Genomic DNA, 144,179 nt, shown 5'->3' on the forward strand with positions numbered 1-144,179 from the left:
GGGTATTCCGTCACAAAATTATGCTTCTAGAAGAATGCTGAGGTTTCTCTTCTCTCATTTGAGGAATAATAAGACTATATTTTAAAGGACATCTTAACCTTTCTTCCATAAGCATTCAAAAGAAGTGGAATATTACATAAATGATTTCATGTAGAAAGATAATAAGAACAGTAGAACAGTAAAGTCTTATATATTAAGACTACTGCACTTCAGAATTTGTAATAATTTCAACAGAACTAAGTTAAAATTTACCTTGCCTGAGCCTATGCGTAGGTTTTCCCACATATGTTATTCTAAAGTTTTAAAGTTGATTTCACATTTTCAAATGAGTCCACTTCATAATTAATAAGTCAAATAGTTACAGAACATTTACAGTATTTAAAGAAATACAAACTTTCAAGCACCTCCTGTATTTTAAAAAGTATTGTTATAAATTCAAAACCTGTAGCGTCTTTGCAAATCACCTTTATTTACAAATGAGAGTATCTGTAAGACTTAGTTTAAGATTTTAATGACAATTTTAATGAACTTGTAAGTTTGAGAAAAGACAAGCAAAGCCTTACAAAATAAGACCACACTTTAGAATTGTGAATAAATAGAAATGAATGGAATGCATCTAGTATTAGTATATATTTAGTGTCAATATCTGCACCTACTTCAACATCTAATGTGGAATGCTAACTGAAAATGGATTAATGCATTTTACTTTTAGTGAGAGTAGAAACAAGAAAGACTTGGACACTAGACGTCAGTTAAATAGAAAAATATAAGTAATTAGAATGCTTCAGTTACCAGTCTTTTGATGGCTTAATTTGTCTAATGTTATATGATTGCCATAGAAATCAATAGAATTCCTTTTTTCATCTATTTTTCCCTGTTGATTTGGAAGTATATGAGAATATTTAAGCCATTTACAGAAATGTGAGCTTCTCATAGTTGATGAATACTGAAATGCTGTTTTCAGTGAAATAACATCCAAAACCTTTGAGGGTTTACTAGCTAACAAAACCTAAAACAATATCACAGAAACAAATAATTACCTATGGAACTAGAGTGTCATTTATTGCTTTTCTTCCAAAGTAACAATTCAAAACCGGAAAAGCAGTGAAAGAAAGGGCTAGTGAATAAAAACAATAAGAAGAGTGAGTTTAGTGACTTGTCTTCTGTTTTTGAAAGTCATCCATTTGATTTTTCAGGTTCAGTATACACCAAAGTGTTATTATTCCATTCACTGTAGTTATTGGTCAAGGTGCAAGTTTTACCAAACAATCCCTGAATGTGCATTTACAATGCAAGTTTTTTTCTCCTGCTTTCACCAATAGAAACATGATTTCAAACACATCTTTCTTTCCTTGCATTTCTTAAAGTGCTGGCCCCTCTTCTGTTCATCAAAACTTTTTGACAAATATGCTGTCTTTGTCACACATTCTAATTTAGTCCTTGTCCCTAAAAAATTAGATTAATAAACAACTTCATCTCACAAAACAGAGACTCACTATAAAAGTTTCCCCTAGATATTAATAAGGTCACTCTTCTAAACAAATTATTTCATTTCCTACATCATGATGTACACATGTAGACATGTCTTTGATTTCAATGTTACCTTTGCATTTGAAAACTGAATATTTCAAGAAAATGTGCTAAGAAAAAAAGCTATTCTCCACTCAGAACTCTAAAATAGACTTGGTGGAATTCATCATTAAAATGGAACTTTAATTTATTATTTAAACATTAAAATGATTTGCTACTCGCTGTTAAAAATGTTTTTTTCCACAGAAATTGTAGAAATTATTAAAAATAGACTAAAAGCATAGCTATTATAGGTCCAGAATATAAATTGGTAAAGGGAGAATGGTGTCTGCCTGAATGGTTTGTAGCCCAACTAAATAAATGCTAGCTGTGGCTTAGATTATAATGTTTTGTATCTTTGCGGATTAATTAAAATTAATACTACTTGCTTAAATAAAAAGGAGGGATGAATTATCATAAAATGAAATAGTTGTGGGTGCATTTCACCTTAAATATCTATAGATGGTGCCAATATAACATTTAAAATTCCCTAGAAGTTACCTAAAAGTTGAACGAACATACTTAAATTTCTTTATCTTCCCTGGTCTAAAAAAGTCAGGCTACAATCAACTAAATATGATTTTAGTTCTTCATCACTGAGTCATGCTCAATTATTCTATTAGATTTCATGAGCTTCAGTCACCTTCTGTATTAAGGACTCAGAAATGGATTCTTGCACGTTTGGCAAGAGAATTCCAAAAACTAGCAAACCCCTCCAAAATTAATTAATCTCATCTTTAATAATTTATTATGTCTTTCCCCACACAGAGACCAAAGCAAAAAAAGTCTTACATTCTATTTATGCACAACCCAGTAAGAACAGATTCTAAATGCTGAGAAAACATTGAAAATTCCCTATCTTTTTTTTTTCTTTCTTCATAAGGACACTGTTCCCACAGTGGTTATCACGTTCCCATCATCTCTCAGCTGGTATACAGGGGAAACAAAATTGGAATTCAAATTCCTTAGTCGCAACACGCTGTCTATGCAGCATCATAAGTAGTCTCGCTCTCTCTTATAAAGCTTCTTTAATTCTTCCTTCTTTAAAATCATCATTGTTGAAACTTCCTAATATGGACAATTCTAGCCAATATCTGAAGTGTTCCTCAAGCTGGTTTATTAAAAAGTACAAAGCTCATCTGTTTCCAAATGGCTTATTTAATGATTTTATTAAAAGAAGAAATATTTCTTAATCCTGTGGTAGTAGTGTAGAGGATCTTATTCTGTGTTTTGTTAACCTAAGTAAAGCTAATATAATGAGGGAAAGAAAGTGACCACAAAGCAACAAAATGTATACTATTAGAACCTTGCTTCAAATGTGTTAATGTTTCCAACAAGGATACAGAATAGCTCAAATGTTACTAAATTGTCTATAGTAAACAATCTGTCAGATGACACCTTGATCTCCATAATTAAAGCACATGGCAAAAAAAAAGAGAGAGAGAGAGAGAGAATCATGCATGTTAGGTCACAACCTCCTTGGGAGGTTTCCAGGTATAATCTGAAACCAGCCCTACACGTGGAGGGCTTGAGGAGATTGAGGAAAGAGACACACCACTCCAGATTGGTGGGAGGTTTAATGAACAAGGGAACTTACTTGTCTGAGGCTTGTCTTGGGCAGTCACAATATGAGTAGTTTTCTGCACCCACCCACCAAATCTTAAAAGTATTTATAGAAGCCTTAACAGAGTCAGACATGTACCCAGTCCAGAGGGTCTCTGAAGGCTGTATCCTTGGGCAGCTTCTAGCACAGGGAAGGTTAGCAGAGAGTGTGCCAAGCACCGGGAGGGAGTGGGGAGCCTGAGACCAGCTTGTAGGTCAAACCAGGGTGTCTGTCTTCTTATGACCTCCCTCAACAATGTATTCTGCACAGAGATTTCTAATCTTTCATCTGCTGTGACAGTCTCACCAAGGGAAAAGACCCAAATATTGATTCTTGTAGCAATATAACTTCATGCTCTTATTTCTCAGTCTATGCTAAATGTAGCTTAGAATTAATTTCCCCTCTCCTAAATTTAATTATTTTTAGTTATGGCCTGCATCTTTGAGGACTTCATGCTACATTATTTTATTCATAAAATTTATCTTCCACCTTTCCCCCAAAACCATATAAAGAGTTCCTTCACATGGAGAGAGAGAGAGAGAGAGAGAGAGAGAGAGAGAGAGAGAGAGAGAGAGAGATGAAGAAAGAGAGAGAAACCCCTTCCATTACAGGAATGAAATAAAATATAATGTCATCAATTAGTAATACTATATTAAAGGAAGATGGTGTTTGTGGTTTGCAAAATATCCTCTAAAAGATATTTTAGAGGATCTGTCAGAAATTAATCAATCTGACTGATTCTTAGATATTTTCGGAGATATATACTTATGATTAAAGCACCCTTTATGCAGCCCTTGCTTGTATTGTTATTTATAAGTAAACATTAATGATACATTGAAATCCAGTTATCTTTGGGCAGTGTACCTTATATCTTGCCCCCCAAAAAGGAATCTTTATAAGCTTGAAACTTGAATTGCTTTAAAGGTGATTTGTTTTACGGATTTAATAACAGGGGTTAGATCAAAGTCATGAAGACAATTTTCAGCATAAAGAGTTCTCATCCAGGAAACTAGACAGTTTCACTTGAAAAAAATGATTTGTCCACTTAACTAGTAGTTTTCATTTTACACTCATCTTCTCATTAGAGATGGTTGTAGCAGTTTTCAGTTTAAGACTCTATGAGGTTTCTTTTTACTGTATAAGCAAAGAGGAAGAAAAAAGAAAACTTCAGTAGTAAAGATAATGGCTTCCCATAAACCCTAGAAATCAGGAAATAGAGCAAAGCTTGTCATCTGTGTTGTAATGCCCCCTTGATGTACTATAGCCCCTTATTAGCTGTAATGTTTGGGTCTAAAAGAATAAGACTGAAATCCGACCCTGCTTCTTTAGAAGTGATTACTGGACATTTTGTTAATGAATGCTGTATGTAGGCCATTTGGAAACATTTAGTATATACTAAAAAGAGTCCTTAAATAAAATATAGATTATTTATATGGAAGTTAAATTGTGTTGTTCTACATTGACTATGAATAACAAGCAAGTAACTTTAATGAAAATATAATTGATATGAGGGCAAGGGAAAAGCATTCTTCTTTAGCTTCTGTCATCTATTATGAATTGTTGGTCCACAAAATAGTTTAGGAAAGTGAATTTCCATTCAGACAGCAATACAGAGAGAGTAATCTGTCCTTACTGTGTATAGAACAGCAGTGGGCATGTGCTACAGCCACCTTCTATCTCTGTTTTAAAACCTTGTTACATTTTCTGGTAAGAGATACAAATACTTCCCCCTCCCCCCTCCGCTCCTGCCAAAAAAAAACAAAAAACTGCTGAACAAAATTAAATTGGTGTGAATTGACAGCTGCTAAGGGACTACTAAGTAACTATTTTATTTAAATCTCCAATAGTCTTAGTTTTACACTTGCTAAATTTTAGCAACTGATACATAGCTTAGAAAAATGAGATACTAGAAAGCTAGAAGAAAGTATTTTTAAACAGTAACATGGCACTACTATGTGCTATAATAATTTATTTTTCCCCTGTAGAAAATAATAAATGTACAAAAATAAGAACAATGTTTCTCAAATTTTAAGGAACATAAGAATCATCTGGAATGTTAGTTTTTTTAAAAAAATTTAAATTCCTGACCACCCCACATACCCTCAGATGCAATGGGTCCGAGTCTTGGCGCCAGGAAGTAATTTTGGTACAGATGGCCCAATATGACTTTAAATTCTAATCTCTAAACTTTCTGCTGTGAAGACAGCTATAGAGATGCTAATGCTCTTTAGCAGCCTGGTCCAGTGGTTCTGGGATCTTGGACCCCATCCGACGAACCAAAGACAGTTGGAGGCTGCAATCCAGACAAACTGAATCAAACTGTCCAGGGATAAATCTGATGCACATACAGGCCTATGTATCCCTGGGTTAGAACAGACTGCTGAGGATTGTGGAGAATAACAAAGATTTTGATGCCATGTTCTCCAGAAATACTGCGTGTGAATTTCCAGTAACATATGGGTAAGAAATGTTCTACTGTATGGCGATAAGACTAAAGGTAGACAAAAGAGATCTTATATCACCTAAAAAGTTAAAGTAGTACTGAAATATACCTTGTTGTTGTTTTTTTCTTCATAAAATGAAAGGTATCATTTCTTATTTGTGTTGACATAAACACATAAAGTTGAGTGGACTTATGCTTGTTGCACAGTGATTGGCATAAAGTGTGCTAAACTGTATAACCAGCTCCCAGACAAAAAAAAAAAAAAAGAAAAGAAAAAAAAGAGACAATCACTAGGGGCCCTCATCATTCTCCAGTCCAGTCACTATACCATCAAGGGAACCACTTTCCTGACTTTTAAAACAATAAATTTTTCTGTTTTTCATACTTCATGTAAATGAACCATACAATACGAAGTCTTGTGTAAGCTTCTTTCCCCTAGCATTATGTTTGTGAAGTTCATCTATATTGTTACTAAAGGTATAGGTAACTCATTCATGTCTTTATTTAGTTATCACTCTCTGTAAATAGACAACAGTATCTATTTACCTGTTCTATTATTAACTAACATTTTGGTAATATACAGTTTTTTTATTATTATGAATGGTGTGCTATGAGCATTCTAGTATACGCATTTTGTAAAATACGTTTATAATTTTTATTAAATAAACCCAGGAGTTGAGTTACTTGTTGCTAGAGCATTCTTATGTTCTAAAGTTGTCCCAATGCACAGTTCTACCAGCAGTGTATGAGAGTTCCAGTTTCTCCATGTCTTCACCAACATTTCTTTTTTAATCTTAGTCATGCTGATTGGTAACTGTGAAGTTTTATCATATATCTTGGATTAATTTAATTTACTTTTATTACTAGTGAATTTAAGCATTTATTTATAAGTTTACTGGCCATTGAGATATCCATATCCATGACTTCTCTTCAGACGTCCCCTATTTTTTATTGGGTCATCTGTCTTTTCCTTATTGATTTATAGGGACTCTTTATGTAATCGTGACAGAAGGCTTTAACATATATATGGATTGTGAATATTTTCTCCCAATCCATAGCTTGCCTCTTCATTCATGGTATCTTTTGATGAACAGAAATTCTTATATGTAATATAATAGTTTTTCAATTCTTTTCTTTCATGCTTAATACTTTTCATGTCCTATTTAAAATTTGTCACCTACTCCAAGGTCATAAGAATGTTTTGCTCTAAAATTTTTCTTGTTCTATTTTGCATATTTATTTCAACAATCCACCTAGAATTGACTTTTGTACATAGGGTGAGGTAGAAGCCAAGGTACTTTTTCCTTTGAATAGCTATCTATTAAATGCAGCACCACTTATTTTTAAAATAAAGCATTCTTTCCCATACCTACAGTGTTTTTCATCAGCCAGGTAAGCATACATATAATGGTTTGTTTCTGAACTCTTTATTCTGTTGTATTTGTAGTTTATCCCTGAATACACACACACACACACACACACACACACACACACACACAATCCCACTAACTTATGTATTATAAGTCTATAATAAGTATTTTTCATGGTTATGATATTAGTGTGTTAAAATAAGGAATTTTATAGTGAATGTGAGCATGTGGATATGTGTATTTGTGTGTATATGTGAGCATATACTTGTTTCACAGAGATACATGGACTCTATTATTTTAATTATGGGCTACTAATGCAATTATGTAACAATCAAGGTACAAGGTCATAGTTTTAAATTTTTTTAAGTGTATTTAAGAAGGACAAAGTAACTTTTGAGTGCTGGTTTTCCACTTGCAAACATATGATATTAAAAAACATGTGATTAATAATTATAAGGTTAGCTATGGTAACTGTTTCCCAACACAATACTAATATTCCTTGTGAGGCAGACTTATCCAGTTCATTGACGAAGGATCAGTGATTTGTCCCTTGCAATAAACCTAGCTATAACTCTACCAAATAAAAACAAGTGGCCCCATAATTGATTATACAGCTAACCTTGATGGAAAAGATTTTAACTTGCAACAATACATAAAATATTCCAGTCTATTAATGAATCCATATTTTACCAAGTGGTCTGTCAATTCTCATAATAAAATAATATAAAATTCATGAGATTAGTAGATAAAAAGACATCCAGTCTGAACAAGCACTCTTTTGTAGGTTAGGATTTAAAAAATTGAAGTGACTTTTTTTTAATAAATCAAGAAAGGGATCTTGCATAGACAAAAAAAGGGGAGAGGGTACTGAATTAACTCTTGACTGCTTACTATAATTACATTTACTAAGGAAATTATCAACTGCTCGCTGTATTTTTGGGGGGTAGACCCAGTTATAACATACCTGGGCATTAAAATAGTCAAATGTTTGACATGGTCAGGTTCTGTAGAAAACAGACTGTGAATCAGAGAACTGAGTGCCTTGTGGGGAGTACCTTGGGAGCAACACCTCCAATGCAGTGAGAGACGCAAAGGGAGCGCTTATCCTGTGATTCGAGGGCTCAGTTACTCCTACAGGGAGCGCTGAAGCTGAGATGGCACTTTCTGAAATGTCCTCAATTTCTAGAAGGGCTTGGACCTTGTATCTATATATAGACCAGTGATTTGATGTGAAATGCACATCAGAGGATATAACCACAGCCAAGACAGTTCCTTTGGTGTCGGCAGTTTAAGTGGAGGGATTCAACTCAGCCGTGAGCAGGCAACACTCCCAGCAGGTAGGAAGATGAATGCCTAATCCCGGGTGGACTCTGGGTGGTGAACTATAGCACGCAGTACAGTTCATCATTGTACCTTTTGTATCCATTTGTTTTTTCATAAATTTACTCCAGATACAGCTCCTCCAGGATTCGGATTGGTCTCTTTTTCCAGGAAAACTTACAAGAAAAAGGATAGTGGGACAAACTACAGTCCCCATGGCTGCAGCTAATTTCATGGCTGACCAATAATCATCATTTCCTTCCTATACTGTCAATTCCAGGTTAATCACAACTTCAGCAAATACCTCTGCTGGTCTAGGTGGCTTACCTAAATTGGTTGATTGAGACTTTCAGCCCTGATGTGTCTGAATTCCTAGGAACCATGCCCTTCTCAGGTCATGACTGTTGAATATGTCTACTTACTGGCAAAATTTGTCAGGGGACTACCAGTAGGCATCCCCAATGGATCACCTGGGTCCAAATTATATTCTTCCCTGACTCCACTGTCTAATGACAGCCATACCTCCTTGTAATTTTCAAGTCATTTCCTCTACCAATCTAGTGAAAAAAGACACCTAAAGTGACTGGGTGACATCCATAGCTAAAAGTTTAATGAGACTATGGCTGTGATCCTTGGTGAAAGCATTCCCTTTCTGGGAACCAAAATCTCTAGGACCACGTAATCTAGAATTATAGTGACAGGGCAAATTTCCTCAAGTGGATCATGAGATGATGGTGAGAAGGTCCAATCCTACTCCCACCAACTGGCTCCAGGATCTATGTATCCTACCCATTGGGAGCATGTGTTTAAGGTGCACCCTGTATCTAGGAGGATGGTAACTTATCTTTGTAAGGTATCATCTCTAACGTGATGTAGCAACTGTGTCTTCAAAAGGCAATTCTCGGGGTGAAAATGTCCAGTGACTGTAAGTGGGCATGAGGTTTCTTTTTAGGGTGATTAAAATGTTCTAAATTAGACTGTGGTCATGGTTGTACAATCTCTAAATATGCTAAAACTAATTGAATTATACACTTAATGAGGGAATTTAATGATATGTAAATTACATCTCAATACAACTTTTTAAAAGGCAGTTCTTTTGTTCTATCAGGCCATCAGCTGCTCTATGGCACGGTATGTGGTAGAGCCAATGAATTCCATGTTTATATGCCTACTACCACACTTCCATGGCCGTAAAGTGCACCCCTTGGATATTATGTTAGATCCTGTATTTTGGATCAAGCACTCTGTCTACTCTCAGGTAGTGATCCTAGCTAAAGCCCTGCATGCAGGGAAGACAAACCAGAATATGTGTCTCTTTCTGTCAAGATAATTCTCTCCCCTTCCAGGATAGAAGAGTTTCGACATATTAAGTTGCCACCAAGTGGCTAGTGGGTCTCCTGGAAAGCTGGTGCCATATCAGGGACACACCATTGGTCTCTGTTGCTAGCAGGTTGAACATTCAACAATGGTAGGAGCTAGATCAGTATTGGTAAGTGGGAGGCCATGCTGTTGTGCCCATGCAGCCTCCATCCCTGTTGTCATGGTTATGTTATTACTGCATTACATTGTGCTACTCTGTTTCCCCAAAAATAAGACCTAGCCGGACAATCAGCTCTAATGCGCCTTTTGGAGCAAAAATTAACATAAGACCCAGTATTATATTATATTATATTATATTATATTATATTATATTATACCGGGTCTTATATTATAGTAAAATAAGACCAGGTCTTATATTAATTTTTTCTCCAAAAGATGCATTACAGCTGATAGTCCAGCTAGATCTTATTTTCAGGGAAACATGGCAGCACTTGATTGGTTGATGACAGAAACTGGCAGATTCATCTACTTGATTGTTTAGTACTTCTTCCATGGTGAGCAATAGGTGCCAACATTTGATACAAAAATTTTCACAATTTATGCTCATAGGTGTTTTAGGTTCTTCCGCATGCTTCCAGTTCAAACCTCATCCAGTTTTTCTTCTTCCATGTCCCTGACCAACCAGCTAAGCCATTCCATTGTCCATGAGTCCATTATATATACGCATATATATATATATACACACACACATATATATGTGTGTGTGTATATATATACATATATGTGTGTGTGTATATATATATATATATACTATATATATATACACGTATGTATATTTATCAGGCCAGCAGCTTTGTCTATTGGATTTCCCACTCCTCCACTTTTTTCAGGGTCAAGCCAAGTGGGTTCGTGGCACAATAGTAATACATTATTGGCTTGCACAACACAGCAAGTCAACCCACCCATGAACCAAGTTTCATCTTTTTCCTCCTCTGTCAGCAGTTATAAATAAACCCTTTACCCTCCACAGCAAGTATAGTACAAATTGAGGGAGAGGCAGTCATGGAACAGCAGTGGATTTCATGGAAGGTTGGACCATCTGTTTCTGTAGCTTACTTGTGTTTTTTGCCCTGCTCATGACTGATGCCAAATGTACTATTTTCATCTTATGATGAACTAATCTGATATGTCAAGTCTGACAGAATTCAGCTCATGATGAGAAGTTTTGGCCAGAAGGCCACTTGGTCTCCCATTGTCAGGAGCTCTGTGTCTACTATGGTCCAGTACCACAGCAGAAACTTTTTCTAGAATGCTCAGGTAGCATGGGTTTGCTCCAGCAACTCTGGGGTTCTGTATTGTAATTAATCTACTGGAGCTAGTCATCAACCTCACAGTTTTACACAGCATCTTTCCCTACCACACATGTTTCTGATTCCCCAGGGTCTAGCAGGTCATTTGGCCCAAGTGTCAAAGCTTCTTGCACCTCTGCCTAGACCTGCTACCGAGTCCTCTGTACTCCAGGCCCCACTCAGATCTGGCAGTGTTTATGTCACTCAGTGAAGCCGTCAGAACAGGTTTCTCTAGTGTGAACTAGGCTGCCTACAGATAAACGCATAACCTATTTAGAGTTCCATTGTTGTATAGTTATATGTACCTGGAATGTGTTGAGCCAGAAGGGTATCTCCAAATTCTAAACCTATAACAGGGAGGCTGAGTAGCAGAGGCAAGAGAGAGATGTATGCGTACATCTAAGTATGTGTGTGTCGGAGTGTATGACCTATCGAGAATTGTCACTGAATTTAGCCGGGATCTTAAAGGCTAACCTGGTCAAACAGCTCATTTTGAAGATGATGAATCAAATCCAAAAAAACTTCAACTATCTATTCCCATGTCACCTAAATAGCTATGGCTGAACTGAAGTAAAATTTAGGTTCTTAGATGCCAGACAACTATCAGAGCTTCTATAGATTTCATCCCACTCAGTAATGTTGTTCCTCAAGTAATATGGTGAAAAAAGTTTTTCCTGCTTTTCTTGAGTTAATGTTCAGCTTTAGGATTATACTCATATATTTCCTTGTGCCTTGCAAAAACATACATACCTCCTCCCCCAGAGAGTCCCAGCTTATTTTGTTAAACTTATATTAGTGACCCGATTTATCCCTTTCTTATGTGAGCTCTGTTCAACAACTACCTGCTGAGCCGCCTCCACCAGGTCTCTAGTCCCCACCAGTATCTGCCAGCTCTCCCCTTCCTGTCCCCCCAGCTCTTTCCTGGCTTCTGGTGCAGGCACTTTGCATTCACAATGTGCTATCCTGCCAGCCCAGTAAGGTATATGAAGTGTTCATTGCTGTGCTCTGTTTTCTACCATCTGTTTCTGGTGTCCCTCCACCAATTTGGGCAGCTAGACAAGAGGGTTTCCATCGTTTAAAAATTGTCAATGAGCAAACTACAAAACAAAATATTCAATTATTGGCTTTTAAAAGCAAAATTGGAGTTCTCAAGGAGATTCTGTAAGGGCGATAGTGTGACAAGGCTCTTTTGTTTCTGCCGCCAGCTCCAAATTATCTGCCTCTTCCCACTGATAGAAACTGCCTGAATTCTTTAGAATCAGGTAGGAATGAAGCTGTAGGCTCTGAGGAATTCCCTAAGGAAAGAAATTGAAGTCGTGTTCCCCACTGTCCCCATCTCCTGATGACTCAGTAAAGACTGAAAAAAGATTTTTGAAACCTCAGGGTGAGGATCACAAAGAAACAGACACTTGAAATAGGTAACCTCACAGATATCGATGGGTGAGTTCATTCAGCAATGGGTGGGCTGAGTCTTTGCTTCTCCTAAGACTAAGAGGATATGAGGAGATCAGGGAACAGAGGAGGTTCCTCAGTAGACCCCATGCCACTGGCTCATGGCAGAAGGGCACTTCACCTCTCACCACCAATAGGACCCCCAGCACTTATAGGCTGACAACCAAAGAGCCAACCAATTAAAAATAACAATCTAACAAATGAACTAGAAGCCAGAGAGTACTAGAGAGTCAGAATAAACAGAACACAAGGCCAGCCCATATTACTGCCAAAGGAGATAGGTGGCAACTGTTAACAGAAAAATTATAAGAGTACTTAAGGAGTTCAAGTACAGCATCCCTAGAGAAGCTGTCAAGTACAAGTTAAGCCTGCTAGAACATGGCCCATGATTTCACTGAAAGAGCAGGGCAGTCAGCAATCTCTTTGCCACATTTTCAAGTCTTGGACAATTTTTCCTAAAGACAGAAAAAAGAAGTCTGAATTAGGATATATCTGTCATTACACTAAATATTAATAGATCAAATTGGTCATTAAAATCAGACTATCAGAGATATCAAAAACTTAAGGCCAGTTATATATTGTATACCCCAAAAAGGCACTTAATAGGAAGTTCTTTTAAAAACGGTTGAAACAAAAAAAAACACAGGCAAATAATTACCAGGTGAATGAAAAGAAAAAGAAAGAAGGCATGGTTATATAAATATCAGATATTGTATCATTCAAACTGTTAAAAATCTTTTCAGAAAATTTAGATATGAGAGCATGTCAAAGTTCTATTTCAAGCCTACTGCCAGGAAGGAGACCTAAAACAAGCCAATTAAAACATTTCTTACTTGCTTCAGACATTTACTCTAAAAGGGTGTGGAGGGTGGACAGTTAATTAGATAAAGTAAAAAAGAAACAAGATGAAAAGAAAAGAATATCTTCTTGAGGATCATTAGACTCCTGATGGATGGTGAGCTGTGTGGATGAGTAATTAATTTTCAAGAAGAGCTCTTAATCCCATTAAAATACATTAGAATATTGCGTAAGCAATTTGTCAGGAATGCGAATTCCTTTCCAGAAAGAAATTACAGAAAGGAATTGTCTTACATGGACTGCATTTGGTACAAATTTCCTTTTACAAAGATTACAAGCAGTAATCAGGAAAAAGAAAAACATGAGGTAATCATAACAAATACAATTTGTCTTAAATTTTTACGGACCATAAAACAGAATCTAAATATATTGTTTTAAGTAAGAAAATAAATGTGTAGTGATCAACTTCAATATACTCTTTTCAGAACTGAACAAATCTAGTAGAAAATAAAAACAAGTAGTGTCATGAGAAATGTAACAATTCAACCAATATGCTTAATTTAATATAGAGAATTTTTCATTCTTTGAACAGAGAATATACACTTTTCATCTATCCATGAAACATGTATAAAGCAATCGTGTACATCCATAAAGATGAAAGGCTTTAATCAGAATGTAATACAGAAAGATTGGAAAGGGTATTTATCAGACAGAACTGTTTTATTCTGCCTTCCACAACAATCCTCACTCTAACAGAGTAAGTAAGATCCCAAGAGCTAGAGAGAAGGAAGAACCTTAGAGAAGAAACAGAGACTTAAGCATTGCATTTGTTTCGGTACTCTGCAAACTGCCATCAGCTAATCTGGAGGTGAGACCAGACAGGGGTGCTAATCATTAATGGCTGTAAGCTCTTCTGCGCCTCACAGTTTCGTCTGGACATTTGGGATTGACAGCCTGACCAGTGTCATTAGTTCCGTGTGTTATGAGAGTCAGACTCTGGGTGGTGAACACATAAGGTGATATATAGATGATGTATGACAGAATTGTATACTCGAAACCTATGAAATTTTACTAACCATTGTCATCCTAATAAATTTTAATAAAAAGAAAGTCAGACTACTGAGACCGGTGCAAAGGGGGTCAGTAACAGAATGAATGCCCCTGGACAGCTTGAACCACCCTGTAATCCCACATACTTGCAGGACAGAGCCCTGTAACTATGGGAAAGAATTTGAAAACTGGCTGAGAAAGAAAATAATATTAGGCATTCTGCAGGGATCTTTCTGATGGGAGAAAAAGATTTGCATCTTCTGAAGCAAAGGATGAGGAGTGGACCACCTAGATAGGAATTAGTTGATTTCATGGTATGGGGGAAGAGCACGACTGAGGAACAATGAAATGAGTTGCTTCTCAAAGGATGCCAGCATAGAACCAAGACACATAGTTGCTGAGAAATGGGTATCCCCTCTTAGCTGATGCCTTACTAAGCTTTGTGTAAGACTGCCTTCCAGCACAAACCCTACCAACAGAGGTAATGGAAATCCTAGGGAGGAGGGAATGGATAAAGGAGAAACAGCCCTAAGTTTCACTTTTTCAACATGACGCAATGGAGAAATCAACTGAATTTCAATTAATTTACAAATGTGTATCTAGATTAATTTTTCCACGTCAGGCAGAATTGTTACTGGTAAAAAAGGGTTCTTGGTAAATGTCATAGGAAGGAACTCAAGGATATACGGAATGAGTCACATGAACAAAGCTAAGCAAGCGGTGGAGTTGTTAAAAAAAAGAAATAGGACAGTACACTCTCAAGATGGCCTGAGAGTGGGCAGGCCCAGAAGAAGAGCAACTGCACCGAAGAACAAAGAAGTTTAGGATTTTATTCAAATGAGAGCACAAAATATTCAAGATTTAGGGGTGGCATTGCAAGTGTTCCCAGAATGGGTCCCCGCTGTGCTTGCTGACCACTCCTTCCTGTAGGGTGGTGGGATTCCACTGTAGGAACTAGTATAGTGACACGGGGTAGAGATTGTCCCCTGCCTGTTATGACAATAGTATTATAATCTTACAATTAGCTTAGCTGTACCTTTTCTTAAGAATGATCTCATCTCCTCCTTCCTTTGTTTCTCTACTTCCTCCTTCCTTTCCTCCCCACTTCTCTCCCTGCAGCCCTGTCCTTTCTGCCTACGGTAACAGAATAGGGTCTCAGGACCAGAAATAAAATAGAAAAAAAAAATTATAAATTAAGTTCCATTTTACATACCTTCACTTACAACTTGTGAAGTTCTACCATATTTTTAAAAGATTTCCACCCATTACCCAGATGTTCCTGGGCCTCATTATATCCTATAATTTTTACTGTATCTTAAAGAGAGATATATTTAAATCCAATTATATGCAGATCAGAAGTTTCAAGAAGGAAGAGATGTTCTTTAGTGTGAAAATATGTCAAATATCAAATAAGTACTGAAAAAAATACACCAGATTTAGAAATTAGGAAGTCATTTGTGGCCTTGTTAAAAATAGCATTTATTGAGCACTTACTATGGATAAGTAAGTGTTAAGCCATTTACATAGATCATCTCATTTGCTTCACCTAACAATTCTATGAGAATGATTATTATTAATTCCATTTTGCAGTTGAAGAAACTGAAGTACAGAGACTTCAGTAAGCCCTCTGGATCACACAGAGAATGACTGAGCCGTATATCCAGCCCAGGGTTTAACCGAAGAACCCACAAACTTCCTCAGCACATCAACTGCAAGAGTCAACCATCAGGTAGGAATCATCTTATGCTACTAAAAACAGAAACAGAAAGCAAAAAGCTTAAACTAGGAGTTTGGGGGTTGTTTCTTTGCTTCTGTCAAATGTACAGGAAGTCTGGAGCCATACAAGCTAAGGATGTATGGTAACCTCACTTGTCATCAATGACTGTGCTCCTTTTAACTTTCTGCTCCAGCATTTGTAAGGAATGACTCTCATCTTCATGCTCTCGTGCATGTTGCCAGAGTTCCAAGCATCAACCTGGCATTTCAGGCAGGTCAGAACAAAGGGTGAAAAGAGCCATGGGTCATAGGAATCAGACTCTTTTAATCACCTCAGTTGCTTCCTCTTACATCTCATTGGCCAAAACTGTTTCACATGACCACCTCTAATTGCAAGAGACACTGAGAATTGTAGTAGGGTACATTGCTACCACAGAAAAAGTTAAGATTCTGTTAGTAAGAACAGAAACAATGCATACTAGATGAGCATGCATTGTCGCTGCTATACGTGGCTTAGTGGAAGAGAACTTACAGTGCAGTGAACTAAGAAGTGATTTTAAAAAAAATAAATGATATATTTAGATTTTCTTTTACTTTTACTCAATAGCTGCTAAAATTTTAACTTTAACTAGAACATGTAAATGTACATTCCTTTGCCAATCTTTTGCTCTAGGGCTGCACTTTTCCTTAGATATGTGCTGGTTTTGATTCTACAACATTTTTCTTTCACACCCAAAACACAGCATCTCTCTTTTCCGATTTCTAAAAAAAAAAAAAATGTAATGGAAGTGCTAAATTCTAGACTTTTAGGCTTTTCCTGTCTTTTACAGTTTTCTTTCCCATATTTAAATCAATAGCAATTTTTAGCCACTTTTTATTGCTTGTTTTTCAAAGTGTTCAAATTTACATAGAAACAATAGCTTTCTGTGTGAGTATGAATTTTCTTATTGATAAATTATTTAACCAAATTACATAATTATAAGCAAAAGCAAGTAGCATATGATTGGGCAAACAACTCAACTGAGGCTAGCAGAAAATATGAACAAAGGAGCAGTCTGCTACCTACTCTCATTTTATTTGCCCTGAATGTTAGTTGTTTTATAGGGGAGATAGTGTTAGTTAATCCATAGAGTCTATTTGTTGGCAATTGGAAAAGAGAATTTCTATGTTGTTGCTTTGTTTACTTCCGTGCTAGTTTTAAGTCTGTGGTTTTAAGTTTTTTTAAATTGACATGTGGTTGAGATACAAAAAATTGTACACATTTAATGTGTACATCACATCTTGATAAATTTAAAGATAAGTATATACTGTCACCATAAACAATGCCATAAACTTAACCATCACTTCTAAAAGTTTCCTCCCTCCCTCTTTTTTTCTTTTTGTGCTAAGACATGTAAGGTAAGAGCTACCCTCCCAACAGTTTTGTAAGTATACACTGTGGTATTAACCGGATGCACTGTGCTGTATAGTACATCTCTAGAACTTATTCATCGTGCATAAGTGAAACTTTATCCTTTGACCAATAGCTCCCTGATTCTCCTCCTCCTCCCATTCCTTGGTAACCACCATTCTGCACTCTGCTTCTATAAAACGGACTATTTTAGATGCTTGATACAAGTGGGATCATGTAGTATTTATTCTTCTGTGTCTCGCTTATTTCACTTAGCGTAATGTCCTCCAATAACAGGATTCATTTTCATCCATGAATGTTCTTCCACGTTTTCCCAAATGACAAGATTTCTTTCTTTTTTAAGGCTGAATAATAAATAGTTCATTGTATATTTCACATTTTCTTTATTCATTCATCTCTTTATGGATATTTAGGTTGTTTCTATGTCTTGGCTATTGTAAATAATTCTGTAGTGAACATGGGAGTGCAGATATTTCTTTTGAGATCTTGATTTCAAATTTTTGGGGTATATACCCAGAAGTGAGATTTCTGGATCATAATTATGGTGGTTCTATTTTTAATTTTTTGAGGAGCATCCATACTGTTTTCCATAGTGGCTGCATCAATTTCCATTCCCACCAACAGTGTACAAGAGTTCCCTTTTCTCCTTACCAACACTTATCTTTTTTTTTCTTTTATAATAGCCATCCTACCAGGTGTGAAGTATCTGATTGTGGTTTTGATTTGCACTTCCCTGATGATTTGTGATGTTAAGCACCTTTTCATGTACCAGTTGGCCAATTGTATGTCTGGTGAAAAATGATAAATATCTAGGGATAGATGCTAGACTCAAAGATTTTACTAATATTCAAATGCTTGTTTTTCATATTTCATGTTTATTTTTAGAAATTCGCTATATTATGATCAGTTAAGAAAATGATGTGAACAGTGAATGATGTGTTCTGATTAGGGTCACAGAAACCTTCTTTCTACCCGTCTGAGCTCCTTAATGGCTGGACTTCTTAGTGACTTTGTCAGTTAATGATACCATGTTTCCCCGAAAATAAGACCTAGATGGACAATCAGCTCTAATGCATCTTTTGGAGCAAAAATTAATATAAGACCCGGACTTACAGTAAAATAAGACCGGGTCTTTATAATATAATATAATATAATACAATACAATATAATACAGGGTCTTATATTAATTTTTGCTCCAAAAGGCACATTAGAGCTGATTTTCCGGCTAGGTCTTATTTTCGGGGAAACATGGTAAGAATAGTAACTCAATTATATTTCAACCCCTATAATGGGTATAGTAAAAATTCATAGGAAGAATTATTGAATTTAGAATTTCAAGGATTTAAAGCAGAAAAGGGGACATCTGTGTAGGCGTGGGACTATACAGCAGGAAGAGGAATGGTTTGATGATTAACTCTTAAAATGTGAACCCAATCATCAGAAATGCCCATGTCTCATATAAGAATCATCAAATATTTATTGTGGTCTCTATGATCTAGATACACTGTAGTATTACTTTCAGATTTCAACTCCGTGGTTTCTTTTCTTACTTTAAACTAAACATTAACCAGTTTTTCAAAGTAGTATTTATTATAAACTGTTTGCTATATATTAGCCTAATAACTAAACTATCACTTTAATTTGTGTTATATACTTGTATACCTCATTTCCCTGCTCCTATCTATTAATTAAATCCCAAATACACTTTACATGTGGTCGCAATTAAAATTTCTGATTTTAATTTTCCAATTTCTAATGATGACACAGATGTTAATGAATAATTTAATGAAAAGAACCTATTGTGTAGGTCACTAGTTATAAAGTTTCTGTAGGTTCTGCATTAGCTCATAAAGCAAAATTATTCTAATCCATTCATAATAGAGAAAGCAGATTTGGATAAACTTATATACATTTATTATTTATTTCATAATCATTCTCTAAACTGATTGAAAAGAAAGAACGTTCAGCTTTCTAGTGATTTGTGTTTACTGAACTCTAATTTTCCAACTATAATATTATCCCATTCTGATTTGATTTATTGACTCCCCTCAACTAAGTGTTATACTAGCTGTCTGGATGCTTTAATGAACATCCATAGGAGCCCACCTGGAAATAACTTGAGGATTGGCACAGAACAAACCTATCCAATGTATCCAAAACATGTGCTATCTAACTAGGATGTCTAACCTCTGTCTGAGATCATTATTTATAAGCCAGAGCTATAATTTGTGGATTTAAATTCACAACCTCCAATTCATAGAGGGCTTACTATTAAGTAGCAAGTATAACTATTACGCAAGACAAAAAAAGACTTTATCTTCCCACTTTGCACTTGAAATTACCTGAGCAAAATACGAAAAAAAAAAATAGTAATGAGAAGAAATAGAACAAAAGCTTTCATTTATGCCAATAGTTCTGAAAATAAAACACTATATTGCTGTATTTAATATATTTTAGTCCCCACAATATTTATCCAGCATTCATGAAATGATTCCAAAGTTCATGAGTCAATATGTTGCTACATGAAAAGGGGACAATCTGGTGAGAAAAACTGAGTATAGCATACTCTCTGTTTGACAGAGAAGGAAGACAGTGTGCTTGCCATGGAGGGAAGAAGTGGTACTGAGAGAAATAGTCTGCATTACCGAAGTTTCATATGTGCTTCTCTACGTGTGGCTAACAGCCTGGTCTGTGACATAGAGAACACAGACCACACTGGTATGAATTGTCCAAGGTGTTACCAATCAAAAAAGGCCACTTTGGTGATCTAGAATATTCACCATAGTGCTTATGTTTTGCATGAAAGAATATGTAGTGTACAAGATTTTAGTGATCAAGAGAGATAAGTGATTTTAATTAAGAAAATAATAAACTCCCGGTTTTCCAAAGTTCTTTTGAATGGTAGACACTTAATATTTGGGGATGCTGTCATACTCAGTGAAAATATAAATAAGTCCTATTCATTTGATATTAAGAACATTGTTTAAAACTGCAAATGAAGCAATCATAGAATAGGTTCTCAGTATCTACCAAGAACTTGGCAATTAGCCATCATATAATAAATATTCATTTCAAAAAAATTCCCATTTATTTTGAAGATTATTTTTTCTCCTTTGAAAGGAGCAGACAAGGAAGAGCAATTCAAATCCTGCCATATTCCCTGGGCACAATACAACAAGGACCAGCTTCATGGATGTTGAACTTATGCTTGGCTTCATGGCCTAATGTTGCCATCTTGAAATGCTTATTTTTTTTAACAAGAAGCCCCACATTTTTATTATGTACTGAGCATCACAAATTTTGTAACTGGTCTTGACGAGGAGATTGGTTATACATTAGGGCACTGGCTCTGTGCTATAATTTAGTTCACCACCAGGATATAGATGAGCATAAGCTGTTTTTCTTCATTGTTCTATTATTTCACATTCTCCATTAATGTTCTTACTCTAATTTCACCCACATCCTGTTTCCTAGTCCTTTTACTATTGAAAAGGCATCAAATAGTCACAGATTTAGCAACTCTAAATGATAAACAAGTTCACATAAAATTGCCTTAGTAGTTATAATTAATATTAATATCCATGTAAATTGCCTTAATAATACATTTTGTAGGAAGTCCAAGTTAACGTCAAATGAGAAATTTCATTTTCTAAAACTTAGAAAAGATGCAAATAAGGATAATATGATAAAACATCAATTTTTCCCATAAAGGAAAAAATTCATGTTTTATCATCAATATTGATACTAGAGGAGTTGTAGCATTATGCATAAATATCAGAAACACAGATGTATATACATTTATCTGTAGCAAACTTTGTGACCACTTATTAAAAAAACAAAACTTTTGAGGAGTAATATATGATCACTTTCTTCATATTGGCAAATGCTTCAGTGTAGTAAACCTTCATATGCTTTTAGAGCTTTTAGAGCATATTTGTTTGTTTTAAGGGAAGTTTTTTGCTCAAAATGTTTTGCCTTTAAAGTCCTTCAAATCCAGAAAGAGCAGATGAAATTTAACCTAATGCAGGTCACAGTCACAAGAGGCTTTATGCTCAGATCAAGGAGGTAACTTAATAGTAGTTTAATGTCATAAATGCTAGGACCCCACAAAGCCCCACAACACCTTCCTCTCCTACACACTGATGCCTAAAATCCTGCCCCTATACAACTAGTAGTCAAATAGCACTTGCCTTGTGCCAGGCACTCTGCTAAAAGCTTTACCCATACAATTCACTCAATCCTTGTATCAGGGAGATACTGTTTTACACATAAGGAACTGAGGCACAAACAGGTAACTAATATGCCTACAATCACACAGCTAGCAGGGACAGAATTAGATTTTCAGTCCCGAAAGTCTGCCCTGGCGTCTGCGCTCTTCAGCAGTAAGTCTCACTGCCTCACTTGAGAATTTGATTCCTTTTGTTTTGGGAACTCCATATAAATACTTTTGAATGAAGCTGCCCTGGAGGCAGTCGTTTATAACTAAGAAGGGAGAAGAATGTGAGAAGAGAGCAGGAGGTCAACAGAGACTAAAGTGAGGAGGAAAGAAACACGGACATGAAAGGAAAACAGGATGAAGTGTGTGCCTTCTTGCCTACCACTATCAGGCCAGCGACTGCAGAACAGTCATCTCCAGTCGCTTGCAAAGAGCTTCCATATGTCCAACCCGAAGAGATGGGATTCATTATTGACAGAATTTTTATCATCTGTCAAAGGAAAAAAAAATAGTAAAAGCAAACAGGAAGCTGCCAAAATAGCAACCGAAACAGAATAGATGATAGAAGGCAAATGATCAAAGTTAATTAAATCAAAACATTTCCATTGGTTAACCCCCACGTATTATCCCAGCATTTATCACTGGCATCATTGCAATGATACCCAAGTCTTGACAAAAGAACATCCAGCTTACAGAAAAGTCTTACAACAGTTTACTTGAGACAAAATTTTGAGGACATGCCCAGAAGCAAAATCTCAACAGATTGAGAAATTGCTCCTTCAGAGAATGGCAGGTTTTCAATTTATTTCATACATTAGAATCAAAGGAGAAGATGTAAGGATGGTTACATGAAATCCGTTGGTGGTAGATTAAAGGGGCAAGAGAAAGCAAAGTAGGAAAATCTCTAGGATTGAGGAAAAAAAGCACAATGGAGAAACGCATACATTCTTTTACATTTGTAGGTACAGGATAGTTAATATTTAACACTTACAGTACACAGAGATGGTATGCGGGCAACAAGATAACAGTGAGGGGTCTTATGGTGTCCTACTCCGTCTCATGCCGGTGGCTGTTACCTTCAAGCAGTCTGGAAAAGAAAATTACTCTGAGATTTCAAAGGTATGTTATCCTTGATGCACAAAGATTAATCTTTGTCAAGGAAGCTACAGGCCTCGGACATGGCTACCCACCATGACCCACTCAGTTAAGAATTTTTATGTTCAGATCATCCTGTGTGGTTATTTTCGGTCAACAAGTTTGAGAGGACTGCCATGCAGGCCCCCCACTGAGCTTGTCAGGTTTATTATGTGGCCCTGTTTTGTTCACACAGGTCAGGGCCAAAATCCTCAAGCTCCAGCCAGGGGGCACAATTCAGGTCATATTAATATTAATGTTCAAAACTCACTGACTCTTCCTGCCTACCCATGACCTTGTATTGTCCTTCATTTCTTTGTGGAGAAAAATACTTTCCAAATAATTTTATTCTCCTTGAAAAATGCCTTCATAAAGGATGTGGTCAGTCTCTTTCTACTTTATAGCAATGAACATTAAATTACAATTCCAGCTAACTTCTACTCTATATGATTTTAAAATTTTATAATAAACTTTAATTTTCTGTTTGTTGAAGACCCAGAAATTGGAATAATAACTTTTGAAATGAATTATTTATTCATTCTTCTGTAACAGGAAAAAAGGGTCCTTGACTTCACATAGGAAAGAATTCAAATGCGAATTTAAAGTAAAAGTAAGTTTATTTAGCAGAGAGTAAGGAAGGAAAGGAGGGCCATCACAGACAGAATGGTGGTCTCTAATCGCTGGTGGAAGAGAGACCCCTTCCATCCCCCAGGCTAGGGTTTATACGTGTTTTCTGCTTCCATAAAAAATTCATTGATATGGGGGAGAAGGAGGATAGAAGAACAATGGTAAGTTAATCTTTAACTTCAGTAAGATGCAAGAAGAATAGGGGCAGGTTGGTTTTTAACGCTTGGAAAGCACAACATGTGTTTAATATGCCATGAACTTAGCTACCAGGATGGTCCTAGTGGCATCCCTAGTCTTCTGGAAAGATTGCTCTGTATCCCTAATTAATGTCTGCCCGAGTTCTGTGTCTTGGAACGCATAGGCAGCAGGCTTGGAATCCAACCTCTTAGCTCTTTTTTCTGTAAAACTAGTCCTCATGCCCCTTCTCTGTATTATTTCTAGATCTTCTTTCAATGTCATGCCATTTTTCACTATTTTTCTTAACAAAAAAACTTTTTGATTTGCTTACTTATACTAGAAGTTCAAAGATTTATTCGCTCAATTCATTCAAAATATTTACAGAGCACCTACTTCATATCAGATACCCAGTAGGTGTTTGAGTACATCCATGAATCCAGCATTTGAACATCCTGACCTGGGTAGGTTTGTATACTAGCTACCAGGAAATTGGGCTTTAATTCTTTGACACAGGAATCATTTCATATTATTTGCAGAAATTCCCTTTCTATAGAGTTAATGTGTTCCTAGCTCCCTATAACTGGTTTTATGGATTAATTAAATGCATAAATGATATAAATGTAGAAGAGGACTATTTTAATAGTTACCTTATGGAACACAAGATCATAACATCCAGTAGCAACTTTGTGACAGTTTTGTGTCATATAGATGAATAGGCTATCCTACACAAAGCAAAGTGAAAAAAAATGAAGCAAATTTCTCCAAATATGTGTACATTTTGAGGTCTGGATAATTGAAATCATTATTTAAACAGGATAGAAATATTTAATGATAGACTTTGGCAAGGTAAAGAGATGTGACAATAAAGAAAATAGGAGGAAGGTTCTAGTACCTGGGGCTATAAATCACTGTATTCATGCTTAAATGCTTTAGCTTCTCATTTTAAAATGCCCCACCATTATTCAACTAATCACTGTTATATATTGAAAATACACATTGGTGAAAACCTACAGGTAATATTTATTATTTACTTTCTTCTGGTGCTTTTCATCTGTAACCAAATACACAAAATATAAATCAACAAAACAAATTAAACAATGTTTCGTAAGTTTTTCAATATTTACGAAAGGCACTATAAGAGGCTCTGTATACATAAAACAATTCATAGAATAAAAAGCATTTACCTCCACCTTTAGTCATCCAGTATTCATTTTCAGCAGTTGCAGTAGATGACCAATTTGGCAGACACAAAAAAATACAGCAGTTTGTAAGACACTAATGAGGATACCATACTTTAACAATTTCTTAGTAAACAGTGCCACCGTGTGGTGTTTCATTCTAAAATGACTTTCAGGATTCATTATACAATTAAACGTATTTAATAATACAGAATAACAAAAGTATTTTTCTTACAACATAACATTACAAAAAACTTCATGGAAATATGTATTAAAATTCACAAATATTCACCAAATGTGTTTTATATAAATAAATATATTTTTGTTCACTATTTTTATGTGTATTAATATTTTACAATAGTTTTACTTATCTTCATGTAAAAGCATCCCCCTTTAAACCCAAACATATGCCACTGAAAAACAAAACTAGAAAACCTGCAAACTTAATGCATAAGCTAGTTTTTTTAAAGTATTAGTTTCAATTTGATTTATAAAGACTACAAGATACTATTAAATGTGCTTTAAAATGTAATTACATTTTTCTCAACTATTGTATTCTACTTTAGAAAAAATATGTTTAATGTTAGATTTGTTTTTTTCCTTTATATTGTCAGATTCACTAAGGATTTTAAACTATAGTAGGCAAACTAGAAGGAAGTCTACAAGGGTATTTAATGTTTGTTCTCATTTTCAGAAGAGATGGCAAATAATTTTAAATAACTCCAGCACAGATAAACCACAATTTATCATTTTTATTTTGAAAATCCTTATTGGTAGACATTCTTACACCCTACTCAGCTCTGTCGTTTGACCATTTAAAGAGGTTTTCTCTGAAACTGTTCTCAGTTGGAAATTGAAAAGGGATTCCCTAACTTTTATGAGTTCCTCCTCACCTGTTTAAAGATCACCTACATACATAGGAACAAACAATAACTGTTCATAGCCATAATAAAACTTTCTAATGAATGTGAAAAAAATAGGGCAAGAAGTTTAAATAACAAAATGATCATTTTATTTTAATTTAAATAAATACGTTTATTTTACATATTATGTAAAAATATAAAATAAATAATTTTATTTTAATTTAAAATAATTTTATCTTGTTAAAATGTGATGATTAAACTGCTTAACTCTTCAAAGAAAAGTTTCTTGGACGGCAAAATACTTAATTAAATACATAGTCTTTTAGCTAGGCCCCATCTGGTACATGGGAGAAAAAAAGGTACAGAAAGCTTAAACTAATAAAAGAAGGCTTTTTCCCAAAAAGGAAAATCAGTCTCATCAAAAATAAACTAAAACTGATTTAAAATATTTTTTTAACCTAAAGAGAATTTTTCCTCCAGAATAATTATCCAAAGAAAGTGAATAAACATATTGAAATCCTATTAATTATTGTATAGTATTTTTTCTTTGCAAGTTTTGTTATTAATGTTACCTTCAGACATCACATGTAATATCAGCCAATTCTGTTGTTACTGGAATCCTCTAGTGAAAGGAAAAGCCGTCTTAATGGCTGCTGTTAAGTCTCAAGCGTTAGCAATGGAATTGTGACTAAACAGCATGATTTTCTCCTGCCTAATCAACAATCTTTAATGTCCAGTCTGATCCCCTGGCTAATTATAAGTGCAATATTACACATAACAACATATCAGTAACTGTTCTAAACTGAGTGTGGGGACCAAAAAAATAATTTTTCTCCTACCTTTCTAAATTCTTCTAGCTGGACTAGTAATCCAATTAATATGGCAGAGGTTAACAAGAGAAAACAACCAAATTTAATATGTATGTACATATGGGGGTTCCATAAGAATATGAGTCCGAGAATACATTGGGCAATTGCGGCTTATATGCCATACTGAGCTAAGGACAAAGATACGTGGTTGGAAATTTCAAAGGGCAGGATGGCAATTCACGTGCAGATAGAAAAGCAAATGTTTGGTAAACAGATGTTTGCTGGGCCATCTTTAACAATGGGATACAGAGAGGACTTTGATCAAAGAGGCAGGGCTGGGTTCCTTCCTCTTTATCACACCTAGTTCATTTTAAGTTTTAGTTATCTGTGATGCTATCTCCCTTCCTGGGGCAGATCCTCTATATAAATTGCTTTCAGGCAGTTATAAATCTGGAAACAAATGGAAAACTATCTTTTAAATAAAACTGATTTTCCTAATACTTTTTATCAATTTTTGAAACAAAAGAAATCTCACTGTTTTAGCCAAAGATATTTATTAGTCATCATTAAATATCTGGTAGTAGACTGGGTTTTAAAGTCTAATTTCTAAAAAAAAAAAAAAAAAAGGTGAAATAAATATCACAATTATAATGAGCTTCTATTATATTAAAAATTAAGTCATTTAAAAAGTAATGTATTCTCAATAGATAGCAAAATTTTAGTAACTTGTGGCTTTTTAACATTATTTATTAACTCTATTTGTTCCATTCAATTCTTTTTCTTACTCTTTGGATAACTTTACTATAAAACCCTGAATTTTAGGACATTAAAACCTACTGATGTCATAATCCTCTAAGGAAGAAGCCTGACCTTTTCCTACTATTTCAAAAGAGGGCAACTTCCTAAATTCAAGTATCAGCAATGAGTCAGAAGACACAAATCAGTATAGTCAGTATTTTTAAAGCAGAAGCTGGAAAAGTTTTTGATTTATTGAAGGATTGTCTGTTAAATGTGAGCGAGTATATTCCATTTTATTTCATTTTCATAATAATAGTGTCAAAATCTTGGAGAATGATAAAGTTGTAGATTTTAAATCTTACAAATAGTGTGTATCATTTATAAAAAGTTACTGAAGCAGGATTTTTGGTTTTGGTTTTGTTATTCTTACATAATTCTGCTTTGGTTTGTGTCCTCATAGATTTTCAGAATAATATAAAGGAAAAGGAAGTAAAAAATAATAGACGTTTTACACATGAGATACAAATTCAGTGGTTGGTCACAATTAAAAGGTAACTATAAAGAGGGTAAAAGACAAACTATATAATCTTTTACAGTTTCTTTGCTAGATGCTCTTTCCTGCCTAAGGCACCGATCCTGACTCTGCCTCCTCATTATAAAGAGAGAGAGAAAGGGCTGTTAGTAAATATTAGGGAGGAATTAAAGATGTGATAGCACCAAATTTAGACTTTCTCCTGGCATCATACTGAGAGGGATAGAAGAGAATTGCACAAAGGAATGATTTCCTTGATTTGAATGAAACTCATTTGTGTAACAACTGCAGTCACCAGTGAACAACCAGGAAACATGGCCCACACCCTGGGAAATGGTGACCTGGTGATCTTCCTTTTTCTGAATTTCTACAACTCTGTTGTCACATGTATATTCCATATATTCAGCATGCAAAATACATCTTTGGTGTTATTCATTTTCAGTCTGGTCTTTTTAACTAAGCTTGAAGACTGCTTGAGAACAAATACCATATAATTTTTTTTAGAACTCCAAACTACTGATCAGAGCATTTTACACCCAAACTATTCCTCATTAGTATTTGCTCATTAAGTTGTTGTACACCTGCCTTGCCAGCATGCACAGATGGCATCTAAACATATTGTTCGTTATGCTTCAAGCAGCCCCATAGTATAGTCTATATCATAAGCACATTTTTTTTCAAGTGACTCATTTTCAGAAGACCCTAACATACACATATTTGCTCAAATAAAGCTGACAAAAGACTTGGTAAATTTCAGACATGACTACATATATATAAATAATATATTATATATAATATCACATTAGTATTACATAAATCTAGTCCAAGTCCTAAGTTTTATTTGGGGTTGGATGTGATTTATCCTATATCCTGGAGCTATTGACTATCTCTCATGGCAGTTGACTTCTTTGTGTTCTTTGAAAATTTTTTTCTGTGAGCATATCTTCTGTGGTAATTGTTTTTTAAAGATTTTAATAATCAGCACTATTGAGATATAATTTACATACAGCCACACATTTAATATGTAGAATATTCTCAAGTACTCAGAAAAGTTCCCTCGTGACCCCTTGCAGTCTTTTATCCCACCCCCAACCCTATGAAGCTACTGATATGCTTTATGTAATTATAAACTAGTTATGTCTTTTTTCTAAAATTTCAGATAAATAGAACCAGATAGTATGCACTTTTTGATTCTGGCTTCTTTTATATAGCATAATGCTTTTGAGATTTATTCATGTTTTAATGTGTATCAATAGTTCATTCCTCCCATTACTGAGTAATATTCCATTGTATGGAGGCAGCACATTTTGTTTGTCCATTCATCAGTTGATAGATATTAGGTTTGCTGTCATTGTTTTACTGTTTATCTTCTATGAACATCTGTTTGTCTATATATATATCCATGGATATACATTTTTATTTCTCTTGAATAAATGCCTAGGAGTGAAATTGGTGGGTAACAAACGTCTGTTTAACTTTGTTAAGACATTACCAAACTGTCTTCCTTAGTGGTTGTGTCATTTCACATTCCCATGAGCAATATATGCAGGTTTCAGTTGTGCCACTCCATCACTACGCAGTCCTAACTTGATATTGTCCGTCTTTTTAATTTCAGCTTTCTGATGGGTGTGTGGTAGTATCTCACTGTGGTTTTAATCTGATGACCAATAATATGGAGCTATTTATGTGCTTATTAGTCATTTCCATATCATCTTTTGGGAAATCTCCTCAAAACTTTTGCCCATATTTTAGTTGAATTGTTTCTCTTCTTACTGTTGAGTTGTAAGCTTTGTATATGTCTGGACACAAGTTTTTTGGCAGGTACATGTTTTATAAATATTTTCTCCCATATTCTTAAAGGTGTCTTTGAAAGAGCAAAAGTTTTTAATTTTGATAGAGTCTGATTTATTGATTCTATTGTCTTGTAGGTCATGCTTTTTGTGTCCTTTCTCAGACTCTTTGTCTAACACAAGGTCACAATGATTTTCTCCTGTGTTTCCTTCTAAAAGATTTATAGCTTTAGCTTTCACATTTAGGTCTATATTCCATTTTGACTTAACTTTTATGTGTGGTATGAGATAAGGGTAAGGGTGTTTCTGTCAAGAGGGCAAGTCCCACAGTAGTTTCCCATTTACAAGTGGAAGAGCCAGTCTCCGTGGTAATCCTACTGTCTTTTGTAGGGATACTGCACGTGTCCTTTATTAAAGAGACATTTTCTTTGGGACAATCTTGTTATTTGCTTTGTTGAGGCATACAGTATTCACTGGTTTCAGAGTACATTTCACATTAGTCTCTTGACGCAGAGTTTCCACCGGATCATAAAAATTCAAGGCTTTTTGACAATATTTCCATACACAGTGCGGGATGAGTGACGATAATCTACACCCTTTCCTGGAATAAGAAGGAAGCTTGTTACCAGTGAGGCTACATATTTGCAGTTCCTAGTTTTATGCAAAAAGCTAAGGACTAGCCTCTCCTGTACAGGGTCTGCAACCTTGAATACTGCTGTTGTGTTGCCATTAAAACCCCAGCCTCGAAAGATTTCCCCTTGTGGGCCATACCACTTCCAACTCCCACCTACCATTCTTGTTCCTGCTTCGTTTCCAGCAACTGGAGATTTAGCTTTCCTCTTCTGAAACTAAGCTATGTAATTTTACATAGCTATAAAATTTGAATAGTTTTCTGTAATCCTATGTAATAATGCTTGTAATGAAGGAGTGTGTTTTACAACATCAGCTCAGCCTGCCATTTACAGCATAAGTGTTCCAAAATTTTTACATTATGAAACTGCAGGTCAGATAGAATATATGATTTAAACAGGATAGAAAGTGATTACTGGGAGAGTAAAGAAGTGCTACTTTGTAAATGAAGAAATCGAAAATATTTTGCTAAGCTTTGATTAATCTTGAACTGAAATTTTTCATTCACCGCCTCCCAGCAAAATATAAATCTAGCATGAGTACTACAAGCATAGGGCATTTAGCACGTAATAAATGTTCACAAATGTTTTTTGGATGATTATAACCAGCAGAAGTACATTGAAAGACAATCTTTTTAAAATAAATGTTGAAAGCAAATAGGAGAAGTTTAAGTATAGTCAAGAAATTCAATACTATTGCTTTCAAGTGTGTAGAGAATTAAGTTTAAGACTTGTAGAAACCCATCTATGGTCATTTAATGACTAGATTTTTAAAAATTTATAAATGTGTATTGAACATTTTTTATATTGAAAGTGATTTGCTAATGTGTTTGCTCTGTAAGGCTATAAAACTTCGCCCCCCCTCCCCCATCTAGTTTAAGAGAGATCATTTTGTTCAAAAAAATTTGTGAATAAAACTTTAGTCCATATCCAAATTATGTTTGCTATAGTTTTAACCACTTGTGAAATTGCCACATTTTATAATGTTTGTTTCTTCATTTTTCAAGAGTACATTTATTTCTAGGGATATTTACAGTAACAAAATTGAATGTCCTTGACAAAAATATTGATTTTGGTTAAACTGGTTTGTTATTTTCAAAGTGGAGATGTCAATCAACATCAACTGCATTTTCTCCTTCAAGTTAGCCAGACACTGCTCCAATGTAATCCAACTTTTATTTTTAAAAAATTTGGGATCATTACTGCTACATCTGTTTTCATATTCTAGGCTAAATACAAAAATAAATGAATGTTAGAAGTATAGTTAGCCAATTTGCACATATAAATGTCTCGTTCATTTATGTCAGTCTAAATGTCTCCCTTAATTTAATTTAAGCCTAAGTGCTTTGACTTGATCTAGTTAGAAAAAGGGAAAGATAAAACAACATTATTTACCGGCACAGAAGCTATCCATGAAAGATCAGGAACAACATCTTACATTTTGATTAAATTACCAAATTACCAATTAAAAACAAAGGGTAGCCATATGCTAAGCTACAGTCATAGAGAAGCTATAAGATTTCGGAAGAGAAGCGTAAGCTAATTCATATAAATAATACAAAGTTACTAATACTTTAGTTTCCCCTTATCCATGGGGGATACCCCTGTGGATGTGTGAAACTGCCGATGGTCCTGAAACTTATATATACTATGTTTTTCCCTTTACATGTGTAGCTATGATAAAGTTTAATATAAATTAGGCACAGTAAAAGAGTAACAACAACTAGTAGTAAAATAGAACAATTATAACAATATACTATAATAAAAGTTATGTGAATGCAGTAGCTCTCTCTCAAAATATTTTATTGTGTATTCACCCTTCTTCTACTTGTGATAATGTGAAGTGATAAAATGCCTAGTAAGTGAAGAATTTTCACCTTTCACATAAAGGAAGCACTTGATGGCTTCTCTAAGCATAGCTGAATTGCCAATATCACCACTCTTGCATTTTATTATTATTAAGTAAAATAGGGTTACTTGAACACAAGCACCATAATACCGCAATAGCTGATGGGATAACTGAGACAGCTACCAACTAAGCGGCACATAGTATATACTTGTATAGCATGGCTGGGAAAGGGATGATTCACATCAAGCAGATGGCACAAGACTTTATCAGGCTACTCAGAATGGCATGCAGTTTAAAACTTATTGTTTGTTTATGGAATTTTTCATTTAATATTTTTGGACTGTAGTTGACCACAGGTAACGGAAACCATGGAAAGCAAAACCATGGATAAGGGGGGGAAGACTATATAATGAAGTCTCCTGAATTATAAATTGCTATGGGGGTAATTTTGCAGTAAATGTAAGTGCAACATCTCTCACATTCATCCAACTTGAATACTTGTCATATGGTGAAATAAAATATGAAGACCCACTTAAAATTTGAAAATTGTAAGTTAATGGCTACTGAACTACTGAGTGTTCTACATTTTTATTCCTAAAATCCAATTTCTCTTCAGGTTTTTTCTTTCTCCTCTACTAGCAACATTAATGGAACTTCCACATCTAAAAAAAATTACTGAAATAAATCATTAAAATTTAAAAGTTAATTTAAAATAGATTTAGTCACAAAACTTTAAATCCTTCTCAATATGACTCTTTCAGGAACCAAATTCTAAAAATGTTTTCTAACATTATTCTTTCATAAATAATGGTTGATAAGGAATAAATATTTTGAGTTTATGATTTCAGAAGGAATTTTAATAAAATTTAAACAAACATGGTCATCAACAAAGTGAAATAGAAATAAATGTCAGAAGAGCAATCTTGCAGAAAATAATCATCTTTTAGAAAGCGCTTTGTGGTAAAATTTTACTGGGACAGGATCTTATCCTTTTATGACTCTCAAGATAGTTATATACATTATTTAACATATATATGTATGTATATATTAAAAAACACATTTTTTAATAAGTTTTATTGATTGATTGATTGACTGATTATTTATTTATTTATTAAGGAGGGCGCAGCTCCCAGTGGCCCATGCGGGGATTGAACTGGCAACCTTGGGGTTATCAGCACCACGCTCTAACCAACTGAGCTAACTGGTCACCCCTACAGATTTTAAGAAAGGAAAAATCTACATTAAAATTACGCTGATGGTAACCACTTTGAGCACCTGTGTGTGTGTGTGTGTGTGTACCCTGTTTCCCCGAAAATAAGACCTCGCCGGACAATCAGCTCAATGTGTCTTTTGGAGCAAAAATTAATATAAGACCCGGTCTTATATTACATTATATTATATTATATAAGATTATATTAAATAAGACCGGGTCTTACGTTAATTTTTGCTCCAAAAGACGCATTAGAGCTGATTGCCCGGCTAGGTCTTATTTTTGGGGAAACATATATATATAACTTTTAAAGCATTAGCCTTAAAATACTCTACTATGCATTTGTTGTAGTAACAATAATTTAGAGATAGCCTGATTATCATCAGAAGGAAGCTGGTGTATCCACAATTTAAAAAATAAGTTACTTGTCTATGACACCCATTTTTTTAAAAAAGCAAAAAAAGAAAATAAATGATGTGTATTACACACACACACACACACACACACACAGACACACACAAACTGATTATATAAAATAATAAATACGTGTCTTTCAGATCACAGAAAAATATTTGGCATGATACACATCAAACTGATAAGATTGTGTATCTCAAGAAGGGCGGAGAATTACTACTTTTTTCTTTATTCACTTTATTTCTTTATTTTTTGACCCGTATTAACAACATATATTATGTATAATTTATAAAAACTAATAAATCAAACCATATCAGAGGAGGGAGTACCTAAAAATAACTACTATTGATATGAATAACTACATGATAGTATGTTTGGAGATTCAGCTAGTTTTCTAGCCAGAAAAATGTATTTTAAATATAAGATATCATCGATGTATGATATATCAAAATGAGTTCCACTTGCCTTTTACCAGTTCTTTATGTGATAATTAGGGCTGAATGGAATCTGTTATTAAATTGATATCATGTCAGTTCTGTTTCTGAGAAGTAAGTTTAAGCATATTGCCCTTTAGACATACTAGTATCCTGATTGACATATGGTTGATTTCTCTCTCTCTTTCTCTTTCCTCTCTCCTTCTTTCTTTTTAGTTAAACTGTAGTTGATATACAATATATTAGTTTCAGGTGTATAACACAATGTCCAACTTTTATATAACTTGCAATGTGATCACCACAATAAGTCTAGTAACCATCTTTCACCATACAAAGTATTTATGATATTTTTAACTGTTTTCCCTACACTATACATTTCATCCCTGTGACCTATTCATTTTACATCTGGAAGTTTGTACTTCTTATTTCCCTTAAACTTTTTTATGCATCCCCCAACCTCCCTCCCCTCAGGCAACCATCACTTTGTTCTTTGTAGGTATGAGTCCATTTCTGTTTTGTTTTGTTTGTTCATTTGTTCTGTTTTATAGATTCCACATATAAATGAAACCGTATGGTATTTGTCTTTCTCTGATTTATTTCACTTAGCATAACACCGTCTAGGTCCATCCATGTTGTCACAAATGGCAAAATGTCATTCTTTTTTATGGCTGAGTAAAATTCCATTGTATATACATACCACATCTTCTTTACTATTCACATCTGTATTTGGACAACTGGGTTGCTTCCATATCTTGGCTATTATAAATAATATTGCATTGAACATAGGAATGCATACTATCTTTTCAAATTAGTGTTTTCATTTTCTTCAGGAAAGTGGAATTGTTAGGTTATATAGTAGTTCTATTTTTAATTTCTTGAGGAAACTCCATACTGTTTTCCATAGTGGCTGCACCAATTTACAACCTCACCAAGAGTGCACAAGGGTCCTCTTTCCTCCATATCCTCACCAACACTTGTTATTTGTTGACTTTTTGATAATAGCCATTTTGACAGGTGTGAGGTGATATCACATTGTGGTTTTGATTTGCATTTCCCTGATGACTGTGATATTGAGCATCTTTTCTTACATCTATTGGCCACCTATTTGTCTTCTTTGGAGAAATGTCTATTCAGGTCCTCTGCCCATTTTTTAATGGGTTGTGTGCTTTTTTGATGTTGAATTATATGAATTCTTTATATGTTTTAGATATTAACCCCTTATCACATGTATCATTTGCAAATATCTTCTCCCATTCAGTAAACTGTCATTTTATTTTGTTGATGGTTTCCTTCACTGTGTAAAATCTTTTCAGCTTGATGATTTCTTTCTAAGGAACATTCATGCAAATGTGATAAAAAATATTCAGATCCTGAAACTTTTCAAATTTGGAATGGCAATTTAATGGCTAATCTTCCTTTAAAATGGCTGATACAGATTGTAAGGAAACCGTTATGACCAGTGATGGTGAACCATTAGACTATTTGAAGAAACAGTGAATATCCTAAAGTTGGAGAATTATGGAAATTCATTCAGAACAGTGGTTAGCAACCTAGGCGGCAAATATGGGAGGATCAGCTCGAACTTTTAGGAGGTTTCAATGTTTCAACTGTAAATAAATTGAATGGACCACAAAACTGACAACAAAGCATATAGGTTGTCATCGTCAGCTTACGTAACATAGATCATAATTTTAAAAATTGGTAGGCAAAGATCTAGCATCTGTATATAAGTAATAGACTAGTACGTTCTTTTTCTCACTTCATCACAACCTCCAATCTCTACCTCATACTGAACTTTGCTGACTACAATTTCTAAAAGAGTACAGATTTTATGCATATTTATTTTTTTATTTGGTGGAATCATTTCCTATTCTGACAATTCAAGGAGTAAATGATAATGTAGCCCATTTCCCTAAAATCAAGGCCTCTCTTTTGCATAACACAATGAAGTTGTTAAACAGGAAAAGGAAAAGGAAGAATTTAATTAGTGGGGAAGTTTGAAAATATACTTTAAAGAATATCCAGGAAAGGAATAAGGGCATTTGACATCCTCTAGAGATCTTTTCTATATTACTAAAGCATATGAGAAAAGCAGATGTTCCCAATGGAAAGCTGAAATGTCCTATAACTACCCAACAAAACCACCCAGAATGGTTCACAGATGCCAGGATATTCCTTTGTCAGGAAAGGTCTCTGGAAATCCAAATAAATGTAGATAATCCTTCAATACAAAGATTATGATATGAGGTCTAGCAATACACATTTAGGGAATTGGTTTCTCTGGAGAAGAGGCCAAGGATATATTAGGACCCAAGAGTAAACCCAAGTCAATATTAGAGTAAAACCAGATTTATTTTCTATAATTGAATCTTTCCTTTTTTTTTTAATTTTATTTTTTAAATTTATTGGGGTGACAATTGTTAGTAAAATTACATAGATTTCAGGTGTGCAATTCTGTATCACATCATCCATAAGTCACACTGTGTGTTCACCACCCAGAGTCAGCTCCCCTTCCATCACCATACATTTGATCCCCCTCACCCTCATCCCCCACCCCCAACCCCCTTACCCTCTGGTAACCACCAAGAATCTTTCCATTTTACATGAGATTCTCTAGTCCTGAAATGACCGGGAACCTGGTGATCCAAGATTTTTTTCAGACCACTTTAAACCCTAGTTGGATTATGTATTAGCCTCTTGTCAGACAAAAGAATATTGGTCTAATAATTATTTCTTTGTCCTAGCTCGATTATCAAAATAGAGAGAAAAAAGTCTTATATGACTACAACACAATAATACTTTATAGATATTATTTCCATACAAATGTTTCCAAAGGCAAAAGGTGAAGGGCAGAAAATAAGGCCCAAATATCTGAAATGGCATATCTGAGAAGTATGGAGAAGTGAACTCTTAGCACATAGGAAAAAGAATTGTCATCAAGTTAATGAGGTGTTATACGTTATGGAGATCACTAAAAAAAGTAAAGAATCTATTAAATTTACTTGTATTTCTTTTTCTTACCTATATAAGTGGAAAATAAAGAATTATTCGAACCATTTTTTACGTAAAAATTTTAAAATGTACAAGTTTAAGCTAATGTTTTAAATCAGTCATGCCTGTTTGCATGGCTATAATGGCGGCTGTTGATTGGTTATTCATACCAGACATTGTTATAGGTAGTTATAGGTTTTATCTTGTTTGATATTCAAAACAAGGGCATTGAATAACTTGTCAATTCACAAAAATTACACAGCTAGTATGCAGCCGAACCCAGATTCCAAGCCAAATCAGTCTGACTCTAACGCTGTACCCTTTCTCCTAAATTACACTGTTTTCTGAGGTGTGACTTGTTTCACAAATACTGAATGAACTAGCTCCTCTTTTGTATATATGTTTATAACATCTTATAAATAATGAGAACCTCCAGTGTTTTGTAAATATAGTCACTCAAAATATGCTTCCTGGATGAATGAATGAATGCATTGTTAACTAACTCATCTCTAGAATCAGGCCGACCATCTCTCAACTTGCGCAAACAGATACTGTATTTTTAAACATCCTCAGAGAAGCAAAATCCACAATGTCACTTAGTAATCAATTTCTGGTCATTTTTAACAATTATGTTCAGTATCTTAAAAAAAAAAAATGAATAGCTATGTACTTAACACAGTAAAATTACAAAACAAGTGGAGCCTGTCAGTTTGGGATGGAAGACAAGAGAGAATTCTTTGGAGATCTTTTCTGGGAATCTTAAAAATAAAATAAAACAAAAAAATTGTATAGGTGAAAATGTTGTTTAGAAATATGAACTTTAACATTTAACTCTTTTTCTAATAAAAATCTGATAAGAATCTCAAAAATTTCTAATAAACATGCAAATGTTTTAACTAAAATTATTTTTATTTTGATTAAATGCAATTATCTCTATCCACAAGATTGTGAAACAAACTATTTTCTGAATATGTTCAGACCTTCTGATGATATAAAACTCTGGTAATCTGCAATGAATAGAAAGAGAAATTTTGAATTCACTTATCTCACAGAATGATCCCCTAATAAAATCAAGATGTTGCAGTGCAAACTACAAGTGTTTCATTGCTACACCGAGCTATCTAATATCAACACCTTTTGGAATCCCGCACAATTTCTCTCCTTCTTTAAAAAAATTCATCCCTAAGAATAATCACAAATAGAATCAGTTGAATTATTGCCTAACCTCAAAAAGAAAAATGTTGTCCAATGATTCACTTTTAAGTCAGCAATTCAATAAACACTTCATATATTTCAGCTATTGCATGCTACATTATGCCACAACTCAGAAGTGGTCAATATATATCAAGTGACAAAAACAACTCTCTCGTCCAAACATAACAGTTTACCATCAACGAGAAATACTCTTGATTTTCACCCACCCAGGGCTTTCTTCATAGGTGGGCTGTATCGTGATATGAAGCAATCTGCACCACATGCTCACCATTGAAAGTACACCCAAATGTAGCCTCCTTGGGGAATCTCCCCGACTATCCCTCATCCCCCCCCCCCAAGCAGAGCAGCACTAACCTTTTCTCTAACCCAGAGGACTCCACCAGGGCTTATTTCATTATGTTGTAACAAGTATGTGTTTCCTCCGCTCTACTGTAGAACTTTGGGCTGGAGAAAGTCTATCTAGTCATTGTTCAAATATTTGAAGACAGAATATTCTTCTTACCATTCTCTTCTCCACACTAAACATATATAAAATATGTCTGCCTTCCCCATAAAAGTTTTCCAAGACCCTTAAACAACCTGTTTATCCTCCTCTGGATGCTTCTTGCTTGGCAAATACACCCATGCCTCAAAAACAGCATCAAATATTGGAGTCAAATCCATTTATTTGAGACTGGCCAGAGTTCTCCAGAGTTTATGCCATTATGAGTCCTTGAATGTAAAACCAGCTTGTATAATGTTTTTCTAAACAACTAAGCATCTTGGATAGTATATAAGATAAAATAAATTAACAGGCATATATTATAGCTCTTACGTTCCAGGCACTGTGCTAGTATAAAAGGCAAGATTTGCAGATTGTACATATTTATGTGTTTTTTCTTAATTAAAAAAAAAATTAAAAATTTTGAAAAATAATTTTATTACCTATTCAATTAATTACATTTTTAAAATAATTTATTTTGAAATAACTAAAATTAATAATTTTAATTTAAAAAATAGAAGCCAACCTTTGTCAACCTTTCTACCTGTGTCAGAGTTTGAAAAGTCACACTGTGGGCTGGCATGGTGGCTCAGGTGGTTGGAGCTCCATACTCCTAACTACAAAGGCTGCCGGTTCGATTCCCACATGGGCCAGTGGGCTCTCAACCACAAGGTTGCCAGTTTGATTAAAAACAAAAACAAAAAAACAGTTATGTCTAGTGAAAAGTCACACTGTTAGAGATGTGTCAAAATGAATAAAGTTTTCTGAGATATTTCAGGACAATAATTATAAATTTAAAAATGTTGTTGTTGGTTTTTGTTTTTTTTTTTTTGTAAAGGAGAGTATGAAGGGAAAAAAACAATTTATGGTAAGCTGAAACAGTGAAAATCTTCCATGAGGTGCAAAAATGTTAGCTTCAAAATTAATCTGAATATCATGTATAAAGAAAAAAACAAATTTACCATTAAATGATCAAATGACAAATTGTAGCAGAAGATACTGAAATGCATAACATTTTATTATCATATCTATTTCTTGCAATTCAGAGAAACCATAAAGAATATCATCTAAATCTGTAATTTAATGCATAACACTGTAACACATTTCTTAAGTAAGTTTTAAAATGAGTCAGCCTCTGAGTCTGAGTGACATTTTGTCACTGACTTAAAGGAAAATGCTGTCTCTGTTAAGATCTTATAATACATATAATAAAAACACAGTATAAGTTTAGACAAATTGGAGAATTTTATCACCTTAACATCAGGGTGTTAATGCATATGTAGCCACAAATATTTGAACTATTCCTTTCAGATGACTAGAAAGGTGCCTGAAAATTGTCTTATTTGTTCAGGTAAATTACATAACATCAGATCTACGAGTGATGTGCTTATCGTTATAGGATTTAGATTTTCAAAGTATCATCATGGACCAAAACAACTTTTGTAATGATGTGAAAATGAAATATGTCAATATTGATGGTTTTCCAGAAAGGATTTTTTTTCATGGTTGCTCTTTTTCTGTTAGACTCGATGGCTAATAGGTCTTATGTACTGAAACAAATAAAGAAAACACGAAAAAGAAGTGTCACTTTAATTAAGCACAGCAAAGGTAAAGAAACAAAGGGAGCATTAAAAGTGGACAGCTGGGTAAAGATAGATGTTACTTGGGGACTATCTTGTGGTGGTTAATTCACTTACATTTTTAAGGGTAAATCTTGATTGTTCTCACAGAAAAGCATAGACAGTGCACACGAATGAATGGCCACAGGATGGGGCCAGCAACGAAGACAGTTGAAACTCAATAAGCTGCAAGGGCATAAAATATAAAAAAAATAAAAATAAAAAAAGAAAGAAAAGGACATTCTCAAGACATTTCATTACAGATCTTATGGAAATAATTTGATATAGTCTTCATTGACTTTTCTTTAAACTTTGGCATTTTTACATACATTTTTTTAAGTGCTTAATTTCAAAAAGTCAGGGGAGAGTAGGAATGCCCAAACCCAGGTGTTCCCACCAGCACCAGTCCTGCTCCATAAAGATTCTTGGCCTTGAAGGCACTATGGCTCCACCCAGGATTGCAAGGATGGATGTGAACTTGAACAGAAGGAGAGAAGCAGGCCCAGGAGTGAGAAGGGTGATAGCCACTAACACTGCTACCCTTTAGCCAGATTTCTTTCATTTGCCAAGAGAAGCTAAAAATCTGTATCATTCTTCTGATACTTAAATGTTGAAAAAAGGTTGTAAACAACCTGCAGGAAACTAGTTTGCAAACTCTGTGCTTTTATAATAATGACAGCTAACCCTTACATAAAACTCCCTATGTGCCAGGGATATGTTCTCAGTACTTTATATAACCTCATTTCATCCTCCTAACAACCACTTGAAATAAGTCCTATTTTATCCCCTCTTTTAAGATGAGTACACCAAAGCATAGAAATGTCTGTAACTGGCCCAGGGTGACACAGCTGATAAATAGCTGACAGGATTTGAACCTAGGAAGTTTGTTCCAGAGATCACACCTTCAAACTTGAAAGTATCCCCATAAGATTTCCTCCTCAAAGTGCTGGTTATAAATATTTCATTAATTGTAGAACTGAATTAACTACTCTCAGCCCTATACTGATATATTTCCATGTAATCATTTTTCTAAAGTCATTTTTTTGTTTTTTAATTTGGAGAATTTATGAGCCATTTGTAAAGGGCACAATTTGGAAGAGGGGATATTTTGGAAAACTTCAGGTTATTACTTACTGAATATTTTCTAAGGGTAAAATATTTTAGAAAAAAATTATGTTTTTACTACCACTTCTCATTTTGCTTTTCATTAACTTTTTCATTGTGAAATACTGAACTGAAACTAGAAGCCAACCTATATAATGACTTCCAAGTTTTATTAGAAGATTAGATTCATACTCTTTAAAAAGCACATTTTTCAAAAAATTAATAGCTCTCCTTCTATTATGCTTAAACTTTTTGATTTGTATAATTTATTATCTTATATATTCATATCAGGATTTATAACTATACATTAATTAAAATATGAAAAAGCAAAGGGATTAGAGAATGTGTAGAAAATGTAGAAATTTTTGGTATGCACCATGCATACCAAATGTATGGAAATATATTTATTTAAAATGTATGGAAGAACTTTCAGTTTATTTTAGTTTCACCTACTACTTTGAGAAATGGAATTTCCAGATCATTCTTTAATAAGGGTTTAATGTCAATTGGTCTTAAAATCTACATTCAATTTAGCACCCCAAACCATTAAGTCAATCTTCTAAAATTCTAAGAATATGTATTAGCATCTCCATTTCTGGACATTTTCCTCTCCTTCCCAGTTTGTTAAAACACAAAGTATCATCTCAGAAGTGTTTATTGTGGATTTTTGATAATGTATTAAAATACTACATAATAATTATATATTATATACTATTTATATATAATATATATAATATTATACTACCTAATAGTGTTGTGGAGGGGGGGGTCTGTGTGTAGTGACAAAGAAAAAATAATCAAGCAGCACTTTTTCATAGTGACCTCAATCAAGTCACCTAGACTGACTTCAACTTTCTTTTCCCAGCTTTATTGAGATGTAATTGACATTACACATTGTGTAAGTTTATGGTGTACGATGCGATGATTTGATACACATATGTATTATGAAAAGTTTACCACAATAAGGTTCGCTAATATATCTTTTACCTCACATAATCACCATTTTGTTGTTGTTGCTATGATGAGATCATTAAAGCTCTACTCGCATAGTAACTTTCAAGTATACAGTATGGTGTTGTTAACTGTAGTCACCATGCTGTACATTAGATCCCTGGAACTTACTCATCTTACAACTGAAGGTTTGTACCCTTTGACCAACATCTCACCATTTCCCCACTCCTCCGCCACTAGCAACCACCATTCTATTCTGTTTCTGTGAGTTCAGTTTTTTTCAGATCCCTCATATAAGTGAAAGCATGCAGTATTTGTCTGTCTGACTCTGTCTGACTTATTTCACTTAGCAAATGCCCTCAAGGTCCATCCATGTTGTCACAAATGATAGGATTTCCTTCTTTTTTATGGCTGAATAATATATCATTGTGTGTATGTCGGTGTGTCTGTGTGTGTGTGTGTGTATACATATATATATATGTACTTACATATATATATATATATATAGGTGTATATATCACATTTTCTCTTATCCATTCATCTGTCAATGGACACTTAAGTAGTTTCCATGTCTGGGCTATTGTGAATAATGCTGCAATTCACATAGGCATGCAGATACCTCTTCGCGATAGTGATTTCATTTCCTTGAGTTACATACCCAGAAGGTGGATCACTGCATGTTGTGGTAGTTCTATTTTTAATTTTTTGAGTGACCTTCATACTGCCTTCCATAGTGGCTGTAAATGTAAATTGAAACAGATGCTCAGACTCTCTTAAGCTTCCATTCCAAGGTCTATGGTAAACCTCAGAGATTTCACAGCCATGGGTTACTCACAAGTGGTTTTCGCCAGCCCCTGGGTAGTGTGCACTGTTTTCAGAGGGTTGACTACTCACCCTCTAAAGGTATAAGCCTGCCCCACCATATCTACAGGCCTCACCCGTGTCTCTTGAATTTGCACCCACACCTTTCAGAGATATAATTGTAAGGAAAACACCTGAGAATTCCCTCCTGATAGAATGATCCTCTACCAGGTCCAACTTTTTCTAAAGAAAGCTCTCTTGCAGAGTCCATGTGTGGGGACAGAGCCCCAAAAAGCAGTTTCCAGGCTCTCGGCCTCACATAGAAAGGTGCTGGCTCAGGTAGTAAATGGCCATCGACTGTGATCAAATGGCCAGCAGCTGTGGCTAGTTGGCCATCAGCTGTAACCGGTGAGCCATTGGCCATGAATATAACTGCCGTGGCTAGGCTAGCAGAAAAGGGGGGCTAGCAAGCGGATGGTGGCTGAGTCTGCAAGCGGCACAGTGAGGGTTGAGAATTGTGTTGCTCCTGGTTCCTGTGTCTCCAACCCAGCCGCCAATGAAAGTATAGTGGTATGACTCCCCTACCTATGGCTCCGTGGGTGTTCCTTTTTGGCTTCACCATGTCCTGCGTTCTTATGTGGGGAGTGGGACCAGAGACCCCGCCGCCGGACGCCCTGCACGACACCATGCTTGGTTGGGAAAGAAGCATCTGCATTCAGTGTACATAGGAAGTAGGTCTTCCATTCTCCTCTAAAAAGACTATTCTTTTTTCACTATTAAATCTCCATTTGTTCCTAGTATTGACTATGGGCTCACCACTGTCCTTTCCAAATCCAAATGTCTGGCTCACTACAGATCCCAAATTCTCCTACTTCTCCTTAGAATAAGTGGGAGTGATTCCCTAAAAAAATCCACCATGAAGAGATGTCAACCTCTGAGTGTCCTTTGCTAACATGAAGCAGTGAGAAGTATAGTAAACCCAAACATATACACACAATAGAAAATAGTGCTCTGCCCTGGAATTCCCAATCCCTCCTCTCCCCCATGCAGTTTCACCCAGCAGAAAGCTAGGCAGCTTTTGTTATCCGAAAATCTAAATATTTGAGTTACTCCTGCTACCTTATGCTCTGACCTGGCTGTTGTCAGCACTGAAGTTACGATAAGTGAGAAGTTTGCGGAAGTTATTAAAAACTCAGTAGACTTTCAGACCCTTGGTTGATTTTCTTCCAACGGAGCCGGGACCATGGAGACACAGTGAACAGCACAGGAAGCCGGGCTTAGTTAGGTAGCACAGAGGTCTTAGAGAAACCAAACAAACCAGGGCTTTGTGAGGTGACAAAAAGGAAATGAGCAAAGTCACACCCTTACCCCATCAAGCAGCCCGGTCTAGTGAGCAGGAAACAAAGCCATGAGACCAGTAGCCCTCAATGGTGACAATATACTGCAACGATGATCAGGACGGGGCTAAAGTTAGCTTCTGTCCTTGTAGCCACTTTGCTAGACTTCAATTGTCTAGAGCTATGCTCTCAGAAAATAAGGGAAGGGCCTTCTCACTTTTGAACTTATAACGTATAACTTGCTGAAGCTCTTTTTAAAAATAACATGAATCTGGTCTTACAAAATATTTTCTGATATGAACAGAGAAATTTATAAGTCGCTGCTAACAGCACTATTTATTTTAGAAGCAGAAAAAATGAAAGACAACTCAAAGATTTAGCAGTCTTCTCAGAATCTTTCTGTCTCCCAGCGAGGATCAACCCAGGCTTTTGAAATTGACCACTTTTTTCCTGTTCTCAAAATATAGAAGGTCTTTCTTGATAATGAGGACTATGATGGAATTTGAACTAGAATGCTTCTTGAATACTTAATATCTAAACATAAGGAAATAACCTCTAATCTAAAAATTAAGGACATTGCAATATAAATATTGCAAGCAAAGAAACTAACTTACAAGCAATTGAAAGTTAAAGTACAGAATAAAATGCTTTTGCCATGGGCATGCGGGAAAGATAGTTGTTTGTTTTTTCTGATAGGATTAAATGTTGGCACTGTTTTGCCAAGGACCTGGGAGATCTAATTGGAGTGTAAGCACAGCATACTACTTGGGCTATCTTCAATCCCTAGAAACAGCTTAAAGCAGACAGATAGGAATGAGTGTGATTTGTGTGTATGGAGGGATAATGAATGAAATCAGCGTGGGCAAAGTAGACTGCACATATTAGGACGCGATGAAAATACATCTATATAGTTCAGTTAGTCCCAGGCTTATGTATGTGGCTGAACAACTTGAAATTGATAGGCCAAGATGATATTATAGTTTCTATAATTGGGGGTGACACGATGGAAGGGATGTTTTAGGAAGCTATGCAGTTTGGGTTTGGAGAAAGATGAGTGAATTTATGTATATTCACCATAAGGCTGAATCCATAATTCATGTATGTTGTCATAAGGATCTGATCAACAGTGGGACATTTGAAAAGAAAAAGAAAGGGGGAATTTAGGAAATGATGAAAAAGGAGATGACAGACTAGATGTAGAAAAATAAGACAAACATATCAAATATAACTCCAACAATCCTTTATAAATAGAAAGAGGTGTATAAATAACTACTAGAAAACTATTGAGAGATACAGAGTGGTTGAGAAGTGGGGACTGAGGGGAGGGGGTGTCCTCTGATTTATTTTTCATATTATAATTCAAAACAGTAACTATTGGCACTCAAAACTGTCCTTGGTTGTCATTAAAGAAAGAAACATTCTAGTTCAGAGAAGCTTTTCATGTAATTGGGCAAAAACGCAACAGAGACCTTATATGAAAAAACACACAAAAAAACTCAATGTAAAAATTGTGATAATGAATAAATGATATTTTTATCACTGATAGAATTGAAAATAATGGACTAACACAGGAAGTGGGGGCAGTGGATTAAAATGTCACAACTGGCAGGATGCTGAATCTTGAGTTATGCATTGAGAGGTTAGAGATAGAGAAGGAGGAATTGAGGTGGAGCCAGCCGTAGTGAGAATATGCTGAGCTGTTGGAATGTAGCCTGTGGCTGGGGAGTCAACAGAAGTAAAAGCAGATACTAAGTGACAGAAACAGCAGTTGGAAAAAGCCTGCCTTAAAGAGAGGTTTGCCACACACAAGTCTACCATTACTAACTAGTGAGTAAAATAGAGGCAACCTGACAGTACTGTTTCTCCTGCTTTCTAATGTAAACATTATCATGTGCTTGTAAGGTATTTGCTCTCATCCTATTCTCTGCAGAGATGGAGACCTTGTTGGCACTCTCTATTCTTAAAAAAAAAAAAAAAAAAAAAAAGCTTGTAATGAACACTTGAAAAATGCCACTTGTTTGAGTTGCTATAGAAAGTTTTACACTCAGTGAAAAAATTAATTAACTATAAGTATGTAAAATTTTGCTTTTTAATGTATATAGTTCAGGGCGCAGAGGAGGAGAGTAAGAAGGTGGCAGAGAACAAAGTAATAAAAACGAAAGTTAAGTTTACTGTACAAACCAGCACAGAAATGGGATTCAGCTACAAAGAAAAGGGAATGAGCACATGCTTATTCAGTGACAATCGTGAGCTCTGCAGAGCATGGAATGGAGCTTCAGTACCAGGATCTCCAGGTTGATGACAGCCGCTAACCCATGTACTCTCTACCAGAACTTATAAACTTCTAAGTTTTGAAGTATGGTAGTATGTATCACCACATTCAAATCCTGGCTTTTCCACTTATTACTTCAAAACAAGAAAGTTACTTAATTGCCCTATGTTCTAATCGCCTCGTCTGTGCAATGGAGATAATATTATTATCTACCTCCTATCCTTGTTGTTAGGATTAAGTTACTGGCTGTAAGTCACTTAGCACACTGGCCCATAGCAAGAGCTTATTAAGTGTAATACAAATGCTACTAAGAGAATTTCTTTCTAGCTGATTAAAAAGGACTATCAGCAAATACCCTTCTTCCCCACTAATAATATTTCTGAAATGGAGATGGTGTGTGTGACAATGAGCCCTTTGGTTCTCTTCAGATAACCTTTGAGAAAGATTATCAGTCACTGACATTTTTAGGTTCTTTTCAATTTCTTCTTTTATTCTCGTGGAAAGACATTTTTAGGGCTAATAGATATTTAATATTTCCTTACAGAAAAATTAACATTTCCTTCACACTATGAGTTGCCCGGTATAATATGTTCCACAACATTAACTGAGCACCTGCCATTTTCCAGGGACCGAAGCAATGATATGGTTTCACATAAGATTTCTCTACATGGTATCAAAACAACTGCTCCCTTGGTAAGAAACAAAAGTCCATGTACAACTCAAAGTAATGATTTTAAGGACACAACTTAAAACTATGAAACTAACTTTGTATTAGACTAGTATCTTGTTCTTGTCAAAACACCAATTTACGTATCCAGATTATTTTTACAACTTGTATGAGATTTCATGTTATTACATCATAATACCAACAGATAGATTATTCCAATCATGTGTCCTAAACAAGCAGTATCATTGTGTTGTGTCAAGGGATTTTGCATATGTGGAATTACAAGCCACACAGATCCATAATTTAAGAAAGATCAAGACATTTATCAGTGTCCTCTTTCACCATGGTAACACTGGGCTGTTGTTTGTATGTAAAATTGCCACCCACTAGCACTGGGGAAAGCCCTTTGAGATGTTTCCAACAAAGTATTCAGTTGAAGAAGAAATGAAATGCAAAGAATTTTCAGCGTATGTTAAGTTGCATGAACAAGAAAGTGTGAAAATGCATGCACTGTGGTACATTTCCTTATTAATTCCTGTCATTCACATTACCCAAGAATTCTCTCAAACTTAATCACAAAACATATCCTGACCTTTAACAACTAGCAGGGCTGAAATGTTAACCTTCAACATTTTGCAAAATTCTTCTTTAAACACTTCCTCTGGAAAACACACAGCTCAAAGTGCTAAAATTGTCTCCTATAATAACCGCAGCAGGATCGTAACAAACCCGCTTTTAAAAACCAAATAAAGCCTTCCGTGGGGGCAGTTCACCACTTCCCCTTTTTTAACATGCAGGAACTAATTTAGCTGAGAAGATAAAAGCATGAGCTGCCTACAGATGCACAAGGAAACTAGATCCTAGAACATAAAATGCCTCCGTGGCAGGGTGGTCTGGACATTTTCTGTAAAAAGAGCCTTCTCTGACTTAGAATACCCACAAATGGAAAGCAAGAAATCTGAGATTTGTATGTTTTTGTATTGAAGTAGACAGAAGGAAGAAAAGGTACACCAAATTAGTTTCAATTATAACTGTTTATGTATCTTCCAATTAAGAAATAATATACCCATTTTCACTCTCAAGCCAATATAAAGATATCAGGAATTCAAAACTAAGATGAAAGGCTTAAACTTATTGCAATCATTTCATAATATATACATGTATCAAATCACTATGTTGTACACCTTAAACTTATATATAATTATATGTCAATTGTATCTGAATAAAACTAGGAAAATTTTTTATGCTGAAAAAAATAAGATAAAAGGTTACTTTCAAGCTACGAATAATACCAGAAGTATAAAGCGTCTAGAGTGTTCTGTCAAATGACCAAACTCTCTCCTTCCTTTCATAGAAAAGAACTCATGAAACTCCATCTCTTCTATAAACCGTTCTCTTTGTCTCTTTCAGAAAGATGGTCATTTGATCCCATCCCGGGTGGTCTAAACATGCACATAGGATGTGACTTTCTCACAGAAAACCCCATAAAATTCATTTAAAACTTCCCAATTTCATTTGTTCAGTTTTTTGGTTATCTACTGAATTATATGTCCTTGGGATATATTGTGTAGACTCTGGTAGATTTATAAACTGCAAGAATATTGTCCATAAACCTCATTAGCTCAACATATAAGTTTTCCAATAGTGTCATCATATAATAAATGCTCTATAGTTTTTAATATAATGACAAGAATGGAGGGAAATGTAAATACCTCAAGTGCAGATTCTGGCCATCCTACCCTGGCTCTGACTGAGAAGATTTATTGGACAATTTATCTGTAAGAGAATGTCACATCAATTTTTCTCCAGACTTTTCCTTTAAAAAATAGTACGTAGGAGAGACAAATGCAGTTAACCTTCTTCTTTAAATAAAAGAAAAAAAATGCGATTTTGTTAATGAAGCTTGCATATTTGGATGCAATTTGGCAATATTTTTTTACTCTATGATTGTCAGAAATTATTTTTGAAAGGTGAAACTTAAATACCAAATTAGGAGAAAATGTGCATGCACGATTGGATCACAGGTATTACCTGGGAGCGCCCAGGTATTAGGCAGAATATAAAGTAAACGATGTACATTTCAGCATCTTCCCCTTGCTGATATATCCAGCACCTGCATGCCATTTCCTGACACCACAATTGATGTAATATACCTTCTACCTCCTTCATAAAATTTCTATACTGGATTCCATTGCATCAAAGGTTTGTTTCTATGTATTTCATTTCTCCAGTCCTTACTTTCTAGAAATACATTTAACCGGTATTTTAGGAGACAATGTCTTAACCCAAGGAGTTTTGAAATCTTTCAAATTGTGTCAACTTTCTATATTACTGATGTATCTATTTGACTTAAGATCTATGCCTTATCTAGATATTTTTAAACAAATTAAAAATTGTAAATACAGCAAAAACAATAATCAAGTGGTTGTTTTACGTAGCTAAATAGTAACTTCAACTCTCCTGTACACTAAGCCCATAGTTTAAAGCATGACCAAATCAGGCTCTTTTATTTGGTCCTAACATTTTTACTGTCTCTAGAATTGGCTCTATCAATACCAATGCGTCTGGGAAAAATTCATGCCTAAGGGATGATGTTAGAGGGTGACTTGTGGGGAAATAAAGAACTGTCAACTCGTACTCCTTCTTAGGTTAGAGAAGGGGCCAGCCATTATAGCATAATGTAGTCCCTTCTTATTCTGGTAAGCTCTACGCAGGAAAAAAAAAAGAAAAAAATTTCTACTCTGCACAAAAGTAGAAATTGTGGATCTTTTAAATGACCACAAATGTTTTCCTTCCCATAACTATAGCTTTGCCACATAACTTTATGGATCCTTTCATCAATAGGACTTCACCCTAAATCTGGATTGGTAATGTGATTTGCATTGCTCAATGGTACTTTAGCAAATATGATATAAGCAGAGGGTTGACAATGTTTTACACTTCAGTCTTGCCTTCTTGTTTCTCTGGGAAACTTTCAGCTGCCACATGAATAAGCCCCACTAAATAAGTCTGTTGGATGACGTGAGCAGGTATGTGGATGATGTGAGCACATGTGTAAATGATGTGAACAGATGTGCTGAATGATATGAGCAGATAAGTGGATGATGGGAGCGGATGTGTTGATGATGTGACCAAGTGTGTGGATGATGTGAGCAAGTGTGCTGGATGATGTGAGCAGATGTCCTAGGTGATGAGAGACACCTAGCCCAGACAATCCTGTCACCCCAGTTAACAATAAGCCAAACACCTGACATATGAATGAAGCCATCATGAACTATGCCCCAGTTGAGTTACCAGCTAACAACTGACACAGAGTGAGATTCAGTCAGTTACAATCAGAAGCCAAATGATAATATAATTCCAGCCAAATCACCAAAGCATAGAATCATAAGCTAAATAGATAGTTGCTGTTATAGGTCATTACGTTTTGGTGCAATTCATAGCTCAATAAAAGCTTACTGACTATGCAAAGGGATATAGGACTTGTTTATTAAGGAAACATTTCATTTCTCAGTATGGGTTTGGGGTTTGCTGTTCCTGAAAATTAATATTTGTCTTTGGAAGAAATGAATATGTCGACCTTTGCATATTATAGTTTAATAATAAATGTGTTTGCAGTTTACATTAGTTCAGTTGTCCAAACAGTAAAAAAAAAAAAACAGAAACAACAATAAGGGCTTAGGTTTCAATGGTGTCTCTGATCATCCTAAGGACCCTAGAAGCCCTTCTCCAGATGAAGGGTTCAGAACTGGACAAATGTAGGGAGAAGTAGTTGGACATAGAGAGTGAGAGCATTCCTGCAAAGGGGATGGCAATTAATGAGAGAGGTGGTTGGAGATTATCATCACAGAGAACTGAAGAAGAGAGGGCAAGAATCTCAGAGAAGTAGCATCAACTAGGACTTGAGAAATTCTCATGGGACCCTCATGGGAAGTTACTTAGGTACCTTCTTTCTGGTACTCTGGAAAAATCCTATTTATCCAGTTTTTAAATATTTCCTATCCTACTTTATGATCCCCTTTTGAAATGATTCCATACATTTAATAAAACAAATTTTGTAGATTTTCCTAGCCTGGTGTGGTAACCTTGAGAAGACTGCTAGGAACAGCTGGGGAAAAAATGTGTGACCCCAAAGGGGACTGAAGAGAGACAGCTAGAGTGAAGTGTTTTCTCCACCCCTCCTCCACCACACATTAGAGGAAGCTGACTTCTGAGAGAAGGCAGGAGGATATCTGGGTTTCAATACCTAGAAACAGATAAAGGTGCTTGAGGTCCAGAGTTATTCAGAAGATGCTAGATAAACAAAATTTCTTTTAAGCAAGTTCCAATTGTACATCTTTTTCCCCTAAAATAATCTATTTGAAATGATTCCTGATTGCAAGATGGAGAGGTTCATGGGAATAAAATACTAAACCGGTATGTAACCAATTTCATCTTCTTTTGAACTACACATTAAGTAATGGTCCCCTCTTCTCCTGAAGCACTGTTTTCTTCCTTATATTATAGTTATTTCTGAACACATATTATACCTTCTGGTACATTGCAAGCTGTTCAAAAGAAAGAGTCATGTGCTGGTCATTAATGAATATCCCAAGCACCCAGAATGACACATCATTTTGAGTAATATTCTTTTGATTTATTTTAATGAGTAGATGAGTGAATAAACTCCTGAATATTTACATAATCAACAAATACCTAAATAAATGAGTTAAATTAATGAGAAAATGATTTTTCTTCTCCTGAGGGGTTCTGAATACAGTGAGGAAAACCTAGAAAAAATGAGGGAAGAGGTGGCTTATTAAACCAGGCTCAAGCAATACGCTTAGTCAGGTGTCTTTAGTTCACAAGAGAATCACACAGACATCTAGCTTAACAGCTTTACTCACATTAGTAAGGAAAAAATCCACCTTTAAAAAATTTTTTAAATATCTCTCTACTGTTAATTTAAAGGCAATCATGTATATTTAATTTTCTACACTAAATATAATATTCCAAGACAAAGTAGAACTAGGAGGCACTATATTATAAAACTGAGACAGTTCTAGGCTATTTTAAAAAGATAAAATAAGGAATAGTTTCCACATATGTGTCAGTATAATTTACTTGATAGGAAATGTACTACTTTAATTCTCACCTTTCCTCCTCCTTGGACATTCTTGCTCCATCCTTCATGCTTTGGGAAAATTCCAAGTATATCACAAGATTAGTAGGAAGGGTTCTGAAAATTCACACCTCTGAATGAAACTGGCAGAGAATCTTTCATAGTCTCCATATATAAGAATATGAATTAAGTCATTAAAAAAAAACATACACAGCAGTCGTTTCAAGTTTTCTAGAATAGTAACACAGGCTAAATTATCTTTTCCAAACAATCCATAAGTGAGATACGGTAATTGATTGTTGCTTATGCATTTCCCTATCTCTAAAATTATAACCTCCAAACCTTCTGATTTTGTCCCAGTAAGATCAATTTAAAGACCCTGTCTCTTTCCTTTGGCATTAATTTGAGAAATGACTCAGACACCTTCTCAAATGAATAGATCTTTCCGAAACGGCACAAAACAGATTTAAATGGGTACAATTTCAAAGCTGAGCAAAAATAGATTAAATGTTCATACTACAGATTGAACATCTAAAGAGATTTTAGAGTAAATTCCCTTTGAAAATTCTGCCCTTGAGAGATTGTTCACTTTTCATCCCACATTTAGATTTTCATTTTCATTTTTGCAACTTTCACAGGGCATTCTGAAACTATTTCTCCTCTTGCGGTTGCATGTTAACACTTGATATAATAGCAGAAACCACTTTTCCCCCCTTATCTTAAACATAAGCACAATCTGAATAAGTTAATTTTATTTCCCTCCTGTTGTGGAAGTTCAGTCCAAATGTCTATAAACAAATTGCCAAGTTATCTCTCTCATATTTAGATTTGAACAATTCATCCTTCACAAATACAGATTTGAAAATTATCCCCACAAATCCGTTAAAGAAACCTATTACATTTCATTCTGAATGACTGCAATTTGTTGGAGCAGCAAGCAATAAAACCACATATTTGCATATACACTGAAAAATTATATAATTCTATTTTCCTAGCAATTTAGTAACACATTATACCCCATTGCTCCTGCTGGAACTACAAAATGGAGCCTTTCATAAAATGCTGAATTTTTCTGCAATGTTTTCAGGCAATAGCTTTTAAATTTTGAATAACACTAGCTATAGTCTAGTACATAGCCCTTTGCTATCTAAGTAAAGACCATAATCTCTCCTAAAGAGTCTTTAATGAAATTACCTAAAGTTGCAGTAAAAGAGAGAAAAGGAAAGAAAAAAAGAGGAAAGTAAGGAAAGAAAATAACACTAAAAGAGAGAAATAAAGAATTCTCTCCTGCTTAATGGTGTGAGAACAGCATTGAATTTCCAACCGTGGCCTCCCTGGAAGTTAACATAAAACAAAGAAATAAAAATCATTTGTATACAAACATCTCTTAAATTTATGTCTCTCAAGTGAAAAGTAGAGGCCACTTGAATAGAAACTATAACTATGACCAACCACAGAAACACAGACTGCCTCACCTATATTAAAAGCATTTATTGAGCACATTATAGACTTGGAATTGTCTTGTGAGATATCTATGAAAGACAGTATTATTTCAGGGTGGTTTAAGATGAACAAACTCTAATTAACTGATGTGAATTATTTCGCACCGGAAACTCATAAAGAAAAGTTGTAGACATTAAACATCAAAAGTATCATCTACAACAAAAATGCTCTGAAAGACAGATCTTAAAATAAGATTTATTCCCATTGTGGTTTATGAAGTGGGGGAAAACAAGGATTTAAATTTAAAAAAACTTTTTGGATAACAAAATTTAAAACAGCTTAAATCTCAAGAAAAAAACTAGAATTTATGTAGCGGTACATGAAGGGCATTTAGTCGATCTATTGCTTTGACACATGACCTTCAAACTTGTTTTTAGCCCTGGAACCACGTGTTCAAATGAAAATAAAAAAAGACTAGCTCTGATTCCTAGAGCCGTCCTACTATCTGATAATCTTCCAGTTTCCATCCACGTGTATCCTTAAAATAAAATCTCTAATTAAAGTCTCACCAGAACAGAGAGATAGAAGGAGAAGGGCTTGGGGAAAAAGAAAGAGGTGCTGGATATCTTGACTGTCATTATCCCCAGGGATTTTAAATGTCTCTGGGGAAAATCTAACCCAAATCCCTCACTCCTCCACTCCAATCCAGCTAATCACACTTAAGCAGGTACACCCATATCTTTGAAATCTTTATTTCACTTCTCTCTGGCCACAGAACCCTTTCTTGGCGGCTCTGTCATTCCCCTTACTCTTATGTTTCCATCTTATGGAAACAACTATTTCCTCTAAGTCAAAGCTCCCTGGAGGTTTCCCTGCCACCCCTAACCTGCATCAATCTCATAAATTGCCTAGTCCAGTGCTTCACAACAATTTGCATTACATAATAGAAAAATATAACATTTTTATTTTATATATTTTAATTAAATTTAGCCTTGTATTTTAATATTTTAAATGTTCAAGGCTACTTATGCCACTGGTGATAAGAAACTTGAGAACCCTGCCTAGCGCAGCCATACTCAGTCCTTGGAGGACTAAATGCTCTATTTCAGTACATCAGTGTGTGGTAGCTATAGAAGACAGTTTGAGGTTTTGTGGAGGAAAAAATCTAGGAGTCTCTGACTTAAACCATTTTTTGTTAATACCCTCAAATCCCTTACCCCTTTATCCTCCCAACCAACCTGCCCTTACCCCTAAAAATATATTTAACCTGTGGCCTTCCTCAGCTCCTGAACCTAAATTATTAGATATTCTGGAGAAAAATTACAGTAATGAGAACTGGTACCAAGAAAAATATCATAGTCTCTTAATTTCAGATAGCATCTCAAGACCATCTGGCAATCCTTTGATGGCCTTTTAACCAACTCTCCAACTCCCCATGTCAGCATCTTAAACCTTCACTATTCCCTTGAAGATCTTGATCCTTAGTCCTCAAAGACTCTCAGACCCCTTCACAGAGAAATATAGGCCATCAGGTAGGTACTCTCTCAACTCCCCTAGACATACTTGTACCCAAATCCTGGAACTCCGTGTTCTCTCCGATTTCAGTGGAAGAGATGCCTGACTGCCAGCTCTCTCTCTAGATTCCTGCCACCCTCTCTCTAGATCCTACTTTTTCTGAATTCCTCAAGGAGTATTGACTCATAAATTTTCTACATTTAGACACATCCTGTCTATTGGCTCTTTCTTAATTTAATGTTTATTAAAAGGACTTTATTAAGTTTACATCCCCTATTTCTCTCCTTCCTACTATAGCCAAGCTTCATAAAAGGAGTAGGCGATATTTATTATCGCTTCTTCACCTCCCATTTATTCCTCAAACTGAAATGTTTCTGCCTCCTTTCAATTCACTGCATTTGCTCCTAACAAGCCCTCTAGTAACCTCGTAATTCCTCAGTCCATTAGACCCCTTCAATTCTGAGCTTCCTGGCTCTCACTTTAGCCTTCGAGACCCTTTATCAAATTCTCACCTCTCTCGATATCTGTGATACCGCTCTTCTCTGATTGTTTTTACCTCTCCAGATGCCCTTTTCTATTTCTGTTTTGAGTCCCTCTTTTTCTGTCACCATTCTTCTTTAAAAGTTGGTATGCTTCAGATTTCAGAATGAGTCATCTCTTCTCACTTGACATACTTTCTCTGCAGTTTGGAAGTAGGCTCACTTCCTCGTTTTAAATATCACCTGTAGGCACTTTAAAACATTATCTCATCTGTCTCCATGATTATAATGCGACAAGCTGAGGATAGGGAATTTTTTCTTATTCATCATTGTATTTCCAATATCTATCCTTATGTAATCAATAAATATTTGTGGAATGAAGGAATTCACCTCTATATTTTTATCCCAGACCTTATTTTTAAGATCCAAGGTTATCACACTGTGATACACACTATGTATCACCCTTTCTATTCAGATTTTCTCCAGATGTCACAGCACATATTTCACCCTGAGCTCATCACATTTCTACATGGTCCTTATGATGTTCAGACAACAACCACACAGCTGGTGAGTGAGTCAAAATGATCACCAGCATCTATGTCTTGGTATAGTTTTGTGGTTCTTTGCCTAGGAGTTAACAGTTTTAAAAAGGAAATTATATAGCAAGAATAATATTTCAGAATTCAGTGATTCATATAAGTGTACGAATGTAACCCTTAAAAATACATCCAGGGCTTACTGATCGTGTAGTATACTATAAACACGCACCTCTCTATATTTGAACATCTGCTTTTTAATCTGTTTGGAACCACTGTCGTGCTCCCTCAATTCCTTTTTAAAAAGAAAAAAAAAATAAGTGAGCTGTCAGTTCATTCATAGAAGTCTTCTTGGTTTTTGTCCTCCCCGGCCCAGACAGGAGTGGGTCCAGATGTTACCTGTCCAAAACTCGGAAGCCTTGCCTTGCTCATAGAATTTATCACCTACTATAAGAATTACCTATTGATTTCTTTGTTTCCTCCACTAAGTAATGAGCTTCTGGAAGGCAAGAAGTTTGTTCTGTTCTCTTATATTCTCTTATATTCGATATCTCCAAAGATAAGCACAGTATCTGGCACAGAGCCAGTACTTAATCAATAAATCTGGGTAAATAATACTGGCAAGTTAAGGATTTTGTTGATGGGATTGAGTAGAAAGAATAAAATTAGGCACAATAAAATAGATCAATATACTAATCATAGGTTTTTGTCTGGAACACAATGTATATGCTTATATTTACTGATCTTTCAAAAGGACCAATAAGTTCATCATCCTTAAACTTAATAAGGAGAATAATAATATTTAATCAAGTGTCATAGTCAGTAAGATTTAACAGTGGTTCCACACAATTCCCCATGGTGACATGATAAGTTATCATCTACATTTTCCCTTGGCACTCTCCTTTCTGCCATCCCACATTTTCTCCTGCTTTCCACCTGGAATGTGATCCTGGTGACTAATGTTCTGGCAGCCATGTTGAAGCCTTAAGAAAAAGACTAAAAGATTCACAGAGACCTCTGTCCTGGTATATCTGAGCCACTGAACCAACAATTACCTATCTCCAGACTTCCGATTATAAGATAAAAAGAAGCCTTAATATATTTAAGTCACTAAGACTAATAGTCATATTAGTTATATTAGTGATATTTCTCACTGATAGAATAGCCAACTACCTGATATCATCCAAAACATTCTGAAACATTTCTGTTGTTTACATCCTGCCTCCCCACACTGCTACTGCAGCCCTTTGCACACACGCCAACACAGCACACATACACATACACTTATGCATACCTCACTCATCAGTTGGCCTAAGCCTGAAATTCCACAATTTGAAACCAGTTTCCTTAATGTAAGTCTTTGATCTCTTTTAAAATACAAATACGCCTAGAATTAGTAACACATAAACCTGAGACATTCATCCTTTCAACAAACTGTTATAGCTTGTTTATTACATGTATGTTGCATGGCACTTTGCTAGGGATCTAAAAGTAAATAAGTCACAATCCAATTATAAAGCCATTTCTGGAAAACTTACATTAAAAATAAAAAACTTAACATTAAAAATAGAGTCTAGATTCTCAGAAGGAGGTGTGGGCTTGTGTTACTGAGACATAAGGAAGGTAAACCAAATTCATTATGGTGAGTAAGGGAAGATTTCCCAGAGGAACTTCCATTTCAGTTGCATAATCAGAACCAGTTAGAATGCTGGGGGTTGGGGGTAGGGGCCAGGATAAGAAGGAAGAGGTCAGCAGGGGAAAAAGTTCTAGGCCTCCAAGTGGGGAAAATAATGCAGATTTCAGCCTGAATAACCCCTAGCGTACCCATAGGGTGTTATAGGAAAGGAAAAGAAAGGAGAGAGGAGAGGAGAGGAGAGGAGCGGGGAGGGGAAGGGAGGGGAGGGGATGAGAGGAGAGGGGAGGTCTAGTCTTGTATAGAATCTTATGAGTTTAAACTTTATACTGGAAGTTAAAGAAAGCCAGAAAGCCATGTTACGACATGATTAGATTTCCCTTTTTCCAGATTATATTTTTCAGTCATGTATAGAAAGAATTACAAGGGAGTAAGACAGTAGATGAGAAGCCCAAAGAAGAAGTTATCTCAGAAACCCAAGTAAACAATGATAAAGGCCTACGGCAACAGTGGAGTCTGTGACAATATGGTTGGTACAGAGGTGACTATTGGGCAATACTTACGCAGTCAGATGGGTTGGGTAACCAACAGGATTTAAAAAGCGTATGAGTGCAAGAAGGGAGTTGAGAATGCTTCCTATGTTCCTCACTGGAGCAATAATAATAGCTATAGCTATCCATACTAAACTTAACAGATTCCAAACACGTGGGAAAGGTGAGCTTTAAACACAAGCCACTATGACTCCAAAGTGTTCAGATAGACCAACACTGCCTCCCGCCACCAAGCCTCCGCCATTTACATGTACCAATATGAGGAAAAAGTGTTTTAGTGGAGAAGGACAAAAAGAATAGATTCACCTCATTATTTTTTCATTTTTGCATATTCTATAAGAAGACAGAGGTTTACCATAAAATGTCACAAGGTATTGCCAAAATCCTCAATTCACTACGAGGGAAAACACGTTCTAATGGCGGTATTAGAGGTTGAGAAGTGGAATATGGCCAGGTGGATGGCATGAAATCCCATAGCAGGGACTTAGATGAGGGGTTAAATCTAAGTCATCCGTTTCAAAAGTTTCTTCAGAAAACTAACAAGTATTCTGGTGCCAACACCATTTCATTGTGCTCTCACTTCTCTCCCTTCCCTCATCAAGTCTGAACTGCCAGTCATTAGTCACTGTGAAATGTGGGATTCTCTCAACGGAGGTTTCAGCCTGACACCATCACAATTTTACCTTTTCAAAACTGAAATTATGTGAGGCATCCATACAATCACTGATACTAGAGATGTGTAAATAATCTGCCATGGGCTGTCGGTCATTAGGATTGTTTATCTAATTACGTCCTTAGGTCAGCCAGCAGGATGCTGTTCTTCCAACCTCATCCCATTCTGGTTTTCTTTTGTTTTATTTTTTCCATTTGCTGACTTCTCACAGGATATGAATTTGACTGCAATGTCGTCGGACCACGAAGAACTTTTTAGAATTAATCAAGATCATACAGCATCGCCTGTATTCCATAGTCCAAATTTCATACAGCATAGTCCACCCTTAATTCTCAAATGAAATCTGTCGATGATGTTTATAAAAGATGTTTGCATAGCTGCTAATAATGATCCCTTGTTTCTCAAAAGATGATTTCTCAGTCATAGAAACATATCTTAATTTTTTCTTAATCTTTTTTCAAAGTAGCACTACTCATAAGAAAAGAACAGCTGGTTTAATCCCAAGAAGAATGAAAGGAATCCTTGACTATCTAAATTTGCTAATCTCCTGAACTATCAGATATTTGAAACTGCTTCAGCTGATCCCCAATCCATCATACCCCTGCAGACATAAATCACTGAAAATTCAAATTCTGTACTATTTTAGAATGCACATTTCGTTCACTGGATTGATAATGAGTTCTTTTTAAAGGTATCACTGATTCAGCCACAAGACACTGGCTGTCAAGAAATGGCAGATAGCTCTTCTGATAAAATGACTTTGCATGAAATACATCTTTGAACATAGGTTGCCTTTTTAAATTGTTCATACGTAACAGAGCAATAACATTCGTTGGAAAATGTCTTAAGAGAGATCACAATGTGTTGCAACAATAGAGTATCCATTTATGTTTTTACGACAAGGAGAATAAAGTAAACTAATGCTAATGTTCTATTCAGTCCATACATACGATTAAGTACATTTTAATGAGGGGGAAATATTTTTTCTGATCTAGCTGTAGCAGGAATTCTACCATTCTGAAAACTGCTCCATTTTTGTGAGATTCTTCTCTACAAAATTCAATAACTTCAGTTCTAACAATATCATATTCTTATGTTGAATTATTTAAAGATAATAATTACCACTCTTCCAAAAATGCCTTGAGGCCTGCACTGCTCTGAAGGGGAATGAGGGTTTCATGTCCTTTGGTCAGGGGAGGGCTACTCTTCTTCCCAGTTGGACTTACTAACGTGCATGTCCTATATGACCAACCGCCTCTACTGTAAAAGTCTAGATTCAGACTCTTTCCCCAGATTACTTGTTAGGGTGTTTCATCAGTCTTAGAAAAGGAGCACTTGATATTTTATCCTGAAAGTCAAATTGCACTTAAAGCAAAGACAAATAAGGAAGATGGGAACCCCTACTTCCCCAGCCACACCAGTTGAATCCACCCTGTAAAGCAATGAAAAGTTAGTGTTGAAGTCAAACCACTTCTTATCTCCCTGTTCAATCATCTCCAAATGCAATGTGTTAGGACTTATTTACTCAAAGTTGAAATCCACCGTATTCTCTTGCTAAAGAAAGCTGAACATTTAGAGGTATCTAACTGGAAAATCAATTTTGGTGAGGATGGCTAAATAACAGAGTTTATATATTGATCACAGTGGCAGTACAACTAAAAACCCACATAGATAAATTGAAATAAAGACATTCCCACAAAAAGAAAAAAATATATAGGTATCAAATGTGTTCTTGTTACAATGGTCTCCATGTTTTGACATTTTTAACTGATATTTCCTAATTGGATGATAGAATCCCCTTGTCCTTTATGAAAAATAAAGGTAACCCATGGAATGCCCTGCCAATGGTTTCTTAAGGGATCAAAACTAATATGAGCCAAAATGGAGTTCATGTCTCCTAAGCTTCATTTTGTGGTGAAGACTGGGGCAGCAGCAAACATTCCTTCCCACCTCACCCGCATCCAGTACCTCCTGATCCATCAAAGACTCAGTCCAAAATTCTAGTTCAAAACAAAAGAAAACTTAACACATTTATTCAGAACCAAGATGAATTTATACCAAGTTAAGTTTTTGCTAAGTGGGCAGATCCCTTTCAATGCACCGAACATTTATTGAACCTGCCAATAAGCAAAGTTTTGTGTCAGATCCTGTAGAGGAGATAAAAATGAATATGCATATAGGAACTTAGATCCAGCAGGGGAATACCCAAGTATGCAAATAACTGCAGTAAAAAGACACTCAACCCTCAGCTCTGAGTTTAAATGTTACTTCAAAAAGTCTCTCCCACCCCTCTCTCCCTAAATCTAAATAGACCTCCCCTGTTAGCCTTACTCCTAGTAAGCTTTTGCTTTCCTTCATAACCCTTGCCATAACATGCAATCATTTATTTACCGTATATTAATTTGTTTCATATTTCTATTTGTCTCCTCTACTTAATTGTAAGTTAGAAGAAGACAGGAATGGAATGGCATTTTTGCTGGGTATTTTTTTCCCCTTTTCTCAGTTACTCAGAACTTAGCACTGGGGTGGCGGGTGGGGGGAATGGACGCATGCAAAAGCTTGACTCAGTAACCAAAAGTGAAGTATAAGTAAAGTGCAATTAATTGATCTGGGAAACTTGGGAAGATTCCATAGAGTTAGGGAAATTTAAATAACTAGGATTTCAATATACAAAAGGGGAGGGAAAGAATGCATCCTCACTGGCTGAGGGGATAATGAGAAAACAGAGAACAGCAGGACTTTGCGAGGCATATTTCTGAAGCTGTGGGTTAGATTAGAATATATCATTTATGAAGAGGGAGGTAAAAAATAAATCTGAAGGGAAATGAGGGACTATTTGCAGAGGTACTGTATGACATACCAAGAATTTTGGCACTTGATTTCATAATACTTAGTCATAAAGTTATTTTTAATCCTTTATGTAGCTCTGTTTCCTTATTCAAAAATAGAAATAGCAATGCTAAATCAACTTTAACAAATTAATTTGGGGAATTATATATATATATATATATGTATATATATATGTATATATGTATATGTATATACATAAAGTTTTTAAAAATTTAGAATGCAATCAAAATTCTTAAAATTGTTCGTGTTGACTACAAAATCAATCTAATATTTAAATTTAAAATGATGAGTGATAGAATGCAGTGTTAGATATGTGCTGTTTCATATTGATCATTGTTTTCTTCCTCTGACATTTTATGAATAGTTGGACTTTAATATAGTATATAGTACACCAAACTTTGAACAGTGACCACCAACTTCCATGGTTGAGTTCAGATGTGTGTATACACAAATTAGCATTTAGAAAACACCGAGTGTGTTTTCTTTGATAAGATTTGCAGTGGCATTCTTTGTCTCATTAGGTCAGGATCTGCTCTCATTTTCACTTTAATGGGAGTCACGCCCCCGAGTATTTGGTCAAGTGCTGGGACAGGCTACTATGCCAGGCGGAAGCAAATAAAAAAATCCCTGAATTAAACATAATAGTGCATCAGATCAAGTCTTTCCCATTTGGGGAAATTGCAATGTGTCATCCTGTCTGCCTGGCTCTCCTGCCTTCTGTACCCATGACTTCTTGATCTTAAGTTTAGATTTGTCCTTTTAATTTGTGACTTTTTGTTCCCAGTCTAGTATTTTACTCGTTACCTGTCCTGATCTTCAAATTCTATGTATGCCGTGAACTATTTGCTTTTTTAATTACTTCTTTGACCTGATAATAATCATAATTACAGTAAAGACTATCATTACAGGGTACTTGTTGTCTGCCAATTGTTATACACACGTAATTACATTCTTGAAACAATCCTTCAATGTGTGTATCACTATTATTATTTTACAGATAAGGAAATGGAATCTCTAAAATGATAAATAACTTATCTAGGTCACACCCTGGGAGATGGCAGAGATAGAATTTATGGCAGGGCTGTCTGATTCAACCTCCATTTTATTTTCTACATGACCACACTAACATTCAGACTCCTGCTTTTTAACTCCTGCACATCTACACTCTTCATTTCCCACCAACTTGCTGACTCACAGCATGGGCTATACCTATATTCAGCCTTGCTCCATCTGTCACCGAATTATGGAACTGGGAAATCATCAGGTTGCATTTCTCTTCTAGTTTGTTTATAGTACACAAACTAAGGAGTTGGAGACATTGATTGGAATTAGAATCCTAACTTGCATTTCATATACACTGCAAGCCTTTTGGAAAGCTGTTGATTCATTCTGAAGTCAGATGCCTCATCTATTACATTAGAGGACTTCACTAGATGATATGTCACAAAATTATGAGGCTTTCTCTCTGGGGCATGCCCAGCTCATCTGTACTGGCACAGTGACAAGGGCTAGCTACCCACTTCTGACATCCTATCATGTTTGGAATTATATCTCACATTTCCCTTGCGCTCTTTTTACCTGGCAACGTTTGCCACTCAAAGGATATATGGTTTCCCTTTTATGAGAACCCACTGGAAATCCTTTGAGATGTCAGTACCTAAAAAGGCTTAGCTTCTCCTGAGTAATTTTTCATGTGTTAGCCCTATAAACACTGTGAACTTGTAAAGCATCAGATTATCTCTTTGCTTTGGTTGCTAGAAAGCTCAGAACTAACTATTGGCCTAGTCCTAGGAATTATTAAAGATCTTATAACATGCTTTCGGTATGCTAAATTTATATCCATTTTCCCGTACTATTCATTATTTACTTCTGTTCTAATTGTCACAACTATTCATTCATTCTGTTTATCCTGTATATGATATGTATTGCTTTAAGTACCTTTAAAACTATTTTTCGAATTGGAGAATGGGGCAAAAATGTTTACTAATGAATGTATACTAATAAGTGAATAAGTAGGTGGGTAGATAGATTCACAAATAAACCAATAAATAAATATAGTATGCCAGGATTTGCTTCTCCACAGCTACTGACCCAACAGTTAATTTTAACTTTAATATGTTTGGGCCTTAATTATTCCACAAAAGCTTATACAAGTGTCCAAAAGAAGCATTGTCTTCAGCAAACTGAAAACACCTTCAATAGCAGAATCATTCAAAATTATACCACCAACCAAATAAAATGTGTCTGATATTCCTTAGTACATATTTAGGACGAAATGTGATGTGTCAGTTTTGTCTGCAAAGTAAGATGTTCCCTGTGTTTTAGCCAAACTGAAAGGAATCATAGCATTGTCAAATCAATCAAACAAGCGGCCCTTATTAGGGTTATGATTCGAAAGTACATACACCTCTATGTATAAAAGACCATTTGTTAAGAATGGGGACACCAAAGCTTTAAAGAAATAATCCATTTGGATTTACAAAAGTCTTGATCCAGCTTAGAATGCTGAATCTCATAGAATCAAACTTCTTAGATGCTTTTTCTCACCCTCCACTAAAACTAATTAAGACATCCCTATTGCCATTTGGATTAGAAAAAAAACAATGACCTTTTCATTAGGTTTGGTGTTTAAAGAGCTGATAAGCATGAGAACACTGTGTGTTCTGCTGCTGCTACTGTATTTAAAACCTCAGAAATTCAACCAGATTTTTGTTTTACTCAGAAAAATGTTTACTGAGTAACCACCGTGTGACAGGTAGCACTGTGCTAAATGCTGAAAACACAGTAATAAATAAAACAAAGTGTCTATCCACTTCTATGTTAAATTCTACTAAGGTAAAACAATAATGGTACAGTGTAGTACACACAGCACAGATATTAACAAAAATAATTGCAGACACTGATAGGGATTTTAAAGAAAATAAGGCAAAGTAATAAGGTTATATTTAGTCAGTATACAATCAAGGAAATGCTCTATTTAAAACAAACGTAATGAGGTGTGGCCGGTTAGCTCAGTTGGTTAGAACGTGGTGCTGATAACACCAAGGTTGCCGGTTAGATGCCCTCATGGGCCACTGTGAGCTGCACCCTCCTAAATAAATAAATAAATAAATAAATAAATAAATAAATAAATAAATAAAGGCGATGAATTAGTGGAAGAGCTGAGGAATCACATAGGATGGTGAGACTTTCCAGAGATTAATAAGAACAGAAAATTACTACCACTCCTAGATTGGAAGGACAAAGAAAGGAAGTCATGTTAACCAAATTCTAAGCACTGGGATCATTTGGAAGAAACTGGAACCACACTGCTCCTGAAGGAGTGAGCTCCAGCCACAGGGGGAAAAAGTAGGCACAGCTGGGGAGGGCACAGAGAATGGGGAGGGAAATTCCTTTCATCTCTGCATCAGTGCTACCCATTGGTCAATGTCAGCAGGAAGCCAGCTAACACACCAGCCCGGAAAATACAGCCTGCAGTGGTCAGTTTCATTGTCCACCAGTCCAGTGACAGGTAGGCAAGGACAGGATCTGAGAACAAACGAGCCCAGATTTGCATCAGAGCAGAGAGTGACCAGGGAGCAAAGGAGCTATTTTAAAATAGTAATCTGGGATGGTCATGCTAGGAGGTAACATTTGAGCAGAGATTTGAAGATGGGGAGGAAGCCATGGGGAGATCTGAGGAGAGAATTCCAGACAGAAAAATACAAGTATAAAGGTCCTGAGGGCACAGAAGACCTTGTGAAGCTTGAGCAATGGCATGAAGGACGCATGTGAAGGGGAGAGTGATAGGAGATGTGATCAGACCATTGGCTGGAAACATCTCATTACAGACTCTTATGTGTCATGGTAAGGAGTTTAGATTTTATTATTGCATTAAGTGAAGAAATTTTTACTTGTCTTCTTTTATTTGTTATTGTGTAGTTTGTAAAAGAGCCAAACTACTTGTGGAAATGGAGCATAATACTTCTGGAAAATTGCCTTCCTAACATAGGGGAAAATGACTCGACTCTGATCCTGTTAGGACAGTAATGCAGAACTGGAGTAAAGTTCTCCAGCTATGTCCCTTGGCTACATCTCCTCACAGTGTCTCCCAGCCTCATCAGTGCACATGCATTCTTCAACCAAGCTGGCTTCCTGGTGCAGTTGACAAGCAGTACACATAAATTCCCTTACAGGAGAATTTGTGAGCAAGCACCCAAACAGAACTCATACTCCACGATCACACCCTTCCTCCCATGAAAATGTGGAGAAAGTTCCACTTACTTCAAATCTCCAAATTAGCTGCCAATCCAAGTACTGGCATTCTCATTTTCTCCTGATTCTTTCTAAGCACCACAGACAAGAAATCTTTGTGCCTTGGTTCATTAATTTAGTGTTCTTTCTAAGATAATGTTGAGGTTTTAAAAAGTAAGTTGTTAGTGAGAAATTTGAATTATTTGGAAATGGTCTTTTGTGACATATAATGTTGCCATTAGATCGTTAATGACTTTAAGAACCCTAAATTGTATACAGTATATAAAATTTGTCATCTGATAAATGATAAATGAAAATTTATCATTATCATCTACTTATTAACCAAAACTTATTTAAATCAATTAATAATTATGGAAGATATCTTCTCTTTAAAATTTATGAAGACAACCATTCAAATAGCAACATGTAAGAGGCAAATTAAGGCATATCAGATGTTCATTTGTTCAGGAAGTAGTTCATAAGTGACTGCCACTTGCCAAGCATCACAGCAAGTATTCAAAACACAACTGCAATGTAGTCTGAGACATGGGCTTTGACCTCCTAGAAATGTGTGGTTAATGACCACACAGTGTACTGCCTGTGAGAGCTACAGCAATGCCTTTGCACATAGTAGATGTTAAATAATTCTATGACAAATGAATGAACAAGTGATTCCTTTATGTATTAATTTCATCAAAAGGAATCAATTTCCGTAACAGTTAACTTCCAATAGCCAGAAAAGTACATGTTAGAATACCAAGCAAGCAGTTTAACCAGAAAACTAGCTTTATTCAGTTAAAGTATAATTGTTCAAGTTAAGAGCTGAGATAGTATGTGGAAAATTGTATGTTACTGAGAAAAGGATATGGAAACATTTAAAAATTAAACCTTTGGGTAAAGTTTTGGAAAAGAAATTTTAAAAAGAAGAAATTTAACTTTCCAAGTGAGAGGGAAAGATTAGCAGTGACTGGGGAATAAAACAATAATCCAGTACTTGCTAAAATCCTTATGTAAAATATTGCCCTTTTAAATTGTGTGATTTAATGTGGGAGCAAATTAGCATAGTATATAGAACAGAAAGGATAATGTCAGTTATTTCCAATATTTCTCTAGAAAGTTATACCGAAAGGTCATTTCATGGAAACATAAAATATGTGAATATGTCAAAGGTCAAGTGTTTGCTATATAATACATTTTTTCCTCTAGCATATATACTGACAGGTGTATGATCAGAGATAAAGTGAAAATCTATTATTATCTACTGTGTGATCATTAAGCTAATTAAATTAACACTAATGCTTGCTATGATCGTCTCTGCCTGTCTTGAAACCTGAAATTCTCTAAATATTTGATAATATAAATATTAAAACGTTACAGTTTTTTTAAAGAATCAAGCCAGGATCAATGAAAGAATAGCCAGTGGAATGGGACTATATGTCAGCCTTGTGCTAGACACTGCAGAATGTTATATAGAAATAATACCTACAAAAATGATGGAGAATTCAATTTCTGTCATTTGACATAATTAAAATATAGGCTGAAATAATTTCAATTCACAAGAGAGAAATATTCCACCAACTCTGACCAAAGATCTGCTTTTCTAAGGAAATATAAGGAGTTCGTGGTATCTAGATTTAGGATAAATCTGTTCCTGCCACAGAGGCATCTGTTGTTAACTAGCATGTGTGTGTGTGTGTGTGTGTGTGTGTGTGTGTGTGTGTGTATGAATTGAATATGAACTTTACTTTCATAAACTCCTTTTTCCATCTAATTTCCAAATTCAAAAGTTTTGTAGATATTTAAAGGGGAGTAGTCCTCCCCAAACTCTAAAGAATATAGGATATATAGGAATATAGGATCATATTGAATAAATTGTAAAATATTGGAACTATATAAAACCTTAAAGACCAAATAAATTCTAGTACATACCATCTTTAAACAAATAGAAACCTTAGTTCTTAAATTTATCCAAGTCCTACAGATAGCGAGGCAGGGGCAGAATCAAGACACACCCAAGTGTTCAGACTCCTAATTCTCCAGATTCCCAAGCCAGCGTTCTTCTTACCACTCCCTACTGTACCTTTGTACTACTCTAAATCAGCAATTCATTCACAGTATTTCTTTTGCTCTCTTTTTTAACTAATAAGTTTCTCTTTTATTCTCCATTCAGACTTGGGATTTTGGAGACAAACCAGGCACCTCAGAACTAAACAGAGGAGCAGGGAGAACTAAGTAAAAGCTTAGATCACTCAATAGAACTCCTGATAGGAAGTATCATAGTCATTTTAGTTAGTTTAATATTGTTTTTCAAAAAAGCCAGATTTGCTAGCCCAGTGGCTCACAAGGTGGAGTCCCCAGACCAGCAGCGTCAGCGTCATCTGGGAACTCATTAGAAAGGCAAATTCTTGAGCCCACCCCAAGCAGACTGTATTACTCTCCTAGGGCTGCTATCACAAAACACCACAGACCAGGTGGCTTGAACAACAGAAATGTATTGTCTCACAGTTCTGGAGGCTAGAAGTTTGAGATCAAGGGGTCTACAGATTTGGTTTCTCCTGAGGTTTCTCTCTCTCTCTGGCTTGCAGAGAGCCTCCTTCCTGCTGTGTCCTCACACGGCCTTTCCTCTCTGTGTGAGCATCTCTGGAGTCTCTTCCTCTTCTTATTAAAAAAAAAAAAAAAAAAAAAAAATCAGTCTTTTTGGATTAGGGCCCCATTCTTATGACTTCATTTAACCTTAAATAACTCTTTAGAGGCCCCATGTCCAACAAAGTCACATTGTAAGGTACTGGAGTCAGGGATTCAACACATAAGCTGAACAGACACAATTCAGTCTATAACACTTGTTGAAAAAGACACTCGGAAGTTGGGTCTCAGCAATCTGCGTTTTAATAAATCCTCTAGGTAATTTTAATGCAAGTTAAAGGTTGAGAGCTACTTTGATAGCCAAAGAGGACATCAGCTCACCCTAAGAACAGGGTAGTCTTGGCTGAAGTGATAGTTAGTATGAGGGTCTACAGATTTTTGAGAGAGTATGGATTCTGGTACACACACACACACACACACACACATTAATCTCGAAAACCTCAGGACCAGCATTGTTTTGGCAAACATATGAGTGTGAAATGAAGGGAATTCTAACCAGAAAGCCTAACTGTGGAGGTCAGACCTATGCAAGGATCTAGCCACCCAGGGCATGGCTGCAAGCATCCGTCAAATACTGTACGACTGCTAGAAACGCATGCAGTAGTGAACAGGTTAGACCTGCCAATTTTCTCTCTAACTGGCCTCGGGAAGTGGACTCCACCTTTTGGACTGTAAACCACCCCACTTAGATTCCTAGATAATTCCAGATGTTGTGGGATCTCTAAAGGGAACTGACGCTGTATTTTAGCATATTGAAGCTGACCTTAAAATGCAATGTGAAGTAGAAGTAATACATTAATTATACCATTGAGATTAATTAATCTCAAAGGAAATATTATTGTGATTCCTGCATGAGGCAGGAAGGGGTAAAAGAGGACACACTTTAGGATTTAAAATCCTGGCTGGCTGTTGGTGTCACCTGAGAAGATTGCCAATACATGGATTTCCCAGGCCTAATCCTGTTTGACTGAATGAGACTCTTCAAAGATCGGGCTCGAGCCTCAGTGCTCCCTGGTCTGAGCAAGTGGAAAGTTGGAATAACATACAGAATTAACTGAGTTGGTACTTACTTTGTTGTCACGTACGTTATAAGAATTAGAAGGAGAAAGAAGTAAGAATAAAGTGAGAGCAGCTTACCACAAAATAATTCCAGATTAAATTTTAGATATTATGGAATGATAATGCTGATACGGAAAATGGCATCAAGATTACTTTCCCTCTCTCTTTTTCCTTACCCTACTGTAGCTCTCTATACAAAGCTGTCTGGCACCTTGACCCATTCACCACACATGGTGTGAGGATGCCTCCACTTTAGCACTGGTAGCATGACATCACACCCATTTTTAAAAATTACTTACCCTCCTTTACCATTTAATGTCAATATAATTGCTCAAGACTAGACATCATTTTTGTCAAAGTTTAGACTGAACTTCAAAAATCTGTTTCTTTATAGAATAATGATCTAAACAATCACCTATGATAGTTTTAAAAGAGATTCTAAAAATTAATTCAACCCTCAGCCTGCCCAAAAAATCTGAAACAAATTTGGCTAATTTCAAGACAAATAATTTACTTTTGAAATCTTGGGATGATTTGTTATGCTGTCTTCTTCTCATGCATCTGTGTTTCTAAAAATTCCCTTTCCTTTTGCACCAAATTTAGTTTACTTTTATATATAGGCCTTGCTTCTGTTATTTCTTTTCTCAGAGCTGCCTCCTTGGTTTTTTTTTTTTTTAATTCACCTATGAAATATATGCAAAATGGAATCATGTGTTTTATCTTACTGACCTCAACAGAAGTGACTAGAAACTCTCTACATGGCTAATAATTTTACCTCTGACACAGACCCAAAAAATCAATTGCCCACAAATGAGGTCAAGCTTATGTGATGTATGTAGTCAGTCGACCAGATCAGTACACGGGTTTTGATTGAATCACAAAACTAAAAATTACATTGCCTTATTTATTTCAAACATCCTCTTCTATAATAGCAAGGTTTTTTGTTTGTTTGTTTTTACTTTTGTCCTTTTAGCAACCTTTCCTGCTATTTTCCACCATATTTGACTATTAGAACTATAATTTATAACAGGTCATCAGTAATAACTCATTGGTATAATTTTCACATTTATCTGTTGATTCAACCCTGTGGCAGGTGGCAATATCAACCCACTTGGTTAAGATTGCCTTTAAATAACTTCCATCTGCTTAGATACCAATGGTGAAGAGGCTTCACATTAATTTTGATAGTTGTACTTAACGAAGTTAATGAACTTGTTTATATTATATCTGTCTCCCAAACATGACTGTGAAAACAATATAGCATATAGAGTGTGGTGCTAATAACACCAAGGCTGCCAGGCCAGTTTGATCCTCGCGTGGGCCACTGTGAGCTGTGCCCTCCTTAAAAAAGAAACAAAACAAAACAAAACAAAAAAAACAACATAGAGTGTAATTACTCTTTAGAATCTATCCCTATATCTCCATAAAAAATTTTACCTGTCCCAGATTAGTCTTGGAGCTTTATGATCTATTAGCAGGATTACACATCTACAACCTCTGTTGTAATTCGAGAACCAATGGGATCATTCCATGTGATTTCTATGGTTTGTCTGAACACAGCTGCTCTCTTCTTGAAAGCACTAAGACACAGAGGTATATGAGATAAAATGTAGCATTTGCATACAATTTCCATCGATTTATGGGACAATAATTTATTGAATTCTTCTGTAGACTAAGGAATATAACAGGGACTGGGGGTTATAAAGGTGATATTTTCTATGGTCCTCAAGGAACTCACAGTACAAAATTAAAAAAGAACAGTGTCGTAACACAATATGTTCCCTTAAGCACCAATTTTAAGCGAGACGTTATACAGGAAATGGGTGAAATGAACATGGAACCTGCCTTCTAGGTGTTCACAGTCAAGAGAAAGGAAACAAAAAGGTAAAAAAGCTGAAAATGACAAGTAACATCAGTGAAGTATAGATAAAGTACACTAGAGACTGAAAAAAGGATAGCAGTATAATCAGGAATGCTTAGAGCTGAGCCTCTGCTATTTTAATAAACAATAATTATAAAAATTTATCAAAAAATTTCTTTTTATGTTAAGTATTCATGTGCAAAAAACCCTAAAATAGACATTAAAATTATTTTCCAGTGTATATTAAAATAACAGAATGCAGTGTACTTGATGGCGTGTGCTAAATAGAAACACATTTGCATAGCATCTGATCTGTAGTTTTTTACACTGTTTTTGTTGGAAGTTGACAGAAGCCTTCCACGTGTCAGTGTTTTCCCCAGAAAGACATTTTCCATTCCCACATCTCCACACATAGCATGACATTATAAGCTAAAAGGACATTGTCACATTTTAGTCTATAAAGGATCTTCATGAATCTGCCAAATATTTTTTAACTCCAGATATAACTTCCATGAGCAAATGCAACATGAAAAATAAATATTCAACTGGTTTTTAGGGTCCATGTGTTGAGCATTTGGAGAAATTAATCTTCTAGAGAGTGCCATATTAATGATCATCTGTCACTAAACCATAGACAGTGTACTCTAAAATATTCAATGTGATATCTTTCTAAAAGACAGAGTGTATTTAATAATTAAATCATAATATTAAAAAGAGATAGGTATTACATGGTAAAACCAAACTTTGTGGGGTTTTTTGTTTTATACATTTATTTTATTTTCTTTATATAAATAAAGAAAAGTGTTTCACTTTATCCAACAACATTCCAAATCCTTTAGAGCTTACTGTACCATTGTCTTTGACTTCTCTACCTAAAGCAGGTCTTTTTCCCCACTCTTTTCAACCACCTAACTCCTATTTAGGACTAAACAAAATGAAACCCAAAGGAATAGAGTATTTTATGAGCAAAAATTGGATATAGGCTATATTCCAAAGAACAGACTTATATAGTAACAGCTGCTGATCATTCTCAAGACCCTGAAAGCCTGTTAACAGGAAGTTCAAAAGCTGCCATCCAAAACTGGAAACAAGAATCATATACAGGTATCTGGAGACAAGAACAAGGGTTCAGACCTAGGGTTCAGACACATTCTTCCAAAAACTTCCACCTCACCTAGTACTGTTTTCCGTGTATTACCAGTATGTTCTGCTGCTTTCAGTCTACAGCATCACAAAGGTGTCATTCCACCTTGGACACACTTCATCCTTTAACGCCTCACTCAGAGCTCACTTCTACCCCAACTCCTCACCTTAAATTCCCAATAATCTTTCTCTTCTGACTTCCTGTACCATCTCCAGGTCTATTCTGCACAATTGAAATGAGTGCCTGACCTGTTCACTTGTACTGTTCAATAAACTTGAAACAATAGTTTATAAAAAGAGGATGACAACTAGGTTCAGAAAACCTGAGGCAATGCTGAGGTAGAAAATAAAGAAAGGTTAGACACAAGAGTGGGTCAGCTCTGGTGGAAATTCTGATACAGGTGATCAGAAGGTGTCACCTGGAATGAAGCATTCTACAAAGGAAACATTTTCTAAATACCTGTGCCAAAAGCTAAGGTCAAGTAATATTTCAGAACCATATATTAGTATTAGACAAGGCCAAGAGGGCAGGAAAATATTGAATATTAGAGCAGGCAACAGACCTTGGAATCCAGAGAGATTCTAAGAAGCCTGTTTTCAGGTGTGTCATGAAGGATAAATAACACTCTGTATCTAAAGTAACTCCCCATTCTTTTCCCCCAGCAGCCTCACTCTTTCTAATCCCTCCCAAGAATCTTGGCCATACGAATGACCTCATGGAATCTTATCTAAGTTCCATTTAAAGCAAGTCACTTCTGATTTGAGGACATATATGATCCCATTCCTTTGCCATATTCATGATAGGTCAGTGAGCCCCACTGAGACCAGGGATCATACATAGCACAGTACTTGGATTTTTCTGCTCTTTGGTCCCCAGCCCAATCTAGAGAAAACAAATAAATGTGAAAAATATAGGAGTTTTGCACATATTTAAAGTCAGGTTATTCTTAGTGTACTATTAAGGTAATTTTTGACAGTGAGTATCTCCAGTATCTGCAGCTTTGGGTTCTTATGACCTTCCTAAGCTTTGCTGTGTCTGATTGCCTTTATGGTGCGTAATAAAAGCCTGCCCTAACACGACCCTCTGCTGAGTTATCACACAACTGCTTTTGAAGAATTAAGTCAATTAAGAAAGTGTTTTATAGATTCCACATTTATCCCCCACCCCCACCCCCATGCAGCCACTAGCTGGCATTTCTTTCTGCTTTGAAATAGTAATTTCTGATCCCCAGAGGCTTATCAGAGGGAGACACACTTTCCTTGCTAATATATCCAGAGGGCTACATCAGCAATAACTGACCCTTTTATATTTTTAGAAAGTTGACACTCCAATATATACCCAATAAAGCTATTAATGGTCATATAAAAGTGAACGACATTAATTTGAACTTTTGATTGCCTTTTAGTACTTAGGAGTCCAAAATGTCCAACAACAAAAACAAAAAGCACACATAAAAAATGAAATGAATGAGTGAACTAAAATTGTAAACAAACAAAGGAATGAAACCCCCCAACTCAGCCGACATTAGAGGGAGAGAAGAACACAAACCATGTTAATTTTTCAGCAGGTGATGCTCCATCTTGCTTCTACTCACTACATATTCTCCCAGTGGCCCTGGAAACCACGAGGTAATTGTTCCTCCATCTTTTGTTCAATGACAGAATACCAAAAGTTATTTTGCTGGGTCTATAGACACAAAGTAGACAGCACATTAGCCAGCCTTCCTTGCAGCTACATATGGTCAAATAACCGAGTTTTGGCTAATAGGCTATGACAGTAATTATGTGTCACTAATCCAGCTTCTGGGCTCACACCTGTGATGGCCTATCTCCATTCCTATGTGACGGGAACGTGATCATGGTACCAGTTACCATGTAAACAAGGACAACTGACACAACTGTGCTTAACTACAAGAACCCACCTATTATTATAACTATTTAAAAAGAGATAAACTTTAATCTTATTTGAGCTGTTGTACTTGAAATGTCCCTTGGTTTCAGCAGCTTAGCCTTTGCCCTAAACATTACATCTATAAATCTATACTCAGGCTTCATTAAAAGCTGTCTTCTTCTGCCTTACCTTAGCTCCAACCCAACTGTATGAAGAACAGCCAGACATTACTCCCTACTGAAAATGGAAAACTAGCTCCAACTATATTAACTGGGGTGAAGAAACAGATATAGTTCTCCCTTTTCCTGTAAGAATTTAAGTTTCTGGGATAACAAGAGACCACCAATTTTCAACAACATATCAAGTATCATTCTAATCAGAACTCTTTTCATTGCAAAAACAGTGACTCACTCATAGGATAAAGTAGGGGAGCTTCAGATAACGTTATAGATCCACAGAATCCATGGCAGTGTACCAACAGGACTGATGGGAACTGAAATCGTCAAGGAACTGAGACAACTCATTTCATCTTTTGGTTTCTGGTTCTCTCTGCACAATTTCTCCGTCCACTTCCTTCTTTTAGGCTATTCATTACCAGTGCTACATAGAGAACTGGACTCTCAAAGAAAGGGATTGTGGGCAAAAATGCTCCAAAGCATGTCTACCAAAGATGCTAAGTTTTTAAATCTCGTCTCTTTGCCTTTACCAGGACTCTCCCTTGATACCTTTCCTCCACTACTATGAAAATCCAATCTCTTATGGGAAGGCCTTCTTTCTTGTTCTCTAGGTTCTTTGCCTCCCTGTTTCTGTGAAACCGCAAAGCAGTCAAGCTCTGAGCCCAAGCCTTGAACTACAATGAACATCATTCCCCAAAACTGTCTCAGCCTTTCCCCAGTATTCTACCCCTGTATCTTTTTATCCTCCTGTGATCTCCCTCATTTTTCATCCAACTAATGTGTTGGTTACTGATTTTATTTACACCTAACACCACTGCTCACATACATGATGTATCATGGGGAGACAAAGTGTCACTCGCCTGGGGTCTCACTTAATAAGGCCTCAAAATAAACTTCTAATAATGTCTGCGAATTATCATATGTACACAACCTTTGGCATACACTTAAGATCTTGTTCATCATAAAACTTTAATACCCACTACTACAAACCTATAATATATCACAAATTACTTTTTAATAAAATCCCAAACAATTTTTATAAATAGCACAATTATTACATTGTAATCCATATATCATAACTATTATTTCTTACCTGATAGTACTAAAAGCTTGTTTCAATTTTCTAAGATAAATTTTAAGGAAAGGGAGGGAGAGAGGAACAGCACCTCTGAAAAGTCCTGACCTGGCTTTAGCTCTCAGCTGCCCACTTGGAATTTATCCCCCACACATTCACACATTTCCTACTTGAGTTTTCAGATGCAGAGAAGTGAGGAAGAAATAAGAAGTGAGCAGACAATATTGGGAAGACCGGCCAGAGAGGTACAGAAGAGGGAGATTCCTTTCAACTGGGAAGGCCAGAGGAGGGTATGGCATTGAAGGTGGCTTCAGGATATATTACATTTTGTGTAAAGTGAATGACATGAACATAAGAGAAAAGGATGGAAGAAGAGAAGCATGGCGAAGGTAGGGGAAGAGAAGAAGAAAGTCATTTTACAGCCTGCGTTCAATAAACAAAACATGATGCTTTGTAAACGGGCAGACAGAGCAGCTTCACTTTATCTGTCTCCTGTCTCCTACATTCCACAAATTACAACATTCTCCTTCTGGAGATTCATTTTTTGGGAATTAAGCAAAGCCCTCAATAGGGTAATGCATTAGATCTGTCAGTTATGAGAAACTCTTTGTCAGTTGCCTTCTGTAACTGAGAAGGGAGAGAATAAGACACAGGATAAGCAGGTGATTGTCAACGGGGTGGTAGGGAGCAGTGCAGAGAAGGCCCACAGTGGAGGCCCTGCCTAAAGCGGCAGGCTTGGGGGTACATAGATGGAGCATGAGGTGGGCCACATAGACTCTGGCCAAACACACACAAAGGGAAAAGTAAAATGTAAAACACTCGTTTTTGCCTATGTTACTATTTTACCCAGAGCTATCCAAAAGGAAAGAAAACTATAAGAAAAGGAATTGAGGTCATGGAATGCCTGAATTTAAGATCCATGAAGTCTCATTCAACTCTGATTTATTCCAGAGGCTAGAACAGTGAATGCCATTCAAATACGTAGTCGGGAAGTGTATGAACAAATGCCTACCCTATGACAGGTCCGGTGCTCATTTAAGTCTCACACATAAACAATGACAAGGAAATTGAGGTACCGAGAGAGTAAAAGTCTTGCCCAAGGTCATCAGTCAATGAATGGCAGTGCCAGAATTAAAATCCTCATCGAATTGACTAAAGCCAGTGCTATTAACTACCATGAAACACAGCTTCACCAGACAGGAAACCAGACTATGACTATAGCACACAGTAATCTCAGTTTGGCACAACTCACTCTGATGATAGCATCATGCAGATGGAAACTGGAGGAACCAGTTTTAAGGAAGGCTGAGGGGGGTGCAGAATATTAAGTAAAGCTGAGCAGTCAGGCTTTTGGTCTCAAATTTGGTTCACCCGAAGCTTAATTAGGACCAGGATTCATTCAAAGCACAAATGTGAAGTTATTTTTTATTGCTGCCTTTCTCTTTGGTTTAGAATTCTATAGAGGAAAAACAGAAACTTCATTAAGCCAGTGATATCAAAATCTATCCCACCGATATTGAAAAGCACCAGGTAATTTCTTAGTTCCAGTAACCTCAATTTTCTGCTAATGAAATTCCATGAAGGCTGCAATAACCAATTACTCAGAAGTATTTTGGTAATTCTCTGGTAAACTTAAACTGAATTATTTCTATATCTAACCATTTCTATAAATCATCATGAGCACAAAGACAGTTATTTTACTCTGGTACTCTCTAAAATAATAAATGATAGGAGAATGAAAGGATAAGATGAATAAATAGGAGGAAAATATGTTAAATAGTACTGTTCATTTTGTATTCATCACTAATGGACTTTGGCAGGTGACATTGTACATTCAAGCTATGAAGTCTGCTTCTAAATATTTCTACTGAATGCTAGAGAAATGTGATGCAACAAAGACCAAACTGACCACCAGCCTTATGCTAGCTAGTAAAGAACGGAAATGAGTCATCATCCATTTTCACCCACGCTTCTGAAACTAAACCTGAAAGGGAAAAAGTTTCATACAAAACACAACTCCATCTTGTTTTTTGCCCTGTCCACAACTGCTAGAACAGTGCCTGGCATGAATGCTTATGGCATAGATGTTTAAAATCTTTATTTGTTTAATAAAATAAAAGTGAATGTTTTTCTGTTATTCCCTTAATCTAGGAACATGCAGGACAACAAGCAAAGAGAGCAATGCTCATTACCCACGGAGCTCCTAAGTTCACTGAGACTATAGATCGACTTGTAGTCAGGATCCACTTAGACATCTAATAAGCATCTTACACTTAACATGTCTAAAATAGAACTTCTAATTTTCTCCCCTATAAATTGGGTGCCCTACCCCCAAATCTTTTCTCAGTAAATGTTCTTCCATCTAGCCAGCTGTTCAAGGCAAACTCCTAGAAGTGATATTTGATTCCTCTCTCCCCCTCATTTTCTATATCCAAACCACAGCCAGTGGACTCTGCTCCCAAATGCATCCTGAATCGAATCGCTTTACCATCTCCACTACAACTGCCCTCATCCCATCACTGTTGTCAAACACCTGGACTACCACAGTAACCTTTAGTTGGTCCCCTCATTTCCAAGTTTACCTGTCTGCAATTTAATTTTCATCCAGTTCTGCGCCAGGTAATTGCTTAGTTTCAGAAACTGTGATCATTTTCATCATAAATAGTGTCTCACGCCTCTGCTTATAACTCTCCAATGGCTTCCTTCTGTATTTAGAACAAAAGTCTAATCTGCTATTACTTCCAGGCTGCGTGGAGCCAGGTCTCCCTGGCTCCACATCTCAGACCTCGTCTTCCACTACACAGCTCCCTCTGCCCTCGCCACGCTGCTTGCTTTCTCCTGTTTGGTCATCCCCATTACAAGGACATTGCAATCGGTGTTTCTCTGTGTGGGAGGCCCTTCTTCCAAATGTTCATGTGGCTGATTCCTTCTCAACATTCAGGACTTAGCACGACTGTCTCCTTATCTGGGATGCCTTCCCTGAATAATGTTGACCCTCCCCATAAAACCCTCAGACCAGGTCCATTCCATCACATCACCGTCTTATTTTCTCCATAAAACTTAAGACTCTCTGAAATTACTTATGAATATATATGCTTACTTGATTTTTGTATGTCTCCCAACTAGGATGTACTTTTGATAAAAGTAGGGATCTTATTAGTCTTGTTCTTCATTATATCTCCTGGATCTGACAAAATGTTTATTGAATGAACAAATACTTCCTGAAAATCTTTGAGCAGTATTTGTGCTTGTTTTGGGTACTTTTGTTGAGTGTTAATTAGTCATAATTTTATAAGATGTCTGCAAGCAGGATAGAAAATGTGATTGAGACTGAGTCCATTTCTATTGGTTTCAAAGAAGAATCTGACAGCCCTTTCTTTAAGAAACACTTTTAAACTGCCAGTGTATCACAGAACCAATTCTGACACATCTATATCAAAAACTAATTCCCTCCATTCTGTGTGTACAGCATTCAATTTTTTTCTAAATATTACCCACGTCTGGCATGGCCATTATAGCTCAATGAGTCTTTTAACCACGTATTTCCCACTGCTTCTCTGCCTTTCCCCCTCATTTTTCCTTATACTGATAACCTCCTAAATGTAAGTGGTTGCATTTTAAGTGCTGGCAGGAAAAAAGAAATTACTCTTTGCAATGGCAGAGAGAGCTGGTGTTACTTAGCCAAGTGCTTCTTCAGTAACTAAGTTCACAGAAAGTTAACTTTTCAGAGTAGTTCAGAGATGTCATTTAGAATAATTTCACTTTACTGAGCCAGTGTGTCATATCATGACACCCTAAGGCTACTTGCCCTGGAGAGTCACAAAATGACACTCTGTCCCAATCACCACTAAATAATATGAACCCTTACACCTGATCTTCAAAGTCTAAGAATACAGCCTAAGAATAAAGTCTAAGAAATATTTGATTTTCTGTAAAATCATTTAAAATGTTTTTTAGCTTATTACAGTAATCTAATCTTCATATTAAAATGATTTGCAGTGGTTATCATTACAAACAAAGCTGCTTTTATATTTTTAGGTTTATTTCACAGTACCCATTATTTGTCCATCTGTCCAATGTCCTCAAATTACAACATAATTCTGATATGATATATATTTTTTCAATTTCCATGTTGGAAAGGAGGGTAATAACACAACCTGAAAAGGCAAATGAATAAATCCTAGAGAGGAAAAATTAATCTACACCTCTAAGAGACATAGATAACCCAAAATAAATAAATAAATAAAAGTAAAAACAAAGCTATTCAAATAACAGCCTTCAATTTTTTTTTTAATTAAAGTTTATTGGGGTGACAATTGTTAGTAAAGTTACATAGATTTCAGGAGTACAATTCTGTATTACATCATCTATAAATCCCATTATGTGTTCACCACCCAGAGTCAGTTCTCCTTCCATCACCATATATTTGATCCCCCTTACCCTCATCTCCCACACCCCACCCCCCCTTACCCACTGGTAACCACTAAACTATTGTCTGTGTCTATGAGTTTTTGTTTCTCATTTGTTTCTCTTGTTCTTTTGTTGTTTTTGGTTTATATACCATATATCAGTGAAATCGTATGGTTCTCTGCTTTTTCTGTCTGACTTATTTTGCTTAGCATTATAATCTCAAGATCCATCCATGTTGTCACAAATGGTCCTATTTCATCTTTTCTTACTGCCGAATAATATCCCATTGTGTATATATACCACAACTTCTTTATCCATTCATCTATCGAAGGACATTTTGGTTGTTTCCATGTCTTGGCCAATGTAAATAAAGCTGCAATGAACACTGGAGCACACGTGTCTTTATGGATAAATGTTTTCAGATTTTTTGGGTAGATACCCAGGAGAGGAATTGCTGGGTCATACGGTAATTCTATTTGTAATTTTTTGAGAAACCTCCCCACGGCCTTCTATAGCAGCTGTATCAGTCTGCATTCCCACCAACAGTGTATGAGGGTTCCTTTTTCTCCACAGCCTCTCCAACACTTGTTACTATTTGTCTTGTTGATGATAGCCATTCTGACTGGGGTGAGGTGATATCTCATTGTGGTTTTTATTTGCATTTCTCTGATGATTAGTGATGTTGAGCATTTTTTCATATGTCTATTTGCCATTTGTATGTCCTCTTTGGAGAAACGTCTCTTCGGGTCCTCTGCCCATTTGTCAATTGGGTCGTTTGTTTTTTTGTTGGTGAGTTGCATGAGTTCCTTGTATATTTTGGATATTAACCCCTTATTGGAGGCACTGTTAGCAAAAATCTTCTCCCATTCACTTGGTTGCCTGTTTATTTTGTCGATGGTTTCTTTTGCTGTGCAGAAGCTTTTAAGTTTAATATAGTCCCATTCATTTATTTTAGCTTTTACTTCCCTTGTGTTTGGAGTCAAATTCATAAAATGCTCTTTGAACCTAAAGTCCATAAGTTTAGTACCTATGTTTTCTTCTATGAAATTTATTGTTTCAGGTCTTATGCTTAAGTCTTTGATCCATTTTAAATTAATTTTGGTACATGGTGACAGATTACAGTCCAGTTTCATTCCTTTGCACGTGGCTTTCCAATCCTGCCAGCACCATTTATTGAAGAAGCTGTCTTTTCTTCATTGTATGTTTTTTGCTTTTTTGTCAAAAATTATCTGTCCATATTTATGTGGTTTTATTTCTGAGTTCTCAATTCTATTCCATTGGTCTACATGTCTGTTTTTCTGCCAATGCCATGCTGTTTTGATTGTTGTTGTCCTGTAGTACAAGCTAAAGTAAGGGAGTGTGATACCTCCAGTATTGTTCTTTTTTCTTAAGATTGCTTTGGCTGTTCGGGGTCTTTTGTGGTTCCAAACAAATCTGATGGTTTTTTGTCCTATTTCTTTAAAAAATGCCATTGGGATATTGATGAGGATTGCATTAAATCTGTATATTGCTTTGGGTAATATGGCCATTTTAACTATATTGATTCTTCCAATCCATGAGCACGGAATGTCTTTCCATTTCTTTGTGCCTTCTTCAATAGTCTTCAATTTTTTACCGAAAATTTTAATTACTTTCTATTGAAAATTGCACTGAATGATAAATTTCTACCTTGATATTAAACATATACAGTAGCGGTTACTCATATTAAAAGAAAACACTAAAACCAAACATATTATTGGTAGTCATTATTGAAGTTTTTTGAGATTTTTTTGGTCTCAAAAACAAATGTTTCTATATGAAGGCTCAAAATAGGCCATCTTTTTAAACCAAAAGGTGATGATTCACAAAAGACTGTCACTATAACATTAACTAGTTGCTACAAATCTAGTAAGAATTGTTAAAATTAGTCACATCTAATAACACATCTGAAGGGTTCTTATATAAATTATCATGTGAAGAAAAGACTTTATCAGTGTCTATAATAGTGGATATGTTATCAAAGTTACCATTAAAAATGTTTCCTGAGACATAAGGAAATGCAAACTTAATTCTTCTTCAACCTTTTCTATTCAAGACTTGCCGCTGAATAAAACAGCTGAGTATCTAAAACTGAGAAAATATATTTGAGTACAAACAATTGGTGAAACTTAATACTTTTCTTTTTTCATCATCCAATGGTATTGCTGAACTTACACGCAACTTTCCTGCTCAGTATCCAGTTCAGATGTGAGAGACACTTTTCTCTCCAGGAGGCTGCCCTGTCTTCAGTGCTGTGCTTGCATTTGTCTAACACAGGCCAACAGTTTTCTCCCATTCTGTAGTAACTTAATCTTCCTATTAGCAAAAGGGATAGCCAGCCTCCTTGAACCATAGAATGGAGAATTCTGCTTAATAATTTTTATTTTGGTATTTGGAACTCTTAATGCAACATTCTAGAGCATGGACTCAGGACCTGCCATGACCAAGGGACTCATAAAGGAAAAAGATGTATTTATTCTTTGTGATTTGATGCACAGATACAGTCTTCAAAAATGAAGTTAATAAAGTAATAATATAAAAGCAATATCATATCTGATATCATGTAAAACATGCTATTTGTACTATTTATTCATTTTCCAGGTCTGGTCAATAATGTACCAATTTGAGGAGCAGATGGACACTAAAACAACACTAAGGTTATCCATGTACTCTGGTAAGTAAGTATCAATGCCAAATATTTCAAGTTACCAGTTAGAGGAGTTTTCAATGGGACTTGCCCTAAGACATGCCTTATTACTTAGTGTTAGGAGTACCAAAATATGGAAGGCATTATAGCAACCTTCAAGAACTTTTACATCTATTTTGGCAAAACACACTAAAGGTAAAGTCACTTAGACTGAGTGGAAAATAAGTGGTATAGACACTAAGTTTTGAGAGAGCCAACATAATAAACTTTAAATTACTTTTCCAACTTAAAATCTTATCTGATAAAAAGAATATGTGAAGGGAACTTGGCAGATAGTTATTAAAATTAATTAATATTTATAAAAATTAAAAACAGCAACCCAGCATTTATCCTGTTGAAATACATCCATCTGAATACAAAGACATGTAAAAAGATCAATGTCGATTGCTATAAATGTTCATTGCTGAAAACCATGGGAACAACCTAAATGTCTGACAACAGGGTCCTGAAGGCACAAAATAAATTATATCCACAAAGTATAATACTAGATAATAATTTTTAAGTGAATTGGAATTGTAATTTATTGTTATGAAATAGTCTAAAAAATATTAAGTGAATAAGTAAGTCACCAAATTGTATGTATAATATACTAATCCAAGGATATATAAAGATAAAGCATTGTTTATACATTACAGATCATGAAATTTTGCTTATATTATTGTGAATGCATAGACATGTCTGGAAGCCAAATATGGAATTAATATCAATTGCTTCTGGGGAGGAAGCTATAGGACAGTTGCCAGGGGAGAAAAAGTTAATTTCATTGTATAATTTTTTTTAATAATTTAAATTTTTTAATCAGGCACACACATTCATTTATCAAAAATACTTCTAAGGAGAGGTGGCTGGTTAGCTCAGTTGGTTAGATCGTGGTGCTAATAACACCAAGGTTGCCAGTTTGATCTGCGCGTGGGCCACTGTGAGCTGTGCCTTCCTTAAAAAAGTAAATAGATAAATAAAAACTGTATATAAAGAATCTTGTATATGTGTAAAAGAATATATATATAAGGAATCTCACCAGGTTCCAAAAAATAAACAAACAAAAAATACTTGTAAGATATAAAGGATGAAAAAATTTTAAATATTATTTAAATTCTCCTCATTCAATTAGCATTCCAATTTCACAATGATCCAAACCAGGTAATGTGACAACTTGCGTTAAAGAATAGAAATTTATTTAATGGCTCCTGAAAATTTACTGAGCTATAACAAAAGTAATTTTCATAAAACATCTACCCAAACAATGTCTATATGAGCATGCTCTGTTTATTTTATTGAATTTTATATATACAGATGCTATAATCTCATGGGATGTACTTCACTTTGAAAGAAACAAATATTGAAACAAGGTAATGGTTGACAATGTCTTAGCATTAATTGAGTTTTTTTAACTTTTATTGGGGAATATTGGGGAACAGTGCGTTTTTCCAGGACCCATCAGCTCCAAGTCCAGTCATTGTTTTCAATCTAGTTGCGAAGGGTGCAGTTCACTGGCCCATATGGGAATCGAACCAGTGACCTGGGTGTTATGAGCACTGCGCTCTAACCAACTGAGCCAACTGGCCGCCCAGCATTAATTAATTTTTAGTTTAATAGCTTCTAACCACATCCTCTACCAAATACTTTTCTGTAGTTTCTGTATCTTTTAAGTTTCTTCGTAAGAAGCAATGATTTTCAAACACTTAAATATTATTTGTAATCATCTAATAGATATACGTTAAGTAAGTACAAAATAACCTGGAGAAACATTAGTAATTATTATTATACATTGAATGATATTTCTTCATGTTTTTAGAGCTGAGTTCTGATTTTTAAGAACACAGCCATAGCTGCTTCTTTCAGATGCTCAGTATAAACATACTTCATAAATGATATCTGTTGTTAGTGGGTGCACTGTCTCCTTTCAACATTGATACCACAAAAGATTATGTGCTCATAAAAAATAGTCCTTATAATAACCCTATAAAAAAGAGTGAGAATAATAATTGTTCAGCAAGATTAAAGTAGGGAAATTATGACCATTTAATTTTTTTCATATGAGGAATTTAAATTTAAGTATTTAAATATAAAATATTGAATGGAATTAAATTAAATGGAAAAATATTTAATTTAAATATGTAAGAGGAAAAGTATCTACAGAAAAAGGTAGTGATTACATATTAGATTCAGAGTCCAGTGAAATGGTTAAAAAGAAAAATCATAGAGAAGTATTTTATTTTAATGATATTTGATAAACAGTAAATACTATATTTATTTCCCAGCATCAAAATAAAAGAAAAGCTAAAGGGAAATACATAAAATTTGAACCACCCTAGGCAACTGACTTACAGTAAAATATGTGAGAATATTTTTACTAAATTTTCCTAAGGCTATACCTAATTCAAATACATTCAGAAAATTATCCACATGATTCAGGTTTTTTTAAAAAATCCACTCCCCCCCCTTTTTGAATAGCCAGTGAATAAAATAAAAATGTTAGATGTTTAAGCTTGATAACAGGATGTATTGAGTATTTTACATTACCAAATGGAGACAAAGAAAAAGCAGGTAGCAATAAAATGCACAGTTCCAATCTGTTAATACTTCAAAGTTTAAACTGGCTAATAACACAAATTGGCACTTCTTGTGAGGGTGCAGTCCTGTATAAATATAACTATTCTTGAATTTTTGTGGAGCAGAGTGAGTGTGGACACTAGAAATTCACAATCTAGTAAATGAAATAGACTTGACAATTACTCCCTCTGGGTGAATATATTGGGCCAAACTCCGACTTCTGTGCTTGCCTTAGGCTCCTATTAAGGTCAGACAAGTATAGAATTGGGTTCAATGTTCAAAATCCTAGAAACTTTTCTAAGTACCATAATTAGAGAGGGAGCAAACATAAATTTCGTCTAAATTGGAAGATTCTATTTTGTATCACTATCACCTGAATTCTTAAATTGTACAGGAAGATAAGGGAAACTGTTTATTAATAATACTTTATACTATTTTAGAAGGGAAGGAGAGAGGGAAGAGAGGGAGGGAAGAAGGCAGGGACAGAGGGAGAGAGGAAGTTTACATGCCTCACAGTTTCTCCAGGATATAATTATATTTGTCCTACCGCATAAGGTAACTATTATCAGAATCTTTATTAAAAAGACTTATCCTAAGCAACATTGCTGTCACAAATTTATCTTCTAGGACTCTTGACAATCCATTCTACATTCGCTTCATCCAACGACTTTTTCTCTACTAGTGTCTCTTTTCCCATAAAATATGTTTCTTGCCAGAAGTTAACGAAGATGATAAATACAATGTTCATTGGTGTGGCTTGATAGTTACTTAGGCATTGGCATTTCAATGTTGGTCATTTGAAAACTGAAATGACCTACATGTGCAAAGAAAATAAGCCGTAATTCATTCATTCGCTCACTCACTCCTGTAGCAGACTCTACCAATACCCTGCTCATAGTCCCTCAGTACTAGCCGCTCTTACAGTCTACAGTTCTTTACTACAAACACCTTGGAGTCTCTGCTGGAGGGCTTTCTCGGTTATAGGAGCATGCTTAGGAGGAAGGTTATCGGCAGTTGATGCATTCCTCAGCAGCCCTCAAATACTAAAGAACGGAAGTGCTACATCATCTCTCAGAGAGTCCAGTTAAACAAGCCCCTGTGGCCCTCAGTGGTAACCTGCTTGTTAGCATACCCTTTTTTGGATTCCTTTCCCCTTTTTTGTCTCACTTTCCCACTTTTTTAAATGGGGCTTCCTGAGATTACCTTCCAATAAACTACAGTAAGTCCTCAAAAGCGTCAATAGGTTCTGAGACTTCAAATGATAAGATGTATAACGAAACCAATTTTATCACAGGCTAATTCATATAAACAAGAGTTAAGTTCCTATGCATCTCATTAACATTATAATGAAATGATGTTGAACAGAAGTATGTCATTTGACCATCTCCTATACTTACATTTGGATCCTTATTTGAGGGTCTACTTCTGGGGTGGGGTGGAAGCCCAACCTAAAATACTCATTCATTCCTTACCCAAAAACATTTATTTCATGTATTCGAGGGGCTAAGAAATGAGACAGGCAATGAGAATCAAATATGTATTCTGAGGACAAGTAAGTGACTATTTTCAAGCAGGGAGCTATGTTATACACTCCCTCAAATTCACATCGTAAAAGAGATCACATCTTCTATTAAGTTCCATAGGTAGATCTGCTAATTATTGTTCATCAGGCTCATCATTTCTTTCAGTCCACATCAGATAGTGATTACCTGCTGTTTTAGACAGTTTTCTTCATCTTCTCATCTCTTTCAGCACCTTTAATATGTTAACCCATGCATTCAATTTGACCATTTAATTCTTATTTTCTCTTCTACTTCTGCATCATTCGCTTGGCTGTTCTTCATGACAAAGCAATATATCACATCACAATATGACTGTGTCCCTATTCTCATTTCCAAAACCTTCTTAATTGTCATTCATCTGGGTATGTTCCCCAAATGGGTAAAAGTAATTTCCCAATATTGAGCCATCTTTAAATATCTCATCCTAGTTCCAGCATATTATTTCCATGAGAAATTACTTATAAGCATAATAGTACATATAATCCACAAATAGTCCCAAAATAGGAATTATTATTTCTGTTTTATAGGTTAGAAAACTGAGGCTTTTTGCCTTTAAAGCTATAATATTTCCACATGTTCTATTGCACTCATCCCACAATTAAATATAAAAAATTTAAATGCTTTTTTTCTCATTCTCTCCTTACTCATCTATGAGAACCAGTAAAATGGTCAACATCCAAATAATTCTCCAGGTATTTTAAGAATCATATATGATTTGATTCTCACTGACCAATTGTTAAGAATATCTTCAAATTATATCATTAATGATAAGCTGTATTCCTTGTGAGTCAGATTCATTGGAGATATGTCTTCCCTTAATTCAGGAAATATTTCTTTGGCAAACAAACTTTTCTCTAAACAAGATATTTTTTACCTAGGAAATCCTTCAATGGCTCATATGCCATTTAACATCTCTCTCCCTGCCACTAGAATTTCCTTTAAAATGTTTGCACTCTTCGTATCCTTTCAAGGCCACCTCCTCCATCAGTTAGGTCATGTGTCACACTGGTACCTGAGGAAGTGCTTATGTAGTAATATTTTTTTTTTAAGAAAAACACTATGCTTTCAGATTGTACTCTTGCAGGTAGTTTATTTTTGGAGAACCCAAAAATAGTACATATTTTAATCTTTCTATTTGTGTGGGTATTATGCACTGGCAGGCCAGTAACCCCAAAAGAAAAAGACATCCTAGGAATGTGCTGAGCCTGTCAGGTGTGGGAGGTCCAGCACATTCCAAGGAGGACATGTTAATTGACACATTGTTTCAGTTCCAAATCTTCTCTCTGTAAGTGGTAGACAAAGAAGGACCCAGTCATCCTACTTCTGGCTATTTATCTGAAGAAACCCAAAACACTACTTCAAGGGGCGTGTGCATCCACATGTCCATTGCAGCATTGTTTACAATGGCCAAGATGTGGAGGCAGCCTGAGTGTCTGTCAATGGAAGAATGCATGAAGAGGGGGTACATATATACAATGGAATATTGCTCAGCCATGGAAGGGAATGGGTTCTTGACATCTGTGGCAGCATGGATGGATCTGGAGGGTATTGTGCTGAGTGGAGTATGTCAGACAGCGAAAAACAGATGCAATGTGATTTCACTTATAGATGGAATCTAAAGAACAAAATAAACAAATAAAACATGGTAAAGGGGATCAAATATATGGTGATGGAAAGAGAACTGACTCTGGGTGGTGAAAACACAATGTGATTTATAGATGATGTATTATAGAATTGTACACCTGAAATCTATGTAACTATACTAATAATTGTCACCCCAATAAACTTTAATTAAAAAAAACACACTCATAGATACACACTCCTAATTAAAAATAACACACTCAGAGAACATTTTAATGGTTGCCAGATGGGAGGGGAGATAAGGGGGTTGATGAAAACGGGGAAGGGATTAGGAAGTACATATTGGCTGTCACAAACTAGTCATGGGGATGGGTGGTATAGCATAAGGAACATAGTCAATAATATTGTAATAACAATATTGTATGGTATCGGATGGGTACTAGGTTTATCGGGATGATAGATGGAAGGGCGGTTGGAGGACAAGATGAAGAAGGTAAAAGGATCAAGAAGTATGAATTGGTAGTTACAAAATAGTCATGGGGATGTAAAATAAAGCATAGAGAATATAATCAATAATATGTTAATAACTATGTATAGTGCCAGGTGAGTACTAGACTAGTCAGGGGGATCACTTCTTAAATTATACAAATGTATAATCACTATTCTGTACACCTGACATTAATAAAAATAATATTGAATGTTAAAAAGAAATAACAATTCAAAATGATTCAGAAAAGAAGGGGATATTTTTAGTAAGCCATTCACTCAAAATGCTTGCTAGAAGGGCATATATCAATATATTCTCCAAGGATATAATTAAATGTTCTGGATTGAAATAAGGACTATACCATTTGAAATTAAATATGAAAACAAGAGTAAAGAGTTAAAATAAGACCATATTTTGTGCCTTACAAGTAAAAACTACCCAGAGGAAAACCAGGAATGAACACTAAATATAAGAAATTAGGAAAGAACCAATAGCTGGCATGTACCGCATTAACCAACGCAAGGAAGACTCACTATTATTGTGATCTAGGGTAGAAACATGACCTTTAAATCTTTGTTACCAGACGCAAAAGAGTCTAATGTAGGAAATGCACACTACAGCCCATCTCCAGTGTTCCTTTTTGGAAGTACCATTAGCAAGTTGCTAAGCTGTTTTGAGGGTGTATTGTAAAGATTTTCCTTAATGATTTAGTGTTACTTAGGATATGACCAGTGTTGTTTTCATGAAATGGAGTATCCTCCACAAAACCAACAGCTATCAACACAAGAACTGCTTTTATAAGTTGGGATAAACTGAGGGAATGGAAAGAGACCGAGACCTCACTTTTAAAAATGATTTTTCAGTGGGAGAAACATGTCTATCAGCAACAATAACTATTTATTATGCCTCTAGAACTCTGAGAAAATGCTAAGACCAATGGAATAATGTTGAAAGTTCATAAATTTCCAATAGTAATAATAGTGTTTAAAAACTGGAAAAGATAAACAAGTTTTAAGGAATTCACAATTCAGCAATAGGCACCATTAATATTTTGAAGAAGTTTCTTACAATTTTTTCAGCATACTATTTGGAATTTTTTAAAATTAATATAAGTAACATTATATTACTCTCAGGTGTACAGCATGAAGATTCAATATTTGTAATACGGCAAAATGATCACCACATTAAGTCTATATAACATTCATCACCACACACAGTTACAATTGTTTTTCCTTTTGATGAAAACTTTTAAGATCTACTCTCTTAGCAATTTTCAAATATGCAATACAGTATTATTAACTATCGGCACCCTGCTGTACATTATATCCCCAGGATTTATTTATTTTGCCCACCCCCACCCCTGCTTCTGGGAATCACCAATCTGTTCTCTGTATCTATGAGTTTGGTTTTGTTTTTTGGCTTTTAGATTCCACATGTACTTGTAAGTTAGATCATATTTGTCTATCTCTGTCTGAATTATTTCACTTAGCATAATGCCCTCACGTGCCATCCATGTTGTCACAAATGAAAGGATTTCCTTCTTTTTATGGCTGACTAATATTCCATTGTATATCTATATACCACATTTTCTGTATGCATTCATCCATGTCGATGGACATGGATGTGCATTCCGTCCATGTATTGGATATTGTAAGTAATGCTGCAATGAATATGGGGATGCATATATCTTTTCAAGTTAGTATTTTATTTTCTTTGGATAAATACACAGAAGTAGACTTGCTGAATTATATTGTAGTTCTATTTTTAATTTTTTCAGGAACCTCTATACTGATTTCCATAGTGGCTGCACCAATTTACCTTCCTACCGTGAGTACACAGGGTTCCCTTTCTCCACATCCCTTAATAACTCTTGTTATTGTCTTGTTTTTATAATAGTCATTCTGACAGGTGTGAGGTGATGTCTCACTATGGTTTTGAATTGCATTTTCCTGGTGGAGAGTTGTGTTGAACACCTTGTCATGTACCTGTTGGCCTTGTACATGTCTTCTTTGGAAGAATGTCTATTCAGAGCCTCTGATATTTTTATTGGGTTGTTTGTTTTTTTGCTATTGAGTTGCATAAGTGTGTGTGTGTGTGTGTTGTGTGTGTGTGTGTGTGTGTATGTTTTGGATATTAACCCCTTATCAGATATATGATTTGCAAATATTTTCTCCCATTCTGTAGGTTACCTTTTCATTTTGTTGATGGTTTCCATTGTTATGAAGAAGCTTTTTAGTTTGATAAATAGTCTCACTTGCTTATTTTTACTTTCGTTGCCTTTGCTTTTGGTATCAAATCCAAAAAAATCATCACGAAGACCAATGTTGAAGAGCTTATCGCCTGTGTTTTCTTCAAGGAGTTTTATATTTTCATGTGTTACATTCAAGTTTTTAATCCATTTTAAGTTAATTTTTCTGTATTTTAAGTTAATTTTAACTGCATAAGAAAGTGGTGTAGTTTCATTCTTTTGCTTGTCACTGTTCAGTTTCCCCGATGCCATTAATTGAAGAGACTGTCTTTCCCCATTGTATATTCTTGGCTCCTTTGTCATAAAATAATTGACCATATGTATGTGGATTTTTTTCTGCTCTCTCTTTGCTGTTTCATTGACAGCAAATTCATTGACAGCATAGGTTTGTTTTTATGCCAATAGCATACTGTCTTGATTATTTAAGGCTTTGTAATAGAATTTGAAGTCAGGAAGCATGACTCCAACTTCGTTCTTCTTTCTCAAGATTGTTTTGGCTATTTGGGGGCTTATGTAGTTCCATACAAATGTTAGGATTGTCTTTTATTTCTGTTAAAAAAAGGCCATTGGAATTTTGGTAGGGATTGCACTGAATCTATAGATTGCTTTCAGTAGAATGAACATTTTAACAATATTAATTATTCTAATTCTAATTCTTCCAAATCAGAATTTTTTTTCCATTTATTTGTGTCTTTTTCAATTTTTTTAATCAATGTCTTATAGTTTTCAATATACAGGTCTTTAACCCCTTGGTTAAAATTATTCCTAGATATTTTATTCTTTTGATGCAATTATAAATGCATCAAATTTATAATTTGATGTTACAACAAATTTTTGTATATTGATTTTGTATCCTACAGTTTTTCTGAATTTGTTTAAGTCTAACAGTTTTTCTGTTTGTTAGTTTTTGTTTTTGGTGGAATCTTTAGGGCTTTCTCTATATATGTCATCTGCAAATAGAAATAATTTTACTTTTTTGTTTCTGATTTAGATGCTTCTATTACTTTTTCTAGCCTAATTACTCTGGCTAGGATTTCCAATGCCATGTTGAACAATAGTGGCTAAAGTGGACATCTTTGTTTTATTCCTGGTCTTAGAGGAAAAGCTTTCAGCTTTTTACCATTTAATATGATGTTAGCTGTGGGCTTGTCATATATGACCTTTATTATGTTAAGGAATATTCCCTCTATACCAGCTTTATTGAGTGTTTTTACCATACAGGGATGTTGAATTTTGTCAAATGCTTTTCCTTTTTCAATTGAGATGATCATATGATTTGTATCATTCATTTTGTCAATGTGATGTATCATATGGGCTGATTTGTGGATGTTGAACTATTCTTTCATCCCTGGAATAAATCCCACTTGATCATAGTGTATGATATTTTTAATGTATTGTTGAATTTGGTTTGCTAATATTTTTTTCAAAAATGTTTGCATCTATGTTCATCAGGGATATTGGCTTGTAATTTTCTTTTGTTGTGGTATCCTTGTCTGGTTTGGTATCAGGGTAATACTGGCCTTGTTAAATGAGTTCAGAAGTAGTCCCTCCTCCTAGTCTATGTTTTGGAAGTATTTGAGAAGGATTGGTATTCATTCTTCTTTAAAGGTGTGGAAGAATTCACCAGTGAGGCCATCAGGTCGTGGATTTTTGATGGTTGGAAGGCTTTTGATTACTGATTCAATCTCCTTACTAGTACTCAGACTGTTCAAATTTTCTATTCATGATTCAGTTGGTATATTATGTTTCTAGGAACTTATCCATTTCTTCTAGGTTGTCCAATTTTTTGGCATATAATTGTTCCTAGTAGTCTCTTATGATTCTTTGAATTTCTGTGGTACCAGTTATAATGTCTCCTCTTTTATTTCTGATTTTATTTATGTGAACCCTCTCTCTTTTTTTCTTGGTGAATCTAACTAAAGATTTATCAATTTTTTTAATCTTTTCAAAAAAACAGCTCTTAGTTTCATTGATCTTTTCTATTGTCTTTTTAGTCTTTATTTCATTTATTTTTTTCTCTGTTCATTGTTATGTCCTTTCTAATACTAGAGTTGGGCTTTGTTCTTCAGTATATTTTAATATCATAAATGAGATCTTATTGTAAGCATAGTTTTGTATCGTGCTTTTCTCTATCTTAATACTAATGTGTTATTGCAAATTTTTAATGGCAGTAAACTATTTCATTTAATAGATGTACCATGTTTTTTAACAAACCTTTTATTTTTTGTGTGCTTTTTTTTCTTTTGAATTTTAGATAGTGTGATAAACATATTTGTTCATGAAGCTTTTTTAAATGTTTGATTTGTTCCTTAAGATCATCTTCCAAAATTGTAAGTACTAGGTCAAACACGCTGAACAATTTGAAAAATCTAATAACATAATGCTAAATTGCTTTCAAATATGTTTTCCAGTTTACATCCCCTCTAGCCCCACATGCAAATTCAGATTTTTCAAAGAGATCTAGGCCCACTCCACACTAATTCCAAAATAAATTAGGAGAAAATAAAAATTATATTAAGTGTTAAATTGTTTTGTGAATGCCTGATATTGCTTTCAAGTTTACTTCAAGTATATAATTATAGAATTTTTATTTTATTTTAATAATACTGCTGCTAAATGTGTTTTAAAGAAGGCTTAAATCCATTTTAAAAGATGGAGCAAAATTAGCGTCAAATTTATTATTCAATAGTTATATTTAATTTATATTGCATTAAATTATAAACGTATCAAGGGCATGTATATCCATCTCATAGAACTTAGAACATAATGTTTATTAATTATGTCAGTTTATAATTGTCGTATCTTTGCTTTGCCCATGAAGTCAAAACCATGATTTACCTGGTATTGTGTCCTTCTTCTGTAATACCACCCCTAATTACACTACTCCTTGGAGGAAATTAACCCTCCTTTATGGTCATTTCTGTAAAGACTTTGTGGTGAATGTAAGGCCTATTTGAACACTTTTGAGCAATTTTCTGATGCAATAACCTACTTCATTCTTGTATTCACTTAATAGATAGTTATTGAATCCCTTCACCAGTAAAACATGATACTAGAGAATGAGCAGACAAATAAGGAAATATATTGATCTAGTGTAGAGATAGATAAGGTGCTGTGAACAGTATGTCATGTGAACAGTATGTCACAGCAGGCACATTTGAACTCAGCAAGAGATGAGATATTTTAGCTAAGGCTTGAAGGATGAGAATATTGTTTAAAGAACACTGGGGAAAACATTCCGGCAGTAAGGATAACATGCAAAGACATGTAGGCATTTATTAGAAAGCTCAATACATTCTAGGATCTATATGTAATAAGTATTAGTGAGTAAAACAAGGATTGACCTTGGAAGGTTGGCAATAACACAAAACAAACCAGGAGCTACATCATGAAGCATATCTGTTATCATGTTGTAAATGCTTAGATTATAGTCTATAAATAATGGGAAACTATTGAAGAAATTTGCCATGAAAAAAAAAGTGTCATAATTATAACTCTGGAGTCTATATAATGAATATTTTGGCGGTAACGAGAGTCGATAGGTGAGGACATTTGGGAAGTTATTATATAAGCCCAGAAGAGACATTAGTGTCTGCATTAGGTTAGTGAAAGTTGAAAGGGAAAATAAGGTAGTAAAATGCTGTACTTTATAAGAAAGATAGTAAAAGCACTAAAACTTAAGTATTGATTGAATCTGAAAGATGTTTCCTTAGAACCAATTGTTTAAAAAATTCTCTCAGTGATGGATTATTCAGTAAGATCTCATTAATTCATTATAATTGAGTGGAAAGTTTATTTGATTTTTTCCAAATATGAATATAAAATATTTGTTTGTAAAAGAAATTTTAATATACTTGTGCACAGAAAGTTTTTGAGTCATATTTTGGTGGCATTAAAAAAAAAGAATTAAAGAGAATTTTGGCAAAGACTCACATAGGAAATCCTTACTCTATAAGACAAGAGAAATTTATTTTCTCAGAGTTTTGGATGCTAGAAGTACAAGATCAAGGGATCAGCCGAGTTGATTTTCTCTGAGGGCTCTCTCTTTGGCTTGCAGATGGCCGTCTTCCTGTGTATTTACATCAATGTTTTCTGTGTGTGTCTCTGTCCCAATCTCCTGTTCTTTTAATGATACCAGTTCTATTGAAATAGGGCCAACTCTAATGGCCTCATTTTACCTTCATTATGTCTTAAAGACCCTGTCTCCGAATACAGTCACATTTTGAGGTACTGGGGGTTAGAATTTCAACATGAATTTCGGGGGACAAAATTGAACCTATAACAGATATGGACTGGAGTAATGGTCTCAAAAGGTATTTTAATTTCTATACCATTAAAGTTAAAAATTAAGAATGAACGCCATATGAAGAAGGTTTCATAAGAAAATTTTAGCAAAACAATTTTCTAAAGTTAAAGCACCTAAATTCAATTTACCATTCCCAGTTAATGAATGAGAAAATATCTTCTCAATACCGACTGATGTGGTTTATTTGTTTAAGGAAAGCTCTAGTAATAACAGAAAGGAAAGAAATTGTGAAGGTATTTCATTACATTTCAACAATGTTTATCAAAACGCTGGTCAAGTTTGTTGTGTACCTTACATTTACTTGTCAGCGTAATTAGAATATTATCTGTTCAGTAATGGGAAGCCAATTAGAGAAGTTTTCATACCGTGTTTCCCCCAAAATAAAACCTAGCTGGACAATCAGCTCTAATGCATCTTTTGGAGCAAAAATTAATACAAGACCCAGTATTATATTATATTATATTATATTATATTATATTATATTATATTATATTATATTCCTGGTCTTATAGTAAAATAAAACCAGGTCTTATATTAATTTTTGCTCCAGAAGACGCATTAGAGCTGATTGTCCGACTAAGTCTTATTTTTGGGGAAACATGGTAGTTGTTCAGAAGGGTTCACATTCCAAATGTTAAAGAAATTGAGACTTTCATATACCAAATCAAGATTTGTACAGACTGAAAATGATCACTAGTCAGAGAATGTCTATATTGTGCTAAAGCAGTTAACACTGACATTAAATGAAACTTCACTTTGGAATTTCAGATTGAGAATGGCTAATGTTGAGTTTTATATTTTAATAAATTTGGTGGGCTGTCTATGTAACTGTTGTTTTTTTTTTGGTTTGTTTTTTAAGTTGAAGCACAACATACTATGCACTAAAAAATTATAGCAGCCTAAAATTGTCAGCAGGTTGTTTTTTTTTTTTTCTCTCAACTAAACAAAATATTAAACTCTCTCTCTCTGGATACTTACACAAGACACATGATAAGACATTCACAGCAGAGAACATGATGGAATAATGCTTATCTTAGCACTATGGAAAGAAAGAATTTCAGGCCCTACTCCCATCTCCCTCTCTGCAGCCTCAAATTTTAATTACTTTTTAGTTCTAGCTCTCCCTTTGTAAGAAAACTGTGCAAAAGAGTAGCTATTTGTTTCATATTTTACTAGAATGGGGGCAGAGGGTGGGAATGGGTAGGGGGTATAGCACCAATAAACCGTCTGAGATTCTTAGGCATATATATCGCTATAAAATATGATTATAGTCATGAAAATCAGCAGTTTCCCAGTTGCCAGACTATAACAACAACAGCAGACAATAAAAAACCCTAGGTGAGGAAGTGGGGCCAAAAGTAATATTTGTTGTATTCCTGTTCTGAGTTAAATACTGTGTTAGATTACCAGTATGCTCTATTAAATTTAGTGTTTAAAAAAATTCGAAAAGTAAAGCTCGGGGAGGTTGAGTGATTTCCCTGGTTTATTATGGCCAGCCAACAACAGAATTAGTATTCTGAAGTCAGTCTGACCCCCAAATCGTGCTCACATCCCCACAGTGTGCCTGAGAAGGCCAGGGTGGTCAGTTCTGCTGCACAAATGTGTTCAAAACAATCAAGAGAACCAAGGAGTCATATTTGTCTGAATTAAACAACTCAATTTACAAACCATTTAACTTTACTGTAAGGTGGAACATAGGATTTCAAAAGAAAAGGAGAAGAACAAGGAGACGAAACTGAGTTTCAGCAAAGAAAGCAAGTGAGTGATTAAAAATAAATCTTTCGGGATTCACTCCCTCAGGCAAGAAAAATAATTTTTTTTTTCAATCCTGTTTAACCCAAAGTAATCTGAGTTATTTAAAGTATTATAACCACTGGTGACAAGCCAGAGAGTTTATTATGTCCTTTCATAAGCAAGGACTTCTCAGAAGCAGGAAATGCATGTGAAAAGGGACCTAGTTATCCACATTAAAATGTGCAACTTTCTGTTATGTATGGAGAGGATCCCATATCTGCACCTCATGGGTGTTGGGAGTGCCACCCTACGCAGTCTAGACTGGGAAGTCTACTCTCCATGCTGGCTGGGAAAGCAGGGTAGTTTCAGTTCTAGTGGGCACTAAAAAACCTAAGTGGAGTTATAAAGCCAGAGAGAAATTTGCTTACCATCCAAGCCAATACTTGACTTACAAATGAGGGTCAGGGTCTTTAGACAGAATCCCAGATTAGAAAGCTCAAGATTTCAGAAATTCAACTATTCCTCCAAAATAAATGCATAGTTTCATTTGCAAAGTAGGGCATCATTACCTAAAGATACAGCATCTGCAGAAATACTTACTTAGCAGCTAAATCACAAGGCCTTCCTTAGAGCTTCCTTTAGGCTAGAAATAGTCCTTGCTTAACCAGCTGGCCTGAAAAACTAGTGACAAACATAAAAACCAAAAGAACCGCAGAGCTTATTCTATCCCTTCATCTACTTGGAAGACTATCTGCAGTACTTTTATGAGATGGGGGTTATAAATCTGATGGAAGGAGGACATAACTGGATTTTTTTCCTGTGTGGCATGTTTTAGCACCTGCAAATACCTACCGTTCTAGTTAATCAAATGTAAAACTTTTTCTTCAACTGTTTCTTAAATTGCTGGCACTATTTGCAAAGATCGTGACAGCTATGACTTACTCAGTGGCCTCAGCTCTGCCAGCAGTGAATCCAAGCAGGCCACAGACACTGGGAGGTGTCGGCTCCGCCCATAACCACAGTGTCTGGGTCCAGGGAGCACTGGGTGATGCTGACTTCCAGGTGGCCTAAGAGGTGTTAAAGAAGGACATCTTCACTATCCTGGTTCTAGAAACACGCTTCAGAAGCTCCCATTCCTGCTGTCCTCCCTGTGTCATATTGTTTTCCTAATTTATTTTATTTGCCAATAAAGTAAATATTTCCGTGTAAATATATGCTATACTGATTATAAAGGAAAAAAATAAGCTTATATCATAGGTATCCCTCTGATTTACAGCAAGTTGTATTTTATATTCACACATGAGCACATGAAAAGAGACAATAATTGGGCAACAAATTATCTGTAAAAAATATATATTATTTCTTATTCACTTTGACCTAAGTATAAAGTCAGAAAGACTCATTTAACAGAGCTTGCTAGAATCACTCAAATCATTATATTTTTAAGGAGCTCTCATCATATGAAAGATACTGTCATAGATGCTCAGGAAATAGGAAGATCTATGAAATAAAAACTGTGGTCCCATGGATTCTGGCCTGTGTAAAATTAACAAACACACACTTCAAATTTAGTGCAGGTCAGTATATAAAATGTACACTGCACACCTGCCACCTGTATTAATATGGCCCATGAGCTAAGACTTTTTTTTATATTTTTAAATGGTTGAACAAAATTCAAAAGAAGAATCATATATCATGACACTTGAAAACGATTTGAAAGTTAAATTTCAATGTGCACAAAGTTCTATTGGAATACAGTTACACTCATTCCTTCACATTTTGTCCTTGTCTGTGTTCATGACACAGTAGCAGCGTTGAATGGTTTTTACAGAGACATATGGCCCAGAAAGGCTGAAATATTTACTATCTGGCCCTTCACAGAAAAAAATGTGTCTATCCCTGGCCTACAGGATCAAGGAAAGCTTTATAATTGACCTATATATTGAACCAAACCCCCAAAGATATGGCAGAATTTTACTGGTAAAATGGTGAGGAAGTGTGTTTTTTCAAGAAAAGAATGAACAAAGCATAGCACTAGGAAGACACATGGCTTATTCCGAAGGTACTAAATATATTAGTGTTGCTGGGGTGCAGGTAAGACGAGGACATACACTGAAAAGACATATCAGGTGTGGCTTGAGGAGAGTGAAAATTGTTTCCCCCCACCCCTACCCCTAAACCACTTTCATTTTCACGTGGAAAATAAAAACCAATTAAGGTTTTTTAAGACCAAAGAGTGATGTATTTAAAGGAAAGTTTTTCGAACAAATAATTTGGTAACAATATGTAGAATGGATAGGAGGTTGGTGAAAAGAGGATGAAAGAAAGATAAGGAAGACTGAAAACAAGATCCTTAAATAGTTCTATCAGTAAAGAAGGAAGACAGAGAACCATGTGGCTGCCTCACTGATGTCTGTATATCCAGAGATCCACATAGAGGACACACTTAATATATCCTGCTTGGATAAATACACAGATGCATGAAAGGAGGGAGAGAGAAAGCGAGTTAGGGAGGAAAAATAGATTGATAGATTTTGTCAACTGACTCAGGGAAGTAAAGAATAAACACATGAACCAAGTTCAGTGTTTAGCTGTAGCCCTGTAGAGGTTTAGGCAACAAAGAGGCATACACAAAAAAATGTCTAGCAGCAGTCGGAAATGGGAGGTGTTAGCTCTGGAGCAAGATAAGAACGAAGGTACAGATCAGAAGCCTCCGTCCATTCCTTCAAAAATCAGCCACTGTGAGTCTGACAGTCCAAACAAGCTTCTCAGGAATAATTGCTCCAAGCTTATTACACTTTGATTTACTTTAGGGTGGGGATGCAACTTTCTAAACCTTCAAGAGAAAGTTATAAAGACAGGATCTGACACTGTGCCTAGCAGTTTGCAAGGTGTCCTAAAAGTATCCTTATTAACATATCAATCATTGGCCTCAGAGATTTCACACCCATGTCATTATTTCCATCAATAACAGAGAGAGAGAGATACAGAGACAGACAGAGACAGAGACATTCTGTTATTTGCAGATGCTTGCTTGTGGAAAATTATGAGGTAGACTAGGTGAATGTAAAAAATACTGGTTTCATTTTTTTCCCTCACCCGGTTATCTCTTGAGTCTGAGAAATGGGTTTTAAAAAGTGTGCTTATATATGTTCTGTACATATTTGTAAAGCTGCCCTGGATCACTTTCCTGATCATGCCCATTTCCAGCAATTATCATTTTAAATTATGTTTTAACAATTAAATGACTCCAAGGAACCCAGAAAAGGGCATATAGAAATTTCACGGTGTGACACAATTTCTATGAACTGCACTGAAACCAGAGGTCTACAATAAATAAAAAAGTGGCTTTTATCTCTAGCAAACTTGTGGACATATGCATATATCTACAGAAACCTGTAGGCAGTTCCACATTTACTGATGAACATTGCCGTTCTTGAAATCTATGCTTAGCGATGGAATGTAAAAGGATCTCTCTGTGTTTTATAAGCAGCATTATCAGAACAAAGGCATGCGGGGAATGAAAACTATCTCCACGAGGGATTTATGTTCATTAAGAACTCAGAAAACACAGAATCTGCACCTGCTACAAGATAATATTGGGCTTACAAAGCAAAACAAAGATTTCAGCACAAAGCTAAAGATATTTACACTAGTTGGAATATTTACCAAACTAAGTCATGAGAAAATTAAAACCGAAATGACTTCTTATGAAGGCACCCAAAGTCCCGAAGAGTAAGACACTATTAGATACAAAGAATTTAGATTTGTGCCGGAAAACAATAGAAAAGATACTATAGATCAGATTACAAAGGAAGGAAGGGTGGAACAGGCTCTGCCAGTTCTTACTATTCATTCTGCCCACATACACATCTTACACTAAGTTTTCTATTTTTAAATGAGGCAGAAAAGGCCTCAGATTCTACACTCTGGTAGTCCTGTTATGAATAACACTGAGATCCTCAAGGATAGCAACCAAAACTTAAAATGGTTTTCTAGGTCTTTATCTACAGCGTGCTATATATGACAGTGTCCTTGCTGTCCCCAATATTATGACCCTTCATGTAACTGAGGGCCCTCCTGTCGGATTTATGACTGTGACAACGAAATGAAGACGAATCCCCAAAGCTGACTACTGAAGCTCATAGAATATTAGGGTAGGAACTAAGCAGTGTGCATATTCCTCTTTCAGTGCTCTTATTATTTTCAGTAATAACACCTTGAATTTAAATAGTAGCTTTCCTCCAAGGAACACAGAATGTTTTCATATATGTAACTTTACTCAGCCTTACTACTTCCCTATAAATAAAGGAAAGTAAGGACTTGTTAATTCCATTTTAGATGGAAGAACTGAAACAGTAAGTTAATAATAATAAATATGATGCCAAAATATGTATGACCTTTTAACCTAGAGTTTTTAATTCACAATCCCATCATCTAAAGGCTAAATTATAATTATAACAAAATTTATCTCTGGTGGTGGCTTTTTCTTGGTTCTTGGAAAATAGCCTAAAGAATTAAAGGTAATTCCTGATTCCAGGTTTCAATACAAATAATCTTTATTGAGAAATAACAAGCCAAATATTTGCAACACTGTCATTCTAATGTCAAATTTTCTAATGTAACATATAGTATTTTACTGTATAAGGATTAAGTATTTAAGTCTAGTTGCTATCCTGTATCTAGTGACTTTCAGTTTTCAGTTTTCCAGTTTTTATGACTAAGGAATCATCTTAAAAAGAGAGAGAGATCTCAGGTTTTCTTAAACCCTGAGCAAGTTCTTAAGAGCAAACAGAAAATGTAGAGTCATATTAATTGTGAATGTGCTACTTCACGGGTCAAAAAATACTTCTTACACATGGCTGTTGAAGAACCAAAGCTGTCTGCATACAGGCACGAAGGTGTCGAAACAGAAACAAAAGGGGGGAACAGGAGATGCTGCACAGAAAAAGGAACGGGGCTTCCTTACAGAAAACATTTTAGAAGAGAGAGAAGGGCAAGAGGTTTATGACTGAGACGTATGAATGAACAGGACAGGTTGCATGTGGGAATAAGCATAAAGGTATATTTGAAAAGAAAACGCTATTACAAATGTGTTTAAGATCCAAAGAGATCCTTTGTAGGAAATCTCTTGACAAAGACTGATTTATGATTGTTGTGTGACAGGCATTGTGTTAAGTACTTTCCATATATTATTTTGTTTGATTCTTACTACTCTCAATATAGGTGTTGTTTTGCCCAGTTTACAGATGAGGAATTGGGTTATGAGATGTCACCTGACTTGCCACAGGTCACACTGCTATTAATTGATAGAATCAGAGCCTTGCTCTTAACCGCTCTACCATGATGACTAATTTTGAGAAAGAAAGATTAAACCTGTGAGAAAAACTAAGCAGGACTTTTTCTCAAGCATTTTATCTCTCACACCATTTCCTTTATGTTTCCTTTTTTCTCTTGAACTAAAATACTCCACCATTTACGAAGGCAAGGGGTGGGTCAGAGAAACATGCACATGTTATACCTATTACTCATGTCTCAGAGGAACCTGAAGGGCAACTCTGCCTGTGTATTCCTGAGCAGAGGCGTCATTAAGAATTTCTAGTGCCTGAGTGAGCTCCAAGTTTTATACTTCACCCCAGCCCATTTTTCTTTATACCGATTATAGAACTAAATATCCTCTCTCTCTCTCTCTCTCTCTCTCTCTCTTTCTCTCTCTGTCACACACACATTCACACGCAAACACACATGCACACACATACACACACACACACACACACACACACACACACACACACACCAAACCCCAAGAAGTCAAGAACAGTCATGGTACCCATCATGTGCAGATCTACATATATAATAAAAACTGTGGCCGGCTCTGCACCCTATCTGGTTTTGTTTCTGCTGGGTTCAGCTGTTTCCACCCTAGTACAAGCATCATTTTGCCATCATTGAAGAGAAATAGCATATTCACATCAGTTCCCAATGACCCAATAGAATAACGTGCTGCCATCAAAAAGTTAACTGTCAGGGAGGTGGCCAGTTAGCTCAGTTGGTTAGAGCATGGTGTGGGTAGCACCAAGGTTGCTGGTTCGATGTTCCCATGGACCACTGTGAGCTGCGCCCTCCTTAAAAAAACATAAATAAATAACTGCCAATCAAATCTGTAACAATCTCTAAATTAGGTACTGTATACAAAGCCAATCACAGCCTTTCTTTTTCCCCTACTTTATCTTCCACTCTTCTCACACGCCACATTAACATCCTCCATATGAATTATTTTCCAATCCATAAATATGCTATGCTCTTTCATGATTCTGGGTCTTTTAAAATGTTCTTTTTCCCTGTGTGCTTTTTCTTCTCCGAGACAATTGGCAAATTTCTTACCCTTCAAGTCCAGCTCAAAAGCCCACTTCTTCAGAAATCCTCTATTCTATATTAATTTTCCCCTTCTCTACTCCCATGAAATTTTAGAATGCTTCTATTGTAGTACATATTATTTTACATATAGAATTTATTCGCATGTTTATCTCCCTCAGTGAATCTGTGAATTCCACCCCCCTAGAACAGTGCCCAACATGTGGTAAACATTAGATGGTTACTGGGTAGTCTGTGAGTGAATGAAGGAACAAGCATAAGAATCTATACTTTTCCTCAAATCCCTTAAAGTTTTAGTTTACACTTGTAAGTTTATGCATGTACTTTCATGTTATTAACAATTGTTCTCCATGAATTGAAGTAAAAGCTGTAAATGTGGATATTTATCCAATAGAAAAAAATTCTACTTGAGGTCAGTGGGACTAGAATTGGTGAGCGCACAGGACCCAAGCTCAAGAACCAAAAAGATGTGGAGGAACGGGAAGGGAGGATAAAGGGCAGCATACTAACTGGGTAGCTCTTATCATTACGGACACCAACAATAGCTCTGATTTATATTCAGTTGCTTACATTAAAGGGTAGTCTTGATTTCTTGGTCAATTTTCCTTTCAGGTGACAGTGCTTGGCTTTCTGGCCCTTGACGGTAGTGAGCCCTTCTGCTGAGTCATTTGTTGCAGTTCTCTCTGGCATCAAGTCCTCTACAGAGAATGTATTTCCTCTTCCTAGTCTTCAACATTGTTTTCTCGATAAATTCGGCAGCTCTTGTCGTTATAGTGTCTAAGTACCCTTATAAATTACAAAGGGTGGTTAATGAACGTTTTGTCTAAAATGTTTTCATGTTATAGCCTGTTTTATTCTCAATACATAATCTTAGATTAAGACTTAAGAATAAAGGGGTGAAAATATATATATATACTTTAAAGAGCAAGAACGTTTGAAGTATAAGATATTTGTGTTCATTGAGTTTATATTCACAACAAAAACATCCAACATGTTAAGTGAACAGAATTTACGGGGGGGAAAATTGAGTAATAGAAATATCTTATTAAAGGTATTTCAATAATCCATTCAACCAGCATATGCTGGACACACTGCTATGTGCAGGTAATAAAGTCAAGTAACAGAAATTTCCTAACTTCTAGTTGGTTGTAATCTATAGGAAAGGCTCTAATCATAACGTGAAGTGATAAGAGAGAGAATAGAGATAATCTGTGCAATTGGTATAAATCTCCCCTGACAAATTTACATGCACAAGAAAATATATTTATTATCTTTTCTAATTATTGTTGATTATTTTTTACACCAAATCACCATCTTCCAGGCCAGAAAAAAAAATTGACTTGGTAATTCTTACTTCTTTCTCCTCTATTCTTTTACCTGGTGTTTGGAATGAGAGAGGAAGGAAGGTGAAGGGCTTGGCATCCTTTGTTTGCCCTGTACGTAGGACTCCTGGGGCTCATGGGCCTTGGACCACCTCTGCGTTCTGCGAGAGAAACAAGAAGTTTTCACATGGCTGCAGATGGCTTTCTCTTCCTAAATTTCCCTAGGCAGCCAGTCCTGAAGGTTTAGCCATAGAGAAGCAGAATCGTGAATTATTTAAAAGGCTGACTTGGGCATCACTTGGACTCACATCCTGGACAGGCGATATCTGCAAGACTTCACGCAAAATTTTTTCAATTTCCTAAGCTTCAGATTTTCATCTACAAAGGACAGATGTGTATGTTATCTACTTCATACATTTGTGAGGGCAAAAGGAGGTAATTTATATAAAGTGCTTAGCATAATACCTGATACATAATATCTGTTCAGAAACAGCTGCTATCATTATCATTGCTATTGTTGTTGTTGTTATTACTGACTTCGATCATGCTTAGGGAATACTAGGTCCTCTCTGTCCCTGGGACCTATACATCTATTTTCCTTCCTCCCTTCCCCAGGCCAGGGAAATCTTTTTCATCTGGGAGAGGTCCTATGTTCTCCACCATTTTTCCCTAGATGCTCCACCTCCAGTTGCACACTATTTTATCTTGATAGTTTTTCCTTTGGTCATCTATCAAAATGTCCTCAATGTAGTTTTTTGGGAAGAAGGGGACTTCTTTTCCTAAAACTTTCCTAGGAAAAGAATAGCGGGGAGGGAAATGGGGGAAAATACAGAAAGAAAAATGAATCATTAATTGTGTCTGAAAGTATTACACACTGATGAAAAGTGGTATGAGGACATTACAAAAGAAAAAGTTAACTCCCACTGGGGAAAGCAGAGAAAGGCCTAGGTGACCAAACTACACCCTGAAAGATGACTGCATGTTCACTATGGCAAAGAGGGGTGGGAACGTGCCTTCCTCACTCTTCTGTAGACTGTCTGTGGGAAGGGACAAATTCTGTTTTGTTCTCCAAAATATCTCTAATAATGCTGGGTACCTGACATATCATAGGCATATAATATATTTTGCTGGATAAATAAAATTAATTTCTGTATGAAGAAATTAGCATGTACAAAACCATGAGCCTTAAAAAAGTTTAGATGTTCAGAGAGGTAACAGGTAGATGGAAGCATAGCTTTAGACAGTGAGGGGAGAGAGAGAGAAAATAATAGAAATAAAACATGCTATGAAACTAACCAGGATGAACTCACTGGTCTTACTAAAAAGTTTCAATTTTTCCTATAATGGAAGATTTAAGCAAAGGAGTCACCAAATCAGTTACAAATGATGAGGATATGGAACCAGGGTAGATAGACAGAAAAGATAGTAGTTAGAGAATTAGGCAAAGTCTGCAGAAAAGCAGACTGAATTATTGGACATACTCTGCTCCTATAAAATAATCATATATTTCACTCTTGCCACAGCTTGGTGGAAGGGAAGGCTAAGTGAACTTCCCCTTGACTTTGGACTTGGCCCTATGTCTTTTTTGACTGATAGGATATTAGTGGACATGGCACAGCATCATCTTGAAATGTGCTTGTGCACTTGAGGTAGCCCTTGGAGCTCTGGGCATCTGCTAGGAGAAGAATATGCCCCAGTAGCCACTGAATTCCAGCCAAGGCTCCAGAACGAGATACATGGAGCAGGCCTGAAACCAACATGCAGCCCGCAGCTCAGAGCCCAGAATCTGGAGTCCAGACTCTGGAGTCCAGCCTTACCTAAACGAGACTCACGAGAATAAAGAAATTTTGTTCTAAGGCAGCCATTGAATTTTAGAGTAGTTTCTTATAGGGAACTCTGGATTCTAAAACTTGAGATGTTGTTAAACTTGATGGCCTCCTCTTCATACGGCTGTCTATGCTGTTGACAATCCCTACAAGATCACTAAAATGCTACTAACAAAGTGATGAGAAAGCCCTACATTCTTGGGTGGAGTCCTTGAGGAAGCTTTGTTCCTAGGAGAAAAACAGAAGAGTACCAACTTATTCTTTGGAAGAAACTCATGAACTCAGTGAAAAAACTCAGCACAATTGCTTCAGAATGAAAGTTAAGGTTTAATAATGTAAACTGGGGACTTTTTTTAGATGAGCTTTCACAGACGTGTTTTTAGAAAATGTTTCTTTTCACAAACTGGATTTGAACCACACTATAAGTACCTATGACTGCACATTTGCAGAGTTGACTACTCGTATCTCATTCTATGAGTCTTAGAAATACAAAGCAAGGATAGAGAGAATGGCAAGAAGACCTTAGAGGCACAATTCTGCCCCCACTTCATACTACTAAAAAGAAGCTGGACTGGCTAAGACCAGCACACTCTGACTTGGATGACTTGGAGACATTATTTAAGGCAGAAAAACACTGAAGAGTTATAGTGTCACAGGGTTTTTCAATGGTTCCTCAGGCAAGATCACAGATTCATGGCTGGGTGAGGAGTTTTCCTTGAAGAGAGTATATCTTCTCATTGTCTATCATCCTAGATGAACTAGATGATGAACTAGATGAGGCAAGAAATAAGGATTTAAAGGCTTAGATTGTTGTGAATGGCATCTTCCCTTCGGGCCTAGGAATTTGGATGGGGCTTTTAGCCGTGTATGTGCTGGGACTTTCCTGGCAACAAATAAGCCAGCTTGAAACTGGACCAATAAGTGACCTGAAGTCCTGTCTACTCTAACAGTAGCCCCTTTTATAGCAATAGTAAATTATTGTCTTTGTTGTACTTTCCTTCCGTGATGTCCAAACTTGTAATAAAATCCAGTTAACATTTTTACCTGGTCTCAGTTGTGCTGTGAGTTAAGGAGGGGTCTGTCTCGTTTTCCAGATGGAGAAGAGCAAGGGTCAGGCTTGTGTGAGATCAGAAGGGCAGCAGTGGTAGTAATCATGTGTGGAGGACGAGAAAGCTGACCCATAAGTTTAGTGGTCTCATTGCTGCCAGTTCTCAGAGATGTTCAAGAGAGGACTCAACCCAGAGCAGCGGTGACTGGGTTCATGTCTCCTCGCAAGAAAGAGTTCAAGAGCGAGACAGGTGCAGGAAATCGAAAGTGATTTATTACAAACGAAAGTACACGCTTGAGAGGATAGTGCGGACGAACTCAGATAACCAGTCGCCCCGAAGAAGTCACGATCAGGGGTTCTTATTCCTCCCAGGGTGGGAATAGATGACATCCCATTGACAAGGTTCATTAATCTCCTCACCCTGGATGGTACCCTCTGTTTCCCACTTTTTCTTCCTTACTGTCATGGTATCAGATACATGATGGGAGTTGTAGTAACCACAATGCATGACATTATAATGACATTAAAATTAACTAAAGGTCAGGTCCCAGATTTTAGGAATTAGGCTTGCGGGATGAAATTGGTTCTTATTTTTCTCCAGCTGCAGGTGCCGGATACAGTCACGTGTTACTTGTATAACAAGTGAGGCACCTCATATTGCACCCTGGAGGGGGTTGTCAGTTTCCTAGGCTACCTATCCTGCCTCATCATGAGCAGGACTAGTGACAGAGGCAGCAGTGTAATGAGGGAGCCACCTGCTCCTGAGCAGATTCAAGGCAGGACCGGGGAAAACTCTCAGAAGTAAAGAAGACTTATTTCTAGTGACTAGAACGGGTAGAGGTTCAAGCAATAATAATTAGGGAATTAAAAGAAAGTATGATCTTATTTTATAGTCACAAGGTGGTAAAATCTGGATCATTGGATGGCAGCAATTACTCACTGTATCACTAAATAATATTTTTGCAATTTATAAATTTTTTTAAAAAATGTAAATTCAATTCAATCCTATAAGAAAAATTAAGACCACAATCCAAAATGTAAATTCTAAAAGATAAATATATTTTTCACTCAAAAAAATTTCTGTCTTTGCAAATAATAACTAACTTGTATGGCAAATAACTACTGACATGGACATAGGGAACAGATGTAGATGACTGGGAGTTTTGTGGAGGCCATTAGCAAGAAGTTATCTAAAATAAGATGCTTTTATCAATGCCAAGAACATATTAATGAGAGAGAAGAAATCATATTCTTGGCTTCTTAAAGATGCATTTGGCTTCTCTCTTTAAAGACTACTCCTGAAATTAAAGCATTCATGTTTGGAAAAAAAAAATGTGTACTTTAAAAAAATGCAGAATATCTGTTTCTGGTTAATTATTTATAACTGCTTACAACAGTTTTGTTTCTGTAGCCAAGTTAATTTAAAAACCAGTTTGAGAAAAATAAGCTTAATCTTCCTGTCCTAAAAAAAGATGATATGTCTGGTGCTTTTGAATGAGGTTAAGTTTGAATTGATAGTATTTGATGTTATTTAAAATACTTAAATTTTAAAACTGCTTATTAAATTAAATTTGTTGGATGACACTGGTTAGTAAAATTAGATAGGCTTCAAGTATATAATTCTATAATATATCATCTACATATTGCATTGTGTGTTCACCCCCCAGAGTCAGTTCTCCTTCCATCACCATATATTTGATCCCCTTTACCCTCTTCTACCACCCCCTCCTCCCTTACTCTCTGGTAACTGCTAAACTGTTGTCTACGAGTTTTTGTTTGTTTGTCTTATCCCTTTGTTTCAGTTTTATATCTTGCATATGAGTGAAACCATATGGTTCTCAACTTTTACTAACTTATTTCACTTAGCATGATTATGTCAAGATCCATCCATGTTGTCACAAATGGCAGTATTTCATCTTTTCTTGTGGCTGAGTGATATTCCATTGTTTATATGTACAACATCTTCTTTATCCAACCATCTATTGAAGGACACTTCGGTTGTTTCCATGTCTTGGCCACCGTGAATAATATTGCAATTAACTTAGGGGTATATATACATACATATATATATATATATATATATATGTATATATATACGTATATATATACATATATATACGTATATATATATACGTATATATACACACACATCTTTATGGATAAATGTTTTCAGATTTATGAAAAAATGTTCAACTTCACTAGATATTAGGGAAATGCAAATCAAAATGACAATGACATACCACCTCACACCTCACACCTGTTGGAGAGGCTATGGAGAAAAAGGAACACTCACGCACTGACGGTGGGAATGTAAATTGGTACAGCCACTATGGAAAACAGCATGGAGGTTCATAAAAAAAATTAAGAACAGAATTATCATATAACCCAGCAATCCCTCTTCTGGGTATCTACCTAAAAATTGTTTTTTTAACAAAATGCATTTTGTTTAAAAAATTGACATCTTACTTATTCACTTATAAGATTTTACAAAATAAAAAAACCTAACTAAACTGGTTTTTGTATGTATGTGGTCCTTTTACTTTGTTGGAATTCTCCCATGAGTAAGGATTACTTTCATCATAATGGATGGTAAGGAAAGGGTATCCCCTTCTATGAAGTCTTTAAGAGCAAATTCATTCATTTGGCACTCAAGCCATTGCACTTCTCTGTAGCTCCCTTGTGTGCATATTGTATATTCAGGACCATCTTAAATATTTTAAGGAAGAGAATGATTTGGTGGTATATAAAACAAAAGAAGAAAACTTAATTTCAGAGTAATTGATCTAATTTTATGATACACATCCCTATTCTTCAAGATAACACAGACTTCATAAAAAGCCATTGAGTCTTTTAAATGTGCTTTTAAATCATTCTCTAAGTAATCCAAGCTCTCAACATATCTTAAATAGGTCTTAGGTGAAGGAGCAAATGGAGATACATGTGCTTTTCATAAAATGGAGAAACAACTATGAATTTGAATTTGAAATTTTTATGATCTTAATACATTTTCTCTTGAGAATCAGTATTACTTTCCTGCTCTCATTCATAATTATAGCTCAGGGCTGCTTAGGGCTGCTTCTTATATATATTGACTTATTTATTTGTAGAACGTATGAACCCATGCCTCATTAGCACTGGACATGTGCAGGGCCTTCAGAACTACAAGCACCAAGATGTGGGGGCATAACTCCTCAAGAGTGCCAACACTTATCTATCTAGAGGCAAAAATAAGCGCATATATGCACTACAAAAAAATCTATTATTTTAAATCTATTATTTTGTTTTCAAAAACTATATAAAAACTAAATATTCCTACTAATATGGAATTTGTAAAAATGCTCCATTATTGCTTCTTACAAATATATCTTTTCAAAGCACGGTGGTATTTTCATAAATAGAAACAGCTGGGAAGGAATATCAGCAAATGCCAGCCAAAAGAACTTAAGTGCATAAAAATGAAGTGTATTGCGAATGGAGACTTTTCTATTATTAATGAAATGGAGTGCCATGAGGAAATGCATGGAGACAAGAGTAATAGCAAAGTCATGAATTAAATAGTGTCTTGAAAGCAAGAGTTCCTAGTTCCCTGGCACATGACACCTCCCTGCTAATGTTTATTCCGTGGGGAATGATGAAATTGTACTATTGCTTCACAGAAATACATTCAATAGACAGTAAAGTTGCTTCAATATGAAGTTGTGTGGGTAAGGGACATCAAGTGTCTACTGCAGTTACTTTTACAGTTTGTACACCAAAAGAGTCAAATGCCTTCCTTGGCTGCACACATGTAAGGGCCTTCCATGATGTTATTACCCTTACACCAAAAGAAAAATCAAACCTGCTGCTTATCTTGTCTAAACTTGCTGCACTAGAGATGAATTTTCCGACTGTGATAACATTATAAAAATATTAACACTGAAAGAGAAGTCTCAGAATGTGGAGGAGGTTGATTCATACATATCCCTCACCGCCGAAAACACCAATAACCATGCACAGGTTTGGTCCAGTCTCTGTGATGCCCTTGAAATTGTTCCTGTAACAGTCGCTTTAAAAAGCTTGCAATGAAGCTAAAGTAGTTCTTCCTATATCTTTGTAACAGAAATGGAAAGGGATTTTATTTTTAATGAAGTTCATGTTCACAGTCCATCAATCTTCGTTTAAATACCTTGAGAAAAATGATGTGTGTCTAATTCATTTATGATTCTTCAGTACCTAACGATCATGACATCTATTATTTAATTAATTATCATAAAGGCTTATTGAATAGAAGAATAAAATAAATAAGCACAATGTCTAAGGTATTTTCATCTCCGTATTTCTTTATCTATAATGTAAAGGTACACACAGTAGCAAGCACTAGATGAATGATGTGCCAAAATGGTGAGTTCAAGTGACCAAAAGTAAAAACATGTAATTTATTTTATTCTCTTAGAGTCTATGTTTATGAATGAAGTGAACACTACCCAATGTACCCTAAAAATGAAGAGAAATAAAAGTTAGATCAGTGAATTATATTATTTGGAGTCCTTAATATAATACTCCTGAAAGTCTGAGATTATGGACCTAAAAGGCTGACAGGGATTTTATAGCTCAACTAATATGTGTAGAATTGAATTCTTTATTTGGGATGGACACTGTCACCTGTAGATAATAATGGCAAACAGATTTTCTTGGCAACTTGTCAAGAAACAATAAATCATTGAGGGTCCCAGGACAGGCATAGTTAATGTTGGTCTAAAATAAATAAATAAATGTCACGACTCATCGACTGATCACCAGATCATCTGAGTCCATTTATTTTTTAGGGGTATCCAAGCTTTATCTTTCTTATTTTCACTGATTCTTCTGCCAACATCTCAAATCATTTTTTGAACTACTCTTCACACTATCCGATACCTTCAAACAGGAAACTGTTTTCCCGCATGTGCATGACCACGTTCCCACCCTTACCATCTTCCCTCCCACCCCAACATTCACATACACTTGAGGGAAAGTAGTAATAATAATGATGGTAGCAAACAGATGGCATACTTGAAAGTATAATGTGAGGAGGTTTTATTTGCAAAGAGATTATTCAAGAAGGAATGGATGGGGCTTTTATTTGAAACACAAAGGATTATCAAGAACCCAGGGCCATTACTGCCAGTTGGCCATTACCATAGACTTGAGGGTTAAAGGAAAGTTATTGAAAGCCAAAAGGAAAGGAGAGTACTTCACAGCAGGCCGCCTTGAGAAGACTAAAGACTTTCTGTGGAGGAACCTAGCCAGCCTGATAAAACCTCACAGCAAGAAGAGGGCAGCTGGAGACCAATGATGCAATGGAAAGAAGCCAGCCCTAGGGGGAGAGGGGGAAGGGTAGAGAGTGGATCTATAAGAGAAGAGAAAGTTCTCTGGCATGGCAACAGGGGGAGAAACCTGAGCGGGGGAGAACAAGGGAATGCAACAGTGAACGCTTAGTACATGGCTCCTATCTCCCCGTGGCAGATGGACTTGGGTACGAATGACCCAGGAAATAATGGGATTCTGCTCCCAGGGAATTCAACAAATTGTCATTGATCAGCAGCTACTATGTGTCACGAATTATTATAAACACTAGGGATTAGAACATGAATAAACCATGGAAACTGTCCTGCAGAAGGTCATAGTCTGGGAAGAGAATTAGGCCCATAAACAGATAATTACAACACAACAAAAAAGTACAGTCAATGTAAGTTTGAACTTCTTAAGAACATGGATTAAATCTTATTCTTTTTTTGTATAACCAGCACCTAGCAAAATGCCACAGAGTGGGGCTGAATAAATGTTGAACAAGTGCAAGGTAGAGAGCTTGTACCCAGAGGTACGCTTGGAAGAACTAGCTCTACTCTATGATAAATCTTCAGCAAACTTGTGAGATGGGAAAAATTCGTAGTTTCAGGTGTCATTTTACTCCTCAATTTATACAAGTTTTCATTGTTTATTCCCTAAAAATATTAATTTTTTTAAATTTCCTACATGCCAGTGACCCACTGCATCAACCCTATGCAGATTGCCTTCTTTCTACTCTCAGTTAAAACTTGTTCTGTTTCTTAGGTCCCTGCTTTTTATTTATCTGTCTTTCTTTCTATCTATCTATCTATCTATCTATCTATCTATCTATCTATCTGTAAAACATATAATGTAGGTTTTGAAATTATTCAATATGTAAAATATTCTAAGTGATAAAAAAGGCACATTGAATCATTGAGGGAAATGGTCTACTCAAACGCAGTAGAAAAATTAGCTAGCAATTTGAGATGAAAGTAAATTTATAATCTAATTCATGTCTCATATTACAATAATTTCAGATTGAGTTAAGATTTTAAAATGGAAAAATGAAGCAATAAAAATACAAGAAGAAAATTAGTGCTATTTATATTCATCTTGAGATAGGGAAATTTTAGTACAGAAAAAATTACTATAAACAAAGGTGTAAAATAAAGGGTGAGAAAAATATTTGCAATATACATGACAGAGGGTTAATATCCATTGTGAAACAGAGAAGAGGGCTTCATGACTAGGCTTGGATGTCGCCTGGAAAAATAGCATTTCCCCACAATATAAATAAATCAGCAAGTGCATGCTGTTTCTCTCGAATGTTCTATCTTAGTAAATGAGTAGAAAATATAAGGTAAAATTATTGCAATATAAGCCAGAGTGTGAACAATTTGAAACTATACACATCTTTGTGAAGAATTTTTACATATCGATAAGAAAAAGCAAAAACTTCAATAGTAACTAAATAAAGGGCATGAATAAACAATTTGCAAAGGTATAAGTGGACAAAAAATGTGAAAAAAGTTAACAGACTGACAATGATTAAAAGAATGATTATCCCAATTTGGGATAAAATGTAGAAAAATTGGCACTGCTATACTTGTCAATACAGATTACTTCAGCTTTTCTGTACAATAGACTCTCATATTGCAAATAAAAGATGACAGTGGTATTGTCAAAGAGAAGACTGATTTAGAAAGAAAACAAAAAACATAATGCGGCTCTTTGATATGAGGAAATTATGGTTAATTTGTTAATGATTGATACTGATGTTGTGGTTTGTTTTGTGAAAAAGTTCTTATGTTTTAGAGGTAAATATTGAAGCATTTATGGATGAAATGATAGGTCGTCTGGATTTGCTTTAACATAATTCAAGGCTGGAGGAATAGAAGAAGGTACAGATAAAACAAGATGGGCATATCTTGATCATTGTTCATGGCACAGGGGATTCATTATACACTTTTTTCCCACTTTTTTACACGTTGAAAAAAATTCTATAGTGAAAAGTTTTTAAACTGGTTATATATCAACATCCAAATTTTGTATGAATTAAGATCATATATGCATAATGCATAGAAAAAAGGACAGATGAAAAGATACCAAAAGTTAACAGTGATTGTCTTGAGAGCAATCTTTATTTTTCTTCCCTTTGCTTCACTGTATATTCTGAAATTTTTACAAAAGACATAAATTACTTTTATTGCAGGTAAAATAAGTTGTTTTTAAAAAAATGCATTCAGTGCAGTCACCTTAATTTAGAAAACAGTAGCTATGAAAATAAATTAATATATTTTTTTCTAGGAGACGTTTTCATCCCCAAATATTTCACAATTTTTATATTCCTTTTCTTCATTCTGCCTGCTTTCAATTCAGTAATATCAGGCATACTGTTCATTGGCTAGATTCAATTTTCTTTCATAATTTATTCCCTACTCAACCTCTTTTCTTCTTCCTACTTTGGTACATCTCAGTATTAGGCCTTTGTTTAAGCTAACCCCAATTACACATTATTAAGTAAATCCAACATTTTGCCCCGACATACTTTCATCTGAAACTGATGAGGACTCTTATAATATAAGCCATGAGCAACATAGAGCAAGATAAAAAGTATGCCTTAAGATATTTCAATGATTCAGGCAGACACCAGTGTAATAGGACTTGGAAGCTGTAATGTCAGAGTTCACCAAAGTAGACTGTGCTTTAAATGAATTTTTGAAATGCCCTGTTTCTCCGAAAATAAGACCTAGCCAGACAATCAGTTCTAATGTGTCTTTTAGAGCAAAAATTAATACAAGATCCGGTCTTAAATTATATTATATCATATCATATTATATTATATAAGACATTATATTATTATATTATATTTTATATTATATTATATTATATTATATTATATTATATTATATTATATTCCCGGTCTTATGTTATAGTAAAATAAGACCGGTTCTTATACTAACTTTTGCTCCAAAAGATGCATCTGAGCTGATGGTCCGACTAGGTCTTCTTTTGGGGGAAACTCAGTGGCAGTGAACTGTATTTGTCTTTTGCTCTTGGGCAGAGCAGAATATTACAAAAGCAAAGAGAAAAGTGAGTTTATAATATGTTTGAGGGTACAAAGCTGGGCCCTCTGTCTCCTCCTGTTTGCTGAATACTTGTTTTATAATGATAATAAGAATGTGATCATTATCATTATTATCATCACAACACTGTACTCAGCATATTCTATTTATCCTCATTGATCTTCATAACCACCTCTACAGGTTTATATAAGTACCCTTCTATTCCAGTGGAAGAAACTAAGAGAAAGATCATGTATGTAGTCCAAAGTTGCAAAGCCTGGATACAAATAGTTTCTGTCTTATGCCAAAGCCTGTGCTCTTGATTCTATCACACTGCATTTATAGAGAGAACACATTACATGGATTAATGGGGAATGAGATGAGAAAATAGTGGGGGCAGGAAAGCATATGATGTAGCAAAATTAAAGGGAAAATAATACTCACTTCAGCCGTGATGGTTATTCTCATTCTATGTTATCAGCATCAATGTGCATTAAAGGAATTTCTAACAATATTTCTAATTTACGAAGGCATCCCTCCTGCCATTTGCTGCATACCGATGTGTACTGGGATGATTCATGGATTCAGACCACATTAAAACTAGAAAGGACAATAGAGTGATCTAATAGATTCTTCCCTTTTTGTTAAAAAAAAAAATGGTTATACGAGAGTATTGTGAAATGCTCCTTCATCTATAATGTTAATTGCTATCACTACTTATGATACCAAAAACACTATTGGAAGATTGGGTGTGAATTTGATTTTGTTTGAAAACTCCTCCAGAGGCATATAAATATATATATATATGCCACTAAATATATATATATATATATATATATATATATATACACACACACACACACACACACACACACACACACACACACACATATGGCTATGCTCTTAGTATAATAAGTATCACATACATTCAAGTAAATAGGTTACAGAAGGGGCAAGGCACTGAACTGGAACTAGAAACTGAAGGCTTTGGTTTTACTTGGGTTTCTAACAAGTTGTATGAATTTGATTATTTAGACTGTCAGATTACTAGTGAGTTAGTAGAAGTAACTGTACTGAATCTCCTTCTATAGTGATCTGTAAAGGAAAACAACTTTTAGAGTTACAGTATTGAAGATTCAGCTCCTTTGCTAACACACAGGAAGGTGCTGTGATCAAACTTGGAAGTCACCTGGACAAATAATGTTTTCTCAAAATACAAGCAAATCCACAGGTACATACTCTATCTCCTCAATGTTCTGGATTAGTAAATGAATAGAAACATAAAGGAATCTATAGCAATACTAGGCGGAGCATGAACTGTGCAATGTTATCCACAGTCTTTTTGTATAGACAATTGTAATTCTGTTAAGATAGTGTAACTTTAACCAAGTAGAAAAGAAATCAGAGTGAGGAAGAAACTAACACTCTGGGGTGTCAGGCAATTGACTCTCAAGAGAGGCGCAGGAAGTCAACAACACTGATTTGTTTAAGAAATTGGCTAAAGTAAAAGAAAATATAATTATATAACATTTTCTATATGTCTCCAATCAGGTTTTTAAAAATTAACTTCATGTATTATTTTACCTCCATTTTTGGTTCTATTGATTTAAAAATAAGGATGTAACTTTATTAATATTCTACGTCAACTTTTTATCTAATTCAAGTAAATATAAAGGTGGCTAAGTAAATACCTACTCGAGTACCTGACTTACGTAGTACCTAGGGAATTGTAGCATTAGCTACACTTTCAAAGTCTTTGAGAAACATGGCCACAATATAAAAATCTGATGCCATTTTTGTGGTGGCAGTCACCACGTCATAAATGGCAGGCACCACTCGAATCTGGAAATCTGAATCTGCTAATCTATGACCGTCATATTATTTTAGAACTCCCACTCACCAATTTGTAGACGGCTCTTATACTTGTTTATACATGCCTCATTCTTTGAGTCAAGTGACATGGATCATAACACAGCAGACAAGAATAATATTAGCAATGGCTATGTCTGCTAAGTAGTGACACAGCTTATTTTGAAGAGGAAAAAAAAGCACTATTTTAAGACCCATTTGCTCTAGAACATTGTGTTTTTCCTTTATTTGGCAATCCTGTTCTACTTTAAATACTTCACAGTATTTTCGTTTGTGTCATTCACCAAGCCAGATTCTCTGGTACATTGTACATAAACATAATTACAAGTCACGTGAACTATTTTATCCACCTCATTTGATTTATTAGTAATTATTCACCTGTCTTGCTAAGAAATGTTGGAAGGGCTTATTTTTCAGAGTTTGAAATTGGTATTTAAATTGATCTTCTGAAAGTAAAGTCAAGCTCTGAGAAATTTCTCTTACGGCAAATAAATACGAGGAAGTTAAAACATGGATGTGGCTGCTTGTTTTATAGATAAAGCTCTCTAAGTAGTAAGGCTTTTCATATGCTCACTGAGTTGATAGTATGGCAGGTCCATGGACCATATTGCTATACTCTAACATATATATATATATATATATATATATATATATATATACACACACACCTAAATATAATAATATATACTAATGAAAACCAAGCAATGCTGTCACTAGGTACCACTGTAGACATAAGGTAGAGACAGTATGGAATAAAAGAGGAAGAAATAAGGTAGAGGACAAAGACACAGTATAAATGAGAAAGAAAAAAAAAACAAGGAGAAGTAAGGGTAGCAAGAAGTACAGAAGAGGATTTAAAACGGATTGACAGTGAGAAGTATGTCTATTATAATTTACTACTTGGCAGTGTGACTTATTCTCTTATACTTAAAATTGACCTGTAGTCTTTCATCATAAAAGCAGCTTATATTAATAATTTATGTGGCATACATGAAAGAATGGTACATTTGACAGTCTTTTTTTTGTTATCACTCCCCCCACTGAAATTAAAGAAATAGACACATATAAGATTAAAATACTTCTGAGTGGCATTCAATAATTTTTTAAATAAATGTGCCCCCTGGTTCAACACAAAAGCATCTCATACTGAGCAAACACTAGCATCCTTTAAAGGTAGTAATAAACAAAATATTTAAAAATCGAGTTACACATTTAATATATAAGTGAAATGCTTCCTTTAAAAACACTTTCTTAAAATAAAAACTCCTTTTATAAAGTGAATAACTAATCTCTGGTTTATATTTTTTATATTTTTATATATTTATATAGTTTATTTTATATTTTTATATATTTATTGCATTTATTAAGAGTATGGTAAACCTGAGTTTTTGCTGAAAGACTGCATTTGTTTTATTTATGGATACATTGCAAAGCTTGTTGGTTTTAAAATTAGTTTATGCCAAAGTAGCTCTTATATGTCCAATTTCCCTGCATGTCGGTCAATATGTTTAGTCCCCATTCTATGCCTTCACAGCAATGAATAGTGTTTAGGGCAATATGAAAACAAACCTTTAATTAAACAGAAAAATATTCTAAAGAACTACTCAAAATAGTACTGACAGATGTTCAATAGAATGCTCTGTTTTCCGAATAATTAAAAAGCAATTGACTTGAAAGAAAAAGACATACTTCTTATCCTGTTTGTGCTGTAACTGGTAGCATTTTAATTGCCCAAGGCTTTGTTCATATTCTTTCATAGTTCATGTTTGCATAGATGTTCACTCCATAATTGAAAACTGGGAATACATATTCCCTTTCCACCCAGAAGATCCATTATGTCACGAGCCTCTTCAGATTATTTCTTGTTAAAATGTTAGATGAATAAAAATATAAAAGCTTTGACGTGTGTTGCTTATCAAAACAAATAATACAGCAGCATCTCAGCTGAGATTACTGTATGTTCCTGGGAATCTAATGAAAACATTCTTTTGATTTTTTATGGCTTCTATCTTTTGGTCAAATGCAGAAATTCCTTGGACATATGAGAAATTGTGAGGATTGAAATTTGGATAAGAGCATCTGCTCCCAAATCCCAGAATTAATTATTTAAAAGAAGAAAATAGACGATCTGCAGTTTCCAAAGGAGTTGGGACCTGGAAGAAAACATATTTGCCTATTTTTCTTCACTCCAGAGACAACCAGTATCATTATGCTAGCCCGCTGCTCTCCAGAGCTGTCACTATGCCTAGATCGGCCCTTTTGATCAGTTCATCAACACTGGGAATTTAGTTATGTTTTACCCTAAATGGATCTTAACAATTTGTTTGGCATTTTTAGCGAAGAAACCCAGGTCCTCCCATTCTTAGGAAACCCTCTTCTATCTAAAAAGTTTGTCTTTTTCTGCCTGGGTGTGAAGCTTGAAATGGAAAGCATAGGGAGCAGTGAGGTAGAAAGGAAATCACAGCCAAGTTAATTAGTAGTTTATAGCCAGATCACTTTATATGTATTTTTATTCTGTATTCAATTAGGATCTTTCTTACTATTAAAATATAGGACTTGCCAGTATAGTTATAGAAGAGCAGAAATCATTTAGGGCAGAGAATCTTTAAGATTTTTTTATAAAACACTAGCCAGCCAACTGTACATAGTCAGTAACGCACATCTATATTAGCAGAAGGAGGAGAATAGGGCGGCCATTGATTGCTGTTGCTGAGAGAATATGTCATAAGATTGATTTTCCCCAAAGGCTGTATATTGAGATTTTTTTCTCCTTCCATTACCATATATTACCATATATTTGACCCCATTTACCCTCTTCTACCACCCCTTCTCCCCCTTACCCTCTGGTAACCACTAAAGTGTTGTCTGTGTCTTTGAGTTTCTGTTTATTTGTCTTGTTCGTTTATTGCTTTCAGTTTTATATCCCACATATGAGTGAAATCATATACGGTTCTTTTCTGTCTGACTTATTTCGCTTGGCATCATAATCTTAAGATCCATCTATGTTTTCACAAGTGGCACTTTTCATCTTTTCTTACAGCAGAGTAGTATTCCACTGTGTGTATGTACCACAACTTCTTTATCCAATCATCTATCGAAGGACACTTAGGTTTTTCCATGTCTAAGCCACTGTGAACAATGCTGCAATGAACATAGGGGTACATATATCTTTATGGATAAATGTTTTCAGATTTTTTTGATGATACCCAGAAGAGGGATTGCTGGGTTATATGGTAATTCTATTCTTAATTTTTGTGAGGAACCTCCACACTGCCTTCCATAGCGGCTGCACCAATCTGCATTCCCACCAACAGTGTATAAGGGTTCCTTTTTCTCCACAGCCTCTCCAACACTTGTTATTAATTGTTTTGTTGATAAGAGCCAGTCTAACAGGTGTGAGGTGATATCTCATTGTGTTTTTTATTTGTATTTCCCTAATAGCTAATGAAGTTGAGCATTTTTTCATATATCTTTTGGCCGTTTGTATATCTTCTTGGGAGAAGTGTCTGTTCAGGTCCTCTGCCCATTTTTAAATTATATTGTGTGTTTTGTTGTTGTTGAGTTGTATGAGTTCTTTATCTATTTTGGATATTGGCCCCTTATTGGAGCTGTTGTTTGCAAATATCTTCTCCCATTCGGTTGGTTGCCTCTTTGTTTTGTTGATGGCTTTCTTTCATACAGAAGATTTTTAGTTTGATATAGTCCCATTCATTTATTTTTGCTTTTACTTCCCTTCCCTTTGAGGTCAAATTCATAAAATCCTCCCTAAACCCAAGGTCCATAAGTGTATGTACATTGAGAATTTGATGACAACTTCCTATCTGTAAGCTTGTGAGGTAAGCATTAACTGCCAGTTTTTATACATAGGCAGATAACCTGGCTTCTTTAGGCTTGAGATGTGTGAACCCAAGTGAATTCTCTCATCATAGGTCAAAATAATTCTTTCTTTCCTTCAAAAAATACTCGTAGTCATTGACAAACTTGAATAAGACATCGTCCCTGACCTTGAGTACTTAACACTTTTATTGGGAAGACAAACTTGTAAATCAAATCAGACAGGTAATCTATCTTGAGTTTGGATCAGATATGTAGAGGAAAAGCAAATACACTGTGGTATGAGCAGTGTGGTACTTGGGCTCTCTCGGATCATTCCAAGGACAATGTCATTAGACTGTTGGTGACTATGTCTATGCCACACGCAATACACAGGCCTCTTCAGCTTTTCTGAACTAGCTCGTGGCCAAGAAGGCAGGAAGACAATTAATTTACCTTTCTTCTGTGTAATGATAACTGGGACAATGTCTCCAGGTGCCATTTCATATTTACTCATGATTGCCTAACATACTGTTATGTTGATCCCAATCACAGACCTCTTACTTTTTAAAAATGTGTTAAGACTTTTGTTAGAACAGTTGTAGGTTCAAACAAAATTGAGGGAAAGATACAGAGATTTCCTATATATCCCCTGCCCCTACACATGCATAGGTTCTCCGATTATCAACATTCCCCATCAGGTGGTGCATATGTTACAATTAATGAACCTAGAATGACACATCATAATCCCCCAAAGTCCATAGTTTATATTACAGTTCATTCTTGGTGTTGTTTATTCTATGGGTTTGGACAAATGTATAATGACATGTGTCTATTATTATAGTATCATACAGAGTAGTTTCATTGCCCTAAAAATCATTTGTGCTCTACCTATTCATCCCTCACCACCCACCACACCCCTTTAACCACTGATCTTTTTACTGTATCCATATTTTTTTCCTTTTCCAGAAGATCGTGTATTTGGAATCATACGATAAGTATGTTGCCTTTTCAGATTAGCTTCTTTCACTTCATAATACATAGTTAAGTTTCCTCCATATCTTTTCATGACTTCATAACTTACTTCTTTTTAGCACTGAATAATATTTCATTGTTTGGATGTACCACGGTTTATTTATCCATTCGCCTACTGAAGGACGCCTTGGTTACTTCCAAGTTTTGGCAGTTATGAGTAAAGCTGCTAAAAACATTCATTTGCAGGTTTTTATGTGGACCTAAGCTTTCCACTTCCTTGGGTAAATACCAAGGAGCACCATAGCTGGATTACATGACAAAAGTATGTTTAGTTTTATAAGAAACCACCGAACTGTTTTCTAAAGTGTCTGTAACATTTTGCATTCTCACCAGCAATAAATGACCATTCCTGCTGCTCTTCATTCTGGTCAGTATTTGCTGGTGTCAGTGTTTCAGATTTTGGCCATTCTAACAGGTGTGCACTGGTATCGCGTTTTATTTTGCATTTCCCTGATGACATAGATGTTGAGCATCTTTTCATATGCTTATTTGCCATCTGGATATCTTCTTTGGTGAGGTGTCTGTTCAGATTTTTGGCTCATTTCTCAATCTAGTTGTTCTCTTAATGTTGAGTTTTAAAGGTTCTTTGTATATTTTATATAACAGTGATGGTAAAGAATTTAAAATTTGATCTCACTATGTGATTTGTACCTCCTTTCCACTCTTCTCTCTTTTCCGACCTCCTCTACTTAACCCGTCACTCACACTGTTTCTGTCACTTTTAGGTCCTTGAGCAACTCATGTTACTAACTCAGGGCCTTTGAACATGCTGTTTACTCTGCCTGGAATGCTCTTCCAGCAGATGTTTGATGGCTGGCTACTTCACTTTTTTCAGGTCTTTACTCAGTTGTCACTTCTAAATGAAGACTTTTCTGGCCACCTTATCAAATTACGCATCTCCATCCTACATTTCCCAATCTTCCATGTTTGATCTAATTTTTCTGCATAGCACTTATTGCAGTTTAAAATATTATACACTTTATTATTTACTTTTTTGTTATCTGTACCTTCTACTAAAATGTAAGATCCATGAAAGTAGGCTTTTTCTTTTTTTATTATAGTTGGATACACAGCAGTAGAAATAATATTATAGTGAATCTCTATTATCACTTAGCTTCAACAATTTTTAATATATAGCTAATCTTGTTTCTTCAATTTTCCTATAATATTTTATTTCTTTTAAGTATTTTAAAGCAAATGTTAGACATAAAATTTCACGTTATTTCACTTATAAATTCTTCCGTCTGTATCTGTAACTGAAAAGGCCTTTGTTTTTATAATATTTTAAAAATCATCAGACCATTATCACATCAAATTAACAATAATTCCTTTGCGTTATTTATTCTGTTTGCATTCAGATTATTCTGATTAATTCAACAATGTCTATTTACATTTGATTTATTTCAGTTGGGACCCTTGATTTGTTGGGAAAACTGAGACAATTGTCCTCTAGCATGTTCCATATTCTGGATTTGGTAGATTGGTTTCTTGAGGTATCTTCCCCTTACTATTTCTATAAACTGAGTTTTAAATACAGAGGTCTAATTAGATTCAGGTTCATTTTTAAGCATTAATTCTGTGTTATGTCTTACTGTGCTACCTAAGGGAGCACCACATGACTGGTTGGCATACTGTTAGTGATGTTAAGATAAATCAGAGGGTTAAGGTGGTATCACCCTTATTCCTCTATTATGTAGTTTTATCAACATTTTATTTATACCTGGTGGTAGAACATCCAGCAATGATGGTTGCCATATTAGTTATTTTATTCTGCCACTTTTTTTGGCATTTCTTATCTGGAATTCATTTCTAAAAGAGATCTTCCTTGCATCAATTATCATTTGGGTAAACAAATGCCTTATTTTTTTAAATTAGGTGTCAGAGTAATAAATTGGTACCTTCGCAAACTCCAGTGGGAATCAATATCTTGGGGTTAGATTGTTTTTTGTTTTTTGGTTATTTTGGTATTGTTCTTTGTTTGTTTCATCGTGGACTAATAAATTCTTACATATGTGTTCTGTTTTGATCTAGTACCATCATAAATCTTTTTTATATTCAAATTGTCTCATCTTCGGCCAATGGGACCTCCTTCAAGTAAGATTATGTACCCTATTAATATGACCACATTAGTATTTGACAGCTTCCCTGCTTTCTGGCATGAGATATCCCAGGCTAATCTTGAACATATTTTGTTCCAGTTCTGGAATCAGCCATTTCTCCAAGGATCCTTTATTTCTTTCAGTGGAAAATGGTATTTCAGGGTGCTCATGACAATTAGATTGTCATTGTTTCCAAGTTTTTACAAAGTTCAATCTGGGAAATTAGCAGGATTTTTTATTTGGACAGATAGGTGGATGGAATCTTGATCATGTGCTCACTGATATTTCCAAGTCAAATATAAAATCACAAGATGATTGGTGCATTGGCTATACTTTGTATATATGGTCTGTATGACCAATAAAATATGAGTTCCCTCTTTTATGAACATCTTCGAGTGCTAGCTTTATGTAGAAGTATAATTTTAATTTCTTACATTGTGCACACCAAGGCCTTGTCTCCTAGTCTTACATGCCTTTTAAGATCCAGACCTCATGGTTACTGAGTTTCAATTAAGTGTGTAAAGACACGTTTGTTATAAGTAATATGGCATCTGGCATTCCCCAGACCAAGTGATCCAACAGAGACAACAATCAAGATGGACATTGTCTTTTATAACCAATGTGACAAGTATTAGCCAGTGCCAAAAAAGAATAAAGAAATTACATGTATAAAAATTTTAAAAGAGAAAGCAAACCTATCACTATTTGCAGATGATATATTATATAACTAGAAGCCATACGAGAATTTACTTGAAACTATAAACTACAAGATAATTCAATAAGGTAGTGGAGTATCAGATTAATATACAGATACCAATAGTCTGCATTTATACAAACAGTAACTTGATAGAAGATAAAATAAAAAATTCAATTGAAAATAACAACAAGAAGATAAAACAACTAGGAATAAATAGTTATTCCTAAAATAACTTGAAACATACCTTTTTAAAACTGTATTATTTACAGTACAAAAACTTAAGTACTCCTAAGGGACCCAAAAGTAGATTTGAATAAATATAATGTCATTCTGTAGATGGGAAAACACATTATAAAGATATTAATTTTACCTAAGTTTATTCATAAATTCAACCAAATCTCAATAAAATTCCAAGAGGATTTTTTATTTTTTAAGAAATGGCCAAACAAATACTAAGGTTCACATAGAAAAATTTGAAAGCAAGAATGGCCAGGAAAACTTTTATAAATGAGAGCAATGAGGAACAACTTGCCGTACCATACATTAAATTATGTGACGAACACTTGACTATTAATATAGTGTAGTAAGTGTACATATGGACACATCAATGGAACCTAACAGAAAGTTCAGATGTAGACTCATTTGCACATAAGAATTTTTTTTTAATTTATTGGGGTGACAATTGTTAGTAAAATTACATAGATTTCAGGTGTACAATTCTGTATCACATCATCTATAAATTACATTGTGTGTTCACCACCCAGAGTCAGTTCTCCTTCCATCACCATATATATTTGATCCCCCTTACCCTCATCTCCCACCCCCCAACCCCCTTACCCTCTGGTAACCACTAAATTATGTTCCCCAGATTAATTTTCAAACCCCGTGGCCATCCTGTGGTCACCGACTGCCCTCCAATCCCCTCACCCTCCACCCCCCACCCCGCCCATGCGCATAAGAATTTAATTACATCTCAAATCAATGAAATAAAGATGGACTTTTTAATATATGGGATTGGGAACAACTGATCACCAAGATGAGTTTAAAGCAACACTTCAGTAAGGTAAATTCTCAAAGGATGTAAGATTTAAATGTAAAAAAGCAAGATCACAAACCTATAAGAAGAAAATATAGGTAAATTTTTTATAATCTTGGAATAAGGAAGGTCTTTCTAACTATGACTCAAATTCCAGAAGTCATTAAAAGATTGATAAAGTTATAGTCCATAAAAATCATCTTCTAAGGCAACAGAAGAGCATAAGTCAAAGACAAACTGCAAAAGTAAGAAAAATACATGCAATTCAGACCATAGGAAAAAAAAAAAAGTTGAGGGACAGACAAAAAGCCCCAAAAGAAAAATGGGCCAATGGGCAAAGGGCAGGAACAGACAATTCACAGCAAAGGAAATAAAATTTACCTTTAAACATGGGAAAAAAATATCTGTACATGATAAACTCACCTGAAACTAATACAAATAAATTTTAAAAAGACATGCTAAAAGTTTTTAAAACCTCAGGAAGATATCTAGAGATTATAATCTGCAGTCATCCTAAAATTAGTAAGAAAAGGATGAACAACTCAATAGAACAAAGAGACAAAATGTTTGAACTGGAAATTCATAGTAGAGTAAATATTAGTCACCAGTGAGTATATGAAAGATATTCCACTTTAGTACTAATCAGGAAAAAGAAAATTTAAAAAGACAATAACATCAGTTTACACCCATCAACTTGTCAAAAATTAAAAGTAATTGCTAAAACTTGTAAACAGCCTAAACAGCTATCAATGAGATAGATTTAAAAAATCCTGCTATATTCAAACAAAGGAATACTCTAAAACAGTGAAATTAATCTTGAGTAAAAACATAAATTTTTACAACAGTACAAGAAATTTAAAAACATGTCAAATAATACTAAATATTGCTTTGCGATACATACATAGTAAATAGAAAGCTTTGAATGGGAATGAAAAACACAAATTCAGGACTCAGGAAGAAAAGGAGGGTAATGGGATTAGTAAATATAATTAAAGGTCCAACTATATTTATGATTTTCTATTTCTAAGTTCAGCGGTAGGTACATAGGTTTTTATTTTCTCTGTATAGTTTTTGTATGTCTGAAATATTCCAGGGAAAATAAAATAACAGGAAAAGAAGACACAAGCTTTTTGAGATCAAGACAAAACTCAATTCCAATCTTGTCTTTGGAATTTACTGGCTTTGGCACCTTAACTAGGTTATTTAAGTTCCCTGAGTTCAGGTTCCTCAACTGTAAAATGAGGATAATAATATTCTCACTTCCTGAAACCGTATTTCAACATTTAACAAAGCAACAAGCACATAGTATGAACTTAATGTATTTCATATTTTCCTGAATTATTTCAATGAGGCTAATATTAATTAAGAAATGTATACATGTGCTTTCCAAGTGAGTGTGTGTGTGTGTGTGTGTGTGTGTGTGTATTTACAGGGCATATACATTGCAGTTACGTAGAGTACAGCATAGGTTCTTATGATTTCACCATTTTTTTAATATATCACCTTTTTATTTTGCACTCCCTATTTTAATTTTAAACATTCTAGAAGGAACAATTTCTAATCGATAGAACAGCTGCTAAAGGAATAAATAGAAATGAAACAGCTTAATGATTGAAGGTTGACACAAAAGAACAGTTAACAGCTGTGTACCCCAGAAATAAAATATCTGATAAATACATGAGAACAAAGACTAAAAATTGCTGTCAATACTGAGAATTCATAGCTAGAGAGCTGACAACTATTGAAAAACAATGACATATTTTCAGTATTTCAGACCTTAATTTTCTAAACAGCTTACAGTTTCATGATAAGAAACAGGGAAAAGACTAAATCCCCTTATAATGTCTAAATTTTATGGCATTCCAGGCATAAATGAACAAAGAAACATACTTTAGATATCATTTTAAGCTTTTAAAACATGTTTGGAATACTGAACAATAAATGTAGGTCATTGTAAACGGCAATGTTCTCCTTTAGCTCTAACGATCTGTCTCTGTTCTTATCCTCTCATCTTGGTCTATTGGTCTACTGAAACATCACACTTTCCATCACACACACACACACACACACACACACACACACACACGCCAGTCTTTTGTCTTTTGTCCCCTTAATGGTGTATTCCTTCTGTCTTCTCTGCATGAGGAGAGAACTTGTGGAATTAGAAAGCCTGGGTACGCTTCAGTACAGTCACATTTGCCAAATGTGACACACTGGGCAAGTTTTTGTTCTCTGAGTTTTCGTTTTCTCACTGTACAATAGGGATTAAAGTGAGCTAACATCTAACACAGACTTTTAAGAAAAAACTTTAAAGCATCATCCAAATTCAAGATATTATTAATCTCAGGAAATACTATGAACTTGGTAGTAAAAAGGACCAGTTTCTGGGTAATTTTTCTCCCAGGAAACAAAACAAACCCTTACTTTACTCAGCTTCTTATTTCTGTACCTCCCAGCTATAGCAAAAGCAGATGTATATGAAAATCACTCTATGCCTCCTTAGCTGATCTGTACTTCCCAGTTCATGCGGATTCAATAGGCCTTCATGTATTCATATCGTAAATCCTAATTGAGTACCTTTTGTACCTTTACATATCAGACACTGTATTAGGTGTTGTGGACACAACTGTGAAGAAAACAAAGATCCTTGCCCTCTTGGAGCTCAGCATTCTATATGGGGATAGAAAGAGGGGAGGTGGGTGGAGGAGGGAACAGACAAGAAATAATATCGAACATAACTAATATTCACTGTATGTTAGAAGATGATAGTACCGTGGAAAAAAGGAGTAGAGGAGGTAAAGGAGAAGGGGAGGGCGGTGGGGACGGGGTTGTCAGCTGGGTGGAAGGGGGGCTGGTTGCATCATCTAACAGGATAGGTAGGTCTCTGTTACAAAGTGACGGTCGAGCAAAGACTTAAAGAATAAGAGAATTACTCAGGAGAATATCTGGAGAAGAGTGTTCCATGAACGAGAACACCCAGTGCCACAGCCCAAGGTGGAGTTTTCTTGGCATGTTTGAAAACAGCAGCGAGGCCCTTCTGTCTGGAGAGCTGTGAGTCAGGAGACAGTAGCAGGAAAGGAAGTTGGAAAAGAACATCTTACCTAAAAATACCTTACCTAAACCTTGTGACTCTTACCCAGACTTTCAAAGATAAACTTCTTTGGCCTGCACACTTTAAAAGCAAGGAGCCTTCCATGTTTGCTCTGAGGCCTAGAATTGTTTCAATGAATATTTGAGTATTTCTGGTGTGTTACACCTTACTGTTAGAACACACTTGGTGTCCTGCGTTTACTTTCTCTTTCAGCCCTTCCCTCTTTTATCACTGTAATCAGCTTTGAACATGGGCCCCTCTCACACACTCCAAGTTTGCTTTAATAGCTGCTTCCTGTAGGTAAGAGTAGTTTGCTCTCCAGGTTTTATCCCTGCTCCCCATCAGTCTCTCTATTGTTATTCCACAGGGAGAACCTTCTCTTTCCCTTTGCCCTTCATCCAGTTGCCCAAACAAAACAACTATTAACAAGAGAGAAAACTTAATGGGTCTCCATTCCTATTTCATTGCAAGGAAGTGAAGAACATGATGAACCCAAGTCACAGATCATGTGATTTAAAAATCCAGCCCATCTTACCCATGGTGAAGTCAAGGAAATGAAGGCACAACAAAGGACACTGCCTTTCTTTCGTCACAAGAAATCATGAGATGTGAGTATTACGATACTGCTTATCCCAGGCAGGAAGGGAATCTTACAATATTACCATCTACAACAGGAGAAGAATTACTCTCTCCATCAAATTTTCTTCCTTGATACAGACTTTGCTTCATTTAATTAAATTTACATTTATCAGGTAAAGCTATTTAGTATTTTGCCAAGTTTGCACTAGGAAGGGTTTAAAATTTTTTTGAAAAGTTTTAGTGAAACATAAACTAGTTCCATCTGGGTTATTTTTTAAACTCAGACTATTTGATCTTTAGGGCAGGATTTTTTGAAGAGTTATAATTGTTTTCTAACACCTTCTGCAATACATCATTCTGCTATTTTATAGCATGTTTGGGTAATAACTTTTTTATTCATTTTATCCAAATGCTGACTTCATACTGCATTAAATCATTTTGCTTCGGATTCTACTTTTAAGTAGCTGAATGTCCAAATAACTTCTAAGCATGTTTTTAGAAGAATGAACAAAGAGGAAACATCCCTTCTCCAGTTTGGCAGGTCTCTATGGATGCGATCCTGTATATAATAGAAGATCACGTGACTGTGGAATCTGGTATAAGGAGGGCATTGGAGGGAGCTTGCATTCTTTGCTAAGTAAGGGCCATTAATTGGTTCAGTTCAAAGAAAGAACCCTTACACCTTACAGTTTTGTCTATTCTTATCTAGCCTCTACAACCAGCTTGCTGCTTTACGTGCTCCCCTCTTCCGCCCCCTCCCCCACCCTTATGCACACACTTGCTTTATTAGAAATGCTCTATTCTTTAAGGGCAATTGATATAATTGTCATTACTTTCCAAACACATGAGCAGTAAACATTGTTCCTGATGCCCTTCACTCAGAGGAGATCGAGCTTATTGTTTCTATTTTGTTTGAAAAACCCAGGCCTTAAATTGCATGGATCATTCCTCAGGATCCCTTGAGAAGAGTGAAATGATCAGCAATACACTCTACAGTTTTCTTCTGCCAGTTTTCAAGATCAATATGGTTCTTCTCTGAGCAAAATGATAACATTAACTGATCAATGATAAAGGAGAGAGGAAAATAAACAGTCGGGTATCTTGAAAGCCACAGGGGGAATAATTAATGAAAAATATTAGCAGATTTGACTGTATAATGAATTTGTCTTTATAAAACTAAATACACTCCCGTATACCAAAAATAATATCATAAATATATACAGTGTGTCTCCGGAAAGAAATGTAAGAAACGTGTTTCAGTGGTTTTCTGTATAAAGGCCACTGAGAAAGTAATTTTAAAGAGAATAGTCCAATTCCCTGCTGCTAGTATCACAAAATGGGCATGCTCATACATTGCTAGTGAATGTCTACATTCAGCATGCTGTCACGAAAGCAATTTGCAATATTGGTCAAGGACCTAAAAAATTATCATGCCTTTCATCCCAGTAATTCCATTTTTAGGAATTTATTCTAAGAAAATATAAAAAAATGTGGAGAGGAGTTTATGCAAAATATGTTACTGAAGTATTCTTTATAAAAGTGAAAATGTAAGGAAACTTAAAAGCCCCAAATTAGGTAGGATTACATCATTCTTTCCTGTTTCCTGATTGTTTTGTACATACATTTATTGTAGCGGCCATCACACAGAGTTCTCCTTATTGGCATGGATCTCTCTTTAAGAAACTCAGTGCTCAGAATGGGACAAAACATTTTTATCTCTTTAATCCCAGAGCCTACTGTAATAACTGGGGCCTACTGGGCTCTCAATTAATACTTGTAAAATTAATGAAATTTTATCTGTGTCAACCATGCAATATCCGTAATGATCACTGAGATCATTATTTGTTCCCACCTCCTTCTCCCTACACACCCACAAACATGAGAAAAATTTAATCCATTTTATGTTTAATTAAATTAGATTGTTTAAAACAAAGTAAATTTGCGTTTGTCCTTTTGCACATATATATAGAGCTATTGGTACAGTCATAAACTAAATTATATCTCAGTATATTACTATGGTTAGTATTAATGTAAAGATAATCAGTAAGACAATAGAAAATATTTCAAGTCAGATTAAGATTTTATACAAAATCATCAATGCTTGGAAAACCAACAGATTCTATGTCAGATGGATCCCAGGCGATATGTGATACTGACACAATGTAGAATAAAAATTAGAGTTTAGAAAATCAATGTCATAGATGTACATGTATATACCAAGCGTCAGACCATTTTCTGTATCTTAAAAATAATTTTAACTAAGCTTTTTTAAAAGGCACGTTTATTGAGTTTTAAGCCTCCTAGCTCAGCTAAATTATATACCAGGGCAATGAGAAAAATTGCAGGCAAGTTTATGGAACACTGTTGGAAAACTATTTTAGACTGTTATTTGAAGTTTTCTATACACAGAAGTGTAACAGCTGCACTTCACTTCCATCCAATTCCGGTCTTTGTAATTTACTCTAAAATCTGCCAATCCTCAGCAAATTATATGAGAAGGGAACGATGCAATCATTATTTACCTGAATTGTCATGTATTCCTCTCTTACTCCAGGAGTAGAGTTAAATATATCAATAAACGGAAGGGTTCATGTGCGGAGGATTGAAGTGACCACACACTCAACTTTTATTCAGGGTTTATGGGTGGGAGGAGGTAGAAAATAATTTCAATATTAAAGAATTGGAATACTAGTGGAGCTTTTTTTAAAGCATGAAGAATTTAATTCTCTTAATTCCAAGTACATCTCTTAATAGCGTGTGATTCTAGATAACAGTAAAAATCAGACATGCAAAAATAAACAGCTAAGATGGGCAAGAGAGAGACAACTCACCTTAAACAACTTAATTCCTGTAGGAAGGAGAGGAAGAAAGGAAGAAAGGGAGGGAGGAAGGAAAGGGAGAAGAAAGGAGGGAGGGAAGGAAGGAAAGAGGGAGGAAGGAGCAAAGAAAAGAAGGAAGGAAGGAAGGAAGAAAGGAAGGAAGGAAGGAAGGAAGGAAGGAAGGAAGGAAGGAAGGAAGGAAGGAAAGAAGGAAAGAAGGAAGGAAGGAAGGAGCTAGAACTCATACAGCACCTAAGCCACCCTCCTACAGGGTATTGACTACCTGCTGCCCATGTGGGTAGCAGACAAGCTCCTGACAACCCTGAAGACAGAGACAATACGGCACACCAGGAGCATGTACTTTAAAGTCAAAAGTCCTGGAATTTTGAAACTCAGTTTTACCATTGCCAGCTGAGACAAGGTGATCAAAATAATTTTTTTAAGTCCCCACTTCCACATATGAAAATGAGCTTTGTCCATACCATAATGCCTTATAGGGTAAAATAATATATTTTCTGCTCAATAAATGTTTTTCTAAGTGCTGCTCAGTAACACCTTTCCTTGATCTCAGAGCTACAGAAAAAAACAATACATACCAATCAAAACTATCTTCAGTTGTGAACTTTATTTTCTGAACTCTTCAAAGATTGTGTTGGCACTTTTTAGATGAATGGAATGTTTGTAACTCCAGCAATCCTGCAAACAAAACTGAGTCTGAATCAAGGACTCGCATGAGTCCAAGACTCAATGTAGAGAGATTGCAATTGAGTGTTATATCCTGAGAAGGCTGTTTGGATATATTTTCTTGCATTCGAGCATTCAGATAAAGTTTGTTAGATAATTATAGGTTTGAATATTTCAATGAAGGTGGATAATTTAATATGAGAGGAAAAAGGAGAGCACTCATGACCGTGTTTCCCAGGTCATATTGAGAACAATTAAAGCATTGTGTCAGAGGAACAGTAAAGACAACATCGAACAGTAAAACAGATGGAACCCTACCCCACCGGCCATTCTTTCATTAGTTCATTCATTCAACAACTGCATATTATCATATATGAACCAAACAATCTGCTAGGCACTGGAGGTGTGATGATGAGCAAAAGTAAACATGGTCTTTCATGTAGTTTACAATCTGAGAAAAGAAATTGAGCAAATAACCAAGAAATCTTACCCAGATTGGCGAAAGGGGGAGGATTGCAGTCAAGACAATTATCCCTTAGAAAGGGATACTTGAGCTGAGTTATAATGAATCACCTGGAGTTAACCAGGTAAGTGAGGGGAGAGGCTCAAGAGGAGTATTAAGGGTAGAGGGAAGACTATTTGCAATGATCCTGTTGGGAGAGGGAACTTAGCACATCTGGGAACAAAAGAAAATCTAAATGGCTTGAATAGGAGTGAGGAAAAGATTAGTTGAAGGGTGAAGGAGAATTTGGTGATAGGTTTGATTTTCATCTTAAACACAAAGAGAAATCATTGAAGGATTTCAAGCTGGAGGAGTGGTGTGGAGAAAAGGGAGTAATGTGATTAGATTTGCCTTTTGAAAAATTCACTCTTCTAAGGTGTGGATAACCCCTTAGCTTGGGAGGCAAGGGGAAAGCAAGATGAATTAGGAGGCTATTCATGAATTACGCAGTAAACAGTGCAAATGTGTACCCATCTTACAATTTTTAGCTGCTCTTCCTTCTCTGGGAGGCTAGAAAAAATATTTTATTTCCCAGAAAAATTCACACCTCTGTAGTGGAGATGGAGCAAAGTGGATTAATTGAATATTTAGAAGATAAAATTGACAAGACGTAGTAATGGATTGTATACGGTTATACAACATAAGGGGTAGTCAGGGTTTGTAGACCAGACAGATGAGTATGTCTTTCATTTGGGGAACACTAGAAATTTATTACAAATGAAATGGGTAACATTTATTGAGCACTTTCCATGCAACAGTCATTGTTCTAAATGCTTTACACATTTCATAAAATATGTTCTTTACAACTCTGTGATGTAGGTACTACTACTGTTTTGTCCACCTTATAGATGAGGAATTGAGGTAAAACAAATTGAGTAGGTGACATATCCATGTACACATAGATACAAGTAGTAGATTGTCCAGAGCCAGGCTTCGGATCAATTTCCTATGCTGCCTCCCTGTTCAGAAATGTTCCCTACTGCCCTTCACCTGGATTTGTTTTCCTTGGGTTGCTCAAGGAACCTTTTTTTCATTCTCATCTCATGGCTTTCATTCTCTTCCCATAGTCACTTCCAGTGTTCACAACCATAGCTCCCTAGTAGTTCAGTTGCCATCAATTCTTCAAGCTAAAGAATATTTCTATCTCTGTGTTGCTATCACCCCTGTGGGTCATATATTAATACTGTAATTTGAGGTTGAGTATGGCAGAGAACAATTCCAATTTGTATTCCTAATGATCAAATATAGGTTTAAAAAAAAAAAAAATGTATTGTCTTAGTCTGCTCAGACTATCGTAAAAATATACCAGAGAATGGGTGGTTTAACCAAAAGAAATTTATTTTCTCACAGTTCTGGAGGCTGGAAGTTCAAGAGCAGGGTGCCACTATAGTCAGGTTCTGGTGAGAGCTCTTTTCCTGACTTGGAGATGGCTGCCTTCTTGTTGTATCCTCATGTGGCCTTCCCTTGGTGTGTGTGGGGAAGTGGGGGCGGGGGGGAGTGGAGGGAGAGAAAAAGTTCTTCCTCTTATAAGGCCACCAGTTCTATTGGACTAGGATCCCAGCCTTATTAACTTGTTTAACCTTAACTACTCCCTAAAAATCCCTGTCTCCAAATACAGTCACATTGGAGTTTAGGGCTTCAATATATGAATTGTGAGGAGACACAATTCAGTACTTAGCATAAACCCATAGACTATTCTTTAAGAAAAATAGTACAGAATTAGTATAGAGCTTTTTCAAAGGCCTCTGAAACTACTTTCTCCAGCTTCGTAGTAATTTTGCTTCTGTTTAGGTAGTCTATTAGACTTCCATTCAAATCTAACTTGAGGGTGTTGGGAGAGAGATACAGGGAACACAGTGAAAAGAAGAGAGACTTGGGAAGCAAGTCTTAGCTTAGTGAGCATGACTGAATAAAGCAGGAGGCCACCCATGCAGGAAGTGTTGACAATAGCTGCTTCAGAAACCCCAACCCCTCCATTGCTGTGATGGTCAACAATGTCCATATCAAACAATGGAGCCTAAGAGGACTTACTTGCTCAATATCACTGGTGCAATACCTCTTAGGGACTCCAGAAATAAGTAGAACAGGTTTTGAAGTGAATTGGAGGGCCAAATATAGCAGGTTGGGATATCTGCCAGAGAACTCACTGAAACTGTGATTTCCCCATACGTTGGTGTAGGCTGGTGTAGCCTGTGGACACACAAATTACATCACCTTGTGACCTCACCCATGTTAGTATGACTTTAATTTTAGTGGTTAAATTTAGACTAAAATACTCTATATCCACCTATATTAAACTCTAAGAGTCAGCCCCAAGCAGAGTATCCATGTATTCTCATTTTTTAATAGTACAACTAAGAACATTCCCTTCATCAAGATGACCAATTATCTTGGTTTGTCCAGGACTGAGGGATTTAGGGGGATGCAGTCCTTTCACTGCTAAAACCTGGAGACACTGGGCAAACCAAGACACTTGGTCACCCTAAGTCTAGCTCTTACCCTAAGAAAGTAGGCTATTCCTGCTGGGTGGGACCTGAGAAAATATTGTCCCCAGGCACCCAAAACAGGGAGCCTGGCACCGGAAGATGATCCTTAGTTCTGATTTCACTCAGAGTCAGAGCTTTCTCCTTCCTTAGATTCCTGAGTAATAAAGAAAGGCCACTATTTGAAATAGTTTAGAACTCAGGGCCCTAGTCTTAATTACAAAAACAAGTGGCTAGCCTATGGCTGTAATTTGCTAACTTGATTTCTTAAGAAATTACATTAAAATATGTATCTTGATTACTGAGTTTGGGTGCCCTTTAAATTTCATTCCCAAGGTAGATGCCTCATGTTCTTCACCCTAATCCAAATCTACCAATAGACAGCAGGCTTAGCACTCACTTTCCAAGTAGTTCCTGGTGGCCACTCAGTAGCACCCAACAGTCCAGTCCTCAGTATCTCCTATCAAGGGCATCAAACCCTCAGTCATACTAAATGAGATCCCACCAGCCTGCCAAGTGTGTCCTGTGATACTCCAGTGTGCAGTAGGTTAACAATGTTGGGCTTATGTTCTGGGACCTTTTCCACACTTATGTTAAAATCAAATTATGGTTGTTTAATTCCTGGAAGGTAAATGTACACCAGGTACTTTTAATTCCAGCAAACGTATATAAAATCTGATGCAGAAAGCAGCATGATATTAGAAAGAGCACAGTTCTTGAAATCCAGTGAACTCTCTGACATTAACCACTTTAGTGTCTTGGGAAAGTTAATTAACTTTAATGAATCTCAAGTCTGTCAACTGCAAAATAAAAATAGCACCTACCTCATAGAGTTGTTTGTGAGGATTATATAAATTAACACATTTAAAGTGTAAATCAGTGATCTGGCACAAAGTTAGCAGGCTATGAGTGTAATTCTCTTTCTCTCTTCACAGTTCCTGCCTGGCTTCCTCACCACTTCTCACCAAAACTATTTTTGTGACTATAACATTTGTGGGTCTAGAATTTTGTGTTAAGAAGTACACTGGAGGATTTCCAGTCAAGATGGCAGAGTAGGTAAATGTTGTGCTTGCTTCCTTTTATGACCACATCAAAAAAACAAAAAAAATGAGGAGAGTTTAAGGTACATCTGGAACAACATCAAGCATAACACCATTTGCATTACAAGGGTAGCAAAAGGAGAAGAGAGAGAGCAAGGAATTGAAAACCAATTTGAAGAAATAATGACTGAAAACTTTCCTAACATGGCAAAGGAAATAGATATATGAGCCAGGAAGCACAGAGAATCCCAAACAAGATGAACCCAAAGAGGCCAACACCAAGACACATCATAATTAAAATGCCAAAAGTTGAAGAAAAAGAGAGATTCTTAAAAGCAGCAGGAGAAAAGCACTAGTTACCTATAAGGGAGCTCCCATAAGACTGTCAGCTTATTTCTCCACAGAAACTTTGCAGGCCAGAAGGGATTGGCAGGAAATATTCAAAGTGATAAAAAGCTAGGATCAAATACCATATGATTTCACTTATATGGACTCTAAAGAACAAAATAAACAAAACACAAACAAACTCAAAGATACAGAGAACATTTTGATGGTTGCCAGCTGGGAGGGAGGGTAGGGAGTTGGGTAAAAAAAAGGGAAGGGATTAAGAAGTACAAATTGGTAGTTACAAGTAGCCATGGGATGTAAAGTATAACATAAGGAATATAGTCAATAATATTGTAAAAACTATGCATGGTGTCAGGTGGGTACTTGCTTTATTGGTACGATCACTTCGTAAGTTATATAAATGTCTAATCACTGTGTTGCACACCTGAAACTAATCTAATATTATATGTCAGCTGCAATTAAAAATTTAAAAAAATATTGAAAGAAAAAGGAAGATATACATTGGACATATTTTCAAATGTTTTAGAAAGAAAATAGTTATTTTGTGATTATACTATTAGGTTCAAAGTATAATTTGTTTTGTAGTCCCCTGAACTGTTTAATGTCTGAAAAGTAAACAATCAGGCTAAAGATAGCTAAAGTCCAACATGATTTAAAAAAAAAATTCTTATTGAGCATAGCAGTTTTTCCTCTCCAATTTCCCTTGATAATACTGGTACTCTACTTCATATTTCCAAATAAAAAACGTTAAGTTAAAATGCTGCTGTGTTCTGTGCTCTCAAACAAGAGCTACCCTTGGGCATGAGCACTTCCTCCCTCATGTCTCGCCTGTCCAGGTGCTCACTGCTTCCACAGTTATGTCCTTGTAAGTTAAAACCTTTCCATCATTATCACATAGGGAAAAACCATTCATAGAACAATTTCAAGTATTTTTCAATTAAAAAATGAAAACCAACCAACAACCTGATTTATAAAGTGCATGATAAAAGAAGCTAGTAGTAAAATAATTATGACTGCTTCCCTGGCAACTACTTTATGGGGAATAAATAAATATAGGAGCAAACAAATATTTTCAGCCTCTTGCTTTGTGCTTCAACAATATCTTAATGAACACTAGATCTCAAAGTATCATCTATTAATAAAAGCTACATTTCACTGGGGAATACAATACATTCAGAATCCAGTTCTTTGCTTCTGATTCATTTTTTACCGAAATTCTATTCTTTTACAGCAACTAATGAAACATACCCAACCCCTGGTACCATCAGATGCATTTTAGAAAATTACTATTTATATGAGCACAATTATACTACTTTTAATTGCTGAGGCTTAAATTAAGCCATCAAAAAAATAGATCTTTTAAAGGAACTAGCGGCAATGATGTTTGCACATATATTTATTCATAAAGTTATAATGTCATCATCTTTCAATAACTCTGTGTGTGTGTGTGATGAATAAGAGACTTTGTTGTTGTCATTTTTTATTATTAGTTTCAGGTGTACAAAACAATATAATAGTTGGACATTTATACCCCTCACAAAGTGACAATGATGACTTAGTCATAGGCGGTTAGGGCTAGAAGAGATCTTAGAGCTCTCCTAGTCCAACACCTTATTTTACAGACAATGAACATTTTAATAACTTGCCCAAAGCCACAAAGCTGGGGTGAGGCCAACCCAGAGCCAGGGCCCAAGTTTCCTTGTTTCCAGACTAGTGCTTATCCTACCCAACCATACCCGATGAGTGTCTTATTGGCCTCCATGCGTCTTTCTGTCCACAAATGTATTTCTGGGATAAGGAAAATGAGCTACTCACATCATAGTTCCCTTCAGGAAAAAGTGGGGCTGCATGATAGCTTCAAAGTGGGAGGCTTAAGGAAGTGAATTCTAATAAAATAGACAATACAAGATATAAACATTTATTGAAACTTCAGGTAAGAAGATGAGCTCCTGTCTCTTTTCCTGTCTTCTTTAAAAACAAAAGAAAAATTTATAACTGTCTTGAGTTTCAGGGGGAAAAAAATGCTCTATTGGTGAGTCAGACTTTCAGAATAATGTTAGCAAAGGAAGTGACAGTCAATGCGTGGGCGAGATTTTTTTTTTAGAAGTCACATGAAAAAAATAGCTTTACGTGTACAGTTCTGAAACATTCTTTCTCAAATGACCAGGCTGTCATGGATTAATTTAGATTTATTTTGCTTTCTCACCTCCTGCTTCATACACACCGAGGATGCTATTATTTTCTTCCAAAATAATATGTACCTTAACACTTCTGTGGCTTTGCTACTGCTCTTTTATTTGCCTGGAGTGTCATTTCTCTCCTCCTTGACTTCCCAAAATCTTAGGCATTCTTCAACATGTGATTTAATACCACCTCCTCCTTGAAGCCTTTACTGACCTACAAATTTATAATCAGTGACTACTTCTCTTAGGGTTTTGGTTGTGCCTCTTAGAGAAATTAATTTAGTCTACCTTGTTCTGTAGAATGTGTGGTTGTCTTATCTGTTAGATTCAGATCTATTTGAGACCTAGGAAAATATGTCAATTTTATATATGCCAGGGACATATTAAGTATCAAGAATTCCAGAGTAAACATGAAAATGCCCTTGGCTTCAAGAAACTATCTAAAAGCCAGGATGCAAATATAGATTAGGTTATATTCCCCTGTCAGAAAGCAGACCTTTACACAAGGATTTGGATGCAAGTAGTTTATTTGAGGAATGAGGGAGTGGGATTGTAAAGAAAAGAAAGCCAAAAAGAGGCACATTAATAATGAGCATGTTTCCATAGAAACAAAGAGTGGAGGTTGCCAGGGGCTAGGGGGTGGGGTGAATGGGGAGACGTTGGTCAAAGGGTACAAATTTTCAGTTACAAGATGAATAAGTTCTGGGGATCTAACGTATAGTATAGTGACTATAGTTAATAATACTCTATTGTACTCTTGAAATTTACTATGAGAGTAATCTTAAAACATTCTCACCGCACACACACACACACACACACACACAGAGTAACTATGTGAAGTGATGAATGTGATAATTAACTTGATTGTGGTAATCAAATCATATACGTATATCAAATCATGTTGTACCCTTTAAATCTATGCAATTTTATATGTACATTACACTTCAATAAAGCTGGAAAACAAATAATGAGCAGAGGACCCTCTGAGAAACCATATAGAACAGCGATTGTCCTGAGATGAGGACACTGGGATACAAATCCCTTGTGTGAGGGTTGCTCCTGAGAGAATTAACTCAGTCTCTGCTGGCCAGCCTGACTCTTAGGCCAGGTATTCCTCCCAGTAGCCAGAGAAAGCCCTGAGGCAGAGATGTAAGTGCTCGAGGCAGGGCGCTATTGGCAGGTCCTGAAACTGTCCACCCAGTGCCGATGACCTTCAGGGTGGGCTCAGAGGACACAGAGAGAGCAGCAACAGTGTTGGCTACAAGGCCATAAACAGTTACTGTTGGATTTACTTCAATTGTTGAGGTTAAATAAATATAGCTGCTACCCTTTAACAAAATGTAAATGCTGAGAAAGAACTGACTTCACTCATTTCTAGGAAAACTGAGGGTGTTTTTGTAAAGTATGAATTCCTTACCAAACCAAAATATATATCGGATTTGATTTTCTCTGAAGTACTGAGTTGCAAAAATAAATGTTACTTTCAGGAATAAATTAGATTGTTCCTGCCGTAGGCTACTCTCCATGAGTAGATTTGGAAACTTCTTGTCAGAACTATACTCTTCATTTTCCTTGAGATCTTATCGTACTCACGTTTAAAAGTAATGCATGCTAATTATACAAATATGAAATACCAAAGAAAAAAGAAAAACTAATTCATTGGGTCCACCTAATACTTGCACAGAAAATAACATGGAAGTATCCTGACCATAGGGCCCAAGAATTTCCTTTTGGGACACTGTGTTCCCTGTCTCCTCCACAGTGTGCAATAAGATCAAAGGGAATGCATTTCTACGCACATATTCTGGACATGCATTTCCTCTATTCTGCTGTCTTTCTGGCAAAATCTCTGTCTCAACATGCTTTGGATGACATTTAGAGAAGTTTATTCTTTCAAGTTTGTAATGAGCAGGAGAGCAGATTCTATATACGACTTTTCTCAGGGCATCATAATTGACCAAAATTGGTACACTCATAGGACACCACTGAAGTGTTTGATTAATAAATGTATATGCAAGAAAATATGCCATACTAACACCTATGAATTCCTCAAGATTTTAGTGTGAAGAAGGTAGGCCAAGCATATCTTTCAAAAAACTGAGACTATAAAACCTTTTTGAGAATCAACAGAATATTCACAAAAATTGTCACGTACTAGGCCAATGATGAAACTTCAACATGTTCTAAATACTAACATTGAGCAGACTATGTTCATAGCAAAGTGTGGGATGGGTGATTTCGCTTATATGTGGAATCCAAAGAACAAAATAAACAAACAAAGCAGAAACAAATTCATAGATATGGAGAACATTTTGATGGTTGCCAGATGGGAGGGGAATTGGGGGTGAGTGAAAAAGAGGAAGGGATTAAGAAGTACAAATTGGTTGTTACACAGTAGTCATGGGGATGCAGAGTATAGCATAAGGAATATTGTAATAACTAGGTATGGTGTCAAATGGGTACTAGATTTATCAGGGTGATAGATGGGAAAGGTGTTGGGGTATAGGGTGAAAAAGGGGAAGGGATTAAGAAGTACAAATTGGTAGTTACAAAATAGTCATGGAGATGTGAAGCAAAGCATAGGGAATATAGTCACTAATATGGTAATAACTACATATGCATAGTGCCAGATGGGGACTAGACTAGTCAGGCGGATCACTTCTTAAATTATATAAATGTCTAACCACTATGCTGTACACCTGAAATTAATGTAAAATAATATTGAATGTCAAAATAAATAAATAAATAACGTTTTAAGCAAATAAAAAAAGAAAGGTCAACTCTAAGAAAAAGAAGTCAATGACAAGTATCTTTTAAAACTCCGCATGTCTGTAATATAAACAGCAATATTCTCTCTAGACTGCTCATTTTGCTTAAGGAGTTTAAGTCTGCAAAAAAGTGACAGGAAATAAATATGTCCTTTAATAATACAATACGTATGTCAATAATCTAACATAGGTAACGCAATGTTTAGTACATAAGGGAAATGCTTGGGCCCTCAGTGATTTTTAAGTGATAATATCAAATTAACATATAGTGTTGGTGTGGCTTTAAGACACAAAACTTAAA

This window comes from Rhinolophus ferrumequinum, chromosome 7, assembly GCF_004115265.2.
Source record: "Rhinolophus ferrumequinum isolate MPI-CBG mRhiFer1 chromosome 7, mRhiFer1_v1.p, whole genome shotgun sequence".
Taxonomy (NCBI): domain Eukaryota; kingdom Metazoa; phylum Chordata; class Mammalia; order Chiroptera; family Rhinolophidae; genus Rhinolophus; species Rhinolophus ferrumequinum.